A 121,896-nucleotide genomic window follows, 5' to 3' on the forward strand; every position below is an offset into this window, starting at 1 on the left:
TTTCTGGATACCCCACCCCCAAGATGCGATCCAGATGCGTAGCCAAGTGCCTTAAACCCCTGCACTGACTAAACCAAATTACATAAAATCATCTGAGTTTGCAGAACTGAGTTGGGAATCTCGCGCAAACAGGCGTGCTTAGGGGATTTCCAGCGTTTCCTCCTCCTCCTCAGGCTGGCAGTATCACAGAGCAGCCTCTTCCCATGGTGTTCTGGCACTCTGTGCCTCCATCCCAGCCAGCGGAGTCATTTGCAAAGATGCCCAAAGTTAAAAAATTATGGGGGAAAATACCATTTGGCCTCTTCAGAGCACAGAAAAGCTGCTTTTAAGCATGGGACAAAATGATGGCTTGTTATCCAGACAGGTCCTCCTTTCCCTGACTGTGTGATGGTTCAATAAGGAGACTCATGCTAGAAAGACAAGCGCTGTGGGGACCTGAAAGCAAGACTAGAAGGCTTTTTTTCTTCCTGTTCCATAGTGGATAGTCTTTTACCAAAAGCTGAGTCGCATTGAATGAAAACTGGAATAAGGAGCCAGGACTCACTGTCACAGAAGGCCTCTCACTCTTCATCAGTGTAATGGAAACCCTGAGGGTAAACCTAAGCGTCAGGAGCACCTGAAGGGAGCCCCAGGGTCTCAGTTCTTACTCTTAGCTTTTGCTGGGGCACTTTGGCACTTTGCTAGATGCAAATGTGGCTCCAGTCACATTTCCAGAGCAGCTCTAACTCCCTCTGAGCTCACTGTTTACTCCAGAACTCAGAATAAGCCAGGATCCAGGTCATCTAATACACATGTATGAGCGGCACCCACTCCCCATCCCCTGGCCCAGCTCTAGCTCTTGGGAGCACAAAACCCCTGCTGTGCTTCGTGCAGGGATGCTCAAACTCAAGTGCTTTAAACTCCACTGGTTAAGACATAGCAGCAGCGCTGGTAACTGACCTCAGGCTTGCTGCCAAACCAGTGCAAATCCACAGGAACTATTTTAGTTCAAATCCTAGGCTGGGATGGATGGGAGCGTGCGTGCACGCACACACTGAGTGGCTGTGGCTTGGCAGATGAGCGGCAGCTCATTAAGCTGCAATAACTCAATCACCCGCTATCAGCTCAATCTCTATTCTCTAACGCAGTGGTTTGATTTTTTCAAAGGCTGGGGAGTGCTTGCAGGTCCCACAGGCAGCGATGGGGCTTGCAGGTGCTGCAGCCTTCTGAAGATCAAGTAGCTTCGTACAGATGGCTAAATACAGCCCTGTGCTTGGTACCCACGTTTCAATGCCCTGGCGCTACCCTTCTGCATCAGGAACAGCCACAGTGCCCGTGTTCGAAGAGCGGGTGGGATGAGTTGTAAAGCACAAAGAAACAGGCTTGCTTTTGAATTAGGAAATGCAATACCAGCCCAAATCATGGGGGATGGGGCGGGGGGGGGCTGACCCCAGTGTGACTCCACAAACCCTAATGTCTATTTATCGTTGTCATTCTAAGCTCGCTTTTTAGGCTTTACAAATGCAATGAACCAGTTTCCCTGGGATCATGTTTTAAATATACTGCCCTGGGGCTACTCTTTAAAATTCAAAACATTGGAGGACACACAGAGAGGGCGTTTGGAATCATTTTTGACAAGCAGAAATTCTCCTTGACAACCTGAAAGGTGAGCACTGGGAAGCCTGAACCCCACACATGGCTCAGAACAGCATCAGAACAAGACCACAAAAATGCAGTTTTCTCCTAAGACACTGACTTTTCATCTGTGCAATTTGCCCAAAATCTGAACCATGTTGCCAAAGGTTTAGATGCTGGGTAACCCTTCTGAGGGAGCAGAAATGGCAGGGGAGCCTCTGTTTTTCACAGCCTGCTTCAGCAAGCTGATGAAGTGATGGTGCTGAGGTCTAGAAAGACCTGAATCATAGAACAGTTTGGGATGGAAGATCAACCTAGGGAATAGCTCAGTGGACACCGTCTCCTCCCATCTTACACACTGGCTGTTCAGTCTATCAGGATTCAGAGTGTGGGCAGGGAAGATGCAGGCAGCGGTCTGTGCCTTCCCCCCATGTCTCCATCCCTCCCCATTGCAGGCGAACTGGCACGGTTTAAAGCGATGATTTCAGAGTTCAATCAAAGCTCCGCACTTCTGCCAGCAGCCATCCCAGTGGACGGCCCGTATACCTTTAAGTGCTGCTCACTTGCCCTCTAAAAGGGAGAAAATAACTTAAAATAATAAGAAAAAAAAAAGCTATTGGGAGTTATATTACCTGCAACAGCTGCATTTAATTAGTGCCACAAGCACAACAAATATTTAAAGGGTCTAAAAAGCTGTGAAGGGAAATTTGCTTTCCTCGGAGAGAGCCGCGCGCCTCATGCGCCCCGTGCACCACGAATGACTCACCTTGGAGACACCTCACACCACTGCGGGGCAGGCGGAGGGGAGCTTGGTACGGATCAGGATTCCCTCATCCTGTTGCCGTGCCCGTTCCAAGCCCTGCGCTGTCTGCAGACACAGGGTCTGTTGATGCTCTGGGTATCCCATCACTGCGATCTCTCCCTTCACTTTGCCTCAAGCTGGGAGGAAAGTTTCTCTCCAACAAGATAAAACCTGAAAAAACAGCAACAACAAGGAGAGGGAAGAGGTTTTCCTGCTTAAGCCCCGAGAGCAGCACAGCTGCCCCAAGGGAGACACCAGGGAATGAATGGCAGGACAGTTGAGCTTTTTCTGTTCCAGTGCTGGGCTCTGGATGAGGTGGGATGGAGAGACTTTCTGCAGCCCTCTGCCCAGTACCCATATCTGATCAGGTAAAAACCAAACGTGTTTACCCAATTTGGTTACACCAACGCTTTTATTCTTCCCAGGTTTCCCCTGTGTGTGTGCCTATGTATATTTACTAGACCCTAAAAGAGTAAAGATGAATTTCTCCTAGAGATAGGCACAGCAGCCAGGAGCCTCAGTACCCCTTAAAAACATCACGGTAGGAAAGGATCCCTGGTGGACAGGGATCCTTGCAGCCTGTGGGAATTAGGTGATGGGAGTCAGTGTCCCAAAACATCCAAAGAGATCCATTAGTGATGCCAGAGCAGTTTTCTAGCCCTGACTCCGAACAGCTCAAACCCTTTATCACCAGTCCCACTGGGCTGCACCTCCCCATGCAAGCAAGCTCTTCAGTTCTCCTGGCCACTGCAAAGGACCAATGATCAACATCATCTCTGTACTGTGCTGGGTGCCAAGTGCAGTCCTTGTATGCTTGCTGCATCCGGGGGTGCTTCATGCTTCCCTGAAGAGCCACAGGGCACCCTTGGAGACGCAGGCTGAATCCCCTGCCTGCAGGCATGTTGGCAAGCTGCAGATTGCCATTTGCACACCCCCAGTGCCTTTCCCATCATGAATTTGAGGGGTTTGGGTACACAGAACAGACAACACAGATTCGAGTTCATCGAGCTCAGACTCACTTGAGAGCAAATGCAAATGCGCTTTATGCTCTGAGACCCCAAACTGTGACAGTGGGGCAGGGTGACCATGTGCCACACTGGACATGTAGGGCTATGGCCAGTGCTACATCACATGTGTAGAAATAAGGGGCATTTCTCTGCTACTTGGTAGATAGATGCTGGGAACTGCTTGATGGACAACTGGATCAAGGATCTGGGTGGTCCAAATCCTTCCCAAGATTAGGGTCAGGGGTCCACTTGCAGAAACGGAAGAGAAAGGGGCTTTTTTCCTGCCTTCTTGTTCTATTTTAAGGAAAATATATGACACAGTCTGTGATTTAACATGCTTGACATACCAAAACTGGAGTGAGTATTGAAGAATCATCTGTGTGGGGAGAGGGTCTGCTAAAAAAGGAACCAAGGTGGGGCAAAAAGAGCCATGTAACTAGTTAACTTAAACAAGACACAGTTTGGTGCAGCTTGGCTCTGTGCACAACCAACACATGGGATCTCTGGGCAAAGCCATATTGCACTAGTTAGAGACTCATCTCATAGAGATGGAAAAGACTTATTAGGTCATTGAGTCCATCCCACCTGCCAGTGAAGGATTGTTCCCTGCAGAATTTCCTCTATTGCTTTGTACAGTCCAATTTTAAATGATCCAAGCGATGTGGTCTCAGCCACTTCCTTGGGGAGGCTCTTGCACAGATACGTTTTGTTTAACCCAATCCTTTCAATGGTTAACCCTTTTCTGCCCCAGTTCTCCTCGCTTTTTCATTTCATGTTTCAACTCTCTGACACATGAAAAGTTCCATTTAATGTTTGCCATGTACTCTACTTCCACAGTTGTGGCCATACAAGTGTCACTGCTACCTGCTCTCAAACAGGGCACCAAACCCAGTGGCTAAAAACACCATGGAAAATAAAAGAACTTTGGTTTAACCATGTTGTGCATCCTTGCTCCCCAAAGCCACAAACCATTCAGGACATTGCAGTACAGCACGGCTTGGATGGCATGGTCTGGATGCTCAGGTACATTCCTGTTTGCTGGGAAATTCACTGGTTTCTAGCTTCAGTAGAGTGTCATCATCCCAGGCAGGGTCTAAGGCCACCCTAGTTCACAACTCTATAAGGTTTTTGAATGCATCTGAGATTATTCCTGTTACTGGAGTTCCAAGGGGCAGAATTTAACCCAGGGACAAGCCTGGCTTGTATTTGCCTCATCTCAATGAATATGACTCTGTCAGAAAAATTAAATCCTAGCTAACCACAGGCTTGTGCTGCCTGTCAGGAGCAAAATATCCTGAGCTGGCTCCTCATCATTGCTCTTCCTCCTCATTCTTTTTGTCTGGCATTCCACTGTGACGTGCACCATCAATACCCATCACTGCCAGCGCAGGGAGCTGCTTCTGTTGCTGACACGACTCAGCTCCCATAGAAGCGTGTGAAAACAGGCCCCTGAGGTGAAGGTGAAGGAAGGGACTTACAAGGGATTCTTGAATTGAGGCTTTGGAGTTTCTTCTTCAAGCTGCAAAAGGCAGTGAAATCGCATTCATGCAGCTCAGTGACTTTGGGAGTTGCAAAGGAATACATACAAGGAGGAGGGTGTACGGGTGATAGAGCAGCCTTCATCCTGGAATGCCAAGAAAGTAACAAAGTATGTTGCAATACCTTGCTGGTTTCCCACACATCAAAGGTTGGGGATTGCTCCATTAATCTCATAATCCATAGGAATCATGGAAATAGTGCAGTGTAGCTTTCTGGAAAGGAAGTTTTGCCGAGATAAAGGTAGTATGTGTAATCAGACAGATGTAGATGAAAACATCCTGCCAAGCCTTTAGGCCTACAGGACAGATACTTAATACTACTTCTGTCTGAAAAGTTTGGGGTTTTATTGCCCCAGCCAATTGTGGTGGCAACACAATTGCTAATGCTTTAGGACAGGGGGGCTTCCTACCCTTTTCCCTTACATGAAAAGTGAACAGGTCCTTCCAGTTCAAACACTTCTTCCTTTAAGTGAGCATCAGCTGAAGTTGCAGAGGACCTGTTCTTGTGAGACCTCACTTGGAGCATTGTGTGCAGTTCTGGTGTCCTCAACATAAAAAGGACATGGAACTGTTGGAACAAGTCCAGAGGAGGCCACGAGGATGATCAGGGTCTGGAGCACCTCCTGTATGGAGACAGGCTGAGAAAGTTGGGGCTGTTCAGCCTGGAGAAGAGAAGGCTGCGTGGAGACCTCAGAGCAGCCTTCCAGTATCTGAAGGGGGCCTACAAGGATGCTGGGGATGGACTCTTCATCAGGGACTGTAGTGACAGGACAAGGGGTAACGGGTTCAAACTGAAACAGGGGAAGTTTAGATTGGATCTAAGGAAGAAATTCTTTACTGTGAGGGTGGTGAGGCACTGGAATGGGTTGCCCAGGGAAGCTGTGAATGCTCCATCCCTGGCGGTGTTCAAGGTCAGGTTGGACAGAGCCTTGGGTGCCATGGTTTAGTGTGGGGTGTCCCTGCCCATGGCAGGGGGGTTGGAACTGGATGATCTTAAGGTCCTTTCCAACCCAAACCATTCTATGATTCTATTGTATGATTCTAGGACAACCGCAACAGAGGCGGCCCAGAGAACACGTTCTCTCTGAGGATGTGCAGTCTGGTTTGTGTTTGAGATCGTTGTGATCTGTGTGGCAAACACACACCACAAAACACTGCGCTGCTATTCGGGTTCAGTGATGCAGAGGCACACGGGGTGGGCGAGGGGTCCGTCAGCACTGGGAAGGGCACGGCAGCACCAGTCTGACCATTGCACCGGGGTGGGTATTTCTGCACACAAACACAGGCTTGGCACAGCCCTGTGCACGCCAGGTCAAACCTTCCAGCACACTGCGTGCTGCAGGTTCCCAAGGGACAGCGTTGGACGTGTCCCCGCTTCAGGCAGCAACGTCTGTAGGGGTTTGATGACCCAGCACAGGGAGCACCAGCAGAGCCATTACGTAGCTGAATCCATCCCTGCCAGACACTGGCCTATAGCAAGAGGCTAAAGGAAGGAGGAAATTAAAGTGCTGTGGAACTTGTAAAAGAAGGCAAGAGGTGGCAGAAGCAACCTAATAGCTGGGGCAGCCAGACAGTAACTGCAAAGCAAATTCAGCCAAATCTTTCTTCACTCTGAGCTGGTGTCAATAGGATGAGGAGGATTTGGTCTGTTCACTGGGGCTGTCACTGCTTGAAAGCCTCCAGACACCCAGCATAGTCACAGTGGCACCCTGTCATGCCAGTAGAGTCCTTGAGACTCCCACATTTGTCCACCTCTGGAAGCAGAGAGCCAGAAAGCTGCCAGGAGAGAGAGACCCTGAGAGGATCCACCATACGGGATTTCGATTTCAGACAAGTTTTACTCCTGAGACATAGTATGTGTGCATGTATATATATGTATACATACTCACATGTTTAGGTTTTTCTGTGGTTGCTGCTTCTGAGCTGCTCAGACGGTGGAGGTGTCACACCTCAAGTGAGCATTGTATCTGCTTCACAACAGCAAAAACAACCCAGGGTGCTCAATTCATCCCATGTCCTTGGCCAAGTGGAGAACAGCATTCCTCACGCGAGGAACAAGCTGCTCTGGTGACCACCTCCGAGTTGTGCTTTCTATAGCACAGCGCTCACGTACCGCTGTAGCTCAGAAGGATGGGGATGGGAGAGGCGTTACAAGGACTGGGCTCCCTCTTCTGCTAGGACCGTCTCAGAGGACACACACCCGTGGCTGTGCCCATGTGCCGTGCCTGCCGTGTCCTCTGTTGGCTTGGTTCTGTGCGATGCACGGCAGTGTCTTTGTGCGGAAGGTGGTTTCTCGCCCCAGGTAAGAGAAGGGAAAGCAGCGGAAACCACAGCCTTCCGCTGGATCCTGCTTGTTTGTTTGTTTGGAAACTCCCAGCCCACGGAGCTGGGATTGTCAGGGGGAGGATCGGGAAGCGCTGGGAAGCTGGAGGTAGGCGTGAGGTGGGAGCCGGCCTGGGGAGGGGACTCACGGGTGGAGATAAAGAACCACAGAGAGCCCAACTTGAGAGCCCCCGGCCCCACTGCGAAGGTGGAGAAGGGAGAGGGGAGATGAGGTCAGGGAGGTACCAGTGGGTGGGGTGGGCCCCGGGAGGGACGTCACATCCAAGAGTGCGGTTTTACACAAGCCAGAGCGAGCGATGAATTGCTCAACACAGATAACAGCGAAGGAGGCTCAGGCTGCCTCTGACTCAGGTTTCCTTGTTCTGAGCTTGCTCAAAGATCACCTTTTATTGCCCCGTCTACAGCCAAACAGAAAGATAAATAACCCTGTGCCTCTCCCTCAGGCCTTTTTATCATAAGGGTGTGAGTAAGCCTTGGTGCCTGGATCCAAATTCGCACTCCCAGCCTCCTGGGATGTCCATCACGTTATCGCACTCGGACCTGCATGCATCCTCAGGACTTGAACGTACACCCGCCTATGGGGTATGGGCTGTCCATAAACCTCACACCACTTCCCATGGGGGGCCTTCTTAGGTGCATTTCAGGGAGTCCTCCCACAGTCAGTGTTAACCTGGGGGGCTCCGTGAGCTTGTCAGAGAAGACATTTATCAGATGAAAGGAGGTTCTCAGGTGTATCAGGATCTTTCCAAGCTTCAGATCCAGTTAGTGATCACTTATTAATTCCATCACCAAGAGGCAGAGGTGACCCAGCCATTGACCAGCTTGTATGGCACTGAGCAGAGCAAACCTGCTGCAAAGCATCAAACACTGTTGTGGGAACCCCTCACCACCTCATCTGTGAAGACAACGCCTCTCCTCACCCACCCAGGCACTTCTCAGTTTTGCTGAAAGCACAGCATATGTTAGAGCAGTGTCTCTATTCCTGTATGAACATGAAGGTATGTAATACTTGCGAGCAAGACCCCGGTCTCAATGTGCTGGATAAAGCATTTTGAGGCTTGTGAAGGAGCTGATGTAAATGAACGATAACAGTCAAGATTAGACAACCACAATGTGTAAGCACACTGCTGCTGCCAGCTCACAGCTCTGCGCGGGTGACCCATCAGGCCTAGGGATCTCGCTACTTCCAGTATGTGTGAGCCTCACCATCCAGAGCTGCTAGTGAATCCAACCTGGGACTTCATCACCATCCTCCAAAGCCGACAATCAAGTTTCAAGCCTTTCAAAGTGCCATCAATGGGAATCAGGGAGGATATCCTGAAGGAGCCTGGCCTAAGGCCACAGTGTTTAGCAAAGCATTTAAACGTGATGCACTGTCAGTATGTTGGTGTTTGCCTCCATAGAGGGACTTAGCCAGGCAGTTAATTGCTTGTCTGCGTGGCTTCTGGCTGTGCCCTTGGACCAAGCCCCTGCGGGCTCAGCTGTAGTTCCTTACCACAGCTCACAAGTTAGCCAAGAGCCCTGCGTGTCCTTGAGGGCAAACCCAAACACATCAGGGTCTGATCACCTTCCTGGGCTGACCTGCTGTAACCTGTTGAACCACAGTAACCCCACAGGTCTCTGCCCCGAGGGGTGCTCATGTACTTGCTCCCTGCATGCTCACTCCTGGCCATTGCAAGGGGAACCAGGAGCTCCCTGTGGGGCAGCCCTGGGCTCTGTGGGACAGTTACAAGTGCTTGTAGGGCACGGGTACACAGCTGAGCAGTCCTGGGGTTGCAGCCACACTCACCCTGCTCACCCAGCTGAAGGAAAGATGTTGCTGCCTGGCAACTTCTGCCAGTGCCTTCCCTGCAACAAGTGCTGCCCTGGGGGTCTCAGTCCCCCCCAGCATCCTCCAGGCTGAGCCTGCTCCTCCTGACACAGCAGGAAATGCCCTTCCTCTTGTGGAAGCAACAAGAAGGCCCGTGGGGCACTTTTCTTGGGCATTACAACTTGCATTTGAGAGGGCAGGAAGGGCTCAGTGTAACAAATGTGCTTCCTTACTCCACCAAACTCCAGTAATTTTAGAACCACAGAATCAACCAGGTTGGAACAGCCCTTTAAGCTCATCCAGCCCGACCATTCCCCAGCGGTGCCAAGGCCACCCCTAACCCATGGCACTGAGGCCTCGTCTCCACGGTGTGTGAACCCTTGCAGGGATGGTGACTCCAGCCCTGCCCTGGGCAGCCTGTTCCAATGCCTGAGCACCCTTTGGGGAAGGAACTGTTCCTCATCTCCATCTAAACCTGCCCTGGTGCAGCTTGAGGCCAGTTCCTCTTGTCCCATCCCTTGTTCCTTGGGAGCAGAGGCCACCCACAACCTCTCTACCTCCTCTCAGGCAGTTGTAGAGAGCAATAAGGTCCCCCTGAGCCTTCTCTTCTCCAGATTAAACCCCCCCAGTTCCTCAGCCATTCCATAGCTTCTCACATTTTAAGTATACAGAAGCCAATCCCTTCACCTCTGTGTCAAGCACAGTGCATCAGATGGTGGTAACAAACCAATGGATGAAAAGCATGTTGCTCGTCCAACACAACTAAGTAAAGCACACATTAAACTCACCACCGTTCAGCCAGAATGTACCCACCTTCAGCTGAGATGCCATAGCAGCAGTCTGGATCCTCCCAGCAGCTACAAACACGAAGCAAGATGGGATGCTACCGCCGCACAGGGTGCACATTGCCATATCTCCGCTGAGAAGCCAGAAGTCAGGAGCTCCTGACCCGATGCGAAACAGTGCCAAATGCTCTTGATCCCTTCCAAAGGAAACGGCAGAGTCAGCACAATCCTGCCTACACCCAGGCTCCAGCACGTCAGCTCCGGGTTGGAAAATCCCATTACCACCCGTTGAGACACTGTTAAACAGTTTCCCAGACCACATATGGGCTGCAGGGGAGCCCAGGCTGCAGCAGCGCTGCCACGCTCCGCACTGTGCCTGCTGGGTCGCACGGAGGCTTCTCAATCCTGCTAAATCCAGGCAGGGCAGGAGCACACCTTTCATGGCAGCCAGGCTGGGAGCAGGAGCTCTGAGCACCACCTGCCACCAGGCTTACTCCTAACCTGGGAGATTTTGGGCCATGAAAATACCGCACATACCATGTGAAGTGCTGTGCATCTCAGCGCTCACTTGGCTCGAGGTAGCACTCTTCCCAAAGCAAGTATTCCAGGCTTGCATAGGAATTAGAGCTCATAAATCAGCAGAGAAAAAACTCTCTCTTTGGAAATGGCCAACTTGTTAGAAGGGAGTTAAAGGGTACAGGCGGTTTCCAATGGAGCCTTGCTGGCTGTCAAGAATGCGCGAGGCAGCGGAGTTGTTTGGGTTGGGAGCACGAGTCGGATTTTTCTCCCCTCTTTTGAGGACAATGAAATGTAACAGCTTTCCTTCCCCTCCAAGCCATGCGAGCGACCCTAGCCGGGAGACAACAGCACAGATACGATCTCTGGAAGTCATGAAGTGACTGAAGAATGGCTGAGGAGTTCTGAATAACTAAATAAAGTCCTCTGTGTTTGCTTTAGCAAGTAAAGAAAATACTTTTAGCGTTTTAGTGTGACTTCTGGGGTCAAGGGGGAATCTCGAGTCCAAATACAACAAACCGGTGTGGGAATTACTGCCAAGAGTCTGATAGTTAGGCTGGGAGCTTGCCTTGAGGCTCAGATGTGAGAATACCGCTCGCGGAAGGCAGGCTGAGTTTGAGGTTTTGCTCTGATCATGGGAATCCAGGACTTGCTGTGTGCCTTTGCTTTTAAAACACTGTCTGTGCCAAGTGCTCCTCAGCAGCCCATGGGAATGGCAGGTGCCAATGCTCCGTCCCTCTTCAGAGATGGAGGAGAGCACCCACGAGTCCAGTGTTGGGTCTCCACATCTCCCAGCACAGGCTGGCACATCAAGGACACTGAGTCACTATTTTGAAGCCTACAAACAACCTCCCAGGATACATCTTGCCCTTGGGTCTGCTTCTGTACACCTGAAAATGAAGTGCTCCCAAACTGTTAACCACGGCAGCTGGACCCGGTGCAGATGAGTGCATCACCAGCCAGCTCATGACAGCATCACTGGTTTGGTAAATTCTTTTAAGGAACAGATAATGAGCACAGAGTGATGGGATCAGGGTCACAAAGTGTGCTAAAGGCAGAGTCAGGAGCCCAGCTCACGCGTAGGTGCTGCAGAGATGGAGCTCCATGGAGGATGAGTATTTCTAACTGCTCTTTCTGAGTCTCATCTTGTCATTATTGAAGAACCAAAGGCTTTTCTACTTTCAGCATCTCTGCTGCAAACAGGGGCTTTCAGGTTTCCTTCTGTGTCTGCCATGGTAAGAACAGCAACAACTGTGACACAGCAATAATAGTGTCTAGGGGAACATATTAGCGCAGACGCAATATAGATGTGAGCTGAGAGGAACTAAAAGGCTCGATGAAGAAATAGGAAAAGAGGAATTCCTACTTCTAAGCTTCATGACCTTCGATGCATTTTACTCTCAGAATTGCCATCTCTACCTATCCCCCTTAAAGCCTCAGCCTTTTTTTGGCTTGCACTGTTAAGACAGAGCCAATCTTCCAGTGCCAGAGTCTGAACCAAGCAAAAATTAATAATTCCAGCTTCAAATATACATTCAACAGATTTTTTTGAGGGGATTTTGTTTGTTTGCTTAGGAAGTAGGTTAATATTTGTGTTGGCACATCCATCAGAGACACACCAAGCCCAGGCCCAATTTGTCCTCCTGCCCCACCTGTCCGCATTCACATGGGTGGAACAACCCTGGTACCATGAAGAGCAGAACTGCAAGTCAGAAGCACACACCATTAATCTGTTATGCTAGCAGTAGCATCACTGTAGCCACAATGGGCTTCTGAAGGGCCAGTATAGCTGGAAAAAACAGACGAGCTTTCAAGGATACAAAGGCGTCTACTTCTCTGATATCATCACAGCCTAACAAAAGATACTTACCTCTCTCTTCAAAAAGGTTTTTCCTATTCATGACATTCAGTCAAATGAAATACAGATTACAAGAAATACCATGTGTATTTTGTCTTATTTTCTTCTGTTACACTACTGTGTATAAAGAGAAGAGAACCCAGGGTTCCCACCACATTGCCTATACCTCTTAGGTGGTTATACTATACAGCTCCATCACGAGGCCATCTGCTCCCACAGAGCAAGCCAACATCTGACACACCACGTACCATGCGCCGTGAAACAGCCTCCAAAGGACACTAGTGGGCAAATGATACCCTGCATCTGCTCAGTTCACATTCATTTCTAGCCACCTAAGGTTTGGCTGAAACAGCTCTTCTAAACCCAAATACATATGTTGGCTTAGAGGCACCCGAGTAAAGTAGCCTAACAAACCAAAGCAATTGGTTTTAATAAGAATCTTGGCTTGTTTAGACAATGCACTGAATCTTCATGTTGGCACCACAAATGTTTTTTTAGGAAAATGTATGCATCTCTGCAGCACTCAGCAACTAAATCCTCTCCTCACTTCATGGAAAGGGTTTCCTGGCTATCCACTTTCTAACGCATTCCAAGTCCCTCACAGCTGATTGTTGTCTGGGCTGGAAATACTTTTATATGAAGCCCAAGAGTTTGCCCCCATTGCGTGGCATGTGCGGGGCGTGCGGCTCACAGCCTGTGTCCTTCGTGTCTCCTGATGTGCTTGCAAAGGCTGTGGAGGAGTCAGATGCTTCCTGCATCACATTGTACAGATGTGTTTGGAATAGCTACGGAAGCGGCTGTCTCCTGCTACCCGGCCTTATTACAGGCAGTAGCAATACTCCCAGAGTTCAAAGGCATTTCATGCTCACTGAGCGTTTTTCAGCGAGAAATCTGAGATTAAATAAACTTGAATCCTCTCTGAGGAGAAAGCAGAAGATGGAGGGAGAGGAGCTGGCTTTGCACTGCACAGCGTGCATCTCGGTGTACCTTGGATAACACCCAGGCGAGGTGCACCTCAAACCCGCATCTGGCCAGGACGTTCCACTGCTGGGGCCAGATTTGTGCCTGCTGCAGCGCTGTGGACTTTAATGGGGTTGTGCCAAGGCTGCCAACCTGCTCAAATCTGAGTCACCCAAGATGTTTTCTAGCCTTTGGCCTGACATCTCTGGGCTGATTCCAGAATCCCAAGGGGCTTGCTGAGGATAGGATTTACATTGGATTGACAGCTTTTCTCCCATTTACATCCATAGAAGGTGATAAGCTAGTTTGCCACCAACAGAAATATTTAGCTTTTAGTGAGTACAAGCAGAAGACTCTGTCTCTCTAGAAAGAGTAACTGCTGGCCTGCTCACCAGCAGAAGACCACATTCTGTTCTTGTGCTGAAGGAGCAGTGCCCAGGGCACATCAGAAGCCGTGGACAAAAAGGTGACTGTGAGTGTTGCTCATCGAGGATGGAGAGAGCACAAGGAATTGAACCGTTTGATGTTTTCCTCTCCCTGACAACTCTGCCTCTGTGGGAAAAAGAAAATACTTGAGTCATACAACTGACCGAAGCATCATTCCCGCTGACGGGGGATGTTTGTGCAGGCTCCGCTGGTGAAGCACTGCCCTTAGCAAGCTGGAAATGCCATCCTGGGCATGCTCCGCACCCTGAGCCAGGGGTGGGTACGGTGTCCCTCGACAGCAGCTGAACACACACACACTGGGGTGCTTTGTCCAGGTACCTCTGCAATGCTGAGGTCCAGAGGTGAGCCCATTGCCCAGAAGCAGGATCAAGCCATGTGCTCAGCTGCCTGGTTGGTGCTTATCACCTCCAGCTTGCAAAGGTGTTTGTGCTTCTAAAAATGCAGATACCTACACAGATGTGTCCAAGAGAAGGGGGCATGGAGACCTACACCCTCAGCATGCTTCAGTGCTTAACCACCATTGACTTTACTGAGGCAAAGACATATAATACCATTGAGGATCTGGGCCTAGTGTGGTTTGGAAAATCCTGCTAGATACCATTCCTCATCTTTAGGTGAACTAAATACTTCCAAAATCCCATCCCAAATACCCTCAGAGACTTTGGATGGTCTGCACATAAGTCTTTTCTGTGCTGCTCAGTTGAAGGTCACTATCATGACGCTGGAAAAACCTTTCGGATTAGGCTTGACCTTGGAAAAGCCATCAAGCTCATAGGTTGAGAATGATGTGGTGGCAATTAGCACATCTTCTCTGCTGTAGACAATATGCTGCAAGTCCAGGACAGATCTAAAAGCCTGAAAAGCAGACATACAAGAGTGTTATGTCCTCTGCCTGAGAGCTGAATCCCAGGGAGGGTGGAAATAGCAATGTAGGACAGCTGTGAGTATGCTTAGTATTAATATCAAATATAATGGTAATTCAAAACAGAGTCTTTTGGTACAGATCTGAACTCCACAAGCCAAGTTATGAAATGATATTAGCATCTGGATCTGAGAAGCAGCTGAGCCTAAGCTGGCCAGCATTTGCCATATGTCTCATCTGCAGGGAATATTTAAATAAGTAAACACAATGAGTTAATAAATACATGAAATAAGTTTGCAAGATAAGCACCTCGCTGTGCTAGTGGCATGGCAGATTGTCAGAGCAATCACATCCAGTGGAAAGCCTGAAAAAGGGAAAATTTGGATGGCATGATTCTGAGGGGGGAGTGTTGAGTATTCAATTCACTGAATAGCATAACCCAGAATAGTGAACATTTACAATGATCCCTATCTGTTGGCAGGTGAGAGAATCCTGCTGCCATTGCCAAAGCCTTAACTCATCTTGGAAACATAAGCTGAAACCTTTCAAAGACCTTCTAGCTACATCCCTATGTAGGCAAAAGGGACTATCATTTTAACAGCATCAAAGGTATAGAAAGTCATGCTGCTTTCCAGTAACTCCCTGATAACACCTAGAGGGTGAAACAAACCTGCTGGTGGTCTAACCCCAACAGGAGGGGGGGAAAATGCTAAATGCTGATCCTGGGAAAGAAATTATTCCTTAAAAACAAGCCAGACGGATCCAGTGTCCTCATTTCAGTTTTGTTTGTGCATGCACCGAAATGTCTCCAGTGAGGACTTAACCTAGAGAGGATTTCAGGATTTGGCCCAAGAGAAACTTTTGAGGGACCACCAGAGTTCAGGCTTTTTATTAAGAAATCTCTCCCCTTTGAAGAGCAGATTGAGGGCTTGAGCACAAGGTCAATGGCATCCAGTTGCTTGGCCATATCCACAGGCTTCTAAACGCATCCAGCCCCCTGAGCAGTTCCCTCTGACTCTAAATCACATTCCTTTATTGACAGGGAAGGGAGAAAATCACTAATTGCATACCAAGGACATTTTTACCCGGAATTTTTTTGTAAGCTCAGCGTCTCCCTAGAAGTTGTCAACAACTTGATTCTAACAGGCTCTGGCAATGCGTCATACTCTCAATTTTATCAGCCTCAGCTTTTCTGGTTTGGGTGGTACAAAATGTTCCCGAATATGGACACTGCTATTAACAATAGGTGCTCAAAGTGATCACTTGCAGTAAGTTCTAGCAGAGTTCAAAGCCTGAGTTTGGTTTGGCTCTCCGAACTAGAACACATGACATGGCTTTAAATTGGATCAAGACCTCACTTCAGTTCTTGCACGGATGGATACAAACAGGACTGAACACCTTGAAGATGTGTAAGCTGAGTCTTCCTGGCTTCATCCTTGCTCACTCCCCTTTTATGGAGGGTATGATAAATTGGGTCGTTTGATAGAATCAAACCACATACATGCAGGTTTCATGGGCTGTCTTTCAAACAGGTGTAAAATCCCTGTTTTACAAATAAAGCAGCAATGCCTCTCTCTTTTAAGTCTTCCACCCCATAACAAACAGCAGAAAGGCAAACAGATGTGTATAAAGATCTGATACACAAAAGTGGGTCATATCTGCACAAACTATCAATAGAACTTTTTCCTTGCCTCTTGCATGTAATTTGAGAGCAAAGTTAGATTTTACACAGGCTGGTTGTGATGCTTCATGGATTAAATGGTTGTGATTCTTAGGTGATAAATGCTTTAGAATTCTGTCTGAGCGGCACAAACTGCACAAATAAATTCAGTTGCCATTCCAGCCTTCTTTCCCCATTTTGCTCCCTCACAGGGAGCTGCACATCTGCCACACAGGGAAGGCAGGCTCTGCACTGGGGGATTCACTTCAGTTCACCACACCTTCCCACTTCCAGCTTTTAGGCAGTAACATGAAGGCTCCATACCCACAACAACTGACCTCAAGGGTCATTTGGACTTCCACCGCCTGAGTTGAAGATGCAAAGCACATTGAGTGAGATTTTGTCAGTGATACAGAGATGTATAAAATATATTCTAGCGCATGAAACAGAAGGGTGAAATTGCTTGAACCAACTAGATGGAGCAATCAGCCCAAGAGCACAAACACACAGAAATATGATGGGTATGAAATCATTCGGAGCCAATCAGTAAGCTCCCAACTTCTAAAGCAATTTCATAATTGAGTAATGGGACACAGCAGGGTCTGAACTATTGTGTATTATAATCTGAATGGAATGCTGTGAGAAGGCTGGAGCAATCTGATCGCACCGAGCCCTCGCTCACCAGAAATGCCTTTGACATATTTCCTTAAAGCACAGCAACGAGAGCGGAGTAACTGCTTGTTAATGACACCCTGATGGGTTGTCTGCAGCACTGAAACTGAGATAGCATAGATTGGAAAGCATGTGCCTCTCCTTGGCTGGAGTTAACACAGCAGCCCCCACAGACTGCCCACCCACTTCAACCTTAATCGCCGGCGTGCCTGTACAATCACCAGTTTCACTTCACTACATATTTCCTCCCCCAGAACTTAGCTTATAAAACAAGAGGCACCAATAATCCAAGATGATACTATGCCAGCCTTCTGTCATGGCGTAGTGCTCTTGCTCCGTGCTGGCTAACCCATGGCTATCTGCACAGCTATGTAGGCTGGGCTCTTCCCTATTTTTCAGTCCCTCCTTGGGTATGCACACATTAACTCCAGCAAGGAAACACCACCTCTTGCTCTTTTTAAAGAGATCGCCCATTCTGCCTTCCCTTCACCCCGTTTCCTTCCAGACAAGCCTGGAAGAGAATAAAAGCTGGACTCTGGAAGTGTTTGACAGTGATACAACATGGATGGTTTTGGGTCTGGACTCCCAAGATGTGCTGTGGGAGGGGGGCAAACCCTCTGAATGCCAAGGTGAAGGCTGGAATGTGTCCGTTGTGTTAGAATCTGTATTATATCTGTGGTCTGCTGTGGAAAAGGCAACAAACCTTGTCCTGGCTCCTGTGTTCCAGGCCAGATGGGTCCACTCTGTGGAGAGGTTGCAGCTTTCTGGAGAACAAGGGGCAGACTCTGCTGGAGAAGGCTGCGGTGACCAAGGTGGGTGCAGCAGCAAGGGCAAAAAGGGAGCAAACTGGGAGACTCGTGCAAGAAGCAGGAAACCTGCTTGTGGTGGGGACCAGACCCACAATCAACCTCAGGGGTGATGGAAAGACCAGGAACCAGAAGGGACTTGCGCAACCCATTAAACAAGCGACTGAACCTTCTTGGGGTGCAAGAGGTCCTCCCTCAGAGATCAGTTTGTTTTTATAGTGCTTACACTCTTTCAAGAAGCAGCTTTGAACATACTTGCCCTCATTCAGCATTTCCATGCTGTAAGAAGACATCAGTTTGGAAATCAGGGATCTCCTGGTGTCCTTGTCATAACAAGGTCCTGGCCAGGTCAAGCTGGATGAGAGCAGTCTCAGCACCCCTGTGCTCTCAGAAATGGATGCTTGCTTATCAGAGTGTGATCTGCTGTCAGAAGGCAACATCCATAAAACCAGTAAGTCCTGCATGCAAGACAGGCTTGAACTGGATGATCTTTGATGTCCCTTCCAACCCAAACCATTCTAGGATTTTATGATTGTTCATGCATCCAGAAAAAGTCTTATCTGCTACCATAAATCTATCACACTTCTTCCAAAAGTGAAGCTCCCAAGACAAATCATAGAATCACAGAATAGTTAGGATTGGAAAGGACCTTAAGATCATCCAGTTCCAACCCCCCTGCCATGGGCAGGGACACCTCACACTAAACCATGGCACCCAAGGCCTCATCCAGCCTGGCCTTGAACACCACCAAGGATGGAGCATTCACAACCTCCCTGGGCAACCCATTCCAGTGCCTCACCACCCTCTCAGTAAAGAATTTCTTCCTTAGATCCAATCTAAACTTCCCCTGTTTCAGTTTGAACCCGTTACCCCTTGTCCTGTCACTACAGTCCCTGATGAAGAGTCCCTCCCCAGCATCCTTGTAGGCCCCCTTCAGACACTGGAAGGCTGCTCTGAGGTCTCCACGCAGCCTTCTCTTCTCCAGGCTGAACAGCCCCAACTTTCTCAGCCTGTCTCCATACAGGAGGTGCTCCAGCCCCTGATCATCCTCGTGGCCTCCTCTGGACTTGTTCCAACAGTTCCATGTCCTTTTTATGTTGAGGACACCAGAACTGCACACAATGCTCCAAGTGAGGTCTCACGAGAGCAGAGTAGAGGGGCAGGATCACCTCCTTTGACCTGCTGGTCATGCTCCTCTTGATGCAGCCCAGGATACTGCTGTCATGTAATAGTCTGAATGCATGACAGTTGAGGAAATCCCAAAGTCAGGTGCTATTCTACCTCTGTTGTCTTCCTACATCTTTCCAGGCAGCCCCAGTTAGGCTGTATACATTATGTGGATGCACGTGGCAGCTCCTCAGGTTGAGTTCAGCCTGGGCTGAGTTTGCTCTTAAGACAAAGCAGCACATAGTGATGTACCCAAAACCAGGGTATGTATTTTTCTGACCAACAGCCTCAAGTGCTCAATGATTATTTTTCTTTTTAGCTCTTCCAGTATATACTTTCATTAGTTTAATAGGAATTACTGGAAGTGAGGCAGTTGTGGACTTCAGCATTTTTGTTTCGTCTTGTCCTGGAGCGGACGACAGAACAATGTGGACTTTCTGTTAAGATCCATGTGCCACGGGTGTACATGAGATCCCTTTTGAGGAGATTAAATGTCGGGTTAAACCAGCAGTTGCTCAGAACTGATGTTCTCATTTGGCAGAGGCCCCTTCAGCGGAAGACACGAGTGCACGCTCCAGTATGTCTGTTCCAGTGAGCAGCTCCTTCTTGCCATCTTCCTCCTACTTTTGCATCTTGCATCTGCTTGAAATTTAGGGGCTGATTGAGCAGACCTGACTTTGGCTCCTCTGAAGCATTCCGACTTGTCAGTCTCTGCAATGGCTGCTGCGAGAAGCCTCGATAACAACTTGGGTCGCATCCACTCTTAGAAGCCAGCGCCTAATGCTAGGCCATCTGGACACCCACAAAGTGCCAAACACTGTCGTTCTCATTTAGTCCTGCTTCCTGCTCAAGTCAAATGGTATTTTGATGAGTGACTGCTAAAACGCTCAGGGTTTGACCCGCGCGTGTTTGCCTCGCTGCCTCAGGCCCTCTCTAGCAGTGACGATGGTCTGCTCATCAGCTGGTGACTCAGTTTGCAATGGAGCCAGCTGAAAATCTTTCAACAGAGCAGTTTCTCATCCAGTGAAGTCTATTCAAAAAATCAAAATATTTCTCGGCAGTTTGTCAATTTCAATGAGATTTTACAACGGGAGAATGTCAAAACATGGTGTTTCATCACTGCTGCAGTGGTTCTTTTCAACGGCATTGACGTGCTTCATTTCATTATGGTCCTTTTTGCTTCCACTGCTGCACATAGTTGAATATTGACTCAAACCTTATACAGATTTTATATTTTGCGCTGCCTGATGCCTTAGTTTTTCCATTTTTGTGCAATAAGAAAACAGAAACAAAATCAACGCCATTGAAATGAGGCTTTCTTTTCTGAATAGTTTCTAAATTAACATCTCGTAGGAAACTTCCAAATTTCACCTTTTCATCTTGATTCATAACAGAAAGACACGGGGAGTGTCAGAGCTTCCCCTGAAGTGGAAATTCCACCTTGAAGACCAGCTCTTGTTACCACTCAGGCCTCAGCCAGCGGAAACCCTTGGCTCTGTGGGAAGGTCGAAGGTAGATTTGATTCACATGCCTAGCAACAGCTGGAGAACACAACTGGCAAATGAGCCCTTTGTGAAACTCAGTGACTCATCATGGCTTTGATGCAGCTTGCCCTCCTTGCAAGGAAAATGTACCTCAGCAACAGAAATAATACCTTAAATCAAATCAGATGCAGCTTGAAGTATCTATCTACTGTTCTTCTGGGAAGATGAACTGTAGTGGAATAAACCCTCAGAGTTATTTTACTCCTAAGACAGGAGAGGGAAAAATACATAAATATCGGAATATAGTTTGACCAAAAACGAGGGAGATAGATACAGGAATGGGAAGAAATTCAGGCCTCCAGAGTAATAATACCATGTGACAGCGGATAGACAGCCTCCCACAGGCTTTGGTTGAGGAGCTTGAACCCAGACCAGGTCCCACCACAAGCAGAGGAAACCCTTCCTGGAATGAGCCACATCACAAGTGCTTGTGAAACACAAGACCACTGAGTGCAGAGAGGCATATCTGGGTGAGATTCAGCCAGTCCCTCCTCTTCCAGAGGAGCTCTCCTTTGGACAGGGATGCTCCTTCCTTCCTGAAGGTACATTCTTGACTGCTGGAACTCATCTACCATTTGCTCAAGGTTGCTGGTTTTGGATGATGTAGCTGCTTCCTGTGTATCTGATGATCACCTGATGGTGCAGTAAAGGAGAGGGTTGGTGGTTGTATAGGCTGGAGCAACATGGAGTGGAAGTCATCTGCAGAAAGACAGAGGAAGCACGAGTTGGCAGGATCTAATCCTGCCAACATTCAAACTGATGTTGGCTAATCAACCACCGTTTTCTCTTTTGCTTTCCTCTGTTGTCCTTGCAGGTTCCACATTTCACTAGACAAGCCATCCCAGAAATCCAGCAGTACCCAGGGAAGTGTTTGCCTTAAAAGAATCCCCAAACTTTGCTCCTAACCTAAAGGTTAGGGCTACTTCTAAGACCACCTCTAAGATGACTTCACCTCCACAAGGCAAACAAAGTGTGGTGGTGTAGTTCTAGGAGCTTAAGAAGCTTGCCCACCATTAGCAAACAAATTTAGAAGATCAGGTAAATCCAGGTTGTTCCTCTTTCCTCAGCTTTTGCTCCTACAGCCACCAGTATTCACTTGTACCTAAGCTACAACTTTTGGATCACACTCAAGAAGACTATGTCTAATCTACGACCTGCTCTTCTGTCCACCTTCCTAAGGGCTTTACAGTCTTTTCCATTTGACATCCCACTGGAGATGAGTGCAGTTGTGAAATGACCACATTCCCATCACAAGAGCAGGGGCACCAAGCTTCTCAGCCCACAGATGCCCACCCCCAGCCAAAGGGTTACAAACTACAAGGTTAGATCATAAGTAAAACAGGGTGGGAACTTCCTTGCAGAGCTGAGAAGCCTCTGAGGGCGATTTCAGTGCAAACAAACAAAGAAGAATACATTTCAAATGTGACTGGTGCGAAACCCTAAATCTTTGAGGCTGGTTACCCTCAAGCAGAGCCCTGAGGACCAGAGGTGTCCCCCTGAAGCACTGTGATTACACTGCACTGACCATGTACGTGTAGGGAGCAAAGAGACGGAGCCAGGCTGTGGTTCCCCAGCTGCATGGCACTGACCTGGGCGATGAAATAAGGCCCAGACAGGAAGCAGTTTTCCTCAACAGTAAGCTGCTATTTTTACCCGTCTTGTTCCTCTGACCAGACACTGGTCTCTGCTTAGAGAAACAAGATGGGTAAAAGTACTGGATAGAGCCTCTGCTCTGCTCCAAGGCACGCCAGCACCAACCTCTGGAGGTGTCCTTTTGTGGGGCTGGGCAAGCAGTGCTCCTGGGTCCCCACTCTATCAACACCCCTCTGAGCATCAGCTTTGTCTCCACAGGTCAGACCACTCAAACCAAAAATCCCAGCGGGCATATCTGCCCTCTGTGAGAGGAGCAAGACAGGCTGTGAGCGATCTCCCATGGGTCAAGTAGCTCATGGTGAGCACAAGAGCCTGCAACAGAGCAGCTGGAGGCGTGATGGAGCCTGCTGCATCACCTCACCAGCTGCTGACCCTGCTGCTGCACCACCCAGCGCACAGCGTTAGCCTCAAGGAATTACAGAGGAGGAGCTGCAGGGCATGGATGTGTCCAGTGCTTTACTATCACAGCTGCTACGCGAGTATCTCAGGTTGCTGTTTCTACACGGAGGGATGGTTTCCCATGGCTTCCCGCACGCCCCTGCCCCTCGGGTCCCACCCCTGTGGCTGCAGCTGGGATGCCAGTGGAGGCAGGATCCATCTCCCACTTCATGCAAGGTGACAGCCCTGTTTATTCCCCATTTCTTTGCCTCCCCCACCCCCAGCAGCAATATGGGCTGAGGGAGTGGCAGCACTTCCCAAATCCCAGAGCAATAGATCTGGAGTGAAATCATGAATAACTGCAGCTTCATGGGAACAGGCTGGGAAGAGAGCTACAAGAGGGGAACATTCTGTTTATGCCAGAACCACTTGACATCTTGTAACACCAAAAAGCAAGGTGTGCTTGAATAGCTTCTTGTCCCCTTATTTCAGTGCCTGGGTGTGGGAAATCAGCTGGAATAAGATGGAGCAAGACAGGCAGGGTTTGCAGCTCTGGCAAAGAGCCCTGCGGAGGGATGGTCAGTGGAGGCTCTCGTGCACAGCTGAGGCAGCTCGCTGAGGATCCATGCCATCCTCCTCCCCGCTATCCCACATGACGTGTGTTATTTCAGCTCTCTGCTGCCTGGCTTGCTCTATCTGCACATGCAGTGACCAGAACATCCCATCACACTGCCCTGACACAGCCCCTGTCCATTATAAGCAGATGTTAATATGAGAAAATGCTCTGATCTCAACCACTCTTGCCAAAGCTTCGGTCCTACCTTTGTGTCCCCTGCTCACCGCAGGCCCTGCAATGCTGCGCACTGCACAGACAACTGGGAGGCTGAAGACTAGACTTAATGAAAACATAGAAATTAACATATGTCTCCTAGGGGGGTTGTTAGGCTTAGCTCATTAGTGCCTTAAAGCATACCCAGTGCTCCAAGTTATTTGTTTGTTTGTATTTTTGCAGCTGTCCTTAGTTCTCTTAGGTCAAGTAGAGGTGTGAGGTCCAAAATAGCATCGGGATGGCTGAGCTTATGTTTCCAGCCCTGAAAAAACAATGAAGTGCTAATAAAAAACAACAACAAAAAAGCCTTGTGAGAAAGATTTCACTCCAAAGCCCTTCACAAACAGCACACACAGCGTGGAAGTGCAGGAGCCTTTGCTCCCCAGGGAGAGGAGCTGCTGCCAGCTACTTGGGAGGAGAAGTGGAATCTCGGTGGCCCGGGAGCAAGTTTTGGACATGGATCCCAGACTAAGAGAAGTCACTGGATCTTTGCTCCTGATCTGCAGCCTTGTAGCTCAGCTGAGCAGCTGACATTGGGCCAGAGGAAGCCATCCATCCGATCCATCTGGTTGTTACTGCTGAGAATCAGTTCTGCTTGCACAAGTTCCCCACAGCTCCGTGGGAGCATCCCCAGGTCCTGCAGCGTGTGTGCCTCTCCGGAGCAGAGGCACTATAGCTCAGGCTCTTTTTTGGCTCATAACCCAGTGAGGGGGTGCATGCTCTCAACACATGGGGACCACTCTCAGGCAGCTCTTTCCCAAGAGACCTGCTTTTCCTCCATCACCTTGTCCTTAAAAAGTAAGTTCTCGAAGCAGGCACAATCCTGTTTTAAGGTGTTACTCCTTTTTCCAGCTGAGCACAGAAGTACAGGTGCAGAAGTGCATGTAAAGGCATAATAAAGGATTATTAAAGGCCTCAAAAAGAGATGTAGAAGTGTCATTGTTCCTCTCTGGAGTGCACAGATTGCCAAAAGCAACTCCTGCACACTCCTAAGCAGTCTCAGAAGGTGAGGATAACTCTGATCTCTTCTCCAGCTGTTGATGTTACAGTGGACCTGCACACCTCAGCATCCCAATACTGACAAACATCAAACCAGAGAAGGTGCACATTTGTGGAGGGAGCAGGGCCAGTTCTCCAAGGGGCTTAGTCTTGTTTGGGCAGGTGACTGCAGGGCACTGTTTTAGGATATGCTGGATGAGAAGTAGGGAAGCATTGACACCAAAAGGATCAGGGCAGCATCAAAATGCTGTGCTAATTGCACAGGCTCTGTGGCACATTCACTGTTAGAGGCTATAAAATCAGACTGCTAATGCAAAGCCTGCAAACCAACAGAAAGGTTACGTGAGGACCTCTCCCCTTGCTTTGGTTAGCTCCATCATGGATGTGCCATCGTTCTTTAGCAAAGAAACCCCACTAAAAACAAGCGATCTCTTGGCTTGCGATGGATTCCCCATTCCTGGGTATAAACATTGCTGGGAGGTGATGGAAGAACAAACTGTCAAGCAACACTCCAATGGAAACTTTATCCCTGAAAATTACCCTGAGCACAGCAGGAATACTGCTCAGTATCCTGCCTTTGAGAAGAGGTCAGGAAGAGTCTTCCCACAAGATCTTGCTCTTTCTATGACAGTCATTAAATGCAACCATCTTTGCCGGAGAGAGAAAAAAAATGCATCTTTAGAGCCTCCGAGGTGAAAGACAGCCTTTCCAGAGAGGGTTTATTGCATTATCTAGTCATCGGGTGGCATTTTGAGAAGCAGTAAGGCTTCAAGGACTGTCCTTTCAGTTTTACAGCCTCTTAACAAGCAATCCTCCTCCCTCCCTCTCCAGGCACTCCTGGCCCCAGTTCCACCTAATTCCCATTAGGGTTTACTCTCCAGTCGTTGATGGTGGACCCAGCCTGAGCAAAGCCACCAGCACTTTCATTTTCTTTAGTAGACCCAGAGCCCCACCAGGCAGACTTAGGACGCGGTAAGAAGAGGTTCACTACCAAGCACAAGACACGCCATGTAGCTGCAGGAAGAGTTAAAGGAAACCTCAGCTTAGGTGTGTTGGGGTTCTGCCTCTGTGTCTGGCTGTGGAGCCCCCTTCCAACATGGGGAACAAGAGTTGAAGGCAGGCTTATCTCATGCCAGTCAAACTCAAGCCCATTCCAAGAGTTTTGTTGTTTTGTTCCTTCTTCAAGGGAATGAGCTCAGATGAAACTAAAGCAGGTGCTAATTAAAACCAGGTCTATTCTTCAAAACTGGGCTTTTAATTACTGTAAGTATATGTCAAGGAAAGTTGCAAAGGGAAAGAAAAATAGTAATTTCTTGTGCTACCTGCCATTTTCACTTGATTACCATCACACTTTTCTGTAGAGCAAAAACATCAGTCCTTCATAACAAACTCCTCTCTTGGGGGCTAGTGTGAATTGAGAGCTGTGAGGCCCTGCCATGGGTTCCAAAACTAGCAGCATAATGTCTGTAACAGACATGCTACCTAATTAAATTGTTAGGGAACAGGCTTTTATATCTTTAACACCTAATTTACTATTGTTTCTTTGAAAGTGTTTGGCTTCCCTGTGGTTTTTTGGGCCTCCCTTCTCAGTTTTACGATGGCTTTTAAGTTTTTCGTGTGTGTTTCAACTAAATAGCCATTTTGGAGGTTTTGTTAGGGTCCTGGCTCAAGTTGGACCGAGGGAAACAGGGGCTTGTTTTACTGCTGCTCATGCTGGGTGAGTTACCACTACCGTGCTAATTATGTAATTACCCCATTTTCATAGCTATTGTATACTGCTTTATTGCTAACAAATCTTATTTCCTCTTTCTTTGCTCACTGATAGAAGAGTAAAAGCATAAGGACACACACAAACATTATACTGCGCTATAAACCACAATACAAGCTTTGCAAGAGTTAGCAGGGCTCTAGCCATAAACGAGCATCTTCAAGGCAGCACTGGGTTTGTCCAAATCTACATGACAGTAATGATTGTATTATTTTTGCTTACAGGGAAAACACAAAATTGGATTCATTTCTCAGATACCAAAGTGTTGTGCTGCAATGGCCATTCATCTCAATGTGAGTTTGTACGGTGCTCCCTGCAAAAAGCACAGATTATACCCAAGATGTTTAGACTGTGGTGTACCAGAAATGAGTAATGAACACGTTAATCGATTACTTCCTCCCTGACATTTGAAGCAAAATGAAATATGCGACCCTGGAGAGGTGGGGGAATATATGTTCCAAACCAGTGCTGAATTCTGCATAGCCATTTGGAGTCCATGGCTGAGAAGACATGGTAGGATACCATCCAACACACTGAGGGTATCAAAATGCAGTTGGGAGGATGAAAAGGGGAAATGCTATCAAATTCCCAGGAGGTATCTGAGTGCCACTGAAATCAGCAGATTTGAAGAACTATGCTTAAGGTAGAAAAAGATGAAAAGCATTGCCCAAGGGTATGGAGATGAGAACAGAATCCAGCACTTGCTGTCCATAACAGCATCTGTGCCTAGCAGGTTGAATCCAAGCTTGCAGGCTAAAACAACTGGGACAAGAGCTGGAAACAGCTGCTGAAATTATACCAGAGGTCAGCACAGCCCAGGGAAGAGTTAAATGTCCTCAAAGAAGTTGCAGGTATTTAGGGGAATGAGCTGCATGGTGGTGGAAGGGGGCATGGAGAGCTCCGGGGGCTTTCCCTCTGGGAGAGGAGGCTTTCATGGCAGACTCCAGCTCAGGCAGAAATCCCACATCCTGAGCCCATTTCCTGCAGTAAGAGCAAGGAACACATCTGGGGGGAGCTAAAAGGTCCAGAGGACTATAATTTCAAATAAAGGATGCTGCTGTGTTCCTAAGATGGTACCAAGATGAAGTAAAAGGCATGAGGCATCTGGCATGCACAGTGATGAGAGGCAGCCTCCCCAGGGTGCAACACTCGGGGCTAGAAGAGAGCAAGTGACTGGCAGGGATGGAGGGTTTTGCTGTCTGATACATAGGGCTGAGGATGGGAACCGAGAGAAGGGCGTTCTGCAGGGGGAATTTCACTCATATCTTGGTTTCTGAATGCTAAGCTCTGCCATTACGTTCTGTATTTATAAATACATACATGTACTGATGCGGTGATTGCTTAAGGTTTAAAGAAGCCTATCACATATGAAATTCCATTGTTACATTTACACCTTCTTATTTTTCCCTCTCCTTGTTTTCCCCACAGCCAGCTCCAGATCTCATCCCCCAGTTCATCTGATGGGGATTTAGTCTGCAGGCAAGTAAAACACACTTTGAATTCAGCTTGACTTTCACCTGAAAGCTGATGGTGTTGAGCACCATAAACCATTGCACCTGCTCATTTCTACTGATCCTGGTGGGCCCCAGAGCACCCAAGCCCACCCTCCACACCAGGAGCATTTCTGCACACAGCAGCAAGCTGTGCCACTTCATATGCCTCCTTAAATCCATCCTTTGCCAGCATATCTACCAAAGAATTGACAGCAAAAAAAAAAACTGCATTAGGCTGCTGGTGTGCTAAGACCACTGTCTATCATAGTGAGCAATATTGGCTCATCGTTTCCCTGCGCTCGATCTCTGTCTGCACCCATCTGCTGCCTTTCCTCCCCTGCTTGGGTTAGGAGGGCTCGTACTGCACGTCGCCTAGGTCAAGGACAAAAGCTTTGGGATGCTGTGGTGGTACCAGTAAAGACAGAGGTGCATGCACGTGTGTATGTTTGTGTGTATGGGCATGTACGTGTATGCATACATGTGTACGTATTTCTATTTCTACTCATTTCTATTCCTATTATTTCTACCCAGTGGGGTCCAGCCTTTGCCAACAAAAACCTTGTTTTTCCTGGCTAGGTGAGAAAAAAAACCCCACCAAAACAAGCCCATCAGAATACAGGACTTCACTGAAATACACATGTCTGCAGAACAGGCTCTGTTTGAGCAGCTTCTTCCAGCAGGAAAATCAAAGTGTTTCATTCCATGCTGGACCAAGAGATATTTCTAGCTATCCTAGCATCTCCGGGGACACATTGAGTAATGTCAGCATGACCTGACACAGCACAGGATAACAGCGTTCTTCTAAGCTCTGGTCAGAAGTCTCCATATTCTGAATGTCACTGTGTGCTCCTACCAGCATCTCTTTCAGCATGGAGACAGCAGCTCGCCATCCTGCACCTCCTGCCATCCCAGGGCAGGCCGTGTACCAAGGGCTTGACTCTGCCCTCCCGCGCTGGGTTTTCACCCCAAAGTAGCTTTTACTCCCTCAATAACTGTATGGGTTTAGGACTGTCCTGGCTTGCCCCTCTGACCAGCACCAGAGCGTGTCAGGAACAGTCCGCTATCATTTAATGGCTTTATGAGCTAAACCCCACGGTGACAGCCTATTAATATGTGGTCATTAATGATCAGATCCCATTCATGCTGCTAAAAATTCAGGACTACATTAATTTTTAACAGTGCCAGGCTAGCAGAGCAGAAGCTGATCCCCTCCATCTCCATTTCTGATACCCAGCTCATGTCGCAGCCACTTGCTTCTAGGGCACATTGGTGAGTTTTCAGAAGGGCTGGAGTCTTTTACTCCTGGACTGCTTTTTTCATCCAGCCCAAACCAGGTTAGGAATTACTGGAAGCCACCCTTTGAAGACCCAAAAGGGAAGAGCTGGTGCATAAGAGCCCAAGATCACAATGTTCCAAACTTTCTGGCCACAAGCATCACCTCCCTCTGATTCCTGCTTTGCTGCTCAGGAATTTCATAGCCTCATCACTCTGTTTGTTCTGCAGGGAATCATTGGCATGACCCAGCTGACAGCCATGTCAGGAAGGAGCAAAGCCTCAGCTGACATTGCACAACCCACATCACAGTTATGTACCCACAAGCACCTATTCCAAGCTGATGACCACACATTACCTCGTATCTTGCAGTCACTGATCTGTACCTTGGGTGCTCCATCCAGGCATGATGCTGCAGACTAGCCCAGAAGAGCAGCTTTCCACCGCCTACTGCTGTAACAACACCAATTGCAATCTACCTACAACCTCTGCATTTCAGACCCCTTTGTAATTTCTGAGCCAGGCTTTTAGGATGCCCCTCAGAAGGGTCAGAACCTGATCAATTAATCACAGCCTGTATTCCCAACAGCTGTAGGCATGTTAGGTCTCCGAGCTGAGTTACCACACGCAAAGCACCGCTCCCCTTCCCCCATGTCACAAATGATTTCCACCTGCTTCTGCCTCCCACCCGCACATGCTGCCCTGAAAGAGTTAAGAATAATTTACAGTATTTTTAACTTCTATTAGTCACTTGTATTGAATTATTCTTGGATCAGATATTAAATGGAGATTTTCCATATAATATCTGTCACAGATGGAAAAAAAACCCATCATCTATGGTGAGTGTAATCCATTCATTGGTTTACGGATCCAGCCCTCTCCAGGGATTGTCAGATATAAACACGATGTCCCTGTTTGCCGGATTTTTGCATTTCGATTGCTGAGCTAGCTGAAAAAATGTGTGAAATCACATGTAAGCCGACAGCTCCCTATTGACTCGGCATACGAGCAAGCTCCCATGTGTTATTTATTCCAGGCAAGCCCACGGACTGTGTCGTGCGCATGAAATGCAAGCTTGCTCTCAAATTTGAGGGGATAATAATCAATAATGCTTTGTTTGTAACGCAGCTTTCCTCCACAAAGCCCGCAGCAGTGTTGGGGCCGGGGGCTTGCAGGGGAGGAAGGTGGTGTTGGGGGGGATGCGCAGACCCTCACTCAAAAGGCAGAGCTGGAACCAGTCTCTTCAGTCCAGCCAACGCTAGGGACAAGCTCCCTGCTGACAAGGCACCTCTGGCATCTCTCAGACATGCTAAATACATGGATTTCTGTTTGTTTGTTTGATTGGGTTTTAAGGAAACAGTCTCTGCTAGAGCAGCTTTCCATTTACTTGCTATGATGTACTGCAGCAGTTAAAAACTGCTTGCTCTTTTGGGAGTTCCCAGGAGGAATTAAGGATATCGGCATGGCCAAAGCAAGGGTATGGCAAAACAGGAAAAGCCAAGCCTGTTTCCACCCAAGCCCTGCTAACGCCTTGTTTTCACTCCTGAACACAGCAGCATCCTCTCCCCAGGCTGGTCACACCGTGTCCCTGTGGATCACCCAGCTCTCTCCGAAGTGATGCTCCATGCTGCCGCACTGCATGGCAAGGCTCCAGGACAGCATCACCCTCACCACACAGCTACCGGCTTGGGGGATAATTAGTATCTCCCCCATCTGCTAGATTAGCTCAGGGAGGGGAGGCAGGGGAGCGCTGCCAGGGCGCGCTTAACTCTTCCATCCTCAGGCGTTTCTCTGCTGCTCCCCCTTCGCAGGCTCTGCTGCATCCTGGCTGGACCCTCCACACTGAGAAGGTCTGGGGAAGGTGGCCAAATGCTGCTCAGGGATGGGGCTGCTGAAGGATCCATCCTGCTCCCATGGGGGCCGCCACCAAATCCCTGTCTGTGGCAAAATACCCACTGTTGTGCCCACCGCTGGAAGAGCAGTTTGGGGTTCCTCAGCTGGAAACCATCCAGTCAGCCCCAGTCAGGCTGGGAGGCACTGTGCCCTGGGCAGCATCCTCCGGGCACTGCTTTAAAGGGGGCACTCACGTTTGGGAGACAAGGGAGGATGCAGACAACTGCAGCCCAAATGTAGATGCAGGATTAATGCTACTCTCGGCAGCAGACTCCTTTCCTGCATTAAAGTCAACACATCACCCAACACTTACTTCACACCCTCCCTGGGGTGGCCGGAGAGTTCCCTTTATAAGGTTAATACCTTCTCCTCCCCCAGCCCCCCTGAAGAAACAGGATATTTCCTAGCTAATTTGTATGTGTCTAATTTTCATATCAACAAAACCAAAGCCATGATTCGGGGCTTTTTCGGTTTGCTTGGTTTCTCCCCACATTCCCACTCCTACTGAGTCCATTTCCATCCCTCTGCTCCTTTCCCAGGTTCCAGTATCCACAGGTTTCTGGGTTAACAACAAAATAACACAGGCTGGAACCTGTTCAGATGATTTTCTCTTTTTTTTCCTTAATTATTTTTATTTTCTCTCTTGGAAAACCTTTTCCCCTCTCTTTCACCCTCCCCGCCGGGGAGTTCAAAGGGACATGTTCGCAAACACGGGCAGCGCTCTCCACACCCACACTTGCCACCTTGAGGGAGGGAGCGGCACGAAAACTCGCTGGTGAACATTTGTGCAAATATTCATTTGGCATCTGCTAATGTCAAGTCTGGCTGGATTGGGGCTGGGAGCTGGGGAAAAGCAGAAATGGGGCGGGCAGACAGCAAAAGCTGAGCTACTTCGTTATGCAAACAGGAGTCTCCCGCAGCAGCTCTTACTGCACAGAGAAGGGGCTCTCACACCGCATCATTTCTTTCCTGCTTTATCCTACCCTTTAGTCATGATGACTTTTCTCATGCAAGGACCCTGGTGTGCTAAATGCTAAGCCCAAAAAAGCTTAGTCTCAATAAACCCCTGCCCAAAGCTTTGCAGCCATGCACAAGCAGCAATAGCACCTGAATGGGGGCTGTTCTCTCCCCTGTCCCTGGGTCTGTTTTATTGCTGTTATTGCCACAGAACTCTGCAAAGTGTCACAGAACTGAGCTCCTACGAGATACCCCGTGGTACCTGAGTCTTTGGTCCTGCCAGCTCCCCGGCTATAGCAGACAATACGTGCAGCTGCTGGCCTCTGCTCACAGAGCAGGTAGCAATGGAGGGTTTGCTGCCAGCATAAGCAAAACAGTCAAATAATTGTAAATAACCCTGGCATTAGTGGGGCAGCCACAGCTGTCACATGCCCCATTAATAAAACATCCTCAAGTGATAACAGACCCAGGCCAGGATACAGGGTGAAGCCTAATAGGATGGAGTCAGTTCCCACTCCTTTACCTGATGGCAAACCTGCCCTGGGCATCAGTGGGACCTCGTATGACATGGTTGACCCGCCATGCCTACAGAAGGCTTTTCACTGCAGAAACTTTATCCCTTTCATGTAATTTCAACAGCTCTGGTGCAGCAGCTGATGGCCCACATGATCTATAATTTACAAGTAAATTAAATACGACCAGTATTGCTTTCTGGCAGTGATGTCTGCAGCGCTGAGCACGTGGTGTGGAGGGTCCTGGGGAGGGGGTCACAGCACACCCTGCTCTGGGGCTTCAGACACCGGCTGGTCTGATGGCATCAGCTGGATTGGCCATGTCAACACAGCCCTGATTCATTCCAAAGCTGAACTCCTCACTTGTGCCCCGCTCTGGATGCGTGCTGCCTTGCCAGAGGTGATGCAATGCTGGGGGCAGGAGGAGAGGACCTGGCACCACACTGCTAACCATGGGAAAATTCAGCATTTCCATTTCAAAACTTACAAACTGAACAACCTATGCTAGAACTGGCTGGAAATTTCCACACATTTACAGATAAGCAAAATCTTTGCACTAAAGAAAACCTGCATTTTTTGTCAAAAGTAGAAAAACTGGGAGCTGAAATGCATTCTTTTCACATTTCAGTATCTCTAGACTTTGTTTCTAGGCTGGAAAAATGCAAAGAAGTTTCCAAGGGAAAAGAAAAACACCTCTGGTTAAAAAAAAAATCAAAACTTAATCCTTCAGCTGTACTTTTCAAGGCAAAAAGGACAGAATTCCTAGTCATATTTCACCAGACCTGTAGCTGATTCCTGATTTAATGTTTAGTCTTTGTTTAATCACCCCAGTCCAATCCCGTGTTCAGCTCTGGCTGAGTTGGGTGCCAGCACCAGGGTGTCACTATGTGACCTTGGGCTGGTCACTGGGTGCACATGGTGCCAGGGGCTGCTCTGGGGCTTGGGCTGCCCTGTCTCCTATCCTTGTCCAGGGTCATGCCATGTTCACCAGCAGAATGGGTGCCAACTCATCCCATTATCAATCCCAGTGCTCCCCACTGGCATCCCTCCCCACCTGAGAGCTTCCACCCAAAGCAGCAGGGTCTTGGATTCCTGATTTTGACTGGAAACACTGGGGAGATGAATCTGAATTCCTTCTCACCAGCCCAAACACTTCTTTATTATTTATGATTGGGAACGATTCCCACCAGAAATGTGTAGCTGGTCATAATTTAAATGTTTCTTCTAACTCAGGAAATTTCCAGGAAGGTCGAACAGCAAACATAAGAATGTGCCCACCAGTTACAAATCAGCGGTCCTGTTGGTTTAATTCATTTGCCCAGAAAAATAATTAATGCAAAACTGATGGTGGTTTTTGTTTGTTCCCTAAAACAATGTTATCAGTACATGCCCTCAGTGCATTTTTACTGCAGTTATAAAGGTTTTTCCAGCTGGAAAGTGAGTCAGCTTAACTTTTTTCTTTTAAACTAATGACCATTTAATGTCAGATAAAAGGTTTAGAGGAAAGGATTAAGTACCACTTTCAACAGAGATGGTGGGAGATAGCTGACTCAATTTACCCCTGACATAGGTGCAGGGCACCTGCACACGTGTGAGATAAAATACAGCAGAGGAGAGCGAGGGACCCCACTGGAGACCCAGCCTTCTCCCCATGCAAGTGGGTGCTCAGTTGTTCCCTTCCATCATCCCAGCACATTAGACTCAACATCTCTAACAGGTATCCCTGTGCCTGCGGGAAGACGCAGCTATTCCTGATCTGGAACTAGTAACACCCTTCAAACAGCAGAGGAGAACTTGCAGGAGAGATGTGAAGCCAAAAATAAACCCCCAGAAAGCAGATAATGGAATGAAATCCTCCAGGTCAGGTACTTGCCAGCAGACACAGGCACAGCCCTTCCTTGGTTCTCCACCTCCAGCCACATTTTCACTTGCACCCACCACCGCTCCTCTGGAAGCTTCCAGGCCAAATAACTTCTGCTAATCTTTCATCTCTGCATGCTCCTTTGATCCATTTTCCTTTCCTCCATCGCTGCCATTTTCAAGAACTTTGGGATAGTTTCCCCTGGAGTGATGCATTTTGCCATTATCCTGCACAGGTGACCCTATGCACAGTACAGGCTCCTGCAGCAGGGCTGCTCTGGGTGCCAATGCTCCTCTCTGCTTCCTGGAGCTTTTTTCTCCACATCCCAAGGGACAGCGTGGCCCTTTTTGCTCTGGCTATGGAAAGCCAGGAAAGGCTTTGATTGCTGTTCTGGTGTTCGAAGCACTTGGCTTGGGTGGAAAGGTATTTAATGAAGCGCATACTGTAAAGATATGCACCCCATCACAAAGTCCCTCTCCCAGCTCCCTTGCAATGTGGCACTATGCAGAAGCCACCTAATAAATGTTTGTGTCATTAATTCCACCTAAGGGCAGGGGTTTGGTTTATTCCCCAAGTCAGTCACATTTTGAAGGTTATCCCCTTGCCTCCCGAGGTGGCTGTGAGCTGGTATCATCTGGCTTGTCCCATGCATATGGAAAGGGATGGCTTGGGGAGTGAAAAGGCTTCTCCAGGACTTGTGGCTGAGCTGGTGACAGTTGGGTCAGTCCCACCAACCGAGTGGAGCTGCTCTCTGCTTGGAGAAGCCACCTGCAAAGAATGAGGGTCTGTTTTCATTGTCTTCTTGAGCACAACATGATCTCAGTTCACACCTTGAAGAAGTACGAAGCAAACATCCAGCCCTGAATCACTTGGCTGCTGCAGCAGATCGTAGATTAGAGCACCTTGGGTCTGGTTCAGACCACCTACCGCGACGTCTGACAGCAGCACCCCACTGCTGAGCTGGCCAGGACAAACCTGCTCCCTGTGCAGACGATGGAGAGGACACCCAGTTACTCTGCAGCACCCCAGAGCTTTTGAAGCCAGACTCACCTCCCACCCAGCAGCTATACTTCATGCTTCCCAGCAAATCATGTACCTCTTTAAGTTCCTGCAGTTTAGCATCTTGCCATGTGCATGGATCTTCTCCTGAAATCACAGGAGAAATCTGGCAGCAGCTTGCCAGATGGATGGGACTTGAACACCCAGATCCTCCGGGCAACGAAAGATCTCAGCCCAAATGTATGCGAGGAGCTTGTACAATCAGGATGTGAAACACTAAGCTCAAAACTTGCCATGTTCAAGATGAAACGAGTAATCTCAGCCTCTCCACCCCCAGACTGGGACCATTTGCCCTTTTAGCTGCTTTGTGTGGCTGGTGTGAAAGGCAACAAGGACTGAAGAACACCTGGGTGACCCTATGGAGGCAGAGGCTGATACTACTTCTCTCCAACGCCAACCAGCTGGTGAGGGTGTCCATACAGCACTGCCACGTGCCAGTGTGGGCACTGTCTTAATGGTGCGCAAATGGGATGGTACCTGAGTGACATGGGAAGAACTTTGGGATCCAAAAAGTACCAAGACAAAATGCAAGCTAGTTTTTGCAAGCAGGGTGGCTGGCACCTGGGCAATGGTCTCCTGTGGAGTTTCCTGTAGGGATGGAAATACCAGAGATAGGATGGGCCCCTAAAAGGGTCTTACAAGGCCACCATGCTCCTTCAGGCAGCAAAGGAGTGTGAGAAGTGCCAGTCCTATGTGACAGGACAGACAAAGGCCCAAAGCACACCTGGAGATATCTTGTGCTCTCTTTAGGGCTGCTTAACATGGACAAAACAAGGTTGAACCACCCCAGCTTTCACTGCATGGGATGGGAGAAGCACCTGTCCATAAGGGAATATGCTGCCCAACGCCCTGCCCTCCTGAGGCCGATCTCCAGGCTCCCATAGTCTGAACCCAAGGCTAATCACCAGGCCGTATGTTAATTTCCCCCAAGTCAAGAACCTCTCTCTTTCACCAGTTTTGAAGTTTGCTGCCTTTCATTGAACTTCCCCGCCTGCGTTAGGAGAGCAGGTGAGCGGGAGATCCCAATTTACTTTCTCTGCAGTCTAGACTATTCATTACTTTCCTGTCTCTAAATGAAGCAGGCGCAGCCCTTTCAATACCTCCATAAAGCATTCCCTCACCAGGCCTCTAATCATTTTCATTGTCAGCCTCTGAACACTTATTATTTCCCCTATATCCCCTTTTGAGATCAGATATCCAGAGAGGAGCTCGGCATGTTAGCCAGAGTCTCCTCCGGATCTCTGCTGTGAACAGGCAGGCTTTCGGGAACATTTTACATCCCTCTCTTCAACCATCCTCATATTTTCTTTTACTTTCCCAACAGCAAAAAGGAGAAAAGACCCCCGAGTCACTGTGGATAGCTCAATAAAAGTATAAATGATTACAATTAAGTTGGAGCCTGACAACGTGCATGTGTAGCTCGAATTATTCCTCACCGTGCCTTGCCTTGCAGTTGTCAGGGGTGAATTTTATCTGCCATTGTGCTGCCCATTCACCTAGCTTTGTGTGGTCTGACAATATCTCAACCCAAGGTGGTATATGGTTGCAGGCACTGCCGCTCTTGTTATTTACAATGGCTAATTAAGATCCTGCTACAACCTTCATCCCACCCTTAATTCTTATGAAGCAGCCAACAAAAGGTTTTGATTTCCTTTTTGGCTGCAAGACCTTTTGGCTTCTGCAAAAAGGGGATTAAGAATGAAAGCACATAAAGGTATGTGCACAATCACAAAGTCATAACAGCTCTCCGAGTGCAGTCTCCCAGGAATGAAACGCAGCATTAGCAAGAAGGGCTAATTGGGACTGGTTTAAAGTGCACATTGTGTAGCCGAGTCCGGTAACACTTTTGATCAGGCAGACAACACAGCCACAAATTGCTTTCTTCCCCCTCCAAAATATCTGACCCCGCAGGACGCAGTGTTTTACCTTTCCCAAGCAACCCAGACAGACAGACGGGCAGACGATGGAGCTCACACAAGAGCCTGGGTCCCACCAGCTGCTCTGCAGGGCACAGCCTGGACAAGCCCTGCTTTCCAGGGGCCCCAGGCAGATGGAGGGTCCCTGTCCCCCACACTCAGCCCTGGGGTCCCCAAGGGTGATGCTGGGTCTGATGACGATCACCGATGCCGCTTTCATTGTGACTCTAGGATCAGATGGAGCTGTACATAGGCAACTAGCCCAGACTTTCTCTCCCAGGAGTGTTTTGGGCACAGCCATTGGCTGTGGGTTTAAGAGCAATTGCTCTCCACCACCTCTTTCCATTCAAACAGAGATGGGTGCAGATATTGGGTCTCTCACTGTCTGCAGAGAGCCTCCTGATTGCAAACCTTGCTCTAGAAGCAGCAACCTTCCCCATTGCCCTATCTTCCTGCAGGCAGGCACCCCTCGAAGGCTCTGCCCAGGGTGCTGTGATCCCCAGAGCCTGTCCACAGCCCAAAGGCCTCCTCTCTCAGTCTCTGCAACACCGAGCCAGCTCTGTGAGCCAAGCTTGGGAATCTGGTTCATTAGCTCTTGGCAATGCCAACCCTCAAAATGTCATGGCATGCAGAAATCTATGAAAACCAGAGACCCCAGACATGTGTTTTTGTTTGTTTGCATGTGCCAACATTTCCAATGGCTCAGAAATGTGTGCCTGTGAAGGCTGCATGTGTGTTATTCATTTAGGATCATTTTCAGCCCTTATAATAGGAGGCTCATTTTATCCTTTTGAAAGCTCTCGAGCAGAGATGATCACGGCTCTAAAGCCTGTCATGGCTGTAAACGACATTTAAGCTCCACATAGCTGTCTCTCCTTGGAAAATAGTCCCATGAAGGAGTGGAAGGGTTTTCACTCTGTGTTCGTGTCAGATACATAGATAGATAGGCAGCTCGTTCCTCTAGGCTCCTTTGTAAACCCCAGCCAAGATTTTTACATTCTGATTCATGCAAATACGATCATCTGATCAAAGTAACATGTGCTACCTCCCAGGAACTAATGCACTAATCGTTGGCGTGCCGCAGGCCATGGCCTATCTCACACCATCGCTTTCCCTCCTTGTTCCTGACGCTGCTTCCTCCTGTCCTTGCACACAACATCCCTCAAGCAGACAGCTGGCTCTGAGCTAGGACGGGGTCGGCTTCCAGCCACCTCTGCACACAGCCTCACACACACTCACAGAGCCTTCCCGTGTGCCCTTTCTGCTCCACGTGCCAGGGTTTCTTGTGGCCCATCTCTCCCAGCTCCCGATGGAGAGGTGGTGAACCCCACAATGGGCACGTGTCTCCAGATCCCCTGGCTCTGAGGTTTCGGGGTGAAATCTCCCAATTACAAATTTCTCCCAAGGCTTCCATAGTTCTTTTCATTTACTCAGGGTGGAAGCAGGTTTGGAATTGCCTTTTTTGGGAAAAATAAAGTAGCCCTTACAAGCCTGGACTGCACAAGCTGGTGAAACCACAACCCAGAGGAGGAGTAGGTCCTTGGTGTCTGTCTGGAAAGAGGGAACTGCAGCATCACCTATGGTGCTTCCCCTGGCCAGGCCATGCTGTCCTTCGTCCAGGACACCCCTCAAAACACACCAGGAATCTCATGACACTTGTGCTGCTTAACCAAGGAAGAAACTCCCATTAAAGACTTCAATGCGGTTACATCGTATGTTATTCCTGGCCGCCGTGGTTGTTTTTTTCATAACAAAGGCAATGTTTTCTATCCTTCAGGCCCGAGCAGACCAATTCATCTCTCTTCAGATGGGCTTGATGTGGCTTGGGAAACTCAACCGGTCGTTTCCCGAGCCTGGCATAACTCAATTACGCTTCCTGTGGCTCAGCCAAGGGTCCCCCAGCCTGGCAGCCACTGGGGATGTGCAGACAGTTACCCTGTTGTCTGCCACAAAACTGGAAACAGGTTCTTGCCTGGGCAGGTGTCAGCCACCTTTGGACTACAACTTTCCATAACTGAGTAGAAACAAGTCCCACTCAAAACAAACCTGGTCAGGTATGGCAGTGGTTGCCACCAGTATCTGAGGGTAATCACTAAATCCACAGGTCTTGACTGATGAGGAGACCTCAGTATGTACCTTGGGACAGGGATGCTGCAGGTGATGCACCAGAGGGGATGCTCACGGACTAGGTCTCCTTGGGTTGGCACCTTAACACAGGTGTTGCAAGCTTGAAATGCCGTGGGAGGAAGGAAATGGGTTATGAGCTTTTTTCCCATCAGCCAGGATTCAACCTCTGGAGAAAAGGGGGTGGCAGCGGGGGGCAGCAGAAATAAGTGAGGCAGGGCCAACCCAGAGAAGGTTTGGTGTATGGACCCCTCAGCAAGCTCTATGGAATGGTGGTGGGAGTTACCAGCCATGGTCTCATCCAGGGGAGCAAGGTGGGATTTGCTAAAGAAGCAGTAAACTGCCACAGAAATGGAGTTTTAGAGAGTGCTCAAATCTATTCAGAGATATTGAAAACAGACTCAACTGAAAACAGGCAGGGGAGATTTTTTTACACATCAAATACTGCTTTTGCGTCCAAAGTGAAGCTTCTGATTTCTCTTTCCCCCCTTTAAAGTCCTCTATATATAAATAAATGAAGTAAATTGTTAAATGCAGTGAATTAAATGTCTTTGGTAAACCCAAACCTCTCCACCCCATACTTTGTCTCACTTAAAAAGAAGTTTCAGTTTGACCTGATTTTTCCTCCCCAGTTTTTCAGCTCACACCGTTGGAAATAAAGAGTCTGTGTAGGTTACATCATTCGCGAGGAATCTCCTCTCATCCATCTCCAAATGAATAACAACGAACATTCAAAAAATAATTGAAGTTTTATATATATCCCTTGGCCATTCAGGTGGTATGGCTGGCACGAGACATAGGCACTTGAAACAGCTGTTGTGAATCTTAAGTATAAACTTCCACCCTTTGGCGCTACACCAGGAAATTATGCATAGGAATTTACCTGCTTTTCCTTGCAGCAGACCAGAATCACTATGTTTAATACAATACATGGTTAATGTTGAGAGTGGACAGGAGAGAAAAGCTTTTTTCCTAGAGGACAACCAGGCTTTGTCTGATCTTTTCTGCTAGGTTGGATGAGTGGGACCAAGGGGGGCTCTGGGCTGCGCCACAACAGCCAAAGGGCTCTGTGGGCAACACTTGCTGATAGATGAATGTACACACACCTTCTCCTCCTTCATTGGCATACACCTGCATTTTCTGGGGCACTGAAATGCCCTACAAAGAACAATCACTGCTCCACACACACACTTTTCCACATATTACAACCTTATTTTTCAAAGGCAGGTATGGTAACGTAGCATGCTCTTTTAGTCAAAGTTCCATGTTTTCCATTACCCAACCTATCCCACCGAGACACAACTCCACTTACTCAATCAGATCATCCTTGGTGGACAAACTCACCTAGACAAGACAAACTGCCAGATCATATTCTCCATCCAGAGCCTGAGGTCCTGGCTGAAATCTCATTCCACTGCTTTTGTAAAACTATGGAGGCACCAAAACTCTCAGTGAATCCAGGAAAGCTGATGGACATCCATGGGGCAAAACACTGCTCCTAGCACTACGCACTAGTCAAGCCTTGCACCAGGAGCTGGTGTAGGCTGGGCTCAAAGGCCTGTTTAAACCAAACCAAACTTCTACCTTGCCGTGTTTCCATGAGCCAGGGTAAATAAGCTATTGCAAAGACCAAGACAGTTCGAGGCGGTGCAGATGGCAGGGGTTTGCTGAGCTCAGGCCTCATGGTGCTTTCCAGGATCCTTCCCAAGCTCTGCTCCATTCCCACACGCATCTCCCTGTAGACACAATGGGTTCACAGGAGCTAGAGCACCCAGCTCATTTAGGCTATGGCCTTAACTCCACAAGTCATGGACATAAAAACTGGGTCTTCCCATCACTGAAGCATTAGGGCAACATCCCATTCCCAGACTTCATTATTTTTGTCCCAGTTGCTTCTTTCTCACCCAGTCCCACTTTGAGACATTTATTGGAGTCTATCAGCTACACTCCCAGAAGCTAGCGTTAATTGTGTAGATATCATACATACTGATGTGCAAGAGATATAGTTGAAGGGATCAGTTCCCTTTCAAAGGTAGGCTACACCTTTGGGCAGGTGCCATAACCTCCCACTTGCAGAAGGGCACAGGTAATACTGCGACTGTGCTCCTGGAAGAGGCTTCTCTGCTGCTTCACATCTGCAAAAGTTCATCTCTGTGAGTCTGTGAAGCAGAGCTATGGGGATGATCCTGAGCTAAAGACGACTGCAAGGACAGACGAGAAAAACCAGCACCAAGTTTCACATGTTCCCAAAGGATGCATTGCCAAAAGCCAGCTGTTGGCAAGAGGGACAGATTAGGCTCAAACAGGGCAGATGAGGTGCGGCAACCACTTGGCTTTGCAGCACAGAGCCTGCAATAGCACCTACATCTTCATCAACAAGGCAGAGGTAAAGCAAAACTACTTGGCTGTCAAGCAGGAAAGACCACACCAGCTTCAGGGCACCAGCTGCAGGGATGTCAAACATGATCAACCGCTCCCACCCGCCAACAGCTCTGTGGTCCAGGAGAAGTTGCCAGTGACCTGGAAGAAACCTTGCACAGGGACCAGGACACTTTGTCTTTATGGCTAGTGGTGAGCCTCAGGCAGGGCAAGACGATGCTGTGGTGACGGGTTTGCCTTACTTGAACTAGACACAGAGCATAGCTGAGCTTTGACCACCCATCCTTCACCATCACAGGAACAGCACAGGAGACCCACTACCCGGAAGGTCTCACCAAACAGCAGTCTGGTTTGGGCAACATGCTCCAAATATTGACAAAAACTCCCCTGGACCTACAAAGCTTCCCTCCTGGGATGGACTCACGTTGCGGCATGCCCAGCGGCTTCATGACAAACCCAACCACAGCGTTATCAGAGCGCGCCACTATCTGATCTCAGCTATGAAAACACTGCTACAAATCTAGCAGCATTTCTGAAACTGAAGCTACAATATACTCTTATTAAATCCAATTAAGTAATGTATTTGTTTTAAAGTGTGACCACCCAGAGCTCCACACACATTCATTCCACCAGTTGCTTCAAGCAATCACCTAGTGTTACACCCCTCACTCTTGAGGTTGTTTCCACAATAGTAATTAAATCCTCATTAACAATTTTCAATTATAAAGTAAATCAAATGTAATAGCCTACACGGGAAATCTCAGCTCGTAGTCAGGGAGCCTGAAGACTTTAAAGGAAGACATGTTAAACACCACAGACAAGCTGCTTCTCAAGAGTCTGAAGGTCAGCAGAGGGACCTGTCAACTGCCCCTTGCAACCTCTGGCCTAACCACCAAGCACGACCCAGGCACAGAAACACCGTGTGCCTGGTGGCCATGAACTAAACACCCATCACCTGGTACATGGTGGATTTCCCATGTTCCGAGTCATTTCTTGAACACCTCGTCCCCAGAGCACCCTTTTGCCCAGTGTGAAGGTACTCTGAGGTGTATGAATTCTTCTTGTCGTTGCCCCTGCTTTTGTTGCTGTTAAGAAAGCCTGAGGAGCAGACATTCAAACACAAATACTCAATGCACACCATCCTCAGCCGACATCTCTCCAATGGCACCTACCCCAGGTGAGCATCCTATCTCCTCACCACACTGACTTTTCACTTTGTCACCTTACTGCTGTCCAGGAAATACTCTTAAAAACCAACAACACAAGTGCCAGAAGGCCCTACTGCCAGTTGCATGACCCCTACTTCCCATGTGCTGGTCTCCAAAATCAGTGGGCACTGTGGAAGATGGAGTAGATCCTCCCTGGTTGCTCACAGAGATCCCTTCTGCCCAGCCTCCTCCAGCATTTACTGCCTCCACCCCTTCAGTTCCCCCAGTGGCAAACCAACCCTGTCGTTCTGACTGTGAAACCATCAGTGCCATGGGCCATGGCGATATTTCAAGGAGAAAAAAGGCACCCATAAATCCTTTCTTGCTCTGGAAATTAACTGGGTTTCTCCTCTTGGAGGTACTAACACAGCAAATCGCCAGCCGCTCCCAATCCTCCACCCCCAGCGCTCCTCTGAACTTCCCCCAAATCTCTCCCACATGAATCAATCTGAAGGCAAAGCTGGCCAAGCCTTCCAGCCCCCACCAACCAATTCCACCACTGTGCCATCAGGTCCCACTTCCGTGCTGGTCTCCAGGAGCACCAGGAAAGCAGCTCCCAGTATATTCACTGGGAGAGGGGCTGTTCTAGTGATCACCCATGCTTACCTGGGGTGAAGACATCACCTGTAAGGCTGCCCAACTTTTTGTGGAGCAGCATTGAAGGGACCCTGCTTAGCACTGTTCATTTTTCTCTAGGCTTGCAAGGTTTGGAGATTGTTTCAGACAAGCATCCTCAAGCTTGCATGCTTATCTGCACCATCTCCCAAACAGCTTTGATCTGCAGGATTTGGCTGCGGCTCTCAAAGTTATCTTGAGAAAGCTTGTTCCGGGGAGAGTCGTTCTTCTGATTAACAAGAAAAAGCTTTCTTAGTGGCTTTGAGCATTTTCAGGCCTGGCTGGCATCAGGGAGTGTAGCCGTGCCTGCACACAGACAGAAGGAAGAAGTCAAGCGAGCTTCTCCTTAAAGCTCCACTTGGGCTCAGTTCTCTTTTTCACTAAAATCTGAGGTCAGTTAGTTCATCTTATTCCTTTTTCCCCCTAGCTGTTCCACACTGACGGCATGGGCCACTCTGTGGATACAGGTTCACACCTTGCATTTATGCATGGCTTTACGTCATCCACATCATCTGCAAAACACCAGGCAAAGCTGGCTGGACCAACCTGGAACCCGAGTTACTGACAGGCTGGGTGAGGGATTTGTCCCACCGAAGGCAAGGTTTGAAAGATACAGTATTGAATTAAATAGCTGAAACAAACAGCCCCTCTCAAAACCTCTGGTGAAGGAAACACAAGCCACACGTAAGTACGTGTGAATTGAGTCAGGTGCTAGTTTTCCAGTTTACCTTCTGCTTGGCCAAAGCTTTAGGAAATACTTGGTGGACAGAAAAGGATCAAATTTAACTCTTGCTCTTGAAAAATGCCAGCGTGGATTTGTGGGTTCTCCTGCTCTGAGCCCATCATCACCCGTGCAGGATTTCTCCCTTGTGGGAACCACAAGGAAAGACGACAGCATTAAGGAAAAGGAGGAATTACAGTATTAACAATGAAGATTATAGCGGGGAAGCTACCTCAAACATATCCTGCTGACCTCACATGAAAGATAAATATGAATTAAAAACCCCACTACTCAGGGAGGTGAAAGAAGGGTGAACAGCAGAAGTATGTACATGTGTTTTAAATAATTTTTTTAATTGTTGAGGCAGTAATACTTGGTTCATGGAACTGCAATATACAGAGAGGTGAAATAAATAGCTTATATATATATAATATATATAATATAGCTGGTTTTAAAATATTCCCTTATCATTGGTGTACTAGGTCATCTTGTAGTCACTTGAATGTAGTTAGCAGCATTCTCCAGAACTGAGCATAATGCAGGATCACGGAGCCGTGACACCTTATGTCGTCAGAAAGGTTACAGAAGATCGATGCGTCGAGAACTCCACGGAAACTCACTCACTGCAGCACACACCATCTTGTCTTGGGCCGGCGGGCAGCAGACAATAAATAGATTACTGCAAAAAGCCGGCACTTTTCGGGGCAGGGTCTCAGTAACTTTGGGACAGAACTTTGGTTTTCTTTGGTTTTTTGTTTCCTTATCTTTAATAATGACTTTGTTTGTTTGTTTGTTTTTCTTTTCCTCCTCTGGGGATCTGCTTGAAAAGTTGTCCTTTCCAAAAAAAAACAAAAGCAAAATAAGCACCTGTGTGTCATCAACAACAAGAAGTCAATTTAAATAGAGCAGTTCGGTTTGTTTTTCAAGTCACAATAAATCCCTAACAGCTTTTCCCCAGCGTTTGCCATCTAGTCTTTTATTCATTTTTTTTATTTTTATTTTTTTTAAACACAATGTACAAAAATAGAGCTTCTTCCTTATTTTTAATGTAAAAATATTCCTCTGGTGCAGTTTTTTTTTTTTTTTTTTCTTTTTTCCTTTTTCGTGGTTTATTACTGTGACACTGTTTGTTTTTTGTCTATTTTTAACTGGGGTTGGTGGGTCGTATTCTCTTAGTCCTCTTGGTGACTGTTGTGTACTTGAAAGGTTTCTGTATCTCCACTTGCCCCTTTGGGTACCTCTTCATGAAATGGACATCTTGCTGGTTTTCCCGGGTCTTGGGCCCTTTCCGGGGCCTCCCTTTTTTGGTGAATCCAACATACCAGCCGGAATATTTTGCTGACATCAGTGCCGTGTAGTTGTTTTCTAGGACTTTCTCAATGAAGACACACTCCTTGCTGGTGCCATCGGGCTGAAAAAGGGAAAAAAAGAGGAACAAATTCATTATCCAAATGCAAGCTCAGTGACCAAAACCCGATTTGGCATAAATAAAGTCATCACATCTGGACCTTGTTTTGGGTTCAAACATTGTTAATAGGAGCCGTAACGAGCATCAGCTCAAATAAAAATGAATAAAAAAGTATGAAAGCATGAGATCATCATTTCATTTTTTAAACACTGCTATCCAAGGAGAGAAAGATGTTTCAAAGATGGTTGAGTTTATCCAGTCCAGCTCCTTCAATTCCAAGGAAAGCAAGATATTTAGCTTTGCTTTTTCCACTAGGAAAGGAGGATGAATTGAACTTGTGCCAGGAAAACATCATCCTTCATCAGAAAAAATACAACGAATCAGAATTTCATACAGGCCAAACAACAATGTTTCCCCTTCTACCCTTTCCCTATGTTTTATGAAAAATCTTATGGACTTGCATCAGTACTACCGAAATCCCACTAAAATCATTACAAGCCTTAGTCTAAGTCTTCTCAGTGCTTTCAAAACAATCCCTTGGCAGCATCCTGGGCATGATACATGGCAAATGAACCCCATGTGGAGCTCCAGGCATGAGCTAGTGGGGTGCAGGAGGTGTTGAGATCCCTGACCCCACTCCAGTCGTTGGGACCCTGCAGAGCCCCGAAGCCAGCGGTTATTTCCCAGCCACACTGCACACACCAGGCTCAGCTCCAGCTCACATCCCTGATGCTGATGTTGTTACATCAGCAGTGGAAAGGGCTGTCCAAATGACAGAGCAACTGCCCGGATGGAACAGCATCCCACCAGCACCCTGATGGGATTGCAGCTAGAAGATGGCATGGCAGCAGTGTTCTCAGCCACCAGTCCCACCTCAGCTCCACTGCCAGAGCGGGTGACCCAAGAGCCCGGTTTTACACCGTGTCTCAGAGTAGGTTTTGGTTTGGAAGGGGGTTTTGTTTCTGGTGGCAAAGGGGACACGGTCCTTCCCCTTTCCCAGACTTTCAATCTCAGCCTAAAAGCAGCCACACAAAGCTCAGGGACCTGGCCTAGCAAGCCATGTCCCTACGTTACTTTCCTCCTTGCAGAGGGAGCTAGGATTAGCACAGAACTGGAAGCCAAAAGCTCCTGAGCACGAATGTGACTCCCCAACCACTCATACTGCTGGGATTCCTTCCCTGTGCAGCCACTGGATTGAGATGTTGGCAAACAGGGTTCAGCTCAGCTTGGTGATTTAGCCTAACAGACCCAGAACTGGACTTTGAATGCAGCAGCACACGGATCTCTGGCTTTACACAGCACTGGAGAGAGCTGCAGCATCACACAACAGCATCTTTACGTCCTTCAGCTCAGAGAAAATTCTTTTCACATATAATCTTCTGCCAGAAAGTATGTTTTGCACTTTAACTGCTGAGATACTGGTGCTGCACCTAGAATGTCATACGTTGTGTACACTTTGTTTTGTGTGTCAAAAGATATTGCAGAGTAGGTAGAGGCTCATTTCAGCCCTGGGTGTTTTATGGAACCCAGACAAGGATAAGCACAGTATGGAGCCTCATACAGAACCTAATCTAATGCTCAGCAAAGACAAGTGAAGGATTTTCATCATAGTACTAGCCCAAACCAGCTCTCCACTGAAGTAAAATAATGAGTTTTTCAGTACCACAGGCCTATGCTTGCACCTCTGTTCCCAAACAGCCATGTACAAGCTACAAAAGGATCTGTGAGATGGGAACCATCAGGCACAACAACCCAAGCTGGAGTCACAGAAGAGGCAACAAGAGAGGAAAAGCTTTGCCATCACCAGCTTCCAGAACCCGCCATCCCTTGATACCTTTAGCAGAGCTTCAATTCAATCCATGCAACAATATGCGATGTTTACCCTAAAATCATTAATGCACCATCCTGCCCAAAGGGTCTCATTACCACGGGCAGATCTCATTAAGAGGGCACGGGAGGATCACAGCAACTTCTGCATCACACATACTAATCCAGGGTCCGTGTTCCCTATACATGTCCCCTGTACAGGGCAAAACCAGCTCTGCCACAGGACCAGCATTCTTCATCCCTGGCTAGGCACAAAGGTCCTAATTTTATCATCTACAACTGGAAGCTCACAGATGCCTTAATGAATGGCAGAACTGGGCAAAGCTCCGTGGTTCCAGTTCCTGGGGGGGTTGTTCTCCGAGCCCTGGTTTGATCAAAGCCACATGAGCGGGGAAGGGGGAAATCAGTCGACACCACGGGGTTCCACCAGGTTTCAATGGGAAGCCATAAAACCAGTCCCAGGTTTCTCAGGGCTCAGCCCACTGCAAGCCCTTCCCCAGTGAATGGCGAATTCTTAAACAATACCATGGCTGAGTTTCAAATCCACCCAAACCCAGGTGCTGATGAGCCGACCGGATCCGTACCGCAGGGGGAGCAGGTAATTGGAAGGGCTGTTTCCCGCACGCTCGTGGAAAGGTGCTGGATTTGAGCCCTGACCTTGTTGCTAGGAGAATTAAGGCTTTTTTTTTGGTGCAATTTGGGAGGTTTCCGCTTGTACTGCAATGTCAGTTTCTCATGGAAAACCAAGACTGGAATGAAAAGAAAACGTGTGTGTAGGAGGGGGGAGTTATTCTATTAATAACAGAAAAGTATTTACTTATACCTTCAAATTTGCCGACAGAGCCTAAGACGGAGACAGGAGGTGGAGGAATAACAAGGTGCAACTTCAGGCCAACCTCAGGGCTAATTTGAAGTAAACAAGGTGCATGAGATAAAATAACTTGGTTCTGGAAGAGGAAGAGCTAAATGATTTGATAACATGAAATTACAGTAACATTTACAAGTACCGTGAGATAAATCAGGATAAGGACCTGACTTCCCCAAACAGAGCATTCCTGTATGTGCTAAGACACGTCAGAGGCAGACAAATGATTTTCAGATACTTACAAGATGATTTTACAGCATCTGTTGTAATTCCCAAAAGAATAAATCGCTCGCACGTGTTACTTACACCATGGAGAGCTGGAGCTCTATTAGGGGGAAAGGGTTTCTAAGGGTTTTCAATAATTGTTAAGTGTCACTTTGTCTTCAGCAGGTGCCCTTCACATCAGGTTTTATCATGTCCCTATTTAAATGGCAGCAAAACACTCATTGGGTCTGTCACACATCCCCTTGCCCCTCCAAAAAGAGGAGGATGGAAAAGGGTAAGCTTTGTGTGAGCATCACCCCATGCTTGCCCTTCCCCAAGAGCTCCCAGTGTAAATGCTGCCGATATGGGGCTGCACCCTCCACTGCAGCATCAGCCGGGAGGTGCTGCCAAGCCACATTTCATGCATACTTAGCTGTCAGGATGCACCTTGCAGAGCGCTCGCCCTTCAAAACATGGAGGCTTGTTTTGAACTGATGCTTTGAAATAAAGAAGAGCTCTTGAAAGCCTGGAAGCTGTGCAGGAATCGCCTGGCCTGGTGTGATGCCACAGCCACACAACGTGAAGGACCCACACCGAGCCCCGCATCCCCACCAGCCCCACATCATGGTGTCCCATATGTGCGTGGGGGATGAGCTGCTCCTGCCTTTCACTCACCACCACCCCACGGGCAGCATCTCCAGCCGAGCTCCCTGCTCAGAGCAGGGTGGGATGCTCCTCATATCTGTCACAAGCCACCCCCAAATTGCCAGTTTTGCCCCCAGGAGCAGCAGCCTGACCCTGTGACAAGGCCATGCCACCATGGAGACGACACCTTGAGCTCAGTTCTTTGCAGAGGTCATTCAGAGCACTTTTTGTTTAAGGACACCCCAGGCAGCCATGGGAAGATGTGGTACCCGTTAGCCAGTTTCCTGATAAACGCCTTATAAAATGCCTGCCCCAAATGACACCTTCCACAGAAACCCCTTGAGCATCACCAAAGTCCAGGCAGAGAGAAGGGACACCAGGACCTTGCACAGCCCAGGCAGCATGAAGCACTGGCTCCAGCAGAGCATCCCCTCTAAATAATAGCTGGGAACCAGCTCCAAGTGCCCTGAGCTTACCAAGGAGCAGCACCGGATTGTTTGTGCAGAGCATTTGGCGACAGGCTCTCCGGTATTAAACATGAAACACATTGAACTGACACTAAAGCAGAATTAAGTGCCAAAGCATTTGCTGCTTCTACAATTACACTCTGGAGCGCTTTGGTGCTCCTGCTCTCCTTTTTATGACCCAACTTGGTCTTATTGTAGTTTGGCTTTCTCGTTTTAAGTTCTCCAAATGGAAAGGATCAAAGGGCTCTTTGTTGTCGTAGCAGGAGCACTCCTTGGAGCGAGGCATTCCTGCCACTAACAGCTTGCTGCTCAGGGGGAATTCACGGCTGCCTCTGTGCCACCAGCCTGAGCCAAAGCATTAGCAGGTGCAGCAGCCACCTCCTCCCCATTAGCCTGCTACACTAAGCCACCTGAGCAGCTTTTTATGGGAAAGGGAGGCCAGGGCAGGTTTTCTCATTTGTGCTTCACAAATCTGGCTCAGTGGGCACCGGCAAATCCAAACTTCACTGGGCTTTTACGGCAACAATAAGCTCACGCAAGTGGCTCCGGTAACACCGCGGTGCGGGAGAGATGCCTCCAAGACTGAAAGGTTTCTCTGTTTGCAAAGATCAGGGCATGAATTAAGCCCTATGAGCAAGGCTGTGTTAAGCTGTTGTTAACTAAGCTTATGTTAAAACACTTCCCCCCTCCTCAAACGACGCCGCAATTAGAAGCTCTCTGGGTAAAGGCGGCTGAATGTGCTGATGATGTGCTGCAAATAATAACAAACACCAAACCGCATGGAACGTGGCTGTGAGGACCCGGGAATGCCGGCTGGGCACAGGGCACAGCGAGACTCCACCTTTCAAGTGAGAGGAGGGGGGCTTTCACGTCCAATTATCACCTTTCTGCAAGTTCAGCCCCCCAGGCTTGAAATCGAATTGTGGAGATACCAGCCTTCCATACAAGTGGGACCGCTTCCCTCAGCAAGCAAAGCAACCCCCTTCTTCCTGAAACCCCTGGAGCATGCTCGAGCAAAAGGTTTCGAAGAGCACCTAGGTTTTTTCCAAGGAAAAACCCTGTAAACAGACCCTTTCTGCATCCCTTCCTACCCCTCCATAGCCAGACAGACAGACGGGAGGGTTCCCGAGCAGCGGTGCCCTGCCATGCTGGATCTCACAGCACCCCCAGGCGTGAGGTTCACCCACTGAGCTTTGCAATTACTGAGAAAGGGCTGCTGAAATTTCCCCTCGCACGCTGGCACTGTTACATTCACACGCTGCGTTATCAGGAAGAAATCCTGCCCTCTATTCCCTAAATTTCAGTGTGGTGACAGCAGGGTTTTAGGGAGATGTGCAGCTCAGCGGTCCCAGTAAACCACTCCTGAAGCATCCCCAGCTGAAGGCCAAGGGCCAGTGCACCCAGCATCACTGATAAACCCTATAAAGACCCAGAGGTGTTTCCACAGCACGTTCCTAGTGATGTATGATTTTCAGGAAACATATTATTTCTCTGGGTTTGCACAAAGTCAAACAGGCAATGCTCAGAGCCTCCTCCGGACCCCCTCCACGTGGCTTGGAAAATCCCGAGTGGAAGAAGGTACGGCAGGAGCCATGTTAATGTCGCAGATCTCAGCACTGCCACCTCTCTGCCTTCACATGAACACCTTTTAAAGGTAGGTCAGAAAGCATGACAGAGAGGTGGGTATGGTGGCTGCCAGATCCAGCAATGCTATGGGAGATACAACCAGCAAGTCTGAGTGCTCTGGCTGCTGGGAAGCTGGACCCAGCCATCCTCATGCACTTTGTAGGCATTATCAGAACAGATCCATCATACGCATCCTGATGCTCAGCATCCTGGATTTACGACAAGGCATCCTGACCAGAGAGACACCTCTTGACCCAAATGCACATTCTTGCTCCTAGACGGAGCTGTAAATCAGCGAAGCCGCATCTATAACTGCCAAGAGTTACTCAGCTTCATGCTCGCTTCCTCCAGCTCTCTGGCCTCTGAACCTGCACAATCCTCTGAGGAAAATACTTAGGAGTCATGATGGGCAGTTCAATAAAAGTGTCTGCCAGAGCAGTGGAGAGGTTAATTATGTGTGCAGGACATCTAAGTGCATTCATAGAGCAGGGGAAGTAACACAAAACCCACGCAGAGGAGATTCTCCGAACAGGGCACATCTCCAGCCAGAGGCCCAGCTGCAAAGTGGCATTGCCCAGGTTTGCACCCATGTGCACTTGGGGTACATCTCCCTCTCCTAAAAGCACACCAACATGGGCATGGTTGTGCATGCATGGGGCAGGACCTGCAGGCTTTGCAGAGCCTTGATCCTCTTTGTGCCAGACACAGGCTGCAAGCACCAAGGAAGGAAGATAATGGCTTAATTTCATTATTTTCCTTTTACCTTTCATTCAGAAATTCCACTTTTCTAACTAATATTTGTTCAGTAACCCCCACACTGCCCTGGAAGAGCATTTTGTCACAGGATAAGAGAAGGATACAGAGTTGAAAGGAGTGTTTGGAAGGAGGAAGCAAGCAAGGCTGAGGTTATGCCGGGACATGCCTTCTAACCTGCTCCTTCCATCACAGGCACATTTATTGCCAACAGTACATCAGGACAGCACACACCATTGTTAGAGCAAACAAGGTTGGCATCATCTGGAAAGATGTACATTTGCTTAATAGAAATTCCCAGTACATAGCTACATGTACTTACTATTAGTGATGAGAAACATCACTCATTTTAAAAGGAACTTTATGAAACCAATAGAAAAATGTAGGAAAACTTAACCTGTGTCAAACCTGTGCGTTTCCTGCAATAGGAAGCTACTGCTTCAGGAGATCTGAAACCGCAGGCAAGTTTGAGGCACGACATCTGAGCAGATCTATGGCATCTACTATTACCTGTGCCTATCTGATTCAGTTACACATATGCTCTTAGGTGCTTCTAGGTGCTAAGTATGGTAAGAGCTGGGAACGCATTTTTACCCATCCATGCTAAGTACAACCTGTGGGTTAAATGCACTGATGGGGTTTGCTGTGTTTCTTTTTCGAGCAGACATTTCAGCCTCCACAGGCTGGTCCTCAACTTTCTATAGAAGCCAACTAAGAGCAGCAGCGTATTTTGTGTAAGCATAAATTCATTATATAGGGACCTATGCCACCATAGGGTTTGGGGATTTTTTAATTTGTTTAAAACATCAGGTCTAGATGATGAGTGGAGCAAGAACACGGGACTAGAACAGTTGCTGACCCCATAGCCGGTCTGGTAAATCCTAAATTTATACACATTAAAACAAGCATACACACTGACGGTCTCAGTTATCGTCTCAAATGAGTGCAATTTCATTCAGCTGACATTCTGGTAGTGGCACCAGTTTCCCTGGGGCAAGTTTAAATCAGTGGAATTCAAGTCCAAGAAAGGTCACTGATTGTCTGCAGGATGGCATTAGTTCTCTTCATGTCAAATTATATTACTAAGAAATAAGAGAAATCCGTGATCAAATCAAGTGGCATCCATAAAAATGATCACACAGAATTGTTCCAGCCTGTGAATGACCAGCTTCTATCTGTATAAAACAAATGCAAGGCTTTCCAGGTTTATCCTCCCTTAGGAAAACTTAGTATCTTTAAATACCCAAAAGACAATGTCAGAAATGTCAAGAACAAAAAAGTATTTAAGGAAGACCTATTTTTCTTCGACCTTCATTAGCATTGGAATGACCATAACCCAATGGACTATCTTTTGCTACTCTTGGAGCATAGGTTTTATTCTCTATTTCAAAATTAGCCTCTGTTCTCACTTCATCTCCAAAACCAAATTGAGAGTCAAGTAGAACAGTCCTTGAAGAGCAGGATCCACCTGAAAGTGCATCTCAGCCGTGTTCACTTGAGGAAGGCAAGGCTGCATTGCTTCGTTCCTTGTTGCAAGTTAAATACATCAGCATATTTGCAAAGTAACGTTTAGAAGAAACATCACCCTCATCCTAGAGATGCTCAAGACCAAGAAAAATTGCAATTGGCAGACAAGATGCTCTGAGGGAAGCAATTAAATTCAACTTGATACTTGTCAGCACAAGATGCATACAGCATACCCTCCCCACCAAAAGTGGTTGAGGCATGACCAGGGCTCAGGGACCCCCTCTCAATAATTTTGATTAACATTTAACCTTAGGGAACTGAAATATTCCAACATGACACACAGCTGCAGCCACCAAGAACCACAGGGGACAGGACGTTAGCAGCGTTATGGTGACACTTGCTCCCTGAACACAGAATGGATTAAATTAAATTAAATTATCATGTAGCTTTCAAGAAAGTGGGATTTTTAACCTGGCAGGGGATATACAGCTACCAGCCATGGAACAGGAAAAGGATGTAAGGTCAAGCCTGCAAGTGTGGTCTGCAGTGTGACAGCTTGGAGATAAAGGGCCGGCACTCACATCCTCAGCTGAGCAACTGTGACTCTCTAGCATAAAACCAATATAATGAAGAAATTTGTTTTTAAAATAAAAGGACCTTTAGCTTTATTTTAGAGCCGACCCTTAGAGCATCGTGGCTGTGCCAAGAAGCTTAAGTTAACTGAAGATGCTCATATACAGCTAAAACATGATTACAACAACCTCCCGACCACATGGACTGGCCCAGGAAGTGTTGTATTAAGCACTGGTCCCATCTTGGATGTTCCCACTACCATGCAAGGAAGCCTGGCTCATCAGATACACAGTTCATGCTATGCAGAGCTCCTCTACCCACAGTCTGGTTAAAGCAAAACCTCCTGTCCTTGCTCAGCCTGAGAGAATCAGCATCCACCCGGGTGCTTAGGAGACTGCAAGAGATGAAGGTAGCACAGAAGGACTTAACATTGATCTTAAATATTCACATTACTCTTACAAGATTTTAGGTGATGTCCAACCAACACTGTCCATGTTCTGCCTGGCAAAGCAGCTAAATCCAACCCCAGCAGTACACTGTGGACATAAATGTGCCTAATGATGTGCTCCATTTATGAAACCCATGACCTAAATCCATCAGACCGTGCAGGTAAAATGAACACGCAGCACTAACAACTGGTCAGCAAAGGGAAGACAAATGCCTGTGTGGTGGCATAAGCCTCTCTCTTCATTCAGTGCCATGAATACCACAGTCTTCTGGCTCAGACAGCTTTCAGGGCTTTGGCATCCAAGCTTATGTGCTCACACAGACTCCGTTAAGAATTGATGCAGTTTTAACCATTTGTGAAACAAAGGGGTCTTCCCCATACCAGCAGGTATCTTCCACCTCCTCAGCCTCTTGTGCCATGTGAACCCAAGCACTGCCAGCATTCCCCAGCTACCCCATTCTCTCTGCAACCCCCTCCATCTCTCCTTCTCAAGCCTTGCAGCTGCTCAGTATTTAGCAGTGAGCATCAAACTGCTCTCCCTCTTCTGCACACAGAGCTTCCAAAGGACCTCTCTCCTCTTCCTGCTATCCCACACCACTGCAGAACAGCTCAGCTTCCTCCACAAAATCCATTGCCTATGCTCACATCACTTCCCCCTCTCCTTCCCACCACCTCCAGAGAAACTTCAGTGCGCAAGACTGCTATAAACAGATCATCACAACTACAGAACCAGGACAAGGCCCATTGCTCATAGCAAACATTAACGCTGCAAAGGTCCAGCGAGCTCACACAAACTGCTACCACTTTGAAGGAACCACGGCAGCACCGGAACCCATCCACTCTTGTGCCAAGGCAGCCTCAGTGCAATAAACACTGGAAAGTAGTTTCATTGGGCTCAACCATAAATGGCTTCTTGGGAATCATTACCTGGTGTGCCATCCAGAGCAAGGATTCCTGGAAAAGTCAGGTAATGCTTGAGTTCTGGCAGCTGCTTCTGCTCAAGGGCAGGAGCTGTTCCAGTGGGGCTGGAACCCAGCACAACAGTACCCACCTCAGGTAGTGACACCCCATCCCTGTGCCACCTACAGCCTCACCGCGGTGTGCAGAGCCACTGCAGCCCCTCAGGGAAGGTGCACAATGGGCTCTGGCTAGCTCTTAGCACATTACACCTACCAAGAGGTAACACAACAGGGTGTCCACACACCCTGAGCCTGCAGGGTAACAACACCCCTACTATAACACCTACCAACCCCTCCGTGGGGAATTCTTCTGACATTTCCAGCACTGTAAAGATTTGAAACTGCAGTAAATGAACCAGCCAACAGAAATTCCACCAGCGTCCACCAGAGTTTGGATGGGATGCTTCAGATCACTCAGTAACAGGAAAGGAGCAGCTGTGAGAGGCTGCAGTGTTACCAAAAGCCTCTTAATATTCGGAGAATGGAGGAGTGTGATTGCTGATTTTAGCTTCCACTTTTGCTTTTATTTCATTGAGAATCTCAGCTCCTAAGTTTTCAGAGCAATAATTCAGGGGTTCTTTTGTTGCACTGGTTGCAGGAAAAAGCCTGATGAGGTGAATACAGAAGATCCTAACAGCTCAACTGAAAGAAAACTGGGTTTGTCATCTCATTGCTTTTAAGACATTTGCAATCCTGCAGGCTTAGATTCAAGATTCTTTGACATTTGAGGCTGGTTTCAGATCAGGTCTCTGTTCAAAGTACGACAATGTCCAAGGCTGCTTGGCTCCAGGTTCCACTGAAGCCATTTATTTAGATGACTTAAAGTAAAACAAACTCACAGAGGAGCAAAAGCCTGGGAAGGGTTCACTTCATGAAAGGACCAATCCCACCCTATATGAAGAACCAGACTGCAGTTAAAATGAGATCTGAGCAAGATCCAGCAACAGCCATGTCAAGTTTTGCTTCCACATGAGATGCCAAGTCAGAATAGTTTATGGCTGAACATGTCACAGAGACTCCCGCAAAATGCACGCTATTAAACCCGAAACCCCACTAATTCTGGTCATGCTTTTGTTGCAAATTCAGCATTCAGCCCCAGAAAATGTTAGGTTTTACAAGCTCCTTTCAAGCAACCCAAATACTGTGTAACTCCGGGAAAAATCCTGGATAAGCATCAAAACCCTGGGAAACGCAGAGTTCTGCCCCAAATCCAAGATGCAGTTAGGCGTGGGTTTAAATATACAAGCTGAAGAGAGCAAACACCTCATCTACTGCACCAGTTTCAGACTGCAAACCTCTGAGTGCCCCCTGTGCTTGCCAATCACCTCCCATCATCTCAGCAACACATTTGGCTGTCAGGACAGACCCCAGCAAGAACTGGGACAGGACTGGGGCACACAGCAGGCATGAGGCTTGGAGCTCATCCCTGAGTCTCCTTGTCTCAGGCTGCCACAGACCCTTGACCTTACAGCAAGGCAGTGGTTTCCCTCCACCAGTGTTTCTAAGGTAGCTTCTCAAGAAAGCTCAACCTCAGGCTTGATCGAAGTCAACTGATGAAAAAGCTGGTCCGGGTACATGGATAAGGCTTTGGAGAACCAACCTGGTGTCTCCTACCCAGGTAAATCTCCTTGTCCTACAAAGAGCGGCTCCCACTGAACCACCTGGAGCTCCTGTAACATAACAACCTTCTGTAGAGCCAGAGGTATCCTGTGCATTGGCCATAGTGAGCGCCTTCACTCTTTGATGCTGTCAGAGGTTTTTTAGCCAACTTTCCTGACTAAACACACACTTGCTTCAAGAAAACCCCTATTTTAAAGCTGTAATGTAAACAACCCCAAATTATTACTATCCCCTAAAGGCTACTGCTGGCAGGCATCAATGATAAAGCTCTGCCAGAGCAGTCTGGCATCTAGCAACAATTTGTTTGTTGTCCTGCAAAAATACAGAGCGCCTTGCCATATGGTATTAGCAACTTTCTGGTAACATTCAGAAATGGATTGGCTTGGAAAGCAGTTATCACACCAGAAAAAAATCTTATGTCTGAGAGGCAGGTCTCTGCTGCACGCAGCATCAGCATGGCGCTGGTGCTGGTCGGAGGCGGCACTGGTCAGCAGAGTCATGCCACTGCAGCCCTTGGCACAGCCACGCTTTGGCTGGCACAGCTTTTCTTCATGGGCTGGACTGTGCTTGAGGGCACAAGCTCAGGGCTGCTTGTCTGTGCTTTGTGCTACATCAGCAAAGCTGTCCCCAGAAAGCACCCCAGATACCCGACATGGATCTGAAGCAATGTGCAGCCACCCTGACTGGCTGGGGGGTTCCTACCTTTCACCCAAAGCTTTTTCCCACTGCTCACGTTAAGCACAGAGAATGGAGGAATAAACCCACACTCATTAAAATGCTTTTTCCAAAAATAATGCACCTATATGATGCTTTTTCAAGAATTATGTGTATATAATGATTTTCTGAGTGTGTATATGCCAGGCCACTGAGGATTTATGAAACAAAATCCAAAGAGAGATGATGAAAGCCAGCATGTGGATTTGGTGGGAAATCACCCATTTCATAGTATTGTGTGCTCTCAGGCCTGAATTCATAGAAAGAGCTGAAGTGAGGTAATGAACTGGGACTTCTTGGGATACAACTTTACTGCTCTCACCTTCTGTAAAGCTGGCAGGGGTGGTAACTGTGATAGACCCCATCCTGTCCATCACTTTTCTAACTCTGCCCCTATTTCTGGAATCTTCTCCTTAGCCACATCCTATCTCAGGAGGACTTGCCCCATTTACAGTGGTGTGAGAGCTTCCTACAGGCTCACAGCATGAAGATTACAGCCATACTACATGGAGCAGCATCACATAGGAGCACAGCACACAACTGACAGTCACCACGTTCTACCAACCCCACCTGCATGCTGAGTCCCATCCCACCCCAAGGAGACGGCTCCAGCACCCACCACCTGCATCTCCTTCCTTACAAGACTTCAAGGAGTAACTTAATGCACTAACAGAGCTATTCTCAAAATGAAGCCAACAGGGAACAATATTGCTGCTGAATCTGGAAAAGACATAATCCACTTAATGCCATGGAAGAACATTAGTGGGATTGCTTGGAGCATCTTCAGAAGAAACTTCTGGATCAAAGATAAGCTTAGCTTTTCCCCCATTCTCAAATCTTCTGGATTCCTTCCAGTCATTACTTGCATTCCCTACGTCTATATCTTGCTCTCAAAACTGATGTCTCCCTTGCCACAGTCTGCAATAAGCAGCCTTTCCTCCCACTTCACAGCTTTGGAGGAAGCCAAGGTCCATTCTCCCCTGCCCCTTGGCCAGTCCAGAAAAACAGAACTGTTCTCTCCCTTGATAGTCTCGTAGTGTCGACCAGACTGTGTGATCCCACGGGTGGCTGGTAGAGAACCATGGGCATTCCCTGGCTACAGTGCCTGGGATTCAGCCACCAGCCCCAGCAGTGGGAAGGGGAGGAGCTTTGATCACCCTGTAATGGTGCCAACAGATCCATTTAAGCCTCAGAGATATCTCTGACCACTTGCAAATGCTCTCCTTACCAGGCGGCTGGGACAGGGTAGGGAAGGGAAATCTCTGCAGCATCCCGAAGTTCTGGAGGGCACGGGTTTGCTGTAAGGACAGGCCCAGCAAGAACAGTTAGAGGTGGCCAAGCTCATCAACAGCCTCCTGCTCACACTCTGGGCTGCTATTCCTTGCTCCAGAGACTTCAGAGACTTAAGTTTGACAGCCTTCTACAAACATGAAGTCCCCACTTTATTGGCATCCTTATCTCAGTGCATGAGATAAGAGAAGCTGGGGCAGAGAAAAAACACAGGACTCCCCAGGAAAACCAGACCTAGAAACTCAGCTCCTCCAAAGAGACCCTGAGCTCCTCTTCTCCCCTACCACTGAACTATTGCAGATATTCAGAGTTCTCAAGTTCTAGGTGGCCAGTCACGTTGTGCCTTGTCACAAGTGGACAAGTCACATTGTTCCTCTCCGTGGAAGAGGAGCTGAACCTCTCAGTTCCCTTGTCCCCCGTGTTCATAAGAAGCCTGAGATGAATACACAGGAATAATAATTGTAAAGGTTTTTAAGAAAAGCACCTAACATTTCTGTTCTGAGTTTTCATATTTTAATCCTTGTAATATAACTCTGCCATAAAGCCTGGAGAAGTCTCTGGGGAGACCTTAGATAAGCTTTTCAGTACCTAAAGGGGGCTTCTAGGAAGATAGAAGTAAACTTTTTAGCAGAGCCCATTGTGATAGGACAAGGGGTGATGGTTTTAAACTAAAAGAGGGTAGATTTAGACTAGACATAAGGAAGAAATTTTTTCCAATGAGGGTGGTGAAACTCTGGCACAGGTTGCCCAGAACAGTGGTAGATGCCCCATCCCTGGAGACACTCAATCCCAAGTTGAAACGGGCTTTGAGCAACCTGATCAAGTGGAAGGTGTCCCTGCTCACTGCAGAGGGGTTGAAATACCTCATATTTAAAGGTCTCTTCCAACCCAAACTGCTCTACAATGCTATGATAAAGTTCAGTGGTCCACAAAAAACTTCAGCAAAATCAGGAAACTCAGGACCAACAATTTCTACATAAACGCACCAGAAACCCACAGGCAATATATTTATATACAAATATTTATATATATATATATATATATGGTCAGAAGGAAAAAACCATGAAATGAAATGTTTCTTGGGTCTTCTTCAACATAACACCAAGAATCAATGAAGAAACACAATCCCATTTGTTTTCTCCTGGTGCTGGCCATGTTTAACAGAAAAGGCACACCCTGTACATTTGCCCTGTCTCCAGTTTTCATAAGCAGCACGTAGAGCATCAGTGACCTCACAGTTGCATGCTGTGACAATAAATAAAGTTAGAAACCTTATTTGGGTTAGAAACCCACAACAACTGCTTTGGCCAACATTGGCCATGAACACACATGCAGTAACAACCAAGCAAGGGAGAAAACACCAGGTTTGGGGCTCCTGAGAAAGCTCCATCGGATGGTTCCTGCTCAGGAACGCTGCCATGGGTGCAATTTCTGATAAATGAGTGAAAATACACAAGGCTGCTCTTCTCAGCCCTATGGGTTGGTCTGTTTGCCTGCAACACAACTGGCTCTGAAGTGTGGAGCAAGCCCCATCTCTGCAGCTCTTGCATTCATCACCCACTCCAGCTGAGAACAACAACCTGCTCCAGCCTGTAATACCCTTTGTAGGTGATTATGGGAAACAAAAAGGACTAAATTCAAAGCAGGTTTTCAACTGGGGGGGGGGTGTCCAAAACTGCTGACTGAGGAGGAGAACAAAGCCAGATGGCATATGCTGGTATTGTTAGGGATTGTGCAGTGTAAGGCAATAGGAAATGAGCAGAGAAAAAGACCCGGGTTGGTCCCATGGCTCCTCTCTTGCCAAATCAACATACGGGGGCGACCATGAAACAATCAGTTTATGGGTCTCATTCCCTTCCACCCCCAGACTGAACTTAAATATTTGTATAAGCCCAGGCATAACTTTTATCTAACGTTTTCCTTGGGGTTTACTCTAGATGTTTAGAGCATTCGAGCTAAAAAGCATTCCCTCAGACTCTTGCCACAAAAAGAGCTGAAACTATGATACTAATTAAAACCACACGCCTTGGTATCAAGAAGCCCTGCTATTATTTTCTCTTTTAGCTCTTGAGAAGCTGTTAATACGGGCAACGCGTCTGGAACATTTTCCTTCCAAACGCCATGCTCCGTACCCCCTCCTGCTCAGGTCGACTGGTTGGTGAACTTGTCAGCAGTCTGCGGTGGGAAGGCTCACACTGACAAGGACAGATTTATTTATGTTTTTAACAACAACCCATTTGCCAGCTTAATCTTATGAAAAGCACATCAAGAAAACAAACCACAGCCCCTTGATGCTGCACCAAAGGTGACAAGCTAAAGAGCTGTCCTGCCTTGGTGCCCAGTGGGCCCAATCAAGGGATGAATCTTGCCAAAATATACTATATGTTTTGGAAAACAGCCTCTGACTTTGCCAAGATGCTCCTGGACACTCGGATTAGACCAGAAAAGGATGTGGGTTGCACTGTGCACCACTGCTGATCCATCCTGGGCTAAGGTCAATTGAAGAAAAAGGTAAGATTTCATGCTTATTTTACCCTGCCTAGTTTGAATGCTTCTAAGGTCTCCGTTACTGTGGTATCAGCACCTCATAAACATTAACAAAATTATTCTTATACTGTTTCAGGGTAAAACTCAATTATCACATTTAAAGGGTGGAAAATTAAAGCACAAAAAGAATCAAAATCAAAGGCAAGGTTTGTGTTCAGTGCAGTCTTTAAAAGCACCCACGTGTGTCCTGAGAGGGCTAAATCCGGTTAAAACCCAAGTTTCCCTGTCCAAGATCAAACAACAGTGTCTCATCCAGAGACTGATTGCACCACGGAAGTGCAGGAAGCAGAGGGAACCGGCTGCTTCAGCCCAGCCCTCCCGGAGCACCAATTCCCAACTCCCTACCAACCTGGAGCAGCATCCTGGATGCTGCCTGCTTTGCCAAGCAGCTCCGCAGCAGGCAGGAGCTGGCTGCCTCAGCCAAGGCTGCTGCGGGAGATTCAGGCTCAGGAGCATCCACACCACGCACAGGGACAGGAGGGGAAGGCACTTGTCCCGCAGGTGTCACTCTCAGGACCACAGAAGTAAATACTGCTTCATCAGAGCAACCTGGTTTCTGGTTTCTATTAGAAGAGCGGCTTTCACTGCATTGACTCAAAACAAAACTCAGCTTCCCTTTTTAACAGCCACAGAGATGCCAGATTTTAATTCCTGGGGTGTAAAGTGCAGGCAGTGGAGGAGAGGGGCCTTTGAGATCTTCTATTTTACCTTTACTTTTTGGTGATAGTATAGCTTTGAGCAAGCTCCTACCTGGTTAGCAAGCTCCTAGGTTCGCCAACAATACAGAAGAACTGCCTAAGTTACAAAAGCAAGCTAATACACAGAAAAGTATGACTGCAGCAAAGGATTTAAGCTAGATGGGTGAATAGCTGTAATTTGTTGCATGCTTCCATGGTGCAGGGATCCAAAGTAATAAAATATCCTGTAATGCTAGAACCGTGAGGCCCAGCCCCAGTGTGATGCTTGGATTCCAGTAAGAGCCCTGCCACAGCATCACTTGGCTCACCACTGGAAGGAGCCTTCTGTGCCTACCTCCCTGGTGCTGACCTCCCCACACAGCCCTCTGCTTGTCCTTTTCTTTTGAATCCCCCTCCAAAGAAGGTTCAAGTAATGAAGTTATCGTGGAGGCAGCCTCGATGGTGGGATGCCAAGATGACACCTCACGTCAACACAATGGCAAAGCACAAACCCATCCGTATCCAAAGCGTCATCAGGGGATCCCAGGGCTGACTGCAGAGCAAAGTATTACAGAGGGGGGCTGGGGAAGAGCATGGGCTGCCTCTCAAACCCCACATCCTCTCCGTCCTGCTTCTCATTTGAGGCTGACAGGCAAAGCTCAGACACATCATTACAGCCTTGAGGAGGCTGCTGAAGGTAACACTCATGTTACAAATGAATTAATAGGAAACACTTACCTTCCCCACTAGCTTGCCTTTCCTGTTCATGCAAAGGTAGAAGTCTGTCTCCTTCCCTTTGATCCGGACTTGACTGCCAAAAGTGTCTGTTTCCACTAGAAGCTGGGCTTGTAAAGGAAGAAGAGAAAAAGAAGCATTTACCAATGTGGTCCCATTAAGTCAGAGCATGCAAAGCTCATCAGCACATGGTCCCATTACTTCCACCTGAGCCACACCACACTGGGATGCTCTGCAAGTGACCAACGCAAGGAACCACCCAGGGCTGAGCTCCAGGCTCAGGCAGAGGTGCAGATACAGCATATCTCCACTGACCCCTGTATGGATGCTCTGGGTTTAATGCCGGTTTAGCACAGAGTGTGCACATACACGTGTGTGCTCCATCTATCTACACCAACCCCACTTCCCCATCAGCAATAAAGCTCAGGGCTAGAGTTCTCCTTCACACTACAGGAGGGTTTTCAGAGGGTAAGAACATGGATTTTACCCTCATGAAGAAAAAAGGTTAACATGACAAGAATAAAAACCCTTTCTCCACAGCCAGCAGCCCTCAAACACTGCACGGAAGTGGTCCAGCCACACACTTGTGGTGCAAAACATCACAGTGATCTCCTGAAGATCACCACAACAGCTAGCAGGGGAGAAATTCGGTGCTGCTTGTTCTGTCTGATGAACACCTGCCCTGCAGACATTCTCTGTGTGTCTAGCCACGTTCCCCAGAGGTCACCAATTGCTTTCTGGCAGTCCAGGTCCATGACTCCATCTCTAGCTAGGAGAAATATGGCCAATCTCATAGTGCCTCACATGCTTACTGAGGCCAGGGCTGGTTTGCAGCACTGCCAGGAGCCATGGTAGAGGACAGATCTCTGCTGCATCTTCATAAACCACCTGCCCTGACACAACTGTATTTGCAGAGGTGCCAAGCTGCCACCCAGATGTGTATGTACAGTGCCATCCTCATCTCAAAAACCTAGACACTGCCAAATTCAGTGGTTTATTCCACCTCTGATCTAAACACGAATTCCAGTCATGCTCAAGGTTCGGATTCCAGGAATTTCCCTGGAGAGGAAGGAATAGGCAGGCTGGCCATTTTGGTTCAGATCCACCTCCGATATGGAGGGGGAGAAAGGAGACATGGTCGAAACACAATGCAAGAATGTGTAAGTGTCAGCAAGTGCAAATCCACGGTCCTGCTCTGGAAATACTCACGCTTGTAAGACCTGAGCCGTACCGTAGAAACACGGCCTTTGCCAGACTCTGGAGAATGTTTGATCTGTGCTGCAAAAAGTCACATTCTTTTTGGCATTCATATTTCAAACTTCAAAACTCTCTAAGAGCAAATACGTTCACTGTAAGGATTTACCATGGGGATAGAAATAGGAGTTTGTTTCATTTAAACACATTAATATTTTTCCCACTTGTAAAGTCAGCTTTTGGCTTCTGCAGCAGTGCAAATATCACAAACCTTTAACTCACAAGGGCCCTAAACAGAGTTTTCCCTTTGCAGCTCAGTCATATATGCAAGTTCAGGGTTTTCCAGTTACTAGCTACTTACATTTATTTAGATGTATTTGTTAAACCTGTTATCAAGGGGGATATATTTAAAGAATAGCTTGTTTCTGACAGCAGCTGGGATAACACCTGTATTACAGCAGAATATTACTTGCAATCAAACATAAATATGGAAATTTATCTAAGTCTTTCAGAATTGCACCATGTTTTTGGGGTGTCTGTGATGGAAAGCAGCTTGCAAGTGACAACTGGGTGCTGCAGGCTTTTCCCTCCACACCTGCCAAGGGGGAACTGAACCAGCAAACACTTAAGTGAGGAAGAGCCATCTGAACCAGAAATATCCCATCATTTTAAGGATATCAAGATAAGCCAAGCCAGGATGGGGAAGGATGGCACAGAGTCAAAGACAGGTCTTCAAGGGGAGACTAACCAATACTGGTATATAACTTGATGAACGCTGACTGCTCCGAGAAGTCCTGTGAAGCTGCTCAGATGCAACACAGCATTAATAGACAAGGGAATAGCTAAAGGTATAGAATCCTAGATTGATTTGGGTTGGAAGGGACCTCAAAACTCATCCAGCTCCAACACCTGCCTTGGGCAGGGACACCTTCCACTAGGGCAGGTTGCTCCAAGCCCCATCCAACCTGCCCTTGACAGTCTTTAAAGAGGTGTCTGTGAAAGGTCTTCCCCGCATGCAAGCAAAGGACTAATGGTCAACCTCAGAGGGGGAGAGCAGCAGCCTGCACACAGGGGAAGAGGTCCCAGAGATTGGCCCAAGAACCACGGCCACCAACCACAGCGTCGAGAAGTCACCCACAGATCTACAGGTTTGAATCCAGCCAGGCAGCCAATGGGCCCAGGGCCACCCACCAAAGGGGTCAAGTGAGGGCTCCACAGCTCGCACAAGCACGAACAGGACACAGCAAGTTCCCCACCAGGCTGCAAGGCATTCCTTGTCTGTTCCAGTCTCAGTGCTGTGACTAAAGCTGCCAGGCATAATGCTGCATGTTAGATACGGGTTGTGGCCAGCCCAAGCAGGACCTAACATTGATAAAACCCTCCAATGTGCGAGCCTTGAGCTGTGATGGACAGTCGGTACCCTGCATCTCTCCAAGGCAGGTCCCCATGGCAGCCTGCGCTCAGACGGACAAACCCCCTCCCTTTGCAGCCAGTGTGAGTAATATCCAAGCTGATTTTAATTTGAAAAATATCACCTTAAAAAGATGCCGGTTCCCTGCTGTGAAAATTAAAACCATCTGGATGGAGTGATTTCAAATAATTAATCTAGGTCTCCTTTGGCACCGCTGCTAATTAAAATATGATACCTTCCTCCCCCTTTTTTTAAATAAAGAATTTAAATAACGTTTAAAGAGCTAATAAAAATAATGTCATAATTTAAAACTAAATGGAAGTCACCTTTCCTGCGAGCTGCAGAGGTTACACCGGCGCTGAGATCCCTCCTGGGCTAATGCCACAGCTGGACCAAGCAGCATTGGATGGACCAGCATCCAATAGATGTCAATCCAGTAAATACATCCCCCAGCATCCTGTGGGGGGCTTGCAAGCCCCAGGGGTCATCCTGCACCCAAAGCCTAGGAGTGGGAAGCAGAGGAAGGAGGCTCAGCTGGCACTGTCTGCTCCCCGCTGTGACCCTGGTTGACAACCTGCAGGCTAAGGGCACCCGGAGGTACCCGCTTCTGAAAAATCTGAGTTTCAAGATGCTGGGGATGTGTTCTTATTTCTAGGGATCCTCGACCTTCTTTCCCACAGGACAGATCAGTGTGGCTTTAGGGTTAGGTTCATAACCCAGTTGGCTTCCAGCCTAAGGCACCTCTTACAGCTGATTTCTCCTTTTCACAACAGGCATCTCCCTAAATGCTCTCAGGGGCCAGACCTCAGGCAGCCATCTAGTCAGATAAAAACAGCAGGGATGAACCCCAGCCCTGAACACTGCCACAGGAGGTCCTGGGGAATGGAGGCTGGCCCAGCAGAAGGAGCTGCTGAGATCTCCCACCGCACTCGCACATGGTGTGGGAAAAGCTCAGTCACCACCAAAAGGAATTAACTTCACATAAACTTGGCTTGATGTCTGGTCTCTGCAATATTCTACAGCCACAACAAAAGCATTAGGGAAAATCAAAGGGAATTTCCATTGAGAGCTCAGGTAAAATAGGTCCCACCAAGCCAGGGCAGTGTCCCCGCAGCAGTCTGCTGCTCCAGACACCTGACTCCCAGCTCCATTAATCCCTGGATACATCAGAGAGATTACAATCTTTATTTTCAACAGCCCTGCACTCCAGCGTTCAGATCAGGTATTATTGTTTAAATTCTTTGACAGCTAGATATTCTGATATATTTTCCAACAGGGGAAAGAAAGAGCAAAAGAGAAAAGATGTCTTTAGAGGGTGAGATCTTCTGCTACATGCTTTTGCCTTATTGGCCCATTTAACCTAAACCTTCCTGAAAACTCCCACTGGAAGAGACTGGAATTCCTCACAAGTCTAGGTGAAAAGGATTACATATATATGTTGAAAAGCTATCTTCCAGCTAAGAAAACATGAAGTCAGGGAGATATGTGAAGGTGGCAGAAAATATGCCAAATTATCTTTCAAATATATCCTGGGAGTGGGAGGACGGGAGCCAGAAAAGCACGGGCAAAGAAAAGAGAAAGAGGGCACCTAAGATGAGTAAGGTTTACATGTACCTATCACAAAATCCTTAACACCAGCCAGTTTCAGATAAATAAAGAGATAAAGGGGAAAACAAGGAAGGTGCAGAAGGACTGGGTACTTTCAGTCTATCCACCGTTCATTTTTTTTACTTCTTTTGCAGGTAAAAATCCCACAAACTGAACCACAGACAGAAAGTGCTGCTGCTTACGCTGCCCACTGGCATCTTGAAGCAGGCCAGAGAACACAGATTTCCTGGGGAAAGGGTGCTTAGAGAAGACCAAGATTTTGTTGCCTTTGTCTGATGCAATTACGAAGTTGGGGAAGCCATTCTCAGCATCTAAAACCATTTCCAATTGATGAAGAGAGACGATGTACAGAGAAGCCGAGGCTGGGACTGCAGCGCCTGTGATGGAGAGAGGCTTTCCAGTTCAGTTACTGTGGTGCTATGAACCCAGACAAGCACATTTCCATAGCTCACAGCATATACTGTATCTGATGGGAGAGTAAAGTTTACTCTCTGATAAGACTGAATCTTCCAGTGTGAACCCCAGCATGGCCAAGGGTTCTTAAAATAGTTGAAACCTGTTCAAACACAGCCTACCCCCTACCAAAACCATGTGAGTCCCTTACGTGACCGCAACATAGGAGAGAATGACCCTGTCTCCAGTTCCCATTCATGATGTAATGACAAGGGAATAGCTCCGAAATTAGGTAAAGTCTGGAGGGTCTAATAAGGCCCACAGGCTATGAACAAGTGAGGGAATGTAGGCTGCATCCTCCAGTTCTGTTTGCACACTTGTATATTCCTCCAAACTGTACCATTTTAAACAGTTATAACTCATACAACCCAATCGCCTTCTCAATTAGTCAGGTGCAAATCAGGAATAACCACCAAAACCAATAAGGCTGGTGCTCAGGAGGGCAGAGCTCTGACCCACATACCACTGCAATTAGCTCATCCAGTCTGTCTTCAGCGAGCATAGGATATGTATGTCAAATTATTAAAAGGGATGGTTGAGGGGAGGAGGAGTGAGAGCAGCTCCAAGATACAGGCTCCAGGTATTTACTTTTCTAAGGCATCACTTCGCACAAGCGAGGGAACAACCAGGTGTTGGAGCAGGGGGACAGCACAGGGAGCAGCACACCCTGTCTTACCCCAGAGTGCTGTTTCTCTAAATGAGATTTTCCATTAAACATTGTATCTTTTGCTCAGTCAGCTGAAGCAGTAAGGGAAAAGGCATCATTTAGAGGGCATGAGCCCCTCAGAGCATCAACACTTCAATATACACCAAGTGCCAAGTCCCACTGTACTTCTTGACAGATTTTGGGTTGGGAAGGGGAACAGGACCAAGGGCTCTGTGTGAACAAAGGAGTGACTGCAAAGACAACCTGCCACCCATGTAACAGTCTTAGTAGCTCTCAGGAACCAGACAGGTTAAATATTTGCATGGGAGACATGAGAAGAAAATCTATAATGCAGCAAAGACCTCAAAGGCACTTACACTGCAGCAACCTGATCCTGCAAATACTTTCACACAAAGGACTTCACACACATCGGAAGTCTCAAGTGCTGATAAAGACCCCTACTTGGCTTCAGCATCCCGCCTCTGCCACCAGCTGCATGGCTGGACACGCTGGGAACACAGCTTTGGACACAGAGTTGTAAGCTCCCCTCCTCCTTAGTCCTATGCAGGGCTATCTCCTTGCCCTGACTACTTGCAATCACCCCATGGAGCACATCCATAGATGTGATGGAGACAAGTGCAGGATCACAGCACTTTTAACAGAGAAACAAGGGCTACCATTTCCCTCTGAGGAAGACCCCTTTCTGGATTTCACCTCTGTACTATCAATAAGAGCTTCAGTCTCTGGGAGCTGCTTTCAGGCTCTCCCATCTGCAAACCACCATCTAACACCACGAAGACGTCCTGTCCCATTTCCAGGATGCTGAGCTATCCCCGCAGCGCTCACAGGGCATGTCTACATGACACAAGGCCAAGACATGTGGAAATCTCCACGCTGGTGCCAACCACGCCAGCCTGAGCACCCAGCCCAGGACAGATGTGCAAGCATGACAAGCTGCTGCAGCAGTTAACTCCACAGGGTGCACAGACCAGGATATTAGAGTAATAAAATATCACTTGCGCTCTAGCGAAACCTCTGCTATTTAAGCGCGTCACACCGTTACACCCTGAGGAGAAGGACTTGGGGTGCTGGTTGATGAAAAGCTCCCCATGACCCAGCTTCAGTGTGTGCTCGAGCCCAGAACCCCCCCGTGTGCTGGGCTGCACCCCCAGAGCGTGAGCAGCAGCTCAGGGAGGAGATTCTGCCCCTCTGCTGTGCTCTGGGCAGACCCCCCCTGCAGTCCTGATCCAGCTCTGGGGCAGCAGCACAAGAGGGACGTGGAGCTGCTGGAGCGAGGCCAGAGGAGGCCACGGAGATGCTGTGAGGGCTGGAGCAGCTCTGATCTGGAGCCAGGCTGAGAGAGCTGGGCTGGGTCAGCCTGGACAAGAGAAGGCTCCTGAAGGGGAGACCTTAGAGCAGCTCCAGTGCCTAAAGGGGCTGCAGGAAACCTGGAGAGGACTGCCTGGGTTCCTAAAGGATGACAAAGCTTCCAGACACAGCCCCTATAAACTAACTCTACTCACCACGCCGTGGGAGAAGCTTATATGAAAATTTGCTAATTTGAGGTCTTTTATCAGTCCATGCAGATAAAAATTGTTTGACAGCTTAGCTGACATAAGACCAGAATAAAAACCAAGGTAGGTCCTAGAGATTTTGTCCAACCTAAAACCAAGCTTAATAAATCCCTGCATCCGTGATTCTATGACAAATAAAACATATCTGAGGACAAAGTGGACATTATCAGTACCATATTACCAGCCCAAACCTACAGTACCCAGTGGCCAGTCATCATTTACCCATGTGAAAAATGAGTGTAAAATACTGTCATTCTGACACGGAGCCATTTGCACCCATTTGTAGATCTAAGAAAACAGGATTAAGCAGTGGGGAATCAGACTTGGCCTCTTGCAGATGTTTTATACATAATTCACCATGAGAGACACTAGAAATATTTTGGCAGTTCCTTCCATGATGGTGAATAAGCTTATTTAGACAAGATTCAGTAAAATTGTTGGCGATAGGTTGTGTGCTTTAAAAACCCCTGGGCGGGGAGCAGAAGTGAACAACTTCTGCCCTGAACTTTGCCACCTGCAAACTTGCAATGACTTCAGTAGGCCTGGAAAGAGAAACGTTTAAAACGTTAGCACAGAAATTCCTCTATCTCACCAGGGTGTCTTGCAGCCTCCAAACACAGCTCAAGTGGACAGCATTTCTACAGAGGCAGGAAAACTGCTTGACAAGCTGCCAGGCTCCGAGTCTGGAATTAGTGAAGGATGAGCCTCAGAAAAAGTTCAGAAGCTCTGTTATGCTTGAAAAAGCACCTAAAATGAAAAATAAAGGGCCAAACCCTCATGTCTTTGATCATTCTCATTTGAATAAACTGCTACTGACACAGTCAAGCCCAACAGACAAGGACTTCAGGACCTGGCCCTGAGCGCCCAGCTGAAATGCGTCCAAAGCACTGGAGTCTCTTGGGTCTGGAAATAACGTGAACCTTCCCTTGTCCCGCGGAGGGTTAGGATTACCACAAGAACAAACCCTGCTCAAGTTATTTTGACTCTCGTGTTCTCAGTCTCAGCTGAACCCAATGAAAATACTGATGCACACAAAAATAACAATAAGCAGAGAATGACAACTATGGGAGCCCCACGTACTCTCACTTCTCCAAAGCCACTTCATTTGAGGCCAGAAGCACAGGACAGACCACACTTACCCTGAAGCACTCATCCACCTCTCTTGGGCAACCCGGTGGTTGGCTACTCATACTGAGCAATGAAGTAGGTGTGATGTTACCATCACCATATCCCCTTATCAAGGAGTCCCAAACACATAAATCTCTCCTGTATGCCAACACCATGATGGTTTCATATGCTCCGAAAGTTAGTCCCGTCCAGGATCCATTGTTGTATTTGTGAGTGCTCCAAAACAGGGCTAATCAGGAGAAATGTGTAAAGCATTTGCAGTGCTACTTGAATTTAGATTATCAGCCATTCCTTGTATACAAAGGTGTTAAGGTCCACCAAGAAGGTTTCTTATTCCGTGCCATTAAGAGTTGAAATTATGAAAATGAATTTTACGGACAGGAATATAAACGAGGGGCTCATTGTAACTTTCCCTTCTTCCAGTAACTAACATAATATGCTGAAAATAAAGTTGCAGGATGCTCCAGTATTTTCAGTGGGATTCCTGTGGCTCTGGAACCCAGAGGAGCAGAGGCAGCAGCACAACCTGCCAGAAAAAAGCATTCTGGCACATGGGGAAAATTCCTCTATATTTTAAGATTCTAAACAGGGTCTGCTCTTACAAATGGATGCAACCAGAATTTCAAAGATATCTGACATATTCTTAAATGAAATATAGAAAATTGTCATTCTTAGATAAGAGTATGACTATTTTGGGGTAGGGCTTGAAAGAGCCATAGACAAGAACTGACCTTGTTTGGGGACAAACATCCTTTGGAACAAACTGCAAAGCAAATCCCTTGAGTGAAGCACCTTGTTGCAGTATCCTCTGCATCAGTCCCTTGGAAAACATCTCTCCCTAACAGACACGGCACAATTCTTCCAACTATTCTCAGAGCAGCAGCAACAGAAATAACAACAAGAAGTCAGATATCCCATTAACTTTCCCTTAGCACCTTTGGTTCCATATATTTATTTTTGGAAACACATCAATCACAGGGCTTTTCTTAAACTATTACCCCTTTGTTGGTAAGATTATTTACTTGCTTTTTACTGCATTTTAATTGCATGAGAAGTTCTACATGTTTGGGGCTTTTTTTTCCTAGAGTCATTTGGGACAAAAGGCATCTGGCACTGGGTACTTCAATAAGACCTGTCAGAACTGTAAAATTAGTTTTATGTTTTAATAAATGCGCTTTAAAAATCTCAAATACAATCCCACATTCAAACCATAAGTGTTTGGATTAAGAAAAGGAGATCCCATGTTTCATTTTTATATAAAAAGTAAATCAAGTACAGTACTAACCCAGTCCTCATCTGTGGTGTTATAACCAAGAGCAGCAAAGAAAAAAGTCAGAATCTCTAATTTTGGGGTATTATTTGGGCTTATTTTGGGTTTAAAGAATCAGCATTAGCAATGTAGAATCTGTGCTGTATTATTGTTACTTATCCCAGTTTCAGTTTCTGTAGAGACCCAGGTCACCTATGAAGCTCAGACTCAGCCCTATGTTTCCAGTCCAGTTTTTTCAGCCCTTTTCTCTCCTCCCTGCACCAGAGCATCCTCCTCTCCTCTCTCCACACCAGAGACGGTGGCGCTGGGGACCTGCACAGGGAACAGTCCCTTGCGGCAGCGAGTGCCATGCTTGCAGGTGACGCTGCTGCTGCTGGTGTCCAGCCTATACCTGTCCCAACATGAACAGAGCATGTTCATCTTGGAGGGCTCTTCAGACAGCTCTGTAACCAGCATGTCATTCACTTTAGAAACCTCCAGGCACACAGACAAAGGATAAGACCCAAGGCACAAGCCCTCTTTCCAGCACTTGCTACCCCACACCTGAGAGCACATCCCTCCTCCCGCCAGGACACTGGCACAGGGTGCCCAGAGAAGCTGTGGCTGCCCCATCCCTGGCAGTGTTCAAGGCCAGGTTGGACACAGGGGCTTGGAGCAAGCTGCTCTAGTGGAAGGTGCCTGTGGCCAAGTCACCCCACAGCTGCTGCCACCACCCCAGCTCAGTGAGCCACTGCTGCCACTGCAGGAGCTGCCACTGCCCATGACACCCCTCATCTCATGAAGGAGCCTGAGGACACACCACGCAACCCATGGGGCAAGAAACAGCCTTTGGCAAGCACCACCTTATCTGCAAGAGCCCAGCACAGAGCTGCAGCTGCGCTGGCACTGACCCATGCGTAAGAGGCTCACTTCTTCATCCAGGGCACCAAAGGAGCGAAGGAACCTGCTAACTTGGAACTAAGGAGCTTCTGTGCAAGCTCCTGGTGGGAGAAGCAGATGGTTTTCCCTAAATCCTGGTGCCCACTAGGCCTGGCCCTCCACTGAGGAGATGAAGTGAGCAGAGACCCTTTGCACAGGCAGGCTCAGGCCAGCCTCCCGCTCCCCGGTGTCCCACTGCAGGTCCACCTCCGGTGTGAAGAGTTAAAGCTCATCCCCCAACAGGCCCGGATGAAAAGGAGACAAAAAAGCAGGATGCTGGTGAATGCCAGCAGTGGGTGGCCGGCGCTCTGCACACAACAGGCACAGCCAAGTGTGTCTGGCACCAGACAATTATTTTCGCTGGAGGTGTGTGAGGCGGCAGCGCTGAGAGCCATTCTCCCGGCGAGGCAACCAGCCATGCCGGCAACAAAGCCGCTCGCCGGGAAGCATCCCTCTCCTTGCTCCCATCTCCTCACCGCGGGCTGGGGTTTTATCCTTCTGTGTTGTCCTTCCTGCTGGGGCATTCGCAGCTCTGACAAAAAAGCAGGTCAAACATCCCCGAATGGTGTATTTAGTGCTTCCCCTCGGGTTTCCGCGGCTTCCCTGCCATTTTCCTCCCGCACCCGGGAGCGCGGCAGTATTTATGGGGTAGCAAGCTGACCCCTCGGCTGCGGTGGGCGAGAGTGCCTGACGTTAAGTGCTGCTAATGCGTTTTGCATTTGTGCTCCGGGGCAGGAAATCTCAACTTCCAGTGCCAAGGGGTTAATTATAATTTATATAGCAAAATCTCAGGCTGGTGGGGTTTTTTTTCTCCAGCTAATTAAGAGGTACAATTACCTTTGAGAATCAAAGGGATATTTTGGTACCCAGCTCTTAGAAACAGATTACAGGCACTTAAAACACAAGGACACCTTTGCTTCTCTGCGCTTGCTTAGTTTTTGATTTAGATCATTAGCAAGAAACTGTCATATTCCTGATCCACCATCACAGTGTACTGGAGACCACCTATAGGAGCCATTGCAATAGGATAACATACAGCTTTACTGGTCTCCCCGTGTTTCCAATTACATGTTTTACTGATACATCACCTGCCACCCAGGGGTCTGGCAAAACTTCTGCTTATTAATTAACCAAGCTTCATGATGACCTTGGGGGGGAGTAGTACCTAAACAAACCAATCTATGCTCAGGCTACAAGCCTGTGACTACTTACTCCTCAGACGAGCAGAATGCTGATGAATATTATTGCTGTATCACAGAATGGTTTGAGTGGGAAGGGACCTTAAAGCTCATTCAGTTCCAATCCCCTGCTATGGGCAGGGACACCTTCCACTATAGCAGGTTGCTCCAAGCCCCTGTGTCCAACCTGGTCTTGAGCACTGCCAGAGATGTGTCATCCCAGACAGCATGGCAGCACCTCTGCATTGCCCTGTTCTGCCCAATGGCCCAGTGCAAACTGGGATGACCACTTGCCACACCAGCCCTGGGAACTGGAGCCAAGGTATAATTGGCAGCACCAGAACCCAGGGTAGAGGTGAGCAGCCAGCGTGGCTGGGCAGCCAGGGAGGCAGCACCCATAGGACCCACCTCCAGCAGCTCCAGCCATGGGGATACATCCATCACCTCCCACCATCTCGCCCCATCGGCTCCTTGCGTTCCTGTTTGTGCAAATGTTTAACAGTTACTGGTCTCTCTCACTACTCTGAGGTGTTTGCTGGGCCATTTGCAAAGGGTTAATGTAATTGAACATTCAGATGTAGGGAGAGGGGGGTTTGGGCTAAAGAGAGCAAGAAGAGGTTCTAGGGAACCTGTAAAGTCCTGCTCCAGGGAGTCACTAGAGTTACACACACAACTCAGGCTGCAGCCTCAGCTTGACTTGGCACAGGCTGTGCAAATACATCTTCCACCAGTCATTACTTTTAGGGATGCAGTGGGCTATTGCTGTCTGGGAAATTAAGCGCTTCAGTTAGAAACTGATGCTGTATTATTGTCAGCAGACCTCATACACTGCAGGCTCTCATGCATTTGTACCAGCAGCCTCCACCCTGACCCAGAACGCAGCTAGAAGTGGACGTGAGGCTGGCAGTGGCAATAAGACCAACCCTTTCTCTGAAGAGGGAGTTACCATTAGGACCAAGAGGAACACCTGTCCATGTGGGTTAGAGATGAAGCTCATGCTGCCAAAGCTAAAAGGGGAGCTCAGCAATCAGTATCCAACATCAGTGACGCTCTGCCTACAGCATCAGGCTGCCCATTGACGTGCCAACAGCAGCAAAGTTACTGTGCTGAATTCACCGTAAAGCAGCAGAAGCTTACAAACCAATGTGAAGCATTATTGTTAAATTCAGAGGAGATAACACAGTCAACACGTCAGCATGGAGAGATGTTGACTGGTACTGCTCATCTCAGAGGAGCTCCAACATGTTCATTTAGAAACCTGACAATCAATATATCCTACAGGTACTTCTGTCCCTTGAAGCCACTCTTTGATAGGCAACTGCTAGAGTCATGAGCCATTTCACAAGAACATCTACAAAACTATGGAAACCAGTCCTGAGCAGAACATTTCCAGTACTACAGGAGTCACCAAACAGAATATTCTGTTTCATTGCAAGAGACCAAGTGCGATTCAGGAAAGCTTTCTATGTAAAGCTTGAGAATAACAAGGGTAGAAGTGGCGATGGTACCTCTTAGAGGGTTTATTACTGTGTACACAAAGGCATTTCTCTCCTCATGCCAGGCACAGCAATGGGTGCAGGCAAGAGGCTGTGAAAGGACCTGGGCTCAGCACTAGAAAAAGCAAGAGAGGGATTACAAAACTGTTGCTTGTAGTCTCAGCTTAAGCCATTAACCTGCGTGACTTCTGTGGAAATGACTTGTAAATGCTCAGTCAGCAGTACGACTGAGTTATACAGAAAAGAAGGAGGAAGGGCAGATCCAGAGAGAAATACACATATATACCAGCACTACCTTCCCCTACAGCTTGCTATTTATTGAAGAAGCAGCAAAAGCTCCGATGCACTTCAGAATACAAACGCTGACATGGAAATTCAGAGCCCTGAACTGCTTCCAACAGGGAAAATATACTGACCGCAGTCTGTTTGGAGGTCAAACAAAATCAATAGCCTTTCTCTCCAGTCTGTCTCTAAACTAAGCTTCTTTCAAAGACATCCAGAGAAAATGGATCATCTTTTGTTGTTGTGTGTGGTGTGGGTTGGGCTTTTGTTGTTTTGCCTTTTTTTAAGTGGTCAAACATTCATATGAGTATAAGAAACTCCTTCCTCCTGCAACATACTGAAAGGATTGTATAGAGGTCAAAACTGCCCATCAGTTTTACTACACAATAGATGAGTTATCCACTTCTTGGGAGGAAACCAAGCTGGAAGCCGCTTAACACTCGGTTAGAGAGGAAAAAATAAATCAATGTATTTGCTTGATCGTGGTACGTTTAAAGCTGGTTGTCAATTAGTTCAACACAGTTTGCTGTTACAAAGCACAACAATTTCGCCCCAGGAGCTGAAGTTTGCTGCGTTTCCTCAGATTCCTCCTGCTGAGAGACAGATATTGGCTGCAGACAGGTCAGGCACTGAGGAGGAGGAGGAGAAGTGAGGCTGGCAGTCACAGCGCAGAGTGAGAGTCAGTGAAAGGGAGCCTGACATCAGATACAGCAGGACTGGGAGTCCTTCCTTCCACTCGAAGTACACAATAAACCAGATTTGTGTCTAGAAAGGAGTAGAGATGGTAACTGGCTATTGCACCAGTACAAAGTGTGCCTCTCCACTCCGCAGCATGCACCTCTGAAGATAAACTACAGTTTATATACCCCTCTGCAGATGGTATTGTCTTTACATATGTAAGTTAGTCACCCCAAGCTGAGGGAAAGAGCAGAAGGACCAAAGTGGTAGAACAAAAAACTTTACCTACATCTGATCTTTTAAATAATACAAATTCTTTCAAATCTCAATACATCAATCACAAGGTGACAAAGGAGGGACAAACCACAAAAAGCCACTTCCTAAGGGTCCCACTGAACGCATCCCAAAGGAGAACCACTGCATTCAAAGCAGTGGACCACTGGTGACTTTATCTGCCAGTTCTGTTCCAATAACCTGTGTTGAAAGATGCTCACCTAATCACAAAGTAATGTAGGCTGGGAAGGCTCTCCAGAAGTCATCCAATTCAACCCTCTACCCCAGGCAGAACCATCAGGGCTAGAGACCATTGCTCCTTAGCTGTGCTACAGCTCCCCTTCAACAGGGTGCTCTTCCTAAGAAAGACAACATCTTTGTCTTGCACCTAATGGTGCACATCACTGTGTCAGAGATGTGGCTGGAGAGGGACAGACACATCTGCGGCTCACTTGGGCCCCAGCACCAGTGAAACAGAGAACAGACGTCAGCAGGAGTGAGCTGCCCATGGCCATGACCATGAACTTCTGTTGTCCCTGCAGCCATGGTCCACAGAGGCACACTGACTCACATTGACCCAATGGGCATCCCACTCTGCTGGTGTGTGCTGCTGTCAGTACCTATACTAGTTATTAAAGCTACTATATATCTCTTACTCCCATTCTGAGTGCACACCAGCACCAGCAGCAATGTGCATCCTGACTCACCCACCACCCTCAGCACTCACAGATGCTGCAGGAAGAAGAGTTTGTTCCACCGGCTGCGTAAAGGGCACCTCATTTCTGAGTGAACATATTTAGCATCTTCTCATTAGGATCTTAGCTTCTTCTTGTGCCCACACAGGTCTAATAGTTCCAGCACTAGAAAATCCTGGCAAAGCTCAAAACAGGTTACAGCAACAGTGATCGCCAAACGTTCAGCTGAACTCATGGTTGCAAGAACAACCAAGGCTGGTAGCTGGGAACAAAAGTGCAGTTTCTTTGCAATGCTTTTTACCTCCCCTCCTCCAGTCTTCCCAGGTGGAACAATTCACCCGGTAACTATAGAGCTCTTACATTTGCTTGTTAGCACCCCCAAATTAGTAGGTGTAAAGTCAATATCCTTTTGCCTATTTGCTCCTAATGAGTCACCAGTCAGAAACTTAGCTTGAAAAAAGAACGGTTACAAATGCAGATGCAGAAGCAAATGAAATAAAGGCCAGAATCACTGCTGAGCAAATGCTGCACAAAGGCAAGGGGCTGGGCACACCACGCAGCACAGGACCATTGTCACCAGCTAAAACCTAACAGCTTTGATTTGCCTCCCACTGGCTAAAATGGTTTGAAATGCAAGGTCTTAACAAAGGTGCAAGACACAGGAGGAATGGGAAGCACTGCTGGGCACTTAATCTCCTTTCAGTCTCACACAGGAGCTCCAGGAATGGCTCTGCTGAAGGCGGTGGAGTTTCATGAGTGTATGGAAGAGGATAATCAGGCCCCAGTTCTAACAGAGACCCAGCCCTGTGATCCCTCCATGCAACCAGCAGAAATGTTATTTGGGATTTATACTGAAGTTTCCTTTAGGCAAGCACCTTTGCTGCTGGAGCATGGGACATTGCTGATCCCAACAGGACAAGACCAGCTTTCGGCAGCTGTGAAGTTCACCCTCTGCTTGGCCACGTTGTGTGATCTGAAACTAGGAACCCAAAGCAGCCGTCACGCTTCTTCGGCACTCACCCCTGCAAAACTCTGCCAGAGCAGTAACAGGGGTTTTGTGGTCAGGATATCACTCAAATCCATACCCAAAGAGGGGCATGGACACACTGTGAGCCTCGTGACTGTCCCTGGCCAAGCACTGGGGCCATCTGAACATTATCTTTTTATATTTATCTGGTATTTACATGCAATCCTATTCTTAGCCCTTCCTTGCACACTGAGGTCTTCATTGTTGCCAGCAGCTGTTGGGTCATGTCCCCTGCTGCTAAAGTTCCCCTTGCACATCCCACCACCCATTTCCTCTCCTGCTTGTCCCTCCAGGAACACCAGGTATAAACCAAACCATACCAGCCCTGCCAACTTGAAGCCAGGACCCCAAACCTACGTCACCTACCATATGCTCAAATGCCAGTGACTTGCGTCACCATCGCGCTGCTTAGGCACAACATCTGCTCCTTCTCCATCCCACCAGCCCAGCTCTTGGATGAGGATCAGAAGCCACCAAGCACCATTGGAGAAGGAGGACTCCTCTCCACAGCACTACCTGGGGCTGATTCCCTCCAGCCAGCGCTGCTGCCATCCAGTCGTGATGGTGGGGAAACTGCTTGCTGGAGAAGACCCAAAACACATCGGAGCTAGAAGAAGGCAGAGTCATGGCAGATGGCTGGATGTTTTTCTTATTGCTTTGGGAAGAAAGGTGCCCTTTTGTCAGCTGTGAATACAGAGGAGGAGAAGGCCTTTTAGGCATTCATTTCAGCTCTCAGATACGAGAGCAAAAGAAATCTGAGCACTACGCAGTGATTCCTTAAGCTCAACCATTCCAAGCAGCATCAGCAAAGGACAGGCATACCCCCAAAGTGGCTACAGCAGAAGTCGGGGACACAAAGCTCAGGGGACATTTAGAAGGCCGCAGCTCCTGTGTCACCATAAAAGCATGAATCTGCTATGGGCATTCAGAAAATACTTAAAATCCATCAGGGACCGATGCATGCACTACTTACTGCTGGCACAGCTCATTAAAAGGGATGCTCACAGAGTGCAGCCATGCGACCATCTTCCTCCAACCCCAATATCCCCTCTCTTCCTGACAGTAAGGAAAAATAAGGGTTTATTTTTTACTGGGCCTTCTCTCTCCCTTCACTTCCAGCTTGCCTTCCCCTTGTAGCGAGCGCTGAGACCGCAGACGCTCTACACGTGTTCTCCTCTGCATCCGACTGGCAGGCAGTCTGGAAAATGCCAGTATTGGAACGGCCTGAATTCAGCGGTTTCTGAATGCTGATCGGACACTATTTCGTTCAAGCCACAGATAGTCATTTTTGGGGGGTATTTTCAGCTCCCTTTTTGCACTCTTCCACATTTCCAAGTGTCATGCATTAGCAATTTCTCCTCTTAGGGGTTTCATTATTTTTCGCCTTTCTGCCGAGCCTGAGGCTCGGTGTAGTTTTGTAGGGGACCAGGCTCTTCCCTCCTCTTCCAGACGGCCACACAATGCTCCTGGTGCTGTTAATGTTTGCTGTGCTCCACCTCGCAGCTGCGGAAATTCCTGACTATCTGGTTTTCACAAGAGCCAAGGTGAAATCTGAGTGATTGAAGTGCCTTAGTGTTTTAGAAAGTCTAACACCTTTCTTGAGGAAAGCCCAACCTGGAAACGGGAATGGTCTCACAGCATCTAAAATCACCAAGTAATTACTTCTAACCAAACTACCGATGTGGTCTCCATTATCACCATCTCTTCAGCATCTTTCCATTCGCAATGCTTTTATCCTGACAGCAAACCTAAGAGGTGAGGAAATGGGGCAAACCCTTGGTTTGAAGCTGAAGGAGGGACACATAAGGACATTGAGAGGACAGAATTCATGCCACTTTGTTGTATGTGAAGAGCAAAGGTCCTTCTCTCCACTTCCTAGACAGCCCAGCCTCAGTGTCCCACCACCTAAACTGGGATGCTCCAGCTGAGTGACTTGGCCAACACCACCAGCATGAAGTCTCCTGCAAAGCAAGTTACTGACTTTAAGCCTCAAACAACAACCTTGTGAGATCCCATGTTATCTTAAAGCAAAAGGGTGCTCTTTGCACACCAAGTTCTGAATTCCTTATCCTGCCTTTAATTAGGCACGTTCTTAACTGCGTTATTGACATTTTTCATTTCCTCCAAACATTTCTTATGAAGGCCAAATCTCAGCGGCCGCTTGACAAACACACATGGCAATGTACACCAAAGCCAAAATCTACAGGACAGTTGATGAAATTTTCCTTCTCCCTCTCCAAAGTAAAAGCAATTTTAAAAACCTTTCAGAAATGAAGACTATCCCATTCACAGGGTACTTTCAATTGCATCCAGACTTGAATTCATGACTGGCCTAATGCTTAGATATGGGAAAACCTCAAATACCACAATGCAAGTCTTGATAACAGACACTAACATAAAATAAGTGCAATAAACTCAAAGGAGCTCTCCCAGCATTTGTGCACAGAATCACTCATGGCCCAGAAATACATTTAAAATGATGCAGACTTCTTCCAGAACTTCATTATAGAATCATAGAATGGTTTGGGTTGGAAGGGACCTTAAGGATCATCTAGTATCTACCCCAGGTACAAATTTCAGATAGGAGCAATCTTTGCACTAATATGCACGATGCATTTTCAGAGCTATGGAAGAGGAAAAGAAGCCTTAACTTTGTTTCTGTGTTATTTCATCACAGCCAAGGAAGAATATTTAGTGAAGCAGCTGCTTGAGCTACGTGGAAAAAAAAGCTTTATCACAGCAAGGCAGGAACAGATAATATCATATTGACCTGTCTTCAGGGTCTGGCATTCACATTTTCATAAAGTGTCTTGGAAGATAAATCACTATACTAATAATATTTGTATTGATTATCTAAACTGAAGCAGCAATCGACTCCATTGTCTCACTTCCTCTTAAATTGCTCACAGATGGGATCCTATTTCCTATTCTGCATTTCTAATGGGAACACTTAAATCACAGCACAGAATTATGTACACACACAAACTGTTAACAAAAACCTCTTTATGACTTGCATGAAAATAAAGATTTTTCACTTTGTAGCTCACTTCCCACTCCACACAGAAATCAAAAATGACAAATTATCAGCAGACCTCAAAATTACTTCTCCTCATTATTTCTGGGCCCCTAATATTTACTGACAGACAGGCCTGTATTTTCCAAACCCTCATTAGTGATTACAGAGACTTGAAGTTTGGACACAGAGCTGAAAGGTGATGATGGTTTTTTCCCCTGTGAAAGTCAAGGCTCTTTAAGCTATCTCAAGGTCCAGAAGTAGGGAAATAAAAAAGTCACTATAGTGTCAGAGGGAAAATAAACAGCTTCTGCTGTTACTACAGGTACAAAACAGGGACTGCTGGAGAAAGAGCTGAACTTCAGATGTGAAGCTAGCCACAGTGGGAGTTTGGATTAGCAGTTATCAAAACCAAAAGTAAAGGAAATTGGCAACAAATGCATTGTTTGAAATAGGTTTGTTGCAAATCAAAAAGCAAAAGGCACGGATTTTTCTTCCCAAGCTTTTCATCCCACCTAAGCAGAGTTTTCCCCTACCCCAGCACAGCCACACAATACGGCAGAATCAAAACCAAAAAGGTCTTAAATGCCAATTCAAACAGCTGCTGAGCCTTTCACAGTGGCTTGGAAGGAGAGGGCAGCCCAGGCTCCTCACTGCCCAGTACAGCCCCAGAGCTCCAGCTCTGGTTCAACAAAGCAGGAGCCGGCTGCAGCGCGTCAGTTTATCCCCACTGCCCTGCTGCAGATGAGAACGGGAGACATTTTAAGGAATAAAAATAAAATCAAAACAAAATAAAGCAAGCAGGGGATGCTGGGCAAGAAGGGAAAAAACAGAGCTACAACACAGCAGCTGGACGGCGCAGGCTTCTCTGGCTCAGGCCAGTCCCCAGGACCCATATGACTGTACAGCTGCCATGGTGAATGATCATCCCTTGCGCTGAGGTCAGCTCTGCCCCCGGGCTAAGTAAGTGAAAATAAATGGTTGAGAAGATAAAAGGTCTCTTAAAAAAATTATTTGTCTTGTTGTCATGTCAAAACTGTAATGGGAAGAGACTGGAGGCAGCGATACGTCCTTTAAATAGGAAACAGCCATCCTGATGGTTCAGTGGAATAAATTACAAAGCAAATCACAGTTCGTGCCTGGCATAGGGCTGAGCAGGACAGCCCCTTTGGACGTACCTGGTTCCTGGGAAGAAAAGTAGTTTTCTGAACATCCAGCCCGTGGAAATACAGCTATATTTAACTAACCCAAATGACACTTGGGCTACATCTCCTGCCTTTCTTACAGGTTAATTCTGCTCCTTCCAGCCACAACGAGTTCAGTTTTTAATTCCCGCTCTTCCCAGGAGGGGGATCAAAATTGATTTTTAACTATTCTAGGAAGGGAAAGAGTTAATCAGGTTTCCCAAGGCTGCTTGCTGTTAAGGTGCTAGAAATACCAAGGGGAAAGAATGACTTGCTAAAGATGGGACAATGGCACTGGTATTTTGCATTTGTTTCCAGGCTTTGAGATAGAACAAATGGGAGTCATTAGTGAAATGAGTTTAGGGAGTTCTAAATTAGCTGTCAGGCTGCCAAGCCCCAAGAAGTGCTATGTCAGCCATTAATTCTGGAGAGCACAGGCTTACCCAAACCTAGGAAGGAATCCTGTAAACTTTAGAGTCAATTAAAGGAGGCTATTTCACTATAATATTTTCCACACATATTACACCTCCTCATGGAACAGAGCCCACTTCTACCACAAATGAAATCTCTGGCGGGCTGCAGCATGGCTGATGTCTAGACAGCCGTAATGGGCTCTCCATGGGCTTGTCCACTGGCATCTCTGGGAAGCTCCTGCTAGAACAGCAGGCGGGACTGCAAGCTGTGGAGTGCATCACCCAGGCTGGGGTGGCTGCAGGAAGAAGCCACCAGTCTCCTCAAGTTCCTTGCACATCTGTTCAGGGTGTGATACCCTGTACCAGGAACACCCATAGCACGCAGAGGTAATGCTTGGATGCTGCATGTGCACCATCTCTTGAATTTGCTTTCCTCCTGGGTGTGCCTGATCCCATATTTGTTGACACCCTGCTAGCAAACCCATGCTTTGTTAACCTCCCGGCCCAGGAGCACATCTTCAGTCCTAAGCTAAACCCTACTGGGCTCAGGGGGAGTCTTCAAGTGGACTTCGCTGGCTCAGGGTCCATCCCCTGTGTGACCGAAGATGATGAGAAGGAGCAATGTCATACCTGTGTGCTGCCCCTCACCTGGGGTGGCTTCAAACAAAGCCTCCCATGTTGCAGACAAGAAGCTCTATAAAACTGATGGCTTATGACCTCCTAGGGGATCCAAGAGGTTTTGTTTAGACTGTGATAGAGTAAGTCTATGGACAAAATACCACCAGATAGCAACCTGGAACTTATGTGTATACCATGTCCCAGCCTTCAGAACACCCAAGCACTTGCCATGATAAGTTACCTCCACAGAGAGGGCAAGCCCAAAGACCCTTCAGGCCCCCCTCACATCTCTCCTGATGGCTATCGCTTCTCATCGCCCCACAGGACTGCAGTAGCTGGGGATAAATTAAAACAAAAATCACGTGGCTGCGAAATACAAATGAGGCAAAAAATGCCTTCACCCAACCAAGAGAGCTCTGTCTCCCCAACTGCGCCGGATACAAAGATCGTGAGCAAACAGGATAGAATGTCTTCTGCCTTTTGTGAAATGAAAATAAATGAAAGGATCTAAGGTTTCAGGTCACTGATCCCTCTCTTCCCTATCTGTACCATTTATCAGAGGTAGAATATAAAGGTTCCAGGTCCTTTGCTTTTTTTTTGTCCGCACTTTAATGGTTGTTTTTTCTCCTTCCCCCTTTCATTTTCTGAATGAAAGGACCACTTAGGAACCTGTAAAGTAGTAATAAGCTTATACCAGGAATATTATTTCTCTGGGCCAGTGCAAACTCTTTCTGAATAGGTTGAAGAGATTAAAGTAAAAATGCAATCTGTAAATAGATCAGTCCTTTAATCAGTTTATAGTGTGTTAAGAGATAATATTTTGCTCACATAGATCATCTCTGTTATCTGAAGATCTCAGAGCATTTTAGGAACATCAATTAAGCCAAAAAAAAAACCCCAGCCTTGGGAGATAGGTAAGTGTATTTAGATTAATTAGCATTGTTGTGAGCATTATTATTAGATTTAATTTAGTCCAATAATTGACTTATCTATTAAGGGATTCTAATTCATGTGAGAAGGGCTCGAATCCATCTGATTAAAAGAATTACATCGACTCAATTAATTCTATTAACTGATTTAATTTGCTATTTAATAATTCGACACATGGGGCCAGATCTTGGCCCTGAAGAACGCATAAACCAAAAATTACATGCAGGAATTATTATGCCAGCAAAACTATGCATTGCGGCACACGCGTTTTTCCTTGCACATGGCATTTGCAAACCCGGGTAAAACATTCCAGGGGTTTCCTTAGGGCAGATTCCCCCAGCTTTGTGATACCTTCTCTCCCCAAACCAGGGCTGGCAGGTCATTGTGCTCACTCAGAGTGGCTGCCTGGAAATGAGCAATTCACTGCCTGAGAGCTGCCACCTCCCCGCTTTTCTGGACATTCTCTTCTACCAAGAGGTGAGAAGTTTTACAGAAGTCAATAAAACCTTGCAATAAACCTAACCTCCCTTCAAAGGCAGGGCAACCCTCCCACGCCAGCCATTTGGAAGCTGTATATGTGCAAAAAAAAAAAAGAAAGAGAGAAAAAAGCACCTCTTCACTTGGACACTGTTCTGTAACCGGCTGTGAATGTATGGGAGGAGAAGGGAAAGAGGTGCTAAAATGTTATTAGCTCCCTCATCCTTACAACTGGCTGGTGCTAATTGCTGGTGATGAGCACTGTGGACCCCAGCCACACAAAGCTTCCCCCATTAAGAGTGACTTTGTGTCACCCTTGCCTAATGTTACCTCCTCTTAACGGGACTGAGTTGTTGGGAGAATTCGGGGCTGGAGCCAGCTCATGGGCACCTTTCCCCACGTCTCTTTTCTCAGACATTGGCTCTTGCTCGTCCTCCCAAAGCCTTCCCCCGGCTGCAATCCTTAGGACATCAATCCACATCACCTCCAGCATCATCTCCTTTGCCAGTGGGGACAGGGTTAAAACAGTGGAGAAGTAGTGGGGCGATGTGGTCAAGACAGGAGCTGGGCACTGCCCAGTGCTGAGCATGGCTGTGACCCACCGTGCCAGCACAGGCACTAGAAGAGGGGAGAAGAGAAAAAGGGCAGGAGGCAAGGCAGCCGTCTGCTGCATGAGAGGAAAGGTGTCGTCCGTCAGAGGAGAATCCGACCAGCAAGACAGAGATGTGGATCAAAAGTTTGCAACTGTTGAGATCCCCAGACCTGGTTTAAGCCTCTCTCTGGTCTTGATCAAAGGTTACTCCATAATAATGCCGCGGGGGGGAGGGGTTCCCAGCACATAATGAATCCTGTGTCATTGCCTTTGTATCCAGTTTTGGCTGTAACACAGATGGTTCTCACTTCAGTAACTCCGACATCTCTCCCCCCTTCATTATCACAGCTAGGAGCTCTGCGTGGTCACATCCTGGACCTCCGTGTCCCACCTCACTGTCTCCCCGATTATCATGCTCTAAGTGTTCCCGTGCCAAGCAAGATGATGAACAACAGATTTCCATAACCTTTCAGCACGGCTAGGGATGGGAAGGCTTTGCAGCTTGACGCCTCAAGGAGTTTTATTAGGAGACGCAGGGGAGGGAGCAGGCGGGGTGTCAGCAAATGACCAGAGCACTCCGGGTTGTTCCGAGGATGCCAGCAACCAGGAGCAGAGATGGTTTGGTGGCAAGAAGAGACACGGGCACCGGGGAGCTCCCCAAACGGGCAATCTGAGGCTCTGCAATTGTGCAGCATCACCACCGGTCACGAGCAAGCACGCTCCTGTGTGAGGATTTGTTGTTCAGACACGATTGCATATGTATGAAGGGGACAAGATGGGCTTTGACACATAAATTAGCACTTGTCAGCTGCTCACGGGCACACTTCCCTGCTGCACCCCACTGTAAATGCTGCCTTCTTTTATGGAGAGGAAAACGACATCTCGTTACCTGACAGTCACTGTGGGCAGGAGGGTTTCCTGGGAAGCCAGCAGCCAGCACACAGGGACTGGTTTACATATCAAACCTTAAGAGGATGAATGCAATAAAATGACACAATAATTAGCAGCCAAGTGGCACTTTCCACTCCTGCTTTATCTGGAAATTTGGGCATGACAAAGGACAAAGTTGATGAGGCCTCAGGGCAGGGCTTTCTCTGAGAGATGGGGTGACTGCACACAACAACAACCCTCCACAACAGCCGTGGGGGTTCATTTCACACCAGCCAGGTGCTGTCTCTGCTGTCACCTCCCATGGCATCACGCTGGCAGCAGCTGCCCCCGTGCCAGGCACAGTTGTGTACCTCATCCTGCCTGGAGCTCCCCGAGGGAGCAACCATTCCCACAGTTTGACCTGCCATCATCGCAGCCCACCTCCACCTCACCAGTGCTGCACGTGAAATCAGCCTCACGTGAACATGATGCCAGCTAACGCACACACACACACCTCTGCAGCAATGTATGAACACACAGGCTGTACAGTCATAAGAGAAAAAGAACCAGTTTTCTGAACAGACCTAAAATCCTTCCAGTAACGAACCTGAGCAAAAGCATCCCTGCCACAACCATCCCAAAACGTACCAGAATTACAGAGTTCTCTCATGATTCAGCCTGCTAGCAGCATTTGTAAAATGTTGTTTGTGTGCAAATCACATTGAGAGTATGGAACAGGGTGCTAGCCCAGGGGATGGTTCAATTCTTCAAGTTCCTGCAGGATCCACATGCCCTGAGATTCAACTTATGCTCTGGGGTACTCTCAAAGTTCTGACGTCTGCTCAATTCCAGTTCAACCCAATATCCTTCCATCTAGTGATGGAAGCACTATGAGAGTGCTTTACTGAAGCACTAGATTCACCCAACTGGAGCCCAGAGTTCATGGGGCAAGAACATCCCCCATCACCAACCGGTGTATCATGTATGAATTACAGTCGACGACACCGAGCTCATGCATTGGGCAGAAAAAGACTTTTCCCTTCAGCACCATCATACGCTGATAAATTGGAGCATGACATGACTGTGGGAACTGCCTGCAGCTGGGAGCTGGGCTGACAGCCTGCTCGGACACAACTAGTGTTCTTAACCTGGACAGGTTTTTTTCCCCTTTTATCCTGTTCTTTTATTGCTCTTCTTATTTTTCTCCCAAGAGGTTCTCAGCCCACCATCCAGGACTAAAGCCTTTGACCTGCAGGCTGGGGGATCCCAGTAAATATTCTTACCATATTTATCTCCATCTTCTCCTTTGGCACTGATCCTCCTGCCGAGCACTTGGATGTGTTTCCCACTTGTCCTGCTGTAGAGCTGATAGAGCCGAAGCTGCTTCCTGCTCACGTCGTCCCTCGCTCGCGTCTGGTTCTCCACATGTATCCGAAAATCTACATTCTCCTCGGCAGCAAACATCTGGGAGCAAATGGGGAGAGAGGAGAAAACAGAACAAACCATGAGACAAAACAAGCAGCTTAGACAGAAAGAGCACATACCAACCTGCCAACGGGCACATGGCACAAGAGGACTCTAATTTGGCTGCCCTTCCCTTGACAGCTGCAGTGTCAGGCACTCAACATGTAACTCTAACCAGAGCTGGTTCTCTACAGGAAGCCATACCTGGGGTTTTACAATCAAATTGTAAGGCTTTTCTTGAGTAAAATCTTCTGCTCGGTCCTGCTTTGATTTAATCCTGGTCAGTCACACTGGCCATAAATTAGGCTCTCCATTGCATAAGCGTAAGTTCTACCAGGATACACGCACACATATGGGAGAAAGGGGATGGACAACTCCATTTCAGAGATTTTGTGCTTCACCTTCAGCAGCTGCATTTATTCCCCGATTAACTGCAGGTGCGAAGTCAAGGGGAAAAAAACTGTTTATGCTGACATTAGCAGACTGGACTCTAGCTTTGCACAGGCATAAAATCTACTACAATCAAAGTGTCATCTGTACATGGGCACTCTCCAGCACAACTTTTTGCCAGCTCTGCTTTTCAGTGAAGCCAGCTCAGTGGTGACCATCCATGGATGTGCCTCTGTCCACCTCAACAGGGCCATGGCCTGGGGTGAGATCACAAGGACCAGCGAGAGCCAAACCAGCACATCCAGCCACGAAGCCAGTATCAGCAGGGGTCTGCTCACTTGAGCCATTGCATCTCTTTTTTCTGCCAATGCATTAAATTAACCTTAGTTTAACACAGCCTTAAAGTATTACCAGAAACTTTCTCTGACACTTTCCTGGAGGTCTTGTTTCTTATCTTAACTGTTCCCAAGAAACAGGATTCCTGCTTTTGCTTCCAGAGACTCATCCTGCCTTGCCCAAGGTTAGAGGACCAGACAACCCAGACCTTCTCAGGGGAGGCTGAGCAGCACACACCCCCAAAAGCACTTCACACCCAAACAGTAGGAAAATGGCTCCATGATCTGTCCCCACAGGCACCTGCACCACAACATCCACACTGCTGACTCCAGACTCCCAGATGGACAATATTTTGGTGGCAGACCCCCTTCACAGGACAATAAATCAATTGGAAACCAAAAGCAAAAGATCATCGAGTAGCACACACACCACACGAAAGGCAGTATTTAATTTGACCAAGACAAAGACCAAAGTCTATTCATTGTTGGTAACCTATAAAGCTGTGTACCACTTGCATGTAAGAGACAAAACCCACCATAAAATAAGAATCACATGAGAATTTAATGACGCCTAGCTTTGGGACTGGCAGAGGACCAACATTTACTCCTAGCAGGGTTACTACTTCTCCTCCTAACATATTCCCATTACAGCACACTTGTCCTCCCAACCTAGCGTTTTGATATATTGGTGTAGGGATGGAGCTGGCAATCCAAATGAGAAACGGTCAATAAATCCTCATTCAGGTCTATTCCAGGCTAAAACACATAAAAGCAAGTGGCCACAACACACAAACCAGCCCCACTTCAGTCTCCCGCATATGTCATCTCATACCAGCAAATATTTTGAAGCCAAATACTCCCTGAAAGTCAAAACCTCAAACAGAACTTTTTAGCATTTCCAGTTATCGAGTAGACACACAGATCAGCAGCAGGAGGAAAACTTTGGGCAGGCAGTGCTGCTTAGCACCAGACCTTCACTAAGCAACCCAAACAAAAACATTATATTCAACACAGTGGCAACAGCAATGAGGTTCACAGGGATGTTGCTGCCTTTATGAAATGCTGGGATTATGCCATTTGAATCCCAAGTCCTAGAAGGGAAAGCAATTGAACTCTCCCATTTTGCTGTCAGAAGTCAGGAGGAGACTGCAGGAGCTAAACACATGGGCTGAGAAAAGGGAATTCAGGGTCTAACCAGACATTTGAGGTGATGAGAGAGGTGACAGACAAGAACTGCACAATTAATGGGAGCGATACTTCCCCTCTCAGAAAACCAAGGGGGTGCCCCTCTCAGGGTACCAAGAAGCTGTGACCCAACACTGAGGATGCAAGTGGAAAAGCAGCCCTGATACCTGCAGGAGGGCACCGTGGGATGCTGACCAAGCTCATTCCTGTCCCTAAGCCAGGTTCTGCTTGCCTTCCTCTCCCCAGGCACCATGGCTGTGTCTGAGCACAGCAAGCGGGACTCGGCTTTAGACATGAATAATATTAATTTCTTCTTTTTACTTCCTACAGATTTTCTCACTTTATCTTCAAATTATATTATTGCAAAGGATGCTAAACTACTAAAAGTAGGGATGTTCAAGTAAAATGTTGACAGCCTGCCTTGTACCCACAAAAGCAAGGCTATTTGCAGTTAAGATTCTGGCTCCATCATTTTAAGATTTAAAACAGATTTTAAATCAAGATGACGTCGCTACATTGCTTTCACCACATGTTAATGAATTTCACATTTTTCTAGGAAAGGAAAAAAAAAAGACAAAACAGGTGGGATCTGAAGCGGGGGGAAGGGCAGGTTGCTTTGCTTTCCTGGAAACTTCAAACAGAACAGGCAATCTGTTTTCCAAAACATGTTTTAATTCTCTATTTTAGTTGTCTCTCGAGCACTCACATCACAGAGGCCCCAGCCGCAGTGCTCGGGTGGACCTTGGAGCACCCATGGAGCCATAATGTGCTATGATCAGCTCCCAGCATGGCACAAACACGCCTGCACACATTTGTCACAGTTCTCCTGCCCCAAATCAGCTAATAAAGCATGTTCTACCTTCTCAAGAAGGGCATACTGCAACCCAGAGGGATGACATCTCCTCCTGCCCAGCCAGCATCACCTACAACCCCAACACCTTGTCCAAGCCCAGCAGTAACTGGATATGCAGGGATCAAAGGGAATACAAACCTCACAAATGAAGTTAGCCCAAGCATGTACCACTCCATCACTTCTCCAGCAACACGCCCAGCTCTAACCTGGGGAAAGAAATCCTGAAGGAGGAGCATGCTACAGGCTCTTGCAGCTGACCCATCCCCTGGTCAAGAAGCCACGGTCCACAGCAGCAGTGAAACCACCAGGATTTAGCTGCTGCTTAAAGGTAAGCTCAGACTTAACCACTCTGCTGAAACAGGATGCTCTGCTGGAGCGTGGCCAAGGTGAATTAGCTGTGCCAGCCTGGGCTGCATCTGGCCCGCAGCAGAGCATCAATACTCCAAAATAAAATTTCATGCAGTGTTGATTTCATGAGATAAAACCTATTTGATCATCGTTGAAATCCATTCTCACAGTATCCCTGCCCTGAAGAGTATATTCCCTCAAGCAGTTAACTTTGCTGAGATAAGAAAGTCCATTTATATATACCATAAGACAGACTCTCTTTCATAAATCTCAAAAAAAATTGGTAACATATGCCTCCTTTGGTAACACTCACTGAAGAAGGTCACCTAAAACCAAGTCTATCCACCCCCAAACACATTTTGACAATCACAACCGCACAAAAACAAATGCAGAGATGTCTTTAGTCCCATTCCCACATGAAAACTTAAGGGCTTCCAATTCTGTTCACCAAAGCAATAGGAACTTTCTTTTTTCTAACTATTAATATATTATTACTGCATGTAAAAACATGATACACAAAATGACAACCTGGGTTTTTTTGGCCTTTCATTCTGACCATCCACACGTCCATGCTGTACATAGCAAAACCTAAAGATTCTGGATCCAGAGTTCAGCACAACAGGTCCCTGAAATGAACAGCAGTTTGCACCTTTTAGCTCCGAACCAGCAACATACCCTGCCGGATGCTCCCTGGGGATAGGAAAAGGATTTCCTGCATCACCCTATCTATCTCCTCCAGCATTTTGGTGGGATTTGGGGTTATACTGTGGACTATTTTGCAAATATTTCCAACTGGTATGGGTCATCCTCTGTGCAGGACAACTTCAGCATCTCAGGATAGTAGGTTTCATGTAACTCCATCTCATTCTTTGCCAACAGTTTATGGTCTGCAAAATCCCAATGGTTAAAACAGAGCATCAAATTTGGTTTCATTTTTATCCTTACTCTTTTTTCATTTCCAATCAGTTCCTCACCCTTTTACCATTTATTTGTCACTATGTCTTTCAGTGATCACATACAGCTACACAGATCATATGTATTACAGGTGGCAATACAGATCTATGCAAGGGAGTGAACAACACCCCTTTGAAAAACAACCATCACCTCAAGCAACTGAAGCATCAGAAATGCCTCACTCCTGAGCAGAAATAGCTCTCCCATCCTTCTGTTGTACTTGCCCAATCATTCAAGGTAGGAGCATTTAGTCCTACCTGCTTTCCAAACAGCCACAGAAACCAGAAATGACATCTGTCTTCAGACACAGCCCACACTGGGAGATTTTCAAGTGCTTTTTTTGCTGAATGATTCTGAAACAATGAGTGGATTTCATTCTAAATGTCTTTACAGCGATCCTTCATCTTAAAGAACGACTCTCCTATTTGTGAAATCCCAGATGGAGAGCAAGGGAAAGACCATTTTGCTGATGCAGCCTAAGGCTTCACCATTGAGTAATCCAAGAAACACTCAAGAACAGCAAAAGCCTCTGACAGCAGCACCGTGATGTTAGTCCTACACAAGCTTGTGCCACATCTCTGCAAACACCGATGCCTTGTTGTGAACGGAAAGCAATCACACCTCGCCAAGGTCAATGAAACCCTCATGGTGCCAAGCCACGTTTATGGGATTTGGCTTTCCATCCAACCCGCCTCTACACACTTCAACTCTTCTATTTTAAGTTTTCCAGTAAAAGGGGATGTTAATCTGTTATTGTTCATGTCATAAAGCGTTACAGCATGAGATGTCCAAGGCCCACAGCATGGCCAAGTTAGCTGGGAGCTGGACTTCAGAATTTCCTGATTTTTTTGCTATTTATCCTACAGAGCCTCCAAGCCTCGTCAGAGAGCAAACCATATGTCATTCCCCAAACTGAACTCGCAATACAAAATCCCTCTCGCTGAGGGCTGTAACAATTGCATAAGATAAACAAATCAAGCTATTCAAAGTCCTTTCAAACCCCATCTGATAAGCAGGAAATACTTATTACCTTTCAGCCATCAAATCAACCTAATATTAATGATTTTCTCCATGACCTTCTAAATACATGAAAGTTAACTCAATAAGGTCAACAAGAGGATATCCAAGACAGATCTGTCTCAAGTTCGCAAAGGCAAGTAACAAACCACTTTGCTTCCATGACTTTGGCAAAATTCCTCTATGCCAATTACAGCAGGATTTGCTAGCTCACCATGACAGCCATCCTCAACATACTGTGAAACACAATGCATTCCTTACTTGCAGCTTTTTCCTCCTCTTAACTGCAAAGTCAATCCATCGCCAGGATACTGTTACCTTCAGGTTACAGAGCCTAGTTTGAAGCCAGACAGAAGTGCATGCACACTGCTCTGACGTATTCGCTTCTTTGGGCTCAGAAGCACATTTGGAAATGTACCTAGCACAAAGCGCCTCCATATTCAGATGCACAGCAGGAACCTGGAGCAAAGGGAAGGGGCACTATGGAATGAATCTCTGTGCATCCAACTGGAGAGGGTCTACGGCATGGCAGTGCCAGGACTGCATAAGTGTAACTAAGCCTTTTGAAATAACAGAACTTAGACCTTTGCTTTGGTGTTTTTTTCTTCTTGCAATCAACAGAATTTCATTTTATTTTTCTTAAAAAATAAATATCCAAAAAGCTAAGTTGCACTTTCAATCCTTGGGAAGCATCACCTTGGATGATGACTCTGTATCCTCCAGGATGCACTGTGAGAAAGGGCAATGCAGTGGGTGCACCATGGAAGCAGTTCTTCAAAACAATGTAGGCCTGAGGCTCCATAAACGGCATTTACAAAGTGTTTCACTTTAAATGCTTTTTGGGTTTTGGGGGGTTTGGGTTGGGGTTTTTTTTCAGTGGGAAAAAATATTCCCTCAGAGAAGCACAAATGTCCTATTTAAAACCCAGATACCAAAAGATCTTGCTCAATGAGAGCTGAAGCACTTTACAGTCGATTCATAAATTGAGTCATGAACCATCTTTTGTCTTTGCTTCCTTAGAAGAAGACTGTTTCAGAAACACTTCCCTAATTTTCTACCTCATAAATTTACATCCAGTTTACCTTCTTCATTTGTTAATGTACCAACAATGTCCTTCAGCTTGAATACTTTTCCTCTGTGTGCTTTTCCTTGCAAGGCATTCAGGCTATTTCCTTCCTCCGCTCTCTTCCCAACATCCATTTCACTGTGCTGGGAAAGAAAGAAAGCCAAGCACCAGACCACCTCCACCTCCTCTCCTGCATCTGGCCTCATCCCAGAGGAGCTCCTGCCCACACCAAGGATGGGTGCCAAGCTCTCCCTTGGCATGGAGACATAAGCCCATCCTGGAGAGAAACCCAGAGGTCCCCTCACTCCTGCACAGATACGCTCTGAAACCGAGCCACTCACTTCTTTGGCTTGAGCGCTTTCAAGTTGCTACAGTATGTGAAATTCAAGGATGTTTGCTCTTCGTTTAATGCACTCTAAGTGAAGTGTGTGTAGGGATGGAGCTAGAAAGAAGGAAACGGGGTGATGAGGGGGTCGAGCCTGCCCATCCCTTTGGATTTCAGAAATGTTAAACAAGACCCAAAGAGAAGACGTTTCCAGGGCTTGGAAAAGGGGACACACAGCTCAGCGAGGTGACACATACTTGGATCCAAAAGCTGCTCTGCAAGCGGAGCCTCCTCTTCTCCAGGGAGCTGCCTGCTGCATTCAGAGAGGCCATACATTAAACCTCCTCGGGCAGCCTCAGACCTCCATTCCCTCTGAAACCCCTGTGGAATTCAGCTAGTGCTCAGCTAACCTGCCCAGCACCTCCCCGAGATCCCACCAGCTTTCCAAGCCATGTACTACTGCTATCCATCTCCCCTAACACAATGAGTCCATCAACCCTCAGACGGCAGACAGCAGCGTTACTGAGCCTGGTATGAAACCACAAGGAAGACAGGAGTGAGTGCCAAAAAACTGGAACCTGAGAGCTTGAGGAAACGAATGTTTTATGGCCCATCAGTCAGTATTTGGCCATTTTCTAGAGAAAGATGATGCTGCCTTCGAGAAAACCAAATTTCTCCTTTTGATGATGGAGTGAGCCATAGCCAGAACTGTGAAAACGCACCGTTTGTGAGCTGGTGACATCTTAAACTTGTTCCACCCTGGGAAACAGCTCAGTCTGGGGAAGAGCAGGGTTTCAGCCTTGATTAATGACTTTTAAAGCCCCAGCCATGCTCACGTGCAGGCAGAGTAAGAGAAGACGCATGCAGTGAGGGCTCCAGCCGGTGCTGAGCCCAGCATGAGCATGATGCTGAGGTGCTGTGGTGCAGCTCTCCTGAACAGCTCCAACACCCTGCCCACCACATCTCCACCTGCATCTGCCCCTTCTCACCAATTCAGGGCAAGGTCAGTGGCTGCAGCCCCCAGGTCACGTTATTAATGCAATTACCACGAGTGAGAGCAGCAAGGGGAGCCCACCCCTGTGCCATCACCTTCGCCCCACAGGAGCCTGCGTTGTGCCCTGGTGCAGCAGGGATGTAGCGGTCAAGGCGAGCCACCTCCCAGTGCCAAAAGTCACCACCTCCCCGTGGGACGAGCTCCTGCTCCCCATACTAACCAAAGCAAACCAGCCCCATGCCTCTCCAGTGCAGGGGTATCTGCAGGATGCCGCCTCTTGCCACGAGCTTTTGACAGTTTCGATTCTCCAGAAATACAATTCAGACCTTAATTTTTTTTCCTATTTTTCTCCAGTTGTGATATGTTGTTATTTTTAAACTCAGGGCTGGCATTTTTTACCACAGCTATCAATCAGGCAACGAGCAAGCAGGGCTTTTTCTTTCTTCCTTTCTTTGTCTTTCTTTTTAATGCTTGTTATATCTCTGCTATGTACTTCCTCTCCACAGAGAAATATCCCTTCAAAGCTTGATATTATTGAGCAGCTTTCAACCATGCCCAGCAGAGCCATGTATTCTCTGCATTTGTCTGGCCTTTGTTTCTAGGAATGAAATACCAATGGCTGAACAGTGTGACTTCATTTCACTCCTTCATTCCAATACTTGTTCTATTTCTATCCCACTGGGTCAAACTCACCTATTGTGAGACCTCACCGATTTCAATTACATCAGGGATTAATTTGTTCCATTGCGTTGAAGCTGTTAATACAATCCTTGCTGGCTCTAGATTAGAAAAGGCACGGTGGAGACCTCCCTCGCAGGCAGTGTGTTTAACAGCGGTCTTGATCTTCATTTTTGTTCAGCAGTGGGGTTTTTTTCTTCCCTTTGTGCCCCTTTGCCCCTCTTTTCACAACCTTCCCCTTCCTTTCTCAATTGCCCTTATCAGAACTGGGTGGTCCTTCTGACTTCCACTGCGACTGGCAAAACGCTGCCTTCCAAAGCTGCTGCCAGGGCTTGTGAGGGAGGTCGGAGCTGGAAGGAAGGTCCGACCCGACACCACGCAGATGTGACCACTCCAGCTTTGGCACCTCATTTCCTCCAGGATCATTTTGAAGGGTCGCTGCATGTTCTCACACACCCAAAGGGGTCTGTGGGTGCCTGGTTCTGCAGTTCCAGCTATCGGCTGACCACCATCAGTTGACTGAGGTCTCCGGGGGAAAACTGAGATCCTCCATGTAGCAGATGGACACGCTGAATGCACATTTGTCACGTAACTGTGGTTGTCCTTTCTGCTGTTCCCAAACTGGGACACAACATCTGGGCAGAGCTTTAAAACGTCTCATGGGGCACCCGTGATACCAGTTTAAGGTGACCTCAGCAATCCTGACTCAAAGTTGTTGTTTATCCACATGACTTTGTCTCAGGAAGAGATACTGATGCAGGGAGACTTGGAGCCCACGCTCAAGCAAAGCAGTTAGCTTTGTCTGAGTGCTACAACTGTCCCACATGATCCACTGCTTATCCCTATCCAACCCTATCTTAGTGAAGCCATATTTTTACGAAATGGTGTAATGATTCCAGAATAAAGAGTGTTTCAAAAAGATAAGTTAGGGGGAAAAATAGAGGATATTTAACTAAAACCAAAAGGCTCAACAAACAGATTCCTCCCTTGTTTACTGAAATACTTTTCCATGGTGTTCATGAGGTCACCTTAGGCTTCCATGGGGCATCTTTGTGCAGCCTGGGCTGCAAGAATTTGCAGGGGTTAATGCCATAGCTGTAAATAAACTCGCAGACAGAAGCTGGATAGGCTGGGTTTCAGGGCTCCAAATTTGTTCCCCTGTTCAGCACCTGGTTTTCCAAAATGTACAACGTTCTGTTTACTTCTGCACTGATTTTATTGGAAGAAATGTAGGAATAAGCTGATCACATATCACCCAACTGCTCATTTAGCTCTGCCACTCACGTTAGATCATGGTGGAGCCATCCAGGGATACGATGAACCCCCAACGTCCCCTCCAGGCACTGCCCCATCTGCCACTTCCCAACCCCAGCTCAGGTCTCATCCTCTTTGGTGCCAAATAATACCTGAACAGCATTGCCTTGTAACCACACAGTGTGTGATCACAGCAACCTAAACCTTGGTGCCAGCAGAAACCCTCGTACCTCTCCAGGACTGAGACTGAACTGCATGTACATTGCTGTGGACACATCCTACCACCCAGATCAAACCCATCTCGAGACACATAACCCACAGGGAGAAGACGGGATCGGCTCTGGAGGATGTGTTACACTACAACTGCTTTCACAACAGTCCTGATCTGCAAAAATCACTGCTTCCATAAGCCTAAGCTTTCCAAAATACTCCCCATTATGGCTGAAATCTCCTGCCATGGCTTCTCCCCAGGTGGTTTTGCTGGGTAGGAGCTAAGCTCCCATAGTTGCCACTTCACCACAGTTATTTCCGACACCATTGAGTTCAAGGAGGGTAAAACAAAACCCAAAATACCTGCCCCATTCCCAAGGGGTGCACTCTCTGCTTAGGGGAGGTTTCAATATTCATTAATTCCCCATGTGCTTTGCTGACCAGTGGCAACATCCTTCAGGCTTCACTGGGGCCATGCACGGCCCAGGATCCCTGCATGGCTCTGTGCCGTTGGCACCACTCCCTCCTGCTAGCACCAGGACATAAGCAGTTTTCAGAAGCAGTTTCATGCCTGTGTCCCTCCTCGCAGCACAGGTATCGCTGCAAAGAGAACAGCCCCAACCCACCTCTCTGGGACCATGGATCACAAAGCCAGCGGTTGGATTCAGGGAGTTCAGCATGCTGCAACTGTCTTTACCTCCTTAACAAAATAGCTTTTCTTAACGAAGAAAATGCTCCTTCTGAAACAAACTGCCCTGATACACAGGAACTAAAACCATTCAGCAATTCAAATGGTTGTAAGTAGTTGTTGATTAGTTTTCAAGCAGCTGGAACAGACATTCAAGAAACAAAACCTCCAGAAGAAACTGTAAAGTCTCTCCAACCCAAAACACATGAAGAGCAAGCCTGGTCCTGGACCAGGCAGCAGCACCGTAACCCATGTCTGAACACACATCATCTACACAGTGAGATGCAGAGTACAGCCCTTTCAAAGCAGACCTGGCAGCATCCTCCAACATGCTCCCAGAACAACGTAAATGCCTTTGCACAAAGCACAGGGAGCCCTGCAAGGGTGACAAACAAGGGTGAGGGGCTGCCCCTCCCCTACCCCACTCATCGCGGGGTACTGCTGAGCCCATGGCTGGTCCCCATTACCTTGTTTCACACACAGGGGTGGAGGAGCCCAGCCAGGCCACACCGGTTGGGTCACAGCAGAGACCACGGCAGTTGTCCCAGTGGGGTGCTCTTGGGAAAAAAGCTGCAGCACCCCACTAAAAACACCTCCCAGCAATTTGTTGGTCTCTTCAAATGAGACCTGAGCCCAATCACTGGAAAACCTGCCAGGTTCAAAGCACTGCGGAGCTTTTCTCTCCTTCCCTCCACAGCAGCAGCTTCCTCCCAGGGCAGATGCTCCAGCTGCAAACCCGTTTGGCCACGGCACTGGGGCAGAGCAGAAACCCCAAGCCCACCCCACTGAAACCAGTCAGGCGTTTTCCAAACCCTGGGAAAGGCAGTCATTCAGCCCTAGGATTTACAATGCTGGTTTTAAAGCACGGGCCCACCATCCCCCAGGTGACATCTCCAGCTCTTCTCCTCAACACCAGCCCAGCTGGGACCTCCGTAAAAACAGAAGCAAAAGCACAAGACATGGGAAACCCAAGTGATACTCAGGAAAACACCGCTGTCAGGAGGAGACAGATCAGAGACCAACCTCCCCATAAGAGAAATAAACATCTGCAGCAGCAGCACCGCAGCAGTGATCCGATGTTTACCCTGGTAGCTCCTTTCATCCCGGTCCCCTGACTTCATCCAAGGAACACACAGATCCCTGCTCCCACTGCAGAAAAGCAACTCCCTCTAGGGTAAAACATGGCAACTGCCGAGCAGCACACACCAGTTCAGGACGCGATTTCCAAAACACCTTTTTCCATTGCATCTGCAACGAAAAGAGAGATGTGGCTCAACAACTGCCTCCCTGGACAGCAGCTCCCAAGCACTGATCTGATGTGAAAGGTGGCTTCTCCAAAAGCACACGGCTGGTTCAGCAGAGCTGCCTGGAGACCCTATTATTATCTTGTGCCACTTTTCCTCTATAGTTTCCTCTCTGGAAACCTTTTACTAAGCTCCAAATGGTCCCAATCCTGCTTATTCTGTCAAGATAACACCTAGCGACCCTACACAGGAATGGTGCCAAGGGGAAAGGGACCTCATCAAGTGTCACTGCTCACTCATCCCATGATTTGGCAGCCTCTGCACAGTGCTGAGATATAAGAAAACGATTGTGACCAAGGACAGGGAAGTTAATCCGTCTAACAGTAACTGGAGGCCAATCAGCGGATATACTGAAATTGCAGGAGTCATTCTGCCGGGAATGTTTGTGCTGCCGATACCTCACTTCTGCTTGGTGTTCATTCCCTCTAGTCTGCCTCCAGTTTTTTGCATTCTTGCCTTTTGGACTGCCTGACATTAGCAGATTGAGACCCAAAATACCTCCCATGCCTTGCACCCTCTCCTCCTACATTTAAAGTTTGTCTTCTCCACCATTCAATGAGCATCTTCTTTACTCCCACCATCTCCAGCAGCACCACTCTGAAGGGAGATGTTTGCAGGTTCAGGGCAAGTATCAAATCCATGTTACAGAAACTACCTAAACATCACTGGAAACTGGTAAATACAGAGCAGCCTCGATAGTTTCCTGTCTCCTGAATGCCAGCCTGCGAATATCAGTTATTGAAAGGGAAAACTCCAGTCTCTTGTGACTGATCTCTCTGTCAGAGCCTAATTACAACACCCAATGGGGATGCCCAGCCTGGGGGGCAGCCTCTCTGGGCCCTTCATCCTCACCCAGTGAAATAAAGGCAGCAGGGCTGGTGGTGCTGAACGTGGCTGGCACACGGCAGCGCTGCGAGGGGTCACTGCGGACCTGCCCCAACAGCCAGGCTGATCCGAAGCTTTTAGTGTCAAAACAGGAAAAGGAGCTGCATATGGAGATCTCTGCAAACTTCAACCTATGGTCCAGAGTCAGGGACTCGTCCTCAGGTCTAACCCCCCAATAAAATACCAACCACCACTGAGCGTCTCTTTTCTCCTTCTAGTTCCCCCTCGTCGGAGATGCTGGTAATATGTAATGACATGTTCTCTGTCCTTGGGCTTGACCCACCATATCCAAATAGTCCATCAGACAAGCTCTGACTTAGGATACTGTTGGAAAAGCCAGGAAAAAAGCACTGCTTAAAGAGCAGTGTACAGAGCTGCATCAAACCCCAGAATTCACAGAAAAGGAACAGAGGGGATATAAGATTTGTCTGCCCTGTTCACGCAGGCCCTCAGAGATGCCCAGCATTGCCGTGTCACAAGAAAGGCTTAGGTTTGGAAATGATGTTGGAAGCTCCTGAGGAGGAGAGAGCAGGGAACCAGGACAAGAGCACAGCACAACCCAGCAGGAGACCAGCTCCCAGGAGCAAGCCACCAAGCTCTCCGAACCCACTGGGACTTGGTAAAAGCAAAGCCCAACAGCACTGAGGAAGAGCAGCCTGGGTGAAAAGTGGAGTAGGCCAGCAAACTACCTAGAAACAAACGGCAATTGTGAAACCACAGCCATGGAGATGAGCACCACTTGTTCTTCAAACAGCCTTTCCCCATTTTGGTTGCAGACTTCGCCAACACATTGCTGACAAGTTTCCTTTTCCTCTCCCCAAGTAACCAGGACCGAGCACCTGCAGCGTTAAGAGTTGTTCCTGCATAGTTTCTTCCCACGTACATGAGGAACATCTTTATTTACAAAAGCCTTGCAAGTTATTTCTGGAACAGGGCTTTCCAGAGATGATTTCCATCAGTAATTTGATCAGTTATTTGAAAGATAAGATGCAAAATTTCCTTTGTCTCTGCAAGGGAGGCATTTTTTTGTGATCTTGCCTTATGTTTTGCTTGCCTTGCAAAAACTGTTTAATGAATAATAAGGCAGGATGGAGCTCCCTGGACGTCCTCTGAACCCCACATACATCACCACAGGAGCCCTGCTGATGTAGGACATGCAGAGCCCATTTCCACTTGAAAACGTGCCACTTACTTTGATTAAATCTCTTCACATCGAGTTACCTGGGAAGACCCACTTTTATTTAGCAAAACTCAATTTAAGCCTTGTTAAAAGCAACCTTTTCTGTTTCTCCAGGGTGGTCCTACCTCAAGGCCACAATCTGAGATGCTGCACAGTAACATGCTGCAGAGCTTCCAGGAGCAATCAGCAAAGCAGGATTTCACACCAAAGACATCCCCAAGTAAGACCAAGATGTTAAATGGCTTGAAAGTTCACATTTACTGAAGAAAATGTGTGGCCAGCTGCAACACCTCCAAGGGTGTCGAGATGCTCCTCGTCAACCCTAGCACTCTCAGCGGCCCGCAGAGAAGTTGCGAGACCTGCCAGCTCCATCCGGGAGATGAGAAGAATGGTTTTGGAGCAGTGATTTAGGGCTGCCAGTCACACAGGCTTGGTACCTGCTAACAGAAGGGTCGAGTATTTACGTGGCACTACCTGTTTCCCTTTACAAACACCCTGCTGCCACACTGTCCCCTTTCCAGGGGAGCCGGAGAGTGCTTCATCTCTGCCTGCTCCTGCTTGCGGACACAAGGGGTTGATCAATCCTGCTTAAACAAGTTGGCCCAAGGCAAACCCTGCTGTGTTGGGCTAACGGGCTCTGCGAGCATTTTCACTAACTTATCAACTCTGCTCCAGGCTGCTCCATGGAGCACCCACAAAACCCATCAGCCATTAAGAGGGAGCAATAACAAAACATCCCAGCTGGGCTGGTCTGTAAAGGCTTGTCCACCAACACAGCCAGCCACCATCCCATACCTGCCAACAGCCACGAAACCTTTCCTTCCCTAAAAGTTCTTTGAAATACATTCTCAAGCCCTATTATCTCTCCTGTTTATACCACACTCCCTCTATTATCGAGAAATCTCCAAGTAATTTATAAGCCCACAAGCTCCTGCACTAACAGGGCAATAAATCAGGTTTATATACCCCGTTGCCTACTGTTCGGTGCCGGGCCGGCCGGGTGAAGTGAGGCAGCAGGGAGCAGCCACTGCCCTCCCCAAACCCTCCACACCATTTCTTCAGAGGAGAAGGCAGTTTTGCTCCAGATGTTTATTTTTTAAGTATCCAGAGAGGATTCCAGCCTGTGTCCCACCTCGCTGTGTTTTCCCCATCTGACACCAATACAAGCCCACAAAAGAGGGCTTTTTCTTCTTACAAGATCAAACCAAAGGAGGCAGATGTTTCTGGCTATTTTCCTCCAGGAGAGAGGTTGCCCATCTAATAATCCCTAAATGGGCAGTGGGTTGCTGGGCTTTCATGTTGTGCCTCCGAGCCTTCCCTCCCCGTGCCAGGTCACTGGTTTTCTTTTCCACAGAGTTGCAAAACCCCTGAATAACAAGGTTTGTGCATGGAAGTGCTGACACAAACCTTAACTACAGCATCCTGAACATGATACCAGAATAAGGACGCTCCCTGTGTGGCCCAGCGCATGGATAAATAAAGCATTTCAGCAGCCAGCGCCGACAGATCATAAACCTCCACGAGCATAAATACCAACAACAACCCAAAAAGATTAGAGGGCTTACGGGCGAGGCAGGCTGGGATGATTTAGGGTTGGGGTGGAAGGGTCATTATTGCTGCATAGGTGGGGGCGAGCGGGCCAAAGAGCTCAATAAACCATTCTGCTCCCAGGGAAGGAAGGGGCCACGCTAATAGTGCAAACACACGTTTTCCGTTTGAGGCTCACCCAGCAAGGATGGATGCAGGGAACATGCCACTGTCTCGCTGAGAACCCAAGGGCTTCAACCCAAGACATATGCCCCAGGAGCTCCATCACTCAGAGAAGAGCTTGCCTAAGCACCTCACTGGGTGCGACTTGCTGCTGGAGGCAGCCTCAAATGAATGCAGACCCAGGCAATGTTTACCTCCAGCTCCATTAACTTCATTCTCTATGAAGTTAATATGTAGTTGGGATAAGGATCTCATCTGCTTTCAGCATCACCGTCAAGTCAGAGCTTCTCCAGCACACTATTCCAGCAGCATACAAGCACCCAACAGGTCCTGCCAGCACTGGTTACCTTCAAGCACCAAAGACAAGCTTTGAGACCAACTTCACCCCTGATGAAACAACCACATTTGCATTGGAGGTGGATGTAGCCCCAACATTAGCCACAACAAATCACTGCATCCTACAGCAAAGACAGACACAAAGCCTTGCAGCCAGGTTTCCAGGAACACAACCGCTGAGCTGTAGAGTTCAAAGGCAACAAGTAATTCCTCCTTTGCCTCTTCTCCTTTGGTCCTCCCCATTCCCAATTCTTCTATGTTTTTTCCCTGCTCGCTTTCTAGGGAGCAGAGCAATGACAAAAGACACCAACTTTGGAGAGTGAAGCCCATTGATAAACAGAATAAATATATACTATACAGATAACTGTCTGTACCTCATGGGCCAACCTACCGTTCAGGCCCATCTCTGGGACACACCAAAGGAGGTTGTTCAGGGAACCAGCAGACAGTGGCAATGCCCGTTATTCCCATAAGGAAACCCAAGCATGTACAAGTGCAAATGATGATCACTTCCATTCCCAGCTGGCCAGAACTGCGAGCTGATGCTGATGGAAGGAGGAACCTGCTCTGGTCCCTCTGCATGAGCCAGTCTCCTCCTCTGCTGCCTTTCCAAAGATATGTAGAGAAAATGCTCTTCGTATCAGTTAATGAAATAGCTCAAAACCTGCCCAGGTCATGTCAAGCTGACTGCCTGCAGCCAGTGGATTTCAACTTTACTTGCTACTTCGAGAGGTTTTTAAATCAGTAATTTCATCTTCCCTCCAGAAATAAATTCCTCAATGGTTTCACTGTGAAAAACATCCCTAGGAACAGACAATTCTGCTGCTCGTGTACTGAAGACCACACACACAAAAAGAGTCAGATTAATATTGAGCATTATCAAAAGTATGGCATAAACCATGTGTTGAATTTAATCCAAACCAAACTGTCAATCTGCCTTCAGGATCCGATATAACAAACATGTGAGCCCAGGGCCAGAAATGACAAGCACGGTTTGCTTTCTGATAGAACACCTGTACTGATCTCTCCTAGTTGTGCTTCTGCATGGAAATCTTTATGCTGCAAATGCAGAACAAATAGGATTCCTTATATTTCTGGTTTGTTGAGTTAGGGAAAAGTTGGATTTAACTAATTTAGATCACAGGTTTTCCATTTGCAGGGAACAATTTTCAAGTTTCGGAAGATGAATCCTTTTTGAAACATTTTAAATAGGGGAGGAAAAAGAGGTGTTACAATCACAAAGGCACCTTCCGAGGTGCAGCTGCTGCATCCCTGTGTAGCTTGTGGGTACCAGGGAGAGCCCGACATGCCTCGCTGCAAGCATCACCATGCACCACCAGTGGGAAAAAATGCTGCTGGGGAAATTCAGGCCTGCTGTGGGCAAACACGGACAGGAGACCCCTTGACATGCAGCCAGAGATTCCCCAACAGCCCCTTCTTTGAACCACGGGCATTCGTGCCTACAGCACCGGGATGCTGTAAAGCACTGTGGCTCCCCACCCCCTGCTCTCTGAGCATCCTTTTGCAAGGGACCTGCCAGAGCAGATCAGAGGCCCCAGCACACAAACAGTGCCCATGAAACAGTAGGAACAGTTCCCTGTTCGGTGTGGGAATGGCTGTAGCTCCCCACCACCTAGCTAACAGAGCAGCTTTGAAAGCTCTGCCTTGCTGGCCCTGTGTCAGAGTTAGCACAGATTTTCTTCTGCAGCGAAACCCCACAACTTAACCTGGTGTTCTTCAGCTTCTTGGCACGCACGGTGATGGTGCACACTGGGGAAATCAGGCTCCCAGAAAGAAATGAAAACTGAGCAAATAAATTCCATTTTCTTGTTTGCTAAATTCAAACAGCAATTAAATTCATATTACCTACTCCTTCAACATAAACAGCACAAGAGCAAGCCCTCTGCCTCCTTGGCATGCTATTCCCGTTTATTTGCTCCCTCTCCAAACTGGCAGATGCAGCACAGCCAACCCAGGAGCTGGAGGCACCACCACGATGCTCACACCAGCAGGGTCGGGGTGAGGATGATGCTCTCTGGGTGCCTCAGAGCAGCCCAGTCCCATCATCCCCCACTTTGGCAGTGCTTTGGTGGCAGGTTTAGGGGGATAACCCCAGCAATGCACTGGGGCTCACCAGATCCACATCTGCAGGCATCTGCACACCTCCAATCACTCAGCCCTGCAATCTAGCTATCAGTTGTGCCACAGATGAGTCAATTTGGCTTACAGGCACAAGAGTTCTCTTGTGGGGGCTGAGATAATGCTATTTTGAACTCATAATATATACACAACATAACTAGGGTGGACCCTCAGTGCCTGCCCTGCAGACAGTGCCGGGCTGGCCATGCTGCCCTCACTCCTCCCTTCCACCCCGAGATGTACCAGCTCTGCTGACCATTGAAAACCCCAACACAACAATGTGCTCACCCCCTTTTGCACTGGAAAGTTATTTGCTCCTGGTTGCCCCATGCTCAGGCTGGCTTGTTTCACAGCAGAGCACCCAACACGGAACCTCTCATCTGGTTCCATGGGAGTTTGTAGGACTGCCTGTTCCCCAGGATAAAAAGGCTGTGGGTATGTGGGATCAAACATTATTCCTGTCAAAGGCCCCAGCCACCTGACCTGCTGGTTTCTCTATTGATTGCTGGGGGGCTGTTTGCTATTCTGATCTCAGCTGGTCGGAAGTCTCTCCAATCACGGTAAGGTCGCGACCACGGGGTCAGAAACCTGCACTACATACATCACAATTTATTTTACAGATAATCAATACAGCGCTGCACCATGCAGTCTTACAGTACAGCCCCACACCGAGGGACTGACGCTACCCAGACAGGGTTGTAACCTTAGAGCTTGGCAGCTTAAGGGGGTCAAAACCAGCTTTTAGTTTACAGCTGGAAATCATGGCTGGAATAGAGTACACACCCCACTTGCTGTTAGCTTGTGCGTTCGGATAACTGAATCAAATTCTGCCTATGGCTTGAATCCCGCTTGGGAGAAGAAATACTGCTACCGGTTCAGATGTGACAGGAGAAGCCCAAGGAGCAGCATATTAGTGACCACCCAGGGTTGGTGACCCCAGTCCCACCTGCGGTAAGGGAACTCATGCCATCGCAGCACTGCTGTGCCAGCTTTCCAGACCATCCCTCTCTTCAAATGCATTAACAAAGCAGCAGCAAAATGCTCTTCTATCAATATTGTCCTTCATCTCATTTTCTAAGTTACACTCCCGAGGCTTCATATCCTGCCAGCCAAGCCCATGGGTCCCCAGCACTCATGCTGCAAGCCCAGTTATGTACCAGGCTTGCCACTGCTCTGTATTTTCTGTTAATTCTGGAGTGCTGCAGAAGAGTAGCTCAGGGTATTCCAAAAGATACAACAGCTTTTTAACAAGCTGTCCTTAAAACTGCTGCCAAAGATAGTATTTCAGCAGGAAAGAAAGGGATCTGAAATATGCAGCAGGAGAAGAAGGAATTGGGAGGAATAAGGAATACTGGAAATACCTTGTAGGAGGAGCAACCCGTTACTAACTGCTGTGTATCCATGCAACACGCAGTTCCCTGGGACCATCAGTGAGGTTTAGGATTCACAAGTCCCAGTGTGATTTGGATGATGGAACATTAGCAGAGGAATCACAGGGCACACCCAACCCCTCGTCACTCTGCTTCCCCTTGGTGCTGTCCCACCACTGAATGCAGGATCCAGCCCCGCAGCCTGGTCAAGACTGTGGCCCATCACCCCATGTCTGCCCCACTGAACCTGGGAGAGCACTTCCACCCCAAGGGCTCTCTGCCTCATCTCCCACCACCACAGGTGAGCAGGACCTGTTCCTCACCACCCAGGTTTTATCCCATTTCATCTGCCCCCCAAGGCAGGAGCTGTGATGTCCCAGTGCCACCCCCTCACATCCTCCCCCTTTACTCCCAGCTTGCCTCCGAAGCAAAGTTCACCTCAGCCAGCATGGCCAGCGGGCACACGCTCCGACACAGCCATGGAGCAGGAGCACCACACTGAGACAGGAGCTGACGTGGGAGGGTGCTGTCAGGTGCCCCGTTACTGCACCCTAAGGTCAGTACGCTAAAGGCATTTCGGATTTCCCAGCAGCACGACCCCTTTTCCACCGGCTGCAGCAGAATAAAGCTAATAACCTCATGAAAAAGCAACCGCGTGCTGCAAGCAGGGTGCAAGTGGAGTCTGGCAAAGGGCACGGTGCTGTGCCTGGGGAGGATGTGCTGCTGCTATGTGGAAAGCATTGCCCTGTGGTTTAGCTTGAAATCCAGCTGTTTGTGCGGGCAAAGAGGCAGAGAGGTGCGGAAGCACTGCCCGAAGAGACCGGCCCAGTGTCACAGCAAGCAGCAGAGCCCAGCGCAGGGACATGAGCCCCGCTGCCTGCCCTGGCCAAGCTGGGAAGATTGGCACATCGGCTCCCACCCACCGCAGCCCCCAGCGCGGCGAGGAGCAAGCACAAAGGGAAACACGCAGACCATGACAGGCTAAGCCTCCTCCTTCCTCTCTCTGTTCCCCTTTCTTTCTCTTCATGCTATGGCGAGGCTGCTGAATGCCAATAGGAAAATACTTTGGCAGAGCCAGACAGTCTTTTCTGTTTCGGGGTTTCTTTTTTTTCTTACTTTCCCTCCAGCTGCTTCGCTGGATGCTTAATCCTCCATGGACATCTGGAGAGGTACCAGCACACAGAAGCGACATACCAGGTAGGCAGCGTAATGCACAGCTCTGCATAATTCTGCTTGTACCTGCTGTTATGGCACCGCGGGGAACAAAACACAAAAACCCAGGGAAGGAAACACAAAAAATGGGTTCAGACCTTATCTGGCTGTGGATCCCCATGTAGAAGCCCCCCTGGTCTCAGCAGCAGAGCACACGAAGGTCACGCTTTGCAGCAGAGCATCTCTCTCGAAAGCATTTGGGGCTCCTGCCCACCTGCCCCACAGGCAGGAGGGTACTTGGGTGTCTCCCTGCGCCCAAGGCTTCCATAACCCAGCACCCATGTTGTGACCAGCCCCAGCCTTTGAGGATAGGAGCAGTTTGCTCTAAGCAAAGGCCCTGGCAGCAGGTATCCGTCCTCACACAGCTCTGCCCAGGCACCAGCAGCAGCCACTCCTTTATTTTTTTCCCTGTTTAAATCACGCTGAACCCATTTTTCACCTGCTCTTATCACAACTGGTACCTAAAGTGTCCATATCCGGGAAAAAACCAAAGTGAAATCTCAGCAAGGAGGGAGGGGAAGTGTGACAGGGGTTTTCCCAGCGCTTAAGGAAAGGAAGAGACCCATAAAAATACTCTCAAGGATCCAGGAAGTAGCTTTACAGCTCTGAAAACCTGATTTTCAGCCCCAGGGGAGTCTTTCTCTCGAGCTCAGGCTCCCTCAGCAGAGGGAGGGATCCACTCACCCGACTGCCTAGCTCTGTGCTATCAGCTTACAGCAAAATCAGATCCTCTGAGTGGCCACCCGAGTCCCCCCTGACACCGTTCCTCTTCCCTGAGCCCCCAATGGCCCCTCAACAAAGGGCCCACCATCGGCTGCGTCACCACATCCTAAACGCACCCGCAGGGCTTTGGAAGCATCAACCCTTCACCCGTTCTGCTCTTTTCTTTCCCACCTCAGTGCGCTACAGCCAAGCTGCTCCACAAGTGAAAAACAAACAGGGTTTGAGCGGGCATCCCTCCTGTGAAACCCAGCACTGCTCCAAACCCAGCATCACCCGCCTCCATCCACGCTTGGACGTGTCATAGGCAATAAGGAAAGCAAAACAGTAATTAAATGTAAAACCCACGATGCATCCAGCTATCTAAAACAGGGGAAATCTGAGCCCTGCACCTACTGTGCCCTTCTGCATGCTCTTCTCAACAACACCCAAATCCTCCTCTGCTTCTCTGAAGCATCTTGCACATCTCTAGAGCTTTGAAAAGGCAAACTGCAATACACGTGGATCGAAACCTCCAAGCAGCAGCTCTGCTTTGCTGCCCATTGCCACAGCTCACCCTGAAAATGCCAAGCCCCCAGATGCCAAAGGAGTTCATGTTTGTTTCTGCCTCACTGGGGTGGGAATCTGGAAACCAGCTTTTTCCCTGCAAATCTTCCTGCTAAACACGTGTTGGAGGGGTTTCCTGGCAGCGGGCCTGTCGCAGCGTGTTCAAGGGCTGGGGACCGTGCGAAGCAAAGGCAGCATGTGCCCAGGACAGGCAGGGACAGACACTGCGGGGGGCACGGGCTGTGCACCCCCATCTCTGGCAGGCAGACCCACACTTGCACTCACCCTGTGCTAACCTCAGTCTCTCTTCTCCCATGGGAGAGCCAGAGTGTGCAGCAGCACGAGCGCCAGGCCAGTGCCACTTCCCCATCCAGGCAACCGCTCTGACATGTCTCCTCTTCCTCCATGAGCCTGAGCTCTCCAAAGACCAGGAGGCAGAAGCAGGGAGCAAGGGCAGCTTCAGGGCACAACAGTTCATACACTGGAGCAATGAGTCAGGAGGGGGGAATAAAACTCCCTCGTGGCAAGCAGCATGGTTGTTCTGGAGAGCAAGAGGGGTTGAAACAGGAACAAGTGATTTTAAGCTCAACCAAGCCCCTGTGGAGCCACCGAGCAGGCGCTGCCTCCACCACCGCAAATCCAGCAGCCGCACAGACCCAGAGCCATGGACCAGCTCATCAGCTCCAGCCCGTGATGGGGTTATGCACTTCATCAACACCATTGAGCTCCTCCTCCTCTAATTAAATCAGGCTTTGCTTACGCAATTTCTCTTATCTTCTCACTGCCTAATAATAGAGTTGGCTGTGATGGGAAAAATCAGCACAAAACTCCTCAAGCCTTTCCCAGGCCACCTTTGCCACATTTTGTCCTTCACAGCATCACTTCCACACCTTGTGTGTTCACAGCCCCACACAAACGCAGGGTGGGTAAGCTCGGGCAGGTACGGCAGCACGGCAGGAACCACAGCAAGACAAGGCTGGAAAGTGGAACTCACTTGGGATGTTGTAATGGAGGAGGGGCTTCAGACACCTTTGTGGAGCAGGAAGGTGATCCCAGTGCAGGCTGAGTGGAGATGCCAAGCATAGGATCTCCCAGCCTGGGAGCTGTAGGTCACAGGGACCCCACTGAGCCTCAGCGTGCAGGACTTTGCTATGAGGAGCAGTACATCACATAGAAGTGTCCCTGCCCCATCCCACAGCATGGGCTTTAGGAGTGATGCAGCGATGCTTAAGCCCCAGAACCTCTGTCCCTGGCAGCACACGTAGCCTTGGCCACCATCTCAGGTCAGATGTGACATCCAAGCAGGGCAAAGGCAGGAGGATGCCCATCTGCAGGGAGGGTAAGCATGAGAATAACCCTGCTAGGGCCATGCGATCCACCCTGCCTTGGGTACCGGCCACCAGCACCGCTGCCAGGAGGGCGAGGGCAGGGCGAGCAGGGACCCCTGGGCTTCAGCACCGTTTCACACCCACATTACAGGCAGCCAGGAGCCAGCCGGGGTGAAGGCCATGCTCTGGCTTCTCCACAGCGGTGTCCCCATCCAGTGGCCCCGGGGAGGCTGCAGAGGAGCAGACGGGGAGCGGGAGGGAGCGCTCAGCAGGCTCACGCCTCCGACATGTGCTGTGCGCTGCTTCGCCAGACCGCGGGCTCTGGCTCACTGAGCGCGTGGAAGCAACGCTGCTCTGTGTCTCACTTTACAAAGCCCCAAACAATAACTGTCTCTTGTTGCACAGGAGCTTAGAAGAAACACAAGTTGCTATTGGCATGGCGCGCGGCAGCCTGCCTCTTACACAACACCAGCAGATGTGAAAATAGCCCGGTGCTGCCTTGTGCGCTCTTCTGACCTCCTGTTTGCTTCTAGATCAGATTCCAAAGCTGGATCTTAACCTACAAGAGCCATAAAAGCAAAGGATTTGGCCCTGTCAGGGACCTCTTCATAATCTAAGACAGACGCACTTCATGTAGAAGAAAACGCTGAGGTTTATCAGAGCAGAGAAGAGGCTGAGGCAGCATCAGCCTCCACTCTACAGTGTGGCTGGGGCAACCCATGCCAGCATCACCCCATACCCCAGCTCATGATGTCCTGGAGGTAGCCCAGGGCAGAAGAGCTGGAAACTCCTGCAAACCACGGCAGCACCCCAACACCTGCATCCTATGCTCAGCCTACACCAAAGCTGCCTCCAGCTCCAGCAAAGAGGGACCTCTAAGCTCCTGAGGTCCCATGTCCCTGACCCCAATGTCCTAAGGGCCATGGGGGCTGCCAGAGATGGCACAGCATGGGAAATCCACACCCCATCCACAAAAGGTGCTTGTCCATGACATTTCTTGCCCATGTGAAGACTGACTCCAAAGCCAAACCTGAAACCGCTCTGGGACACTAGGAGGGAAAAAGCAAGAGGACAGATTCCTTCTAGAAGTGTGAAAAGGCAGCTGGAGAACTAAACTGAAGGATGCTCAAGATCAGTGATAGAGGAGAGATTACTAACCAGCAAAAAGCATCGCTAAGAACAACCTGTGCAAACAATCCCTCTAGTGTCCCCAAAGATATCCCGTGTCCCTGCTGCCTTTGGGACAGCAGCAGCCCCAGGCAGCAGCAGAACTTCCCAAGATACAAGAGAAGAAAACAATTTGGGGGCACAGGGGAAGGGACCAGAGAAGGAGCTGTCCTCCTCAGGGCTGCTCTCATGGCCATGCCAGCACGCAGCTGCCAGTGCTTCAGCAGCGCTCCCCTCCGACCCGCCACACGCTATTCCCACTGGTGTCCCTCAGTGGCAATCTCACCCCATGGCAAGTCCCTGGAGGAAACCAACTCATCCACAGCCTTGTCTACAGGTGATGCTGCACCCAGCTGGGTCACCTGCAGAGGGGGGCTCAGGGTCTACAAGAAAGCTTCTAGGCGGCAGCTGAGCTCCGCACCACCTAACTGCAGGCAGCTCCATGTCAACGCAGTGCAGACTTCAACCATAAGTAACTCACAGAAAAGTTACCCAAAATGCCCAAGCTATGGTATTTTGCCCCAGAATACCTCCAGCCCCTGTGCATGCTGGAGGGGTTTTTACCTTTGCATGCAGAGCCACAGGGTAACAGTCGGCTGCAGAGGAGTGTAATTCTAAGGCTACATGTGGGACGACCGCTGATCATGGCTTGCACGGGAGGGCGAAAGGCAGCCTTAGAATATAATCCACTACAGGCACTCTTAAATCTCCCCAATACAACACAGAGCCCTTTAAGCAAAACTAAACAACCTCCTTTAGCCTAAATAAATATTAAACCTAAGTGATGCATTAATTTACTCCAGTTCACCAAAGGCTAACTCCTACCCAAACTGATCATTATAAAAGAAATCCTATAATCCCCTGCTCCCATTCAGGCTCAAAACATGTAATCCTGTGAATAAATCCAGAAAGAAAGTGTAACAAAACGGGCAATAAAAACTTACAGCATTCACATCTTTTCATCTACCATTAATACTGTAAACACTCACTCGAAGGCCCTTGAGTATGACTAATCTAATGTTTTGGCTCCCAACGCTAATTGCCGAAAGAGCTCGCCTCTCGGTGTGACACCCAGCGAGATCCACCACGGCCCGGGACACGATCCCGCAGTGAATCCCTGCCTCACACCCCGCCAAACACTGCAAAATCAGCACGGAATGGAGCAAGTATGGTTCTAATAGCACCAGAGAGCAGAGCTTTTCTCCCCCCCCCCCCCCCCTTCTTATTATTTTATTGCTTTGGAAGCCTGCAAGCTCCAACTGTATAAATGCCAATAACTTTGTTTTAAGGCTGCTGAAGTAAGAGATCAGATTTTAGCAAGTGCTTTCCAGGCAGCCAGCCAAACTTTTTCTGATTCACTAAAAGCACCAAAGGGAGGGGGAGAGGGAGGGGGCTGGAGGCTGATTAACTTCAGTTACCGCACAAGCGCACAAAAATGTCTCCTCGCTGCAAAGGTGCCGTCGCTGCGAGCCCGGCACAGCCTCGGATTCCTTGGGCTCGGAAAAAAAACCCCAAAACACCCAACTGAAAACACACTGGAGAAACAGAGCAAACACCTTCCAACCGCAGGGTAATTTACAGCTGTGGATCCCCTCCTCATGAGGAGGCTCTGCTGGTGCTGGGTTCCAGCTGCAGTTTTCAGAGGGGATGAGAAAAAAAGCTGTGAGCGGGGATTTGTTCTTTTTAAGGGGTGGAGGAGCTGGGGATGGGGCTGGTTTGGGATTTAGCTTGGCCAGAGCAATGGGAGCCCCCTTGGAGACTGCAGCTGTGCTTGCCCAGGCTGTGCTGCTGATGCTCACCCAGCACCATCCCTCACTTCTGTTGGGTATCTGCAGGGATGAGCAGGTGCAATCCCAGCCAAAGCACAGCATGGGGCTGAGGGGTGCATGAGTGGTCCCCAGCCCCATGGGATGGATGATGGGCAGGAGCCCCTGGAACAGCGGCACCTGCTCTGCCTGGTCCGCAGGTGGGTCTGCTCCAGGATACCCATCTAAAACCCACATCCCAGGAGGTGTCAGAGGCCAGCGTCTACTCTGCACCCACAGACACCGTCCCCGTCCGGCAGGCGCCGGGACTGCAGAGCCTCGCCGCTCAGGGTGTTCCTCCAACGGCTTCATTCCTGCCGAGGCAGGATCAAAGGCAGGAGCTGACTTGGACGGCTTTCTACTGAATAATGGGGAGGGAAGCATGCAGCCTGCTTCTCCTGGCTTAGGAAACTCGTGTTTTTCAAAGTATCAGTTTTTGGGAGTAAGTTCCCTAGGAAAGGGGAAAAAAAAAAAAAGAAAAAAATAAAGCAAAGGGGTAAAAAAGGGCGAGCAGGAGAGCGCCTGCTCTTCCAAGGCAAGTGCATCAATCAACATTGTGCAAGCAGGAGAGTCCAGCACTCCCTCTCACATCATTAGCCAGGCTAATGCACTCCAGAGGATCCCACTACCGACGCACCCGGCTGCGCCCCAGCCCGCGGCCCGCAGCGGTGCCTCGGCGCAAGCGGGCACTCAGCGGCAGCAAGGCGAGACGGGCAGCCCCGCTCGACGCTCCAGCATCTGCCGCGGGGATCGGTTTAATACGGCTATAAAAACTAGAGAGGGAAACAAGTGAAAGCCCTCGCAAAAATCTGGCTGGCATTCCGAGGTCAGCACGCCGCCTTTGTTTCTATTTTACAACCAAAAGCGAAAGAGGACAGAAAGGACACGTACCTGTACCTGAAAGCACAGCAGCAGGAAATGTAAACATCTGGAGAGGAGAAAAAACAAAAAAGGCAACAAAAGATCAAATGATGCTGTAAAATGGTTAAAGTTGATATTTTTTTTTTTAAGCTTTGTTTTTGTTTGCAATGTTTTAAAGGGTGCAAAGCGATGCTCTGCTTATAGAAAGGCTCGGGTCCCCATTACCACCTGATTGCAAGGAAAACGCAACCGGAGCCTCCAAAATGAGAGTTTAATAAAAAATAAAAGCAATAAAAAATAATAAAAAAAAATATTTCAAAATATGCCATAATCCTTACAGGCAAGTGCAGGCGGAGAGCAGTGAATACATCGCTGGGCGAGGAGAGGGGGAGGTCAGTGGCTTCACGCTAGCGGAGTGCAGTCCCCCACCGCCGCCCTGACATGGGAGCGATCCGGCCGGCGAGCTCCGCTCCGCGCTGCTCCTCGCCGTTCCGCGCCGCTCCGCGCCGCCGAGAAGTTGTGGTACCGCCCGCTTTGCCTCCTCCGAGTGACTCGCTTAGGCATCAGCTCTCCTCTCCCCCTGTCTCTCCTCCTCCTCCTCCTCTCCCTCTCTCTCTCTCTCCGCCTTTGGGGGGGATGAAGGTGCTTATTGTCAGTAACTTCCGACCATCAGCAAGTGCCCCCCCCCCCGCCGCCCCCCCGGCCCGGCCCTGCGAGGCGGATGAAGCGTCTCGGCGGCCCCGCGCCCGCTCCGCGCCCCGCCGCTCCGCGCGGGCGGCATGGCGATGCGCGGGGCGCGGAGCGGGAGGCGGGACGGGGCGGGCACCGGCTGCGCGGAGGGATGGGCGGGAGCGCAAGGCGACCGGCAGCGGGGCTTGTGAAATAGCGAGAGAATAAAGAATAAGGCGGGGGTCGCGGGGGGAGCCGCGACGGAGCGGGCAGTGCCGCTGCTTCCCGAGGCGCGACGGGAAACACACACACATCACCCCCACACAACACACCGGCGGCTGCCGCTGTGCCCCTGCCCCGCTCCGTGCCAGCGACATCTCCGGTGCTCTCTTACCTCCGAGGGGCAGGAGCACGTCCCGTCCCAGGCGGGCGGCAGCGGGGTCCCGCCAGCCCTGGCTCTGCCCCCCTCCGGGTCGGGGCACCCGCCGTCGCTCGGGCAGGGCCGGGCCGCTTCTGTCCGGGTCCATGAGGCCGGCACCGCTCCCACGGCGGGATATTTACACCGGGGTCAGGTACTCGGGGTTTGCCCGGCGCTTCCCCGGCGGCGCTGCCCGCTCCGGCACGGCTCGCCTGCCCTCCAGCGGCCGCGCCGCCGCCGCGCACCCCGGCTCGGCGGGGCTCGGCAGGGCCGGGCTCTCGGGCAGCCCGGGGAAGCCGAGCGGGTTCCCCTCCTCAGTTCTTGATTCATTTTTCAGGCAAAGGCAAACACTCACACGCTGAGAGCGCGCGGTAACTCCTGCCCCGTCTCCGAGAGCTGGTTTATAGCAGACAAAACGCCAGGCACTGCTAACCTCCACGCATAGCCTAACTCTCCGAAGAGAGCCTAACGTCAGTTAACACCTTATTAAGTGAGAACATAACCATAGCTCATAACTCCAAGCTTTCCCAATTCTCCACTCGAATAACGGTGAGTTTGGGCCCTGCTGCTCCGCACTTGCTCCCAGGCACAAATCACACAGCATCTTTAATCCCTGGAGTTCAGCACTGGGGACCCTTCAGGCATCAAATCACAGTGGGTTTCAGGCCACAGTTTCAGGCCCAAGAGGCACAGAAACATTAAGATATCTGAAAAACGAGTTATCAAGGCAGGTTCTCATAAAACCTCAATATATTGATATACATGGGTATATCTCATGGACTTCACACTTCAGGGCTTATAGATCCACAAGTCAAAAGCCTTGGTGAAGGTTGGACTTGATGATCTTAAAGGTCTTTTCCAATCTAGCTGATGCTATGATTCTGTGAAAAAAGAAGTCCAAACCGCTGTCCATTGCCGATGCCACCAACACCACTGGCACCACATGTCCCTGTTGTCATAGTGGTCCCATGGCACCATGCCACAGCTGAAAGTGGTTTCTGAGGATGGCCAAGAATCACCACCCTGAGCCCTGCAAGTAGAGCTCACCAAGATGCCTGCACAGAAACGGTACCAACGAATTTGGGGACTTGGAGGATGAGAGTGTTTAGCTTAGATGTGAAAGCATTCAATATATTCCTACTCACCACGGATGTCTCTCTTCCTCAAAGCAGGATGAGTGGGGAGGAACCCAGCCTACGCCACTTCATGCTGTTGGGTGCTGCTCAGTCACCCACAGGAAAGGCACCAGTATAGTCCAATATAGCCCAGTGTCTGCCAGCTGAGGACACCCTGCACAACGTGCGCAGAACCTCTGCAAAGCCAGAATGCGGTAATTCCTCCCTAACACTCACAGCTACTCATAGTCACCCGCAAGCATGGGCTTTGGTTGCTCCTTCTCACCTTTCCTGACCACGGAAACTCAGAGCAATCAGATAACTCACCTGAACTGCCTCAGGAATGTCCCCAGCGCAGGAGCTGGGCCCTGATGGGTTTCTGTGGCCCTCCTCAGGTATTTTTTTCCACTTTACCTCTTCTTTAGACACAGATGCAAGGCTGTAAAATCAATCTGCCATAAACCATGTGCTGATTGGGAAGGTGGCAGAGGTTGGCTGTGGGAAGGTCACATAATCTCCTGGAAAGGCCATCAAGCCTCCCACAGACAGCTGGTGCCTGCCAGACCACACCAGGCCAAGCATGTCCTCAGCTGAAACCAGATTTCTCCTGCTCCAACAGCCCACGTCACCTTTCTCTCTCCCCAGTCCCACAGTCATCCTTGAGGAAACGGGATCCATGCAAAAAGCAGGTACCTGGAATTTGCTGTGATGATGCCAGCCTGCTGTGCTGTTACCGTTAGGTTCATCCTGCCGAGCCACAAAGCTCAGCCTCTCATACCAGTGACACTGTCAGTTTAAAGCATCAATTTTTCCCTTTCCGCGAGAACAGACAACACTCCGCAACCATAATATGGAAGTCAGGATGTTCCGGTGAGGTTTTCAAATCCAAAGCATCCCACAGACAACCTGCTCCTCTCTCCCACATGAGCAGAGCCTTCAACACCCTGAGCTCACCAGCTGCTTTACATTACTAATGTTTGGGCTGGCCCCAGGGACCTTGGGGTCTTTGAGTACGATGATGTTTTACACCCATGCACCCCAGTGATGCAAACAGTAATCTAAAGGGGTGTTCATGCTTTTCTACTGTGGTCCTTCGTAAGACCAGTCTGATGTAGGAATCATAGAATCATCATAGAACTCTAGAACAGTTTGGGTGAGAAGGGACCTTAAAGCTCACGCAGTTCCAACCCCTGCCACAGGCAGGGACACCTTCCACTAGAGCAGGATGCTCCAAGCCCCTGTGTCCAACCTGGCCTTGAACACTGCCAGGGATGGGGCAGCCACAGCTTCTCTGGGCACCCTGTGCCAGCGCCTCAGCACCCTCACAGGGAAGAGCTTCTGCCTAAGAGCTCATCTCAATCTCCCCTCTGGCAGGTTAAAGCCATTCCCCTTGGCCTATCATTACTTGCTTTTATAAAAAGTGCCATTGGTGATGCACTGGGGAAGGGATGGAAGTCCCTACAGTGTTCACAAGCACCTGTCCCACTACTTCAGGGCTTTGCATCACAGAAGCCCCATCACCCACCTCCAGGAAAAGGTTCCTAGATAGCAACTGATGGTGTTACCCAACACTGAGCTGGCCCAGGACTGCAGGGCCCAGGACAGAAGTGATTTGTGAAGCTGCTGCTAACACTTGTAACTTCTGTTCCCCAACAGCAGGGACAAGTACAGCAGCTACAGCAGAGCTGTGAGCTACACATGGAAAAACTCACCATGGGCAATGCTGGCCTGGGCTGTGCTGTGTGCCAGCAGCATGGCTGCCTCGCACTGCCTCGTCCTCCAGCTCCAGCTGCCAAAGGGACTGGATGTGCACTCAGCAAAAGACACCCAGATGGGGAGAATTGCCAGGGAGGGTCTTAAAGTGGGCATGTTTGGTTTTGGGTTTTCCTTTTCCCAGTGATGAAAACATTTCACTGGCAATCACATATGAGTTCTTTGTTAAACTAGATCCACGGTTTGTGCCTCAATAGCCTGACAAAGCCCTTTGATCTTTAAAACCACAAGAGTTACCCAGAGAATAATACCGATATTAAGTAAATCTCAGGCTATCAGCCTTGAAGAACACAGCTGAGCACAGAAAATAGGTGAGGCAGCTCACATGTGCCTGTGCGAAAATAGAAATACCACTTAGCTGCATAGTGTTATGGATATATGTGTATACGTAATATTAACAACTCTTCATCCATGCCCATTGCTTCTCTGCTGAGCTCTGCTATTTGACCAGATTCCCAGTGATCTTATGATCACTATTAGAGGGGCCCTGCCTCCAGCCAGATGGAGGAGAGGGACAATCAGTTTTACTGCACTGTGTGGATCAGATGGCCTGGCACATCAGTCCCACAGGAGTATAAGGCTATAGCAGATACTGGTGCACAGTGTACCCTGATAACACACCCATGTTTTTGGTTATTGCTAAGTAATGATTACTCTGATCAAGGACTTCTCCGTCTCATGCTCTGCCAGTGAGGAAGGGCACAAGAAGCCAGGAGGAAGCAGAGACAGGACACATGACCCAAACTAGCCAAAGGGGTATTCCATACCACAGCACAGCATGCCCAGTATAGAAACTGGGCAGCAGGTATATAAACCCAGCCAGCACAGCTAACTCCCACTGGAAAATGAACACACGATTTTAAGCTGTTTATTTTCACACAGCATGCTCTGGGCACGAAGACCAGCACAGCATGGTCCCCAGAGCTTGATGTTCATGACATTTTATTAAGCAAAACACAGGACAGGTAGTGTCTCTGCAGTGCTGGGTGCTCCCTGGGCTGTCCCAGGGTTACCTCTGCCATTCACTCACCCATGCAAATGCCTGAATTAAGGCTATGTTATTAAGACAGTGCCTCGGTGGCTTGTTGGATTAGTGACTGCTCTTCAGCAGCTCAAATCAAAGCCTGAGCAGCACCAGATTTCATTTCCCTTGCCCTGCTCCAGCAGTCCACAGCACCCAATGAAAGGCTATTTCACAGAGCATGAAACCCATTCACAGGGCCCAAGGAGTTAGCAGCATGCTTTAGCAGGAAACCTTCCCACCCACTGGATGTCGCTTTGGGACGTGAATGAGGAGCTGGCAGTAAAGGCCAGCAGATCATCCAGCTCCACTGCATCTAGCACACCATGCCACCAGGGCCCCTTCTGCTTCGGAACTCAGATTTAAAGGAACAAGAAAAAACCTGGGCTGACATTTTACAAAGACAAAGTTCAGCTTGACATCTCAGCCAAACCGGTGTGCTGTTTGCTCTTGTCATCTTCTGCATCTCCATACTTGGGTTGTTTCAATAGGCAGCTCTTACTGAAAGAAGATTTCTACATTTCAGCTCTCAGAAGGGCTGTGATGTGTATTTTGTCTTTATCCAGATTAGACACAAAAAGGCAACTCCATTCCAAGGTCAGAAGGGATTTTAGAAAGACTTTGCCATTACCTTCGACCAGCAGGGAGAGAAGGGACGCTTTGCAGTTACTGCTGTTTGCCAGAAGAGCCACCTTAAAACCACCCTCAACTGACACCTGGGAAGAGAGCAGTTAAGCCTTAGCACCATGACATTCACCCACAACCTTGCAGAAGGAACATGAAGAGCACAGTCAGGACTCGGAATCAGCCAGCCACAAAGCACCAGGCTAAAGGCCTGATTTGAAGTGCTGGAATCACAAAGCACACATATTTAGGTATTTAATAGAGTAGTCATAGAATCATAGAATGGTTTGGGTTGGAAAGGACCTTAAGATCATCCAGTTCCAACCCCCTTGCCATGGGCAGGGACACCTCACACTAAACCATGGCACCCAAGGCTCTGTCCAACCTGGCCTTGAACACCGCCAAGGATGGAGCATTCACAGCCTCCCTGGGCAACCCATTCCAGTGCCTCACCACCCTCACAGTAAAGAATTTCTTCCTTATACCCAATCTAAACTTCCCCTGTTTCAGTTTGAACCCGTTACCCCTTGTCCTGTCACTACAGTCCCTGATGAAGAGTCCCTCCCCAGCATCCTTGTAGGCCCCCTTCAGATACTGGAAGGCTGCTCTGAGGTCTCCACACAGCTTCTCTTCTCCAGGCTGAACAGCCCCAACTTTCTCAGTGTATCTTCATAGGGGAGGTGCTCCAGCCCCCTGAGATATACAAATATATTTATATATTTAACCTGAATGAAAATCCTGCAAGCACTTTGCAAGCCCTCTGCAGCCCCTCACAGTGCAAACTACCCCGCAGTGCTTGCCTTGCCTTGCCCAGGCAGCAGCAGAACACAGCAGCTTCATCTTCCTGCATCAGCATGGTCTGAAGACAAGAGCAGCATGCGATGACTTGGTGTTTAGCCATTTGGTGCTTTGCAGCCATGGTTGGTCCCCAGCACACTGCTTCACTACAGGGCATCACACAGCAGCGGCAAGGCTGGAAAGGTGCTGGTGCTCAGCCTCTGAAGCTCATAGGTGTCCCTGCATACCAAAAGCACAGGGAAGGCTCACTTATCGGTTACCTCCAGATGGAATTTAGGTTTTAGCAGGCTGAAATTTCCCCCTGGACATAAACAAACCATATGAGGAGGAACAAAAGCAACCCAAACCATACACTGTAAGCTTTCACATGAGG

General features: G+C 48.4%; 1 protein-coding gene across 2 annotated transcripts; it reads right to left on the reverse strand.

Moving 5' to 3' along the window:
- Window positions 1-44,342: 44,342 nt before the first annotated feature.
- Window positions 44,343-115,748, reverse strand: FGF18 (fibroblast growth factor 18). 2 transcript variants are annotated; one of them, XM_080627136.1, is made up of 6 exons: window positions 115,444-115,748; window positions 115,136-115,172; window positions 94,399-94,536; window positions 88,065-88,245; window positions 62,857-62,963; window positions 44,343-45,439 (listed from the first exon to the last, which is right to left on the reverse strand). In XM_080627136.1, exons 1-6 carry the CDS (start codon window positions 115,473-115,475, stop codon window positions 45,173-45,175), a joined length of 762 nt encoding a protein of 253 aa, XP_080483262.1. In that variant the 5' UTR covers window positions 115,476-115,748; the 3' UTR covers window positions 44,343-45,172. The 2 variants fall into 2 exon arrangements, with proteins under 2 accessions (XP_080483262.1, XP_080483263.1); XM_080627137.1 differs by lacking the exon at window positions 94,399-94,536.
- Window positions 115,749-121,896: the final 6,148 nt, after the last annotated feature.

Source organism: Psittacula echo, assembly GCF_963264785.1.
Source record: "Psittacula echo genome assembly, chromosome: 11".
Taxonomy (NCBI): Eukaryota; Metazoa; Chordata; class Aves; order Psittaciformes; family Psittacidae; genus Psittacula; species Psittacula echo.

Bases quoted from the DNA above. Each gene is read 5' to 3' on its own strand.
- FGF18 (XM_080627136.1), bottom strand. From the start codon at position 115,475: ATGTATTCACTGCTCTCCGCCTGCACTTGCCT. The intron at 115,173-115,443 runs GTAAGGATTATG...TCTCCTCTCCAG, and splicing joins CTCTCCGCCTGCACTTGCCT to ATGTTTACATTTCCTGCTGC. The intron at 62,964-88,064 runs GTAAGAATATTT...TTCCTTTACAAG, and splicing joins AGAAGATGGAGATAAATATG to CCCAGCTTCTAGTGGAAACA.